Source organism: Balearica regulorum, chromosome 35 (genome assembly GCF_011004875.1).
Source record: "Balearica regulorum gibbericeps isolate bBalReg1 chromosome 35, bBalReg1.pri, whole genome shotgun sequence".
NCBI classification, from domain to species: Eukaryota; Metazoa; Chordata; class Aves; order Gruiformes; family Gruidae; genus Balearica; species Balearica regulorum.
In genome coordinates, this window is record NC_046218.1 from 1 (window position 1) to 135,573 (window position 135,573).

General features: G+C 62.3%; 10 protein-coding genes and 1 long non-coding RNA gene across 20 annotated transcripts in view; 4 read left to right on the forward strand and 7 right to left on the reverse strand.

The window, feature by feature from the left end:
- Window positions 1–467: 467 nt before the first annotated feature.
- On the reverse strand, window positions 468–5,401 carry LOC142599086 (integrin alpha-L-like). The gene is made up of 7 exons (XM_075738690.1): window positions 5,309–5,401; window positions 4,454–4,562; window positions 3,751–3,845; window positions 2,717–2,769; window positions 2,514–2,628; window positions 1,652–1,782; window positions 468–627 (listed from the first exon to the last, which is right to left on the reverse strand). Exons 1-7 carry the CDS (start codon window positions 5,370–5,372, stop codon window positions 478–480), a joined length of 717 nt encoding a protein of 238 aa, XP_075594805.1. The 5' UTR covers window positions 5,373–5,401; the 3' UTR covers window positions 468–477.
- Window positions 5,402–5,542: 141 nt separating this feature from the next.
- LOC142599087 (apoptosis-associated speck-like protein containing a CARD) lies at window positions 5,543–7,079 on the forward strand. The gene is made up of 2 exons (XM_075738691.1): window positions 5,543–5,816; window positions 6,655–7,079. The coding sequence occupies exons 1-2, from the start codon at window positions 5,543–5,545 to the stop codon at window positions 7,029–7,031; spliced, it is 651 nt and encodes a 216-aa protein (XP_075594806.1). The 3' UTR covers window positions 7,032–7,079.
- A 204-nt stretch (window positions 7,080–7,283) lies between these two features.
- LOC142599088 (uncharacterized) lies at window positions 7,284–13,689 on the reverse strand. Of its 2 annotated transcripts, XR_012832802.1 has the most exons (5): window positions 13,607–13,689; window positions 12,260–12,415; window positions 12,177–12,207; window positions 8,302–8,430; window positions 7,284–7,339 (listed from the first exon to the last, which is right to left on the reverse strand). It is a non-coding gene; the product is annotated as an uncharacterized LOC142599088 (long non-coding RNA). The 2 variants fall into 2 exon arrangements; XR_012832801.1 differs by lacking the exon at window positions 7,284–7,339 and having other exon boundaries at window positions 8,244–8,430.
- Window positions 9,668–24,575, forward strand: LOC142599085 (sodium/glucose cotransporter 2-like). 4 transcript variants are annotated; one of them, XM_075738685.1, is made up of 15 exons: window positions 9,668–9,770; window positions 12,312–12,383; window positions 13,580–13,684; window positions 15,550–15,609; window positions 16,208–16,312; window positions 16,982–17,087; window positions 18,104–18,184; window positions 18,920–19,119; window positions 19,538–19,673; window positions 20,857–20,964; window positions 22,356–22,506; window positions 23,123–23,291; window positions 23,381–23,596; window positions 23,682–23,781; window positions 24,317–24,575. In XM_075738685.1, exons 1-15 carry the CDS (start codon window positions 9,687–9,689, stop codon window positions 24,544–24,546), a joined length of 1,923 nt encoding a protein of 640 aa, XP_075594800.1. In that variant the 5' UTR covers window positions 9,668–9,686; the 3' UTR covers window positions 24,547–24,575. The 4 variants fall into 4 exon arrangements, with proteins under 4 accessions (XP_075594800.1, XP_075594802.1, XP_075594801.1 ...); XM_075738687.1 differs by lacking the exon at window positions 20,857–20,964; XM_075738686.1 differs by lacking the exon at window positions 13,580–13,684.
- A 723-nt stretch (window positions 24,576–25,298) lies between these two features.
- Window positions 25,299–35,778, reverse strand: RUSF1 (RUS family member 1). Its single transcript, XM_075738693.1, has 15 exons — window positions 35,752–35,778; window positions 35,271–35,432; window positions 34,334–34,411; window positions 33,737–33,851; window positions 32,102–32,147; window positions 31,567–31,599; window positions 31,127–31,232; window positions 30,484–30,585; window positions 29,961–30,031; window positions 28,558–28,793; window positions 27,792–27,849; window positions 27,167–27,237; window positions 26,915–27,076; window positions 25,872–25,949; window positions 25,299–25,411 (listed from the first exon to the last, which is right to left on the reverse strand). The coding sequence occupies exons 1-15, from the start codon at window positions 35,776–35,778 to the stop codon at window positions 25,299–25,301; spliced, it is 1,458 nt and encodes a 485-aa protein (XP_075594808.1).
- A 130-nt stretch (window positions 35,779–35,908) lies between these two features.
- Window positions 35,909–53,354, reverse strand: RNF40 (ring finger protein 40). The gene is made up of 20 exons (XM_075738682.1): window positions 53,343–53,354; window positions 52,463–52,602; window positions 52,159–52,326; window positions 50,915–51,065; window positions 49,919–50,194; window positions 49,029–49,141; window positions 48,304–48,450; window positions 47,342–47,416; window positions 46,858–46,977; window positions 46,213–46,392; window positions 45,126–45,261; window positions 44,336–44,457; window positions 43,169–43,644; window positions 42,627–42,744; window positions 41,691–41,840; window positions 40,785–40,997; window positions 39,874–39,999; window positions 39,246–39,386; window positions 37,512–37,613; window positions 35,909–36,884 (listed from the first exon to the last, which is right to left on the reverse strand). The coding sequence occupies exons 2-20, from the start codon at window positions 52,592–52,594 to the stop codon at window positions 36,708–36,710; spliced, it is 3,123 nt and encodes a 1,040-aa protein (XP_075594797.1). The 5' UTR covers window positions 52,595–52,602; window positions 53,343–53,354; the 3' UTR covers window positions 35,909–36,707.
- A 1,645-nt stretch (window positions 53,355–54,999) lies between these two features.
- On the reverse strand, window positions 55,000–83,616 carry SRCAP (Snf2 related CREBBP activator protein). Its single transcript, XM_075738774.1, is given in 35 exon segments — window positions 55,000–57,769; window positions 58,062–58,145; window positions 58,418–58,597; window positions 59,630–59,797; window positions 60,354–60,468; window positions 60,545–60,741; window positions 61,121–61,290; window positions 62,755–62,957; window positions 63,828–64,045; window positions 64,510–64,548; window positions 64,550–64,710; window positions 65,317–65,541; window positions 66,042–66,209; window positions 66,625–66,670; window positions 66,672–66,805; window positions 66,936–67,112; window positions 67,452–67,933; window positions 68,460–68,629; window positions 69,440–69,626; window positions 69,704–69,840; window positions 70,687–70,879; window positions 71,298–71,467; window positions 71,566–71,702; window positions 72,567–72,744; window positions 72,824–73,149; window positions 73,677–73,772; window positions 74,677–74,766; window positions 75,599–75,916; window positions 76,479–76,671; window positions 79,554–79,694; window positions 80,524–80,709; window positions 81,360–81,545; window positions 82,590–82,768; window positions 82,880–82,956; window positions 83,411–83,616. Coding segments are annotated over 32 exon segments (7,281 nt in total). The 5' UTR covers window positions 81,531–81,545; window positions 82,590–82,768; window positions 82,880–82,956; window positions 83,411–83,616; the 3' UTR covers window positions 55,000–55,948.
- A 1,440-nt stretch (window positions 83,617–85,056) lies between these two features.
- Window positions 85,057–90,349, reverse strand: PPP4C (protein phosphatase 4 catalytic subunit). Of its 2 annotated transcripts, none has more exons than XM_075738749.1 (9): window positions 90,212–90,349; window positions 89,597–89,696; window positions 89,412–89,463; window positions 89,164–89,214; window positions 88,772–88,873; window positions 88,097–88,270; window positions 87,291–87,417; window positions 86,446–86,635; window positions 85,057–85,967 (listed from the first exon to the last, which is right to left on the reverse strand). In XM_075738749.1, the coding sequence occupies exons 2-9, from the start codon at window positions 89,692–89,694 to the stop codon at window positions 85,838–85,840; spliced, it is 924 nt and encodes a 307-aa protein (XP_075594864.1). In that variant the 5' UTR covers window positions 89,695–89,696; window positions 90,212–90,349; the 3' UTR covers window positions 85,057–85,837. The 2 variants fall into 2 exon arrangements, with proteins under 2 accessions (XP_075594864.1, XP_075594865.1); XM_075738750.1 differs by having other exon boundaries at window positions 89,597–89,733; window positions 90,212–90,260.
- Window positions 90,350–90,619: 270 nt separating this feature from the next.
- ALDOA (aldolase, fructose-bisphosphate A) lies at window positions 90,620–99,792 on the reverse strand. 5 transcript variants are annotated; one of them, XM_075738733.1, is made up of 10 exons: window positions 99,315–99,330; window positions 98,719–98,804; window positions 96,526–96,645; window positions 95,003–95,214; window positions 94,301–94,355; window positions 93,711–93,871; window positions 93,182–93,265; window positions 92,926–93,100; window positions 92,033–92,232; window positions 90,620–90,867 (listed from the first exon to the last, which is right to left on the reverse strand). In XM_075738733.1, the coding sequence occupies exons 3-10, from the start codon at window positions 96,635–96,637 to the stop codon at window positions 90,772–90,774; spliced, it is 1,095 nt and encodes a 364-aa protein (XP_075594848.1). In that variant the 5' UTR covers window positions 96,638–96,645; window positions 98,719–98,804; window positions 99,315–99,330; the 3' UTR covers window positions 90,620–90,771. The 5 variants fall into 5 exon arrangements, with proteins under 5 accessions (XP_075594848.1, XP_075594847.1, XP_075594850.1 ...); XM_075738732.1 differs by lacking the exon at window positions 98,719–98,804 and having other exon boundaries at window positions 99,315–99,792; XM_075738735.1 differs by lacking the exon at window positions 99,315–99,330 and having other exon boundaries at window positions 98,596–98,719.
- Window positions 99,793–101,027: 1,235 nt separating this feature from the next.
- Window positions 101,028–105,242, forward strand: TLCD3B (TLC domain containing 3B). The gene is made up of 5 exons (XM_075738765.1): window positions 101,028–101,200; window positions 101,762–101,845; window positions 102,960–103,179; window positions 104,140–104,235; window positions 104,929–105,242. Exons 1-5 carry the CDS (start codon window positions 101,076–101,078, stop codon window positions 105,205–105,207), a joined length of 804 nt encoding a protein of 267 aa, XP_075594880.1. The 5' UTR covers window positions 101,028–101,075; the 3' UTR covers window positions 105,208–105,242.
- WDR13 (WD repeat domain 13) overlaps window positions 101,272–135,573 on the forward strand; it is a 57,013-nt gene continuing 22,711 nt past the window's right edge. The window contains exon 1 of the mRNA XM_075738730.1: window positions 101,272–101,278. The gene's annotated coding sequence lies outside the window, so the exon portion shown is untranslated. The remainder of the gene's footprint in view (window positions 101,279–135,573) is intronic.

Here is a 135,573-nt window from a genome sequence, read left to right on the forward strand (position 1 = left end):
GCCAGCAGTGGGTCAGCAGTGGATCGCAGTGGGGCAGCAGTGGGTCAGCAGTGGGGCAGGGGCCAGCAGGGGGTCAGCAGTGGGTCGCAGTGGGTCACAGTGGGGCAGGGGCCAGCAGTGGGTCAGCAGTGGGGCAGCAGCGGGGCAGCAGCGGGTGGCCGTGGGGCGCCGTGGGGCAGGGGCCAGCAGTGGGGCAGCAGCGGGTTGCAGTGGGTCAGCAGTGGGGCAGGGGCCAGCAGCGGGGCAGCAGCGGGTGGCCGTGGGGCGCCGTGGGGCAGGGGCCAGCAGCGGGTCGCAGCGGGTGGCCGTGGGGCGCTGTGGGGCAGGGGCCAGCAGCGGGTCGCAGCGGGTGGCCGTGGGGCGCTGTGGGGCAGGGGCCAGCAGCGGGGCAGCAGCGGGTGGCCGTGGGGCGCCGTGGGGCAGGGGCCAGCAGCGGGTCGCAGCGGGTGGCCGTGGGGCGCCGTGGGGCAGGGCGGCTCACGCGACGTGGGCGATGGCGCTGAAGGTGTCGGTCAGGCCCCGCAGCTGGCGCAGCCCCTCCAGCAGCCGGCGGGGGTGGGGCGAGGCCGCGTAATCCGCCAGCGAGAACTGGGGCTGGACCCCCGCCGAGAACTGCACCGCCCCGAACTGCCGCCAGGCGTCAGCACGCGCACGGGGGGCGTAGGGCCCGGGGACCCTATAGACCCTATAGACCCTATAGACCCTATAGACCCTATAGACCCTATAGACCCCATGGACCCCATAGATCCTATAGATCCCATGGACCCCATAGATCCCATAGACCCTATAGATCCCATAGACCCTATAGATCCCATAGACCCCGTAGACCCCATAGACCCCATGGACCCCATAGATCCTATAGATCCCATGGACCCTATAGACCCTATAGACCCTATAGACCCCATGGACACTATAGATCCTGTAGACCCCATGGACCCTATAGCCCCCATAGCCCCAGTAGCCCATATAGCCCCTGTAGCCCCTGTAGACCCCACAGACCCCACAGACCCCAGAGACCCCATAGACCCCATAGCCCCTACAGCCCATATAGCCCCTATAGACCCCATAGCCCCTATGGCCACCATGGGCCCCATAGCCCCCATAGCCCCCCGTAGCCCCCCATAGCCACTATAGAACCCTATAGCCCCCCATAGCCCCCCCATAGCCCCCATAGCCCCCCATAGCCCCCCATAGCCCCCATAGCCCCTATAGAATCCCATAGCCCCCCATGGCCCCCCGTAGCCCCCCATAGCCCCCCCATAGCCCCCCCATAGCCCCCATAGCCCCTATAGAATCCCATAGCCCCCCATGGCCCCCCGTAGCCCCCCATAGCCCCCCCATAGCCCCCCCATAGCCCCCATAGCCCCCATAGCCACTATAGAACCCTATAGCCCCCCATAGCCCCCCCATAGCCCCCATCCCCCATAGCCCCCCGTAGCCCCTATAGCCCCCCATAGCCCCTATAGCCCCCCCATAGCCCCCCACAGCCCCCCCCAGCCCCTATAGCCCCCCCATAGCCCCTACAGCCCCCCATAGCCCCCTATAGCCCCCCCATAGCCCCCCACAGCCCCCCCCAGCCCCTATAGCCCCCCATAGCCCCCCACAGCCCCCCACAGCCCCTATAGCCCCCCCATAGCCCCCCATGACCTACGTGGATGGAGGTGTTCTCCAGCTTCTCCATCACGTCCACCATGAAGTCCCGGATGGCCCCGAACTGCTCGGAGCTCATGCTGTTGGAGCCGTCGAAGAGGAAGACCAGGTCCACCATCCCCGGCAAGCACCCTGCCCGCGGTGGGGGGGGGGACATCTCCTCAGGGACAGGCAGCAGCGGGCAGCTGCCAGACCCCAAAGGGTTGGCCAAGCCCCAAGGTCAACGGTTGGGTGGTGAGTTGGCCATGGGGTCAATGGGTGATGTCAACGTCCCCGTGTGTCAACCACTACGGTCTCCAAGGGTCAACCACCATGGTCTCCAAGGGTGGTCTGGCAGCAGCGGGCAGCTGCCAGACTCCCCAAGGGGTTGGCCAAGCCCCAAGGTCAACGGTTGGGTGGCGAGTTGGTCATAGGGTCAACGGGGGGCATGGGTCACACGTCAACGTCCCCATGGGTCAACCACCACGGTCTTCACGGTGGTAGCCTGGCAGCAGCAGGCAGCTGCCAGACTGCCCAAGGAGTTGCCCAATCACCGAGGTCAACGGTTGGGTGGTGAGTTGGCCACAGGGTCAATGGGTGATGTCAACGTCCCCATGGGTCAACCACCATGGTTTCCAAGGGTGGTCTGGCAGCAGCAGGCAGCTGCCAGACTCCCCAAAGGGTTGGCCAAACCCCAAGGTCAACGGTTGGGTGGTGAGTTGGTCATAGGGTCAACGGGAGGCATCAGCGTCCCCATGGGTCAACCACCATGGTCTCCAAGGGTGGTCTGGCAGCAGCAGGCAGCTGCCAGACTCCCCAAGAACCGATTGGCCGAGCCATGGGTTGACCATGAGGTCACGCGGTCGAGGGGCGGAGCCTCTCACCTTGGTATCCGGGCGCCAGGATCTTCTGGGGCTTCAGCTGAGGGTCCAGGAGAAGACAGAGGCCGCTGGTGTAGACGTTCCGGTCGCACTCGCGGGTCAAACCGGGGCCACAGGCCTTGGGGGGGGGAGGGGGAGGGGCAGGTGAGCGAGGCCACGCCCCCCCGGTGTCCCCACCCCCCCCCCGAAGGTCTCCGTGAACTCACGATGGTGACGTCACCGTCCCGGGCCAAGGCCATGCCCATGTGGGTGGAGTTCCCTGCGGGCGGGGCCACCACCGGCAGAATTCGTCGGGAGAATCGAGGCGCCTCAAGGCCAATCCCACCCCTAATCCCACCCCAATCCCAATCCCTAATCCCAATCCCACCTGAACCCCCACCCCAATCCCCCCAATCCCTAATCCTAATCCCAACCCCCACCTCAATCCCACCCCAATCCCACCCCTAATCCCAATCCCACCCCTAATCCCACCCCAATCCCAATCCCTAATCCCAATCCCACCCCAATCCCACCCCAATCCCACCCCTAATCCCAATCCCACCCCTAATCCCACCCCAATCCCAATCCCTGATCCCAATCCCACCCCAATCCCACCCCTAATCCCAATCCCAACCCCCACCCCCCCCAATCCCACCTGAACCCCCACCCCAATCCCCCCAATCCCTAATCCTAATCCCAACCCCCACCTCAATCCCAATCCCACCACCCCCACCCCCCGACCCCCACCCCAATCCCAATCCCTAATCCCAATCCCAGCCCCCCCACCCCATCCCTAATCCCAATCCCAGTCCCCCAATCCCACCCCAATCCCTAATCCCAATCCCACCCCCCACCCCCACCCCATCCCTAATTCCAATCCCACCCCCAATCCCTAATCCCACCCCCCCACCCCAATCCCTAATCCCAATCCCACCCCCAATCCCTAATCCCAATCCCAGTCCCCCAATCCCAATCCCACCCCCAATCCCTAATCCCAATCCCAGTCCCCCAATCCCAATCCCACCCCCAATCCCTAATCCCAATCCCTAATCCCAACCCCAATCCCAGTCCCCCAATCCCAATCCCACCCCCAATCCCTAATCCCAATCCCTAATCCCAATCCCAATCCCAGTCCCCCAATCCCAATCCCAGTCCCCCCCAATCCCCCCCAATCCCTAATCCCAATCCCAGTCCCCCAATCCCACCCCCAATCCCAATCCCACCCCCCAATCCCTAATCCCAATCCCAATCCCACGCCCACCTTCCGTCGCCACCTCCCGGCACTCTCCGCTCTCCACCAGACACTGGAACAGCCGCCCCCCCTCCCCCGCCTCCGCCGGGGCGCCCACCACGAGCCTGGGGGGGGAGGGGAGGGACGTGTGGGGGGCCGGGACCCACAGCCAGCAGGATGTGTGGGTCTGGGACCCACAACCGGGGAGATCTGTGGGTCTGGGACCCATAACCAGGGGGATGTGTGGGTCTGGGACCCATAACCGGGGAGATCTGTGGGTCTGGGACCCATAACTGGAGGGATGTGTGGGTCTGGGACCCACAACCGGGGAGATCTGTGGGTCTGGGACCCATAACTGGAGGGATGTGTGGGTCTGGGACCCATAACTGGGGAGTTCTGTGGGTCTGGGACCCATAACTGGAGGGATGTGTGGGTCTGGGACCCATAACCGGGGAGATCTGTGGGTCTGGGACCCATAACTGGGGAGATCTGTGGGTCTGGGACCCATAACTGGAGGGATGTGTGGGTCTGGGACCCATAACCAAGGGGACATAAAGGTCTGGGACCCATAACCAGCAGGATGTGTGGGTCTGGGACCCATAACCAGGGGCATCTGTGGGTCTGGGACCCATAACCAGATGGAACCTGTGGGTCTGGACCCATAACCAGGGGCATCTGTGGGTCCAGCCCCACAACCAGGGCGATCAGTGGGTCCGTGCCCCACATCTCCTACCGGCTTCCATTGATCTGCAGCACTTGGTGCCCGAAGCTTCGGCTGTCGCCGTGGGTCAGGACCCGATGTGGGGCCGGGTGGATGTTGAAAGTTCCAACGTGGGGCAGCGCTATGGGGCAGCTCGATTATGTGGGGCCAGAGCGTACGTCGCCCCACAGGACACCCCCACCCCGCCCCCTCCTGCCCCACATTTCACCCCGATTTAACACGTGGGGCCAGCGCCCGCCCCCACCCCGGCTTGGCACCCGCCTGCCCCACGGCGAGGACGGAGGGGGGTGTGTGTGTGGGGGGTGGCCCCACTTCCTTCCCCCTAGCGCGGGACGGGGCCCTTCCCCCCCTCCTGCCTGCACCGCCCAGACACCCCGTCGCCTGCCCGTTGCAGGCAGGGACCCGGCACCCCATTTCCTGCCCCCACTGCAGGCAGGAGGCCCAGGGACCCTCGTTGCTGCCCGCAGTGCGGGCAGGAAACCCAGGGACACCCCATTCCCTGCCTGCACCACGGGCAGGACGCCCAGAGACCCCCGTTCCCTGCCCACATCGCAGGCAGGAAGCCCAGAGACCCCCATCCCTGCCTGCACTGCAGGCAGGAGACCCCATCCCCTCCTGCCCATTGCAGGCAGGGCACCCGGCATCCCATTCCCTGCCCGCACCGCAGGCAGGACACCCAGGGACCCTCGTTGCTGCCCGCACCGCAGGCAGGAGACCCAGAGACCCCAACCCCATTTCCTGCCCGCGCCGCAGGCAGGGCGCCCATCCTCCCCCTTCCCTGCCCGTTGCAGGCAGGGCCCCCCATCCCCTCCTGCCCGTTGCAGGCAGGACACCCCCCCCCTCCCCCTTTCCCACCCCACCCCGTACCGGCCACCAACGCCGCGACGATGACGACGCCGACGCCGTTGCCCGCGGGCGCCGCGGACGCCATGTTGTTTGCCGGGCCCCGGAGTCACCCCCTTATCCCCTCCCCCCCCCCCCCCAAAAAAAACCCCACCCCCACCCCATTTCCTTCCTCCCCTCCCCCACCACCAGCACATCCGGGGGGGGGGGGGGAGGGGCGGGACACGACGCCCGACGTCTCCCATCCCCCACGTCAAGATGGCGGGGTGCCGCGACCGAATCTTACGGGCGCTGGAAGAACTGTCGGAGGCGGAGCTGCGCCGGTTGAAGGCGACGTTGAACCGGTTGCCGGTAGCGGCGGGTTATGACACCATCCCCCGCGGGAGGATGGAGGGCGTCGACGCCATCGACCTCACCAATTTGGTCATCGGCCATTACCGGGAGGGGTACGGCGCGAGGGTGACGGCCGAGGCGCTGCGGAGGATCCAGCGACGGGATTTGGCGGATGGATTGGTGGGGGGTGACGGTGACGGTGAGGCGGCTGTTCGGGGCGGAGGGAGGGGGTCGGGTTGTGCCGAGGGTCGTGGTGAGGGTTGGGGGTAACCAAGGGTTGGGTTGTGCCAAGGGTTGGGGGTAACCAAGGGTTGGGTCGTGCCAAGAGTTGGGTCGTGCCGATGGTTGGGGTGTGGTGAAGGTTGGGTTGGGTTGTGCCAAGGGTTGGGGGTAACCAAGGGTTGGGTCGTGCCGATGGTTGGGTCGTGGTGAGGGTTGGGGGTACCAAGGGTTGGGTTGTGGTGAAGGTTGGGTTGTGCCAAGGGGTGGGTTGTGCCGATGGTTGGGGGTACCAAGGGTTGGGTTGTGGTGAGGGTTGTGCCGATGGTTGGGTCATGGTGAGGGTTGGGGGTACCAAGGGTTGGGTTGTGCCAAGGGTTGGTGGTACAACGGGTCATGCCGGTGGTTGGGGTGCCGAGGGTTGAGCCAAGGGTTGGTTGGGTTGTGGTGAAGGTTGGGTTGTGCCAAGGGTTGGGGTGTGCCGAGGGTTGGCGGTACCGAGGGTTGGGATGCAACGGGTCATGCCGGTGGTTGGGGTGCCGAGGGTTGTGCCGAGGGTTGGCTGGGTTGTGGTGAAGGTTGGGTCATGCCGGTGGTTGGGTCATGCCGAGGGTTGGGGTGTGCCGAGGGTTGGGTTGTGCTGAGGGTTGGGGTGTGGTGAAGGTTGGGTTGGGCTGATGGTTGGGTCGTGCCGGTGGTTGGGTCGTGCCGAGGGTTGGTGGTACCGAGGGTTGGGGTGCAACCGGTCGTGCCGACGGTTGTGTCAACGCCGCCACCGCAACCGCCCACCGCCGCCGTCTCCCTGCCCCCCCTTACAGCCCCGCGCTGCTCCCGCGCCCCCCACGCCCTCGGCGACGCCCTCGGCGACGCCCTCGGTGACGACCTCGGCGCCCCGACGCCGGCCGAACGCTTCGTGGCTCGTCACCGCCTCGCCCTGATCCAACGCGTCCGCGCCGTGCCCGCCGTGTTGGACCGGTTGGAGGCCGGCGGGGTGTTGACCGCCGAGCAGGTGGCCGCGGTGGCCGCCGGCCCCACCCCGCAGGACCAGATGAGGCGGCTCTTGGCCACCGCCCCGGCTTGGGGACGGCGAGGTCACCGGTTGTTCCTACAGGCCATGCGCTGCCTGCACCCCTGCCTGATGGAGGACCTGGAGGCAGGGGAGGGCGAGGATGAGACCTCCCCCAGAAGGGACTAAATGGGGGGGGGGGAAAGGCAAAAATTGGGGGTGTTGCTCCACCCCCGCACCCCCCCAGACCCTCAGTTGATCCCTTGACCCCCAATTTGTCCTTCCCCCTCCCCCAAATCCCTATAGGGCCACTCGACCGCTCCCCCCCAAATCGCTTTGGGGCCCGTTGACCTTTGAAGGTCCTCAAAAAGTTCATGAAGGTCCTCAAAAACCTCCTGGAGGCCCTCAAATAGCTGTGGAGGACCCCCGGAAGCTGTGAAAGCCCTCCAAAAGCTCATGAAGGCCCTCAAGAAGACACGGAGGACCTCCAGATGCTTCTGAAGGACCTCAAAAAGCTTCTGAAGGCCCTCAGGAAGCTATGGAGGACCTCCAGAAGCTGTGAAAGCCTTCAAAAAGATTCTGAAGGTCCTCAAATATCTGTGAAGGCCCTCAAGAAACTTTGGAGGCCCTCAAGAAGCTTCTGAAGGCCCCCAGGAAGCTCTGGAGGCCCTCAAGAAGCTCATGAAGGCCCTCAAAAAAAGCTTCTGAAGGCCCTCAAGAAGATCTGGAAGCCTTTCAGAAAACTGTGGAGGACCTCCAGATGCTTCTGAGGGTCCTCAAAAAGGTTCCGAAGGCCATGAAATATCTGCAAAGGCCCTCAAAAAGCTTCTGGAGGCCCTCAAGAAGCTCTGGAGACCCTCAAGAAGCTTCTGAAGGACCTCGAAAAGCTTCTGAAGGCCCTCAGGAAGCTATGGAGGACCTCCAGAAGCTGTGAAAGCCTTCAAAAAGATTCTGAAGGTTCTCAAATATCTGGGAAGGCCCTCAAGAAACTTTGGAGGCCCTCAAGAAGCTGATGAAGGCCCTCCAGAAGCTCTGGAGGCCCTCCAGAAGCTTAAAAAGGCCCTCAAAAAGCTTCTGAAGCATTTCCCCGCCCCCAGTTGGACAAACCACTCAACGTATCTCCTCCACAACCCCCTCGTTCTACTACACCTCCGCGGTCTGACCCACGAAACCATCTCCAGAGGGTCAGTGACTTCCCCACCGGACCTCCCTTCAAAGGCCAGGGACACCCCCCCACCCCGCAATTTCTTGAGCTCTCCTCAGGACACCTCAAATCGCGTCCTCCAGGCAAGAGGGTGGTGAGGAACACCAACCAACCGTTGGGGAGGAACGTCATCTTGAAGAGCTTGCGGGACCAGGTTAGAGGAAAAAAAAATATGAAGGAAAAAAAAATTAAAAAAACCATTTTCTCGTTATTTTGGAGGTTTTTGATGAATTAAAAATGATCTCAAGCTCTCACCAAGGCTTTGGTTGGCTGCTCTATGGTGGCCTTGGGTAAGAGGTGAAGGTCGTGACCAAGCCACCGTCAAACCCAAGGCGATGGAGACTCCAAGACCACCAAGAGGTGGAGAAGAGACCTCGGAAGACCCTACAAAAACAAAACTCTTGAGAAAAGAGCCGCTGGTGGCTCCTGCCACCACAAAACCTCCAGAACCACCTGGACACCAGAAAAAACCCATCTCAGATCCCACCCCCCACCCGAAATTGAGGTTCCTCAGACACCACCCCCCCCCCCCCAAAAAAAATGGGGTTCCTCAGGCCCTGAGGCTCCACCAGAGCTTCTGCTCCACCAACCTCTGAGCTCAAGGGACCTCGGGGACACCCGAAGGACACCCAGGAGACACCCAAGGGACCTCAGGGGACCTCGGGGACACCCAAGGGACCCTCAGGGACCCCTGAGAATCCCAGGGACCCCCAGGGCACCTCAGGGACACCCATGGGACCCCAGGAGACCACCCAAGGGACCTCCAGGACCCCCACGGGACCCCAGGGACCCCCAAGGGACCCCAAGGACACCCATGGGACCCCTGAGGAGATCCAAGGGAGACGTGGGGACCTCGGGGACACCCACAGGACCCCTAAGAACACCCAAAGAACCTTGAGGACACCCAAGGGACCACCCAAAGGTCCCTCAGGGACCCCCAGGAGATCTCAGGGACCCCCCAGGGCACCTCGGGGACCCCCATGGGACCCATGGAGACCTCAGGGACGCCCAAGGGACCCCTGAGGACACCCGAAGGACCTTGAGGACACCCATGGGACCCTCAGGGACCACCATGGGACCCCAGGGACACCCAAGGGACCTCGGGGACACCCAAGGGTCCCCTGAGGACACCCAAAGGACCTCAGGGACCCCAGGAGACCTCAGGGACACCCAAGGAACCCATGGGGACACCCCAAGACCACCCATGGGACCCCAAGACCACCCAAGGGACCCCGGGGACCCCCACGGGGCCACCCGAGGGACCTCAGGGACACCCGTGGGACCCCTGAGGAGATCCAAGGGAGACGTGGGGACCTCGGGGACCCCAGGAGACCTCAGGGACACCCAAGGGACCCATGGGGACCCCCCAAGACCCCCCATGGGACCCCAAGACCCCCCAAGGGCCCCCAGGGCCCCCGTTGCCGCCCCGTGGGTCTGGGGGGGGGGGGGAGGGGCCCCCGCGGTGCCGCAGGGGTGGGGGAGGGGCTGGACCTTGCCGGGTCCACGAGGACACGCGGGGTCACCCAAGCGTCCCGGGACACGTGGGGTGGGGGTGGGGGGAGGGGTTGGTATTTAGGGGGGTGCCGTGGGGCGGCGGAGATTGGGGGGGGAGGGGGGGAGGGAGAGGAGGGGGGAGGGGGATGGAGAGGCCGACGGCCGCGAACCCCTGGGACGTGGGGGTCATCGGGGGGTACTTCCTCCTCATCCTCGCCGTGGGGCTCTGGGTAGGGGCACCCCCACCGACCCCCCACCCCCCCGGACCCCCCAAACCCCCCCCCTGGACCCCCAAAACCCCCCGGGGACCCTCCAAACCCCCCCGGGACCCCCAGTTCCACCCCCGGACCCCCAAAACCCCCCCCTGGACCCCCAAAACCCCCCCTGGACCCCAATTAACGCCCCCGGACCCCAATTAACCCCCCCCCCGGACTCCCAAACCCCCCCCTGGACCCCAATTAACCCCCCCGAACCCCCAAAACCCCCCCCGGACCCCAAAACCCCTCCCGGACCCCCAAAACCCCCCCCGGACCCCAATTAACGCCCCCGGACCCCAATTAACACCCCCGGACTCCCAAACCCCCCCCTGGACCCCAAAACCCCCCCCGGACCCCAATTAACCCCCCCCGGACCCCCAAAACCCCTCCCGGACCCCAATTATCCCCCCGAACCCCAATTAACCCCCTGGACCCCCCAAAAAAACCCCGGACCCCCAATTAACCAACCTGAGACCCCAATTCACCCCCCGGACCCCAATTCACCCCCTCGGGAACACAATTACCCCCCCCGGACCCCCAAATCCCTCCCCGGACCCCAAATACCCCCCCGGGACCCCCAGTTCCACCCCCGGACCCCAAATTCACCCCCCTGAGATCCCAATTCACCCCCCGGACCCCCAAATCCCCCCCTGGAACCCTAAAACCCCCCCGGACCCCAATTACCCCCCTGAGACCCCACTTACCCCCCCCGGACCCCCAAAACACCCCCCCCGGACCCCCAATTAACCCCCGAGATCCCAATTAACCCCCCCGCACCCCCAAATCCCTCCCCGGACCCCAATTAACCCCCCGAGACCCCACTTAACCCCTCGGGACCCCAAATCCCCCCCCGAACCCCCAAATCCCCCCCCCCGAACCCCCAAATACCCCCCGGACCCCTAAACCCCCCCCAGACCCCAATTAACCCCTTTGGGAGCGCAATTACCCCCCTGAACCCCCAAATCCTCCCCCGGACCCCAAATCCCCCCCCAAAACCCCGACTGCCCCCCCGGACCCCAATTCACCCCCTCGGGAACACAATTACCCCCCCGGACCCCCCAAAAAACCCCCGGAGCCCCAGTTAACCCCCCTGAGACCCCAATTGCACCCCCCGGACCCCCAAATACCCCCCGGACCCCAATTACCCCCTGAACCCCCAAATACCCCCCTGAACCCCCAATTAACCCCCCCATGACCCCAATTAACCCCCCTGAACCCCTAAACCCCCCCCAGACCCCAATTACCCCCTGAACCCCCAAATCCCGCCCTGGACCCCAAATACCCCCCAAGACCCCAACTGACCCCCCCCGGACCCCAATTACCCCCCTGAACCCCCAAATCCCCCCCCAGACCCCCCAATTACCCCCCCGGACCCCAATTACCCCCTGAACCCCCAAATCCCCCCTGAACCCCCAAATCCCCCCGCCCCCCCCCCCCCCCGGTGTTTTTTTGACCCCTTTGACCCGGGGGGGGAGGGGCAGCTCATTACCCACAATGCCCCGGGGCTGGTAACGGGGCCCAGTTAGTTAATGGGTGACTGGGAGCACTGGGAGCATGGGGGGCCTTATACTGGGAGCACTGGGGACCCCGTGTTGGGAGCACTGGGAGCATGGGGGCCCTTATACTGGGAGCACTGGTGCCCCATACTGGGAGCACTGGGGATCCCATACTGGAAGCACTGGGAGCACTGGGGGCCCCGTACTGGGAGCACAAGTTGCCCTTATACTGGGAGCATTGGTGGCCCCATACTGGGAGCACTGGGGACCCTGTACTGGGAGCACTGGGAGCACGGGTTGCCCTTATACTGGGAGTACTGGTGGCCCCATACTGGGAGCACTGGGGACCCCAATGCTGGGAGCACTGGGAGCACTGGGAGCACGGGTTGCCCTTATACTGGGAGTACTGGGGACCCCATACTGGGAGCACTGGTGGCCTCGTACTGGGAGCACTGGGAGCACGGGTTGCCCTTATACTGGGAGTACTGGTGGCCCCATACTGGGAGCACTGGGGACCCCAATGCTGGGAGCACTGGGAGCACTGGGAGCACGGGTTGCCCTTATACTGGGAGTACTGGGGACCCCATACTGGGAGCACTGGGAGCACAGGTTGCCCTTATACTGGGAGTACTGGTGGCCCCATACTGGGAGCACTGGGAGCACTGGTGTGTCCATACTGGGACCCCGGTGTCCTTGTACTGGTGTCACTGGTGTGCTGTACTGGTCCCACTGGTGCCATACTGGTCCATACTGGTCCCACTGGTCTGTACTAGTGCCGTACTGGTCCCACTGGTGCCGTACTGGTCCATATTGGTGCTGTACTGGTCCGTACTGGTCCATACTGGTCCCATACTTGTCCAGACTGGTGCCACTGGTGCCGTACTGGTCCATATTGGTGCCGTACTGGTCCGTTACTGGTCCATACTTGTCTGTTACTGGTCTGTACTGGTCCATACTGATCTGTACTGGTCTGTACTGGTCTGTACTGGTCCGTACTGGTCCGTACTGGTGCCCGCAGTCCCTGCGCCGCGGCAGCCGCAGCACCATCAGCGGGTACTTCCTGGCCGGGAGGAGCATGGCCTGGGCACCAGTGAGTCGCTTGTACTGGGAGCACTGGGAGCACTGGGGAGGGGGGGAGTCAGTCAGTCATACTGGGAGCACTGGGAGCACTGGGGGGGGGTGCTGGGGGGCACTGGGGGGGCACCAGTTGTACTGGGGGTACTGGGGGGGCACCAGTTAGTCATCCTGGGAGCACTGGGGGGCACCAGTGAGTGATACTGGGAGCACTGGGGGGGGGTCAGTCGGTCATACTGGGAGCACTGGGAGCACTGGGGAGGGGTACTGGGGAGGCACCAGTTGTACTGGGGGGCACTGGGGGAACTGGGGGGGGTCAGTTGGTCATACTGGGAGCACTGGGGAGGGGTACTGGGGGGGCACCAGTTGTACTGGGGGGCACTGGGGGCACTGGGGGGGGTCAGTCGGTCATACTGGGAGCACTGGGGGGGCACTGGGGGGCACCAGTCGTACTGGGAGCACTGGGAGCACTGGTGCACACAGGACATGGTGACCCAGTGGTGCCCCCCCCATTGTCCCCCATTGTCCCCCCCAATCCCCCCCGGTGTCCCCCCCATTGTCCCCCATCCCCCCCCATTTCCCTGTCCCCCCATTGTCCCCCCAATCCCCCCCCCAATCCCCCCCCTCCTCCCTGTCCCCCCATTGTCCCCCCAATCCCTCCTGTCCCCCCCAATCCCGCACAATCCCCCCCCAATCCCCCCATTCCCCCCCTGTCCCCCCATTGTCCCCCCCAATGTCCCCCCAATGTCCCCCCAATCCCCCCCAATGTCCCCAATGTCCTCCCAATGCCCCCCCGTCCTCCCATTGTCCCCCCCGTCCCCCCAATCCCCCCCCATTGTCCCCCCAATGTCCCCAATGTCCCCCCCTGTCCACCCCATCCCCCAATGCCCCCCCTGTCCCCCCCTGCCCCCCCAATCCCCCCCATTGTCCCCCCCAATCCCCCTCCTGCCCCCCCAATCCCCCCCCCCGCCCCCCCAATCCCCCCAATCCCCCCCTGTCCCCCCTGTCCCCCCCAATCCCCCCCTGCCCCCCAATGTCCCCCCCATTGTCCCCCCCTGCCCCCCCATTCCCCCCCAATCCCCCCCCATTGTCCCCCCCAATCCCCCTCCTGCCCCCCCCGTCCCCCCCTGTCCCCCCAATCCCCCCCTGTCCCCCCTGTCCCCCCCCAATCCCCCCCGCCCCCCAATGTCCCCCCAATGTCCCCCCGCCCAGGTGGGCGCCTCCCTGCTGAGCAGCAACCTGGGCTCGGGGCATTTCGTGGGGCTGGCGGGGACGGGGGCGGCCGGGGGCATCGCGGTGGGGGGCTTCGAGTGGAGCGTGAGTGGGGGGGGGATATAGGGGGGGGGTGGGGGGGTGGGGGGGTGTGGGGGGTGTGGGGGGGTTGGGGGGGATGGGGGGGATGGGGGGGGTGTGGGGGGGATGGGGGGTATGGGGGGGTATGGGGGGTATAGGGGATATAGGGGATATAGGGGGGGTATGGGGGGGTATAGGGGGTATGGGGGGGATATAGGGGATATAGGGGGTATGGGGGGTATGGGGGGATATAGGGGGGGATATAGGGGGGGTATGGGTGGTATAGGGGATATAGGGGGGATATAGGGGATATAGGGGGGTATGGCGGGGTATGGGGGAGCTACAGGGGGGTATGGGGGGGCACGGGGGGGCACGGGGGGGCTGTGGGAGGCTATGGGGGCTATAGGAGGGATATAGGGGACTATGGGGGGGCACAGGAGGGCTAGGGGGGTATGGGGGGATATAGGGGGCTAGGGGGGATATAGGGGGGGTATGGGGGATATAGGGGGGATATAGGGGATATAGGGGGGCTATGGGGGGCTACAGGAGGGCCATGGGGAGTATAGGGGGGCTATGGGGGGCTATGGGGGAGCTATAGGGGATATAGGGGAGCTATGGGGGGCTATGGGGGGGCTATGGAGGATATAGGGGAGCTATGGGGGGCTATGGGGGGCAGAGCCTATAGAGCCTATAGGGGGGACAGAGCCCTCTGGGGGGGATAGAGCCCATATTGACCTGCGGGGGGGTATGGAGCCTATAGAGCCCTGGGGGGACAGAGCCTATAGGGGGGTATAGAACCTATAGAGCCCTATGGGGGGGTATAGGGCCCATACTGCCCTGTGGGGGGGCTACCTCCTATAGCTCCCCATAGCCCCTATAGCCCATATAGACCCTATAGCCCCTTCTGCACCCCCCATGACCCCCCATAACCCCTATAGCCCCCTGTAACCCCCCTACACCCCCCATAACCCCTATAGACCCCTATGGCCCCCAGAACCCCCTGTAGCCCCTCCCAGTTGCCCCCCCCACAACCCCCCCTACAGCCCCTATAGATTCCTATAGCCCCCCAAACCTCCTATAGATCCCTGTAATCGCCCATAGCCCCCATAGCCCCCCATAGCCCCCCATAGCCCCCTATATCCCCTATAGCCCCCCCCAGCCCCTATAGCCCCTATAGCCCCCATAGCCCCCCATAGCCCCCCTATAGCACCCAACAGCCTGCCATAACCCCCATAGCCCCTATATCTGCCATAGCCCCCTATAGCCCCCCCATATCCCCTATACCTCCCCATAGCCCCCCTATATCCCCTATAGCCGCCCTATAGCCCCCCATATCCCCTATATCCCTATACCTCCCATAGCCCCCCATAGCCCCTCATACCCCCCCTATACCTCCCCATAGCCCCCCTATACCCCCCCTATACCTCCCCATACCCCCCTATGTCCCCCATAGCCCCTACAGCCCCCACAACCCAAATCAACCCCCAGGGCCCCCAGTAACCCCCACCTGACCCCGCCCCTTTCCCTGACCCCGCCCCTTTCCCTGACCCCGCCCCTTTCCCCCGGCCCCGCCCCTTTCCCCCGGCCCCGCCCCTTTCCCCCGGCCCCGCCCCTTTCCCCCGGCCCCGCCCCTTTCCCCCGGCCCCGCCCCTTTCCCCCGGCCCCGCCCCTTTCCCCCGGCCCCGCCCCTTTCCCCCGGCCCCGCCCCTTTCCCCCGGCCCCGCCCCTTTCCCCCGACCCCGCCCCTTTCCCCCGACCCCGCCCCTTTCCCCCGACCCCGCCCCTTGACCCCGCCCCTTCCCCTGACCCCGCCCCTTCCCCTGACCCCGCCCCTTCCCCTGACCCCGCCCCTTCCCCTGACCCCGCCCCTTCCCCGGCCCCGCCCCCAGGGCATGTTCATCGTCCTGCTGCTGGGCTGGGTCTTTGTGCCCGTCTACCTGCGGGCGGGGGTGAGCGGGGGCGGGGCCTGGGGGGGCGGGGCCTGGGGGGCGGGGCCTGGGGGCCTGGGGGCGGGGCTTGGGGCTGGGGGCGGGGCTTGTGCAACCACGGGGCGGGGTGATGGGGAGGGGAGGGGCCGGGGTCCCCTTGGGGGGGCTATGGGGGGTGGGGGGGTCCCCCAAACCCCGGGGTCCTTTTTGGGGGGGTCTATGGGGGGTGGGGGGGGTCTCATGGCTCTCTGGGTCCCTTTGGGGGGGGTGGGGGTCCCTGTGGGGGGGTGGGTGGGGTCCCCCAAACTCTGGGGTGCTTTTGGAGGGGGGGTCGGGGGGTGGGGGGGTCCCCTGGACCTTCTGGGTCCCTTTGGGGGGCGTTGGGGGTTCATGGGGGGGGTGGGGGTCCCCCTAAAGTCCAGGGTCCCTTTGGGGGTGGGGGGGGCTCCCCCAAACTTCAAGGTCCTTTTTGGGGGTGGGGGGGTGTTGGAAGGGGTGGGGGGGGTCCCCCAAACTCCGGGGTCCTTTCTTTGAGGGGGGGGTTGGGATTCATGGGGGTGGGGTCCGTGGGGAGGGTTGGGGTCCGTGGGGGTCCCCCCAATTCCCCCCCCCCCCCAAGGTGGCGACGATGCCCGAGTACCTGGGGAAGCGGTTCGGGGGGGGCCGCATCCGGCTGTACCTGGCGCTGCTCTCGCTGGGGCTCTACATCAGCACCAAGATCTCGGTACGGGGGGGTGGGGGGGCTGGGGGGTTTGGGGGGCGGGGGGGCTATAGGGGGTTTGGGGGGGCTATAGGGGATGGGGGTATGGGGGGGGCTATAGCGGGTTTGGGGGGGCTATAGGGGGTTTGGGGGGGGCTAAAGGGGGATCTATAGGGCCTGGGGGTCCTTGGGGGGGGTCTTTTATGAGGCTTTGGGGGGGGGGGCTATGGGGTCTCAGGGGGTCCCTATGGGACAGGGGGTCCCTGTGGGTCCCTGTGGGGTCAGTGGCTCCCTGTAGGGTCTCAGGGGGTCCCTATGGGGTCCGTGGGTCCCTGTGGGGTCTCAGGGGGTCCCTGTGGGGTCTCAGGGGGTCCCTGTGGGTCCCTGTGTGTCCCTGTGTGTCCGTGGGTCCCTGTGGGGTCCCTGGGGGTCCCTGTGGGGTCCCTGTGGGGTCCCTGTGTGTCCCTGTGTGTCCGTGGGTCCCTGTGGGGTCCCTGTGGGTCCCTGTGGGTCCCTGTGTGTCCCTGTGTGTCCGTGGGTCCCTGTGTGTCCGTGGGTCCCTGTGGGTGCGTGGGTCCCTGTGGGTCCCTGTGGGTCCCTGTGTGTCCGTGGGTCCCTGTGGGGTCCCTGTGGGGTCTCAGGGGGTCCCTGTGTGTCCGTGGGTCCCTCCGTGCCCCCTATCCCCCCCCGCAGGTGGACATGTACTCGGGGGCCATCTTCATCCAGGAGGCCTTGGGCTGGGACCTCTACGCCGCCGTGGGGGCTCTGCTGGGCGTCACCGCGCTCTACACCGTCACCGGTGGGGGCGGGGCCTGAGGGGGCGGGGCCTGAGGGGGCGGGGCCTGAGGGGGCGGGGCCTGAGGGGGCGGGGCCTGAGGGGGCGGGGCCAAATGGGGTGGGGCCAAATGGGGCGGGGCCTGAGGGGGCGGGGCCTGAGGGGGCGGGGCCAAATGGGGCGGGGCCCGAGGGGGCGGGGCCCGAGGGGGCGGGGCCCGAGGGGGCGGGGCCTGAGGGGGCGGGGCCTGAGGGGGCGGGGCCCGGGGCGTCCATGTGCTGGTGGAAAAAGGGGGCGTGGCCAGAGAGGGGGCGTGGCCTAAAGAGAGGGGGCGTGGCCCGAGAGGGTGGGGCCCAAGGGGCTGGTGGGAGGGGGCGTGGCCGGAGAAGAGGGGGCGTGGTCATAGAGAAATGGGCGTGGTGGGAGGGAGGAAGGGGCGGGGCTTGAGGGGCACGAGGGGGCGGGGCTTACCCCGGCGGTGCCCACGGGAGGGGGCGGGACCAAAGGGGGCGGGGCCAAGCTGTGTGGGTGGGACCCGGGGGCGTGGTCTAAGGGGGGCGTGGTTTGAAGGGGCGTGGTCTGAGTGACGATTGGTGGAACCCAGTGTGGGGGCGGGGTTAAGGCCTGTGGGCGGGTCTTGAAGGGAAGGGGCGTGTCCTGGTGCAGGGGGCGTGTCCTGATGTGGGGGGCGTGTCCTGATGCGGGGGGCGTGTCCTGATGTGTGGGGCGTGTCCTGATGTGGGGGGCGTGTCCTGATGTGGGGGCGTGTCCTGATGCGGGGGGCGTGTCCTGATGTGGGGGGCGTGTCCTGATGTGGGGGGCGTGTCCTGATGTGGGGGCGTGTCCTGATGCGGGGGGCGTGTCCTGATGTGGGGGGCGTGTCCTGATGTGGGGGGCGTGTCCTGATGCGGGGGGCGTGTCCTGATGTGGGGGGCGTGTCCTGATGCGGGGGGCGTGTCCTGATGTGGGGGCGTGTCCTGATGCGGGGGGCGTGTCCTGATGTGGGGGGCGTGTCCTGATGCGGGGGGGGGGTCCCGCAGGGGGGCTGGCGGCGCTGATGTACGCAGACCTGGTGCAGACCCTCGTCATCATCGGGGGGGCCTCCGTGCTGGCCGGCTACGGTGGGACTGGGAGCACTGGGAGGGACTGGGAGGGGATTGAGGGGCACTGGGACGGGACTGGGAGGGACTGGGAGGGGATTGAGGGGCACTGGGAGGGGACTGGGAGGGACTGGGAAGGGATTGAGGGGCACTGGGAGGAGACTGGGATTACTGGGAGGCACTGGGAAGGGATTGAGGGGCACTGGGAGGGGACTGGGAGCACTGGGAGGGACTGGGAGGGATTTCAGAGGGGACTGGGATTACTGGGAGGGGACTGTGAGGCACTGGGAAGGGATTGAGGGCACTGGGAGGGGACTGGGAGCACTGGGAGGGACTGGGAGGGATTTCAGAGGGGACTGGGATTACTGGGAGGGGACTGTGAGGCACTGGGAAGGGATTGAGGGCACTGGGAGGGGACTAGGAGGGGATTGGGAGGGGACTGGGAGGGACTGGGAAGGGATTGAGGGGCACTGGGAGGGGACTGGGAGCACTGGGAGGGACTGGGAGGGGACTGGGAGCACTGGGAGGGACTGGGAAGCAGTGAAAGGCAGTACTGTAAGGCCATACTGGTCTATACTGGTCCATACTGGTGCTAGACCTTGTGGGGGAGCACTGGGGGAGGCACTGGGTTATACTGGGAGCACTGGGAGGAAGCAATGGGAGCCCTGGGAAGGCGTGCTGTGCCTCTCTCTACCCCATACTAGTCTACACTGGTCTGTACTGGTCCTTACTGGTCCATACTGGCCCCCCCTGCAGCGCTGGGCGCTGTGGGGGGCTACGAGGGGCTGGTGGAGCGTTACCCCCTGGCGCTGCCCCCCAACCTGACGGGTCCCTGCGGGCGCCCCCGCCCCGACGCCTTCCACCTCCTGCGGCACCCCAGTACCGGGGACCTGCCCTGGCCCGGCCTCCTCCTGGGACTGGGAATCATCTCCTCCTGGTACTGGTGTACCGACCAGGTGGGACTGGGAGGCACTGGGAGGGGACTGGGAGGGGATTGAGGGATGGTGGGAGGCACTGGGAAGTGCTGGGATGGGACTGGGAGGCACTGGGAAGGGATTGGGAGGTTTTGGAAGGGGACTGCGGGATTCTGGGAGGCACTGGGAGGGCACTGGGAGGAGATTGGGAGGTGCTGGGAGGCACTGGGAAGGGACTGGGGAGCACTGGGAGGGGACTAGAAGGTGCTGGGAGGGATTTGGGGGCACTGGGAGGGATTTGGGGGCACTGGGAGGGGACTGGAGGGCACTGGGAGGGGACTGGAGGGCACTGGGGTGTAACTGGGAGGCACCAGGGCAGCACTGGGAGAACTGGTGTGGTGCACTGGGAGCGAATGGGGTGTCTCTGCCCCCTGGTTGCCATGTCCCTGTCCCCCCCCAGGTGATCGTGCAGCGGTGCTTGGCCGGCCGCTCCCTGACCCACGTCCGCGCCGGCTGCGTCCTCTGCGGCTACCTCAAAGTGCTGCCCATGTTCATCATGGTGCTGCCCGGCATGGCCGCCCGCGTCCTCTTCCCGGGTCAGCCCCGCCCCCACCCCCCTGCCCCACCCCCAGCCTGCCCAACGTGGCTACTCAATATGGCCACTCAATATGGCCACTCAACATGGCCACCCAACGTGGCTACTCAATATGGCCGCCCAATGTGGCCACTCAATATGGCCACCCAACGTGGCCGCCCAATGTAGCTACTCAACATGACCACCCAAAGTGGCCACCCAACATGGCTACTCAACATGGCCACTCAATATGACCACTCAACATGGCCACCCAGCATTGCTGCCCAATGTGGCTACTCAACATGGCCACTCAATACGGCCGCCCAACATGGCCACCCAAGGTGGCCACCCAACGTGGCTACTCAATATGACCACCCAACGTGGCCGCCCAACGTAGCTACTCAATACGGCCGCCTAACGTGGCCACCCAACGTGGCCACTCAACATGGCCGCTGCCTCTTCCTCCCCAGTGCCGCTTTATCCCATAATTTACCCCCTTGGCCAACCCGCGGCCCAACGTGGCCGCTCAACGTGGCCACCCAACATGGCCGCCAGGGCCTCTTCCCCCAAGTGCCCCCTCAGCCACCCCATAATCCCCCCTAACGCCCCCCCTATATCCCATAATCCCCCTCTAACGCCCCCCTGTATCCCATAATCCCCCCTGACACCCCCTATATCCCATAATCCCCCCTAACGCCCCCCCATATCCCATAATCCCCCCTAACGCCCCCTATATCCCATAATTCCCACAGAATCCCACCATAATCCCCCTCACGCCCCTCTGTATCCCACAATCCCCCCAGAATTCCCTACGACACCCCCTTATATCCCACAATCCCCCTGTATCACCCCTATATCCCATAATCCCCTTCCAATGCCCCTTATATCCCACAATCCCCCTCTCACCCCCATATCCCACAACCCCCATTGCCTCCCTATATCCCACAATCCCCCTCTCTCACCCCATATCCCACAACCCCCCATTGCCTCCCTATATCCCACAATCCCCCTCTCTCACCCCCATATCCCACAACCCCCCATTGCCTCCCTATATCCCACAATCCCCCTCTCTCACCCCATATCCCACAACCCCCCAATGCCCCCTTATATCCCACAATCCCCCTCTCTCACCCCCCATATCCCACCCCCCCATTGCCTCCCTATATCCCACAATCCCCCGCGGCTGACGGCACACTGCCCCCTAGAGGTGGTGGGCTGCGCTGACCCCCAGGGCTGTCGTCGGGCCTGCGGGACGCCCTGGGGCTGCTCCAACGTGGCCTACCCCCGGCTGGTGCTGGGCCTGCTGCCGCCCGGTACGGCCTGAGGGGACTAATTGGGGGTAATTAGGGGTAATTAGGGGGTAATTAAGGGTAATTAGGGTAATTAGGGTGTTATTAGGGAGTTATTAGGGTGTTATTAGGGAGTTATTAGGGGTAATTAGGGGGATTAATGGGGTTGGGCTGCTCCAATGTGGCCTACCCCCGGCTGGTGCTGGGCCTGCTGCCGCCCGGTACGGCCTGAGGGGACTAATTGGGGGTAATTAGGGGTAATTAGGGGGTAATTAAGGGTAATTAGGGTAATTAGGGTGTTATTAGGGAGTTATTAGGGTGTTATTAGGGAGTTATTAGGGGTAATTAGGGGGATTAATGAGGTTGGGCTGCTCCAACGTGGCCTACCCCCGGCTGGTGCTGGGCCTGCTGCCGCCGGGTACGGCCTGGGGGGGAATTGGGGGGAATTAGGGGTAATTAGGGGTAATTAAGGGTAATTAGGGTAATTAGGGTGTTATTAGGGAGTTATTAGGGGTAATTAGGGGGATTAATGGGGTTGGGCTGCTCCAACGTGGCCTACCCCCGGCTGGTGCTGGGCCTGCTGCCGCCCGGTACGGCCTGGGGGGGAATTGGGGGGAATTAGGGGTAATTAGGGGTAATTAGAGTGTTATTAGGGGTAATTAGGGCATTGTTAGGGCATTATTAGGGGTATTAGGGTGTTATTAGGGCGTTATCGGGGGTATGAGGGCGTTATTAGGGGCCATTAGGAGTTATAGGGGCCGTTAGGGGGCTATCGGGGGCTATCGGGGCATTATTAGCAGCTGTTAGGGGCTGTTAGGGCTACTAGGGGCTATTAGGCCGTTATTAGTGGCCATTAGCTGGTTCTGAGGGCTATTAGCACGCCATTAGGAGCTATTAGGGCATTATTAATGGCTAATAGGTGGTTATTAGTGCTATTAGCACGCCATTAGGAGCTATTAGGGCACTATTAATGGCTATTAGGTGGCTATTAGGGCTATTAGCCCGCCATTAGGCGCTATTAGGGGGCTATTAGGGCACTATTAATGGCTAATAGGTAGCTATTAGGGCTATTAGCACGCCATTAGGCGCTATTAGGGGGCTATTAGGGCACTATTAATGGCTAATAGGTGGCTATTAGGGCTATTAGCACGCCATTAGGAGCTATTAGGGCACTATTAATGGCTAATAGGTGGCTATTAGGGCTATTAGCACGCCATTAGGAGCTATTAGGGGGCTATTAGGGCACTATTAATGGCTATTAGGTGGCTATTAGGGCTATTAGCACGCCATTAGGCGCTATTAGGGGGCTATTAGGGCACTATTCATGGCCACGAGGGAGCTGTTGGCGGGTTGCTGGGCTCTGGGGGTGCCCGAGGGGGGTCCCCCAGCCCGACCCCCCCTCCCCGTGTCCCCAGGCCTGCGCGGGCTGATGCTGGCGGCGGTGCTGGCCGCCCTCATGTCCTCCCTGGCCTCCATCTTCGCCAGCGCCGGGGCCCTCTTCACCCTCGACGTCTACCAGCGCCTGCGGCCCCGCGCCGGGCCCCGGCACCTCCTCATCGCCGGCAGGTTGGGGGGGGGGACCCCAATGTCTGGGGGGGGGGACCCCAATGTCGGGGGGGGGGGGGGGAACCTTGGGCTCTGGGGAGGGGGAACCCCGGAATTTGGGAGCTCAGGTCAACCCAGTCAGTGGGGGGGGGGGGATCTTGAGGGACACACGGGGGTCAAGGTCAGAGGGGACCTCGGGGTCTGGGGGGGCTGGAGTCAACTGGGTCAATTGGGGGGGACCCAGGGGTCAAGGTCAAAGGTCACCCAGGTGTTGGGGGGGGGGGGGCACCCTGTTATCCGGGAGCTCAGGTCAACCCAGTCAATGGGGGTCGAGGGGTCTTGGGGGACACACGGGGGTCGAGGTCAGAGGGGACCCCGGGGTCGGGGGGGGGGGGGGGGAGCAGGTATCAAGGGGTGACCCAGGGGGTCAAGGTCAGAGGTCACCCAGGTGTCGGGGGGGGGGGCACCCTGTTATCCGGGAGCTCAGGTCAACCCAGTCAATGGGGGGGGGGGGGGGGGTTGGGGGGATCCCAGAGCTCCAGGTCGGAGGGTCCCCGGTGTCATTGCGGGGGGGGGGGGCAGGGGGCGGCCCGGGGGTGCCGCAGAGGTCAGAGGTCAGAGGTCAGCGGTCCGGCAGGCTGTGGGTGGGGGCGATGGTGGGGCTGAGCCTGGCCTGGCTGCCGGTGGTGGAGGCGGCGCGGGGGGGGCAGCTCTTCGAGTACATCCAGGCCGTGGCCAGTTACCTGGCCCCCCCCGTGGCCGCCGTCTTCTTCCTCGCCATCTTCGTCCCCCGCGTCAACGAGCCCGTGAGTGACCCCGGGGGAAGGGGGGGGGGGGGGGGGCGGCACCCCGAATCCAAGGGGCTGACCCCTCCCCTCCCCCCCCCCCACCCCAGGGTGCTTTTTGGGGGCTGCTGGGGGGGTTGGGGCTGGGCCTGGCCCGGCTGATCCCCGAATTCGCCCTGGGGACGGGGACGTGCGGGGCGCCGGGGCGCTGCCCCCCCTTCGTTTGCGGCCTCCATTACCTCCACTTCGCCGTCCTGCTCTTCCTCGTCACCGGCCTCCTCGTCGTCGGCGTCTCGCTCTGCTACCCGCCCATCCCCCGCCAGCACGTGAGTTCTCGGGGGGGGGGGGGACACGACACCCCGAAAGGGGTTTTGGGGTGGGGGTTACACCCCGCCGTCCTCCTGCCCGCAGCTCCACCGGTTGGTGTTCAGTCTGCGCAACAGCCAGGAGCCGCGGGTTGACCTTGACCTTCGGCCACCCAAGGGTGGGGACGGAGGGGTCCGGCTCCAGGGTAAGGAGTGGGGGGGGGGGGGGGCACCCAGGGGTCCGGGTGGGGGGGCACTAAGGAGTCTGGGGGGCACCCAAGGGTCAGGGGGGCACCCAAGGGTCAGGGGGGCACCCAGGGGTGAGGGGAAGGGATCCAGGGGTCCGGGGGGGGCACCCAGGGGTCTGAGGGGGGGGCACTAAGGGATCTGGGGGGCACCCAGGGGGTGTGGGGGGGGCACCCAGGGGTCTGGGGGGCACCCAGGGGGTGTGTGGGGGGCACCCAGGGGTTTGGGGGGACACCCAGGGGTGAGGGGAAGGGATCCAGGGGTCCGGGGGGGCACCCAGGGGTCTGAGGGGGGGGCACTAAGGGATCTGGGGGGCACCCAGGGGGTGTGTGGGGGGCACCCAGGGGTCCAGGGGGGGCACCCAGGGGTCAGGGGGGCACCCAGGGGGGGTGGGGGGGGCACCCAGAGATATGGGGGGGCACCCAGGGGTCGGGGGGCACCCAGGGGTCAGGGGGGCACCCAGGGGTCCAGGCTGAGCTCTCTCCCCCCTCCCAGATGTGGAGGCGGAGCCAGGGGGCCAGGGGGCGGAGCCACCAGACCAGGGGGCGGAGCCACCCAACCAAGGGGCGGAGCCACCCAACCAAGGGGCGGGGTCACCGGGGCCAGGGGGCGTGGCCGAGCCCCCAGCCCCGCCCCCCCCGGAGGGGGTGTGGAGCCGCGTGGTTGACGTCAACGCCCTGATCCTGATGGCCGTCGCCGTCTTCCTCTGGGGGTACTTCGCCTGACCCCCCCCCCAAATCCCCCCAAATCCCCCCAAATCGAGCCCCCCCGCCCCCAACTGACATCACGACGCCCCAAAATAACCCCAAAGTGCCCCAAACCGGCACGAAAATGGCCCAAAATGGGCCCCGAAGCCCCCGAAAAACAGCAAACCGCACCAAAAAAAGCCAAAACTGACCCAAAAGGAGACTAAAATGGCCCCAAATGAGCCCAAAATGGGCCCCAAATGATGTCACAGCGCCTCAAAATGACCTGAAAGCAGCCCAAAGTAAGACGAACATGGCCCAAAATGAGCCCCAAGCCCCCAAATGACGTCACAACGCAGCAAAAAAAAGCCAAAATCGGCCCAAAATGAGCCAAAAAAAGGCCCAGAATGAGCCCCAAGCCCCCGAATGACGTCACAACACACCCAAAAAGCCAAAATCGGCCCAAAACGAGCCAAAAAAATGGCCCCCGCATGAGCTCAAGTGATGGCGAAATGCACCAAACCGTCATGAAATGAGCCCCAAACGCCCGAACGACGTCACAACGCCCCCAAAGCGGCCCAAACTGCCTCAAAAAAAATCCCCAAATGCCCCCAAAATGCCCTAAAATCGCCCCAAAAAGCCCCAAAATCCCCAAATCAGCCCCCCCCCCCCGCGCCGGGCCCCCGCCCCTTTTTACAAACAACCGCTGGAAATTGGGGGGTTTTTTTGGTGGGTTTTTGGTGGGTTTTGGCGCCGTTGTCACAAAATGGTGGGTTTGGCCCCTCCCCCCGTCACTGGGGGCGGGGCTTCTCCTTGGCCACGCCCCCCGGCCCCGCCCAGTCGAGCTGCCATTCGTCGGGGGCCAGGAGGTGTCGCTGCGTCTCCCAACCGGCGGCCTCCAGCCCTGCGGGGGGGGGTGGTGACGTCACATGTGATGTCACACAATGTCACGCGAGCGGTTGGGGGGGGGCGGGGCTACGGCACACGCGGTGACACGTGCGCGGCGGCGCCGAGGGGGACCTGGGAGGGCGGCCGTGTGATGTCACGGGGGCTCCCCCCCGGTGACACGTGCGCTGAGACACAAGGGACGCGTGTGACATCACAACACGGAGGCGACACGGGGTGCGGGGGGGGGGGGGGCGGTGACGCGCGTGATGTCAGAAGGGCACCCGATGACACGCGTGATGACGCGGGGCCCAGACGCGCCATGACACGGGGGAGGGGAACCTGGGAGGTGACGCGCGTGATGTCACAAGGGCACCCGATGACGCGGGGCGGACGGCGACCCGCGCTGACACGCGGCGAGGGCGACCCGGGAGGTCGCGCACCGTGACGTCACGACGACACGCGGCGCTGACACGTACCGCGCAGGAAGGCGGGGCCCAGCGTGCGCCAGAGGCGGGAGCTCTCGGCCACGACCCCCCAGGGCACCGAGCCCGGCGCTGGGGGGGGAGACGAGGGACACGGGGACACCCCGTTACTGCCGGGCACCCCAAAAATGCCCAGGGGGACCCCAAAATCCTCCAGGGACCCCAACCCCCCCCCGGGACCCCAAAAATGACCCCAGGGTCGTCCCCCCCCCGGCCCCAGGAGACCCCAAAATCACCCCAGGGACCCCCAAAATCCTCCCGGGGACCCCAAAAATGCCCAGGGGGACCCCAAAATCCTCCAGGGACCCCAAAACCCCCCCGGGGACCACAAAAATGACCTCAGGGACCCCAAATGACCCCGGGGACCCCCCAAAACCACACGAGGGACCCCAAAAATGACCCCGGCCCCCCCCCCCCGATTGCCCCAGGAGACCCCAAAATCACCCCCAGGGACACCCAAAATCCTCCAGGGACCCCAAAAAAATGACCCCGGGCACCCCAAAAATGACCCGGGGATCCCCCCCCCCCAAAATCACCCCAGGGACCCCAAACCCCTCCCGGGGACCCCAAAAAAATGACCCGGGGACCCCCAAAATTGTCCAAGGGGATCCCCAAAATCACCCCAGGGACCCCAAAAATCCTTCCGGGACCCCAAAAACCCTCCTGGGCACCCCAAAAATGCCCCCAGGGACCCCAAATGACCCCGGGGACCCCCAAAACCACACGAGGGACCCCAAAAATGACCCCAGGCCTCCCCCCCCCGATTGCCCCAGGGACCCCCAAAAATGCCCAAGGGGACCCCAAAATCCTCTAGGGACCCCCAAAACCTTCCTGGGGACCTCAAAAATGCCCCCGGGGACCCCAAATTATCCGGGGGACCCCCAAAGCCACACGAGGGACCCCAACAATGACCCCGGGCCCCCCCCCGAAATTGCCCAAGGGGACCCCAAAATCCTCCAGGGACCCCAAACCCCCCCCCAGGGACCCCAAAAATGACCCCGGGGACCCCCAAAATCCCCCCCCCCCCAGTGACTCACGGCAGCGGCGCAGGCGGTGCTGCAGCGGGCGCAGGGCAGCACCCATGGGTGCCCCCGGGGGCAGGTCGGCGCCCAGCAGCTCCTCCAGCAGCAGCGCGTGGGCGCAGGCGCGCAGGGGGGTGTCGGGGGGGGCCCCCCGCCGCAGCCCCACCCCCACCCAGCCTGCACAAAGCGGGGGGTGGGTGGGGTGGGGTAACCCCGATAGCTGGGTGCCCCCCACCCACCCCGCACCCCGCGCCCGTGGGTGCTCACCGCGGGAGGGGCGCAGCACGATGATGTAATCCTCGGTGCCGCACTCCAGCGCCTTCCGCAGCTCCGCCTCACTGGGGGGGGGGGGACAATGGAGGTGTGACCCCCCCCAGCACCCGGGTGACCCCCCCAGCACCCACTGACCCCCCCCAGCACCCACTGACCCCCCCAGCACCCATTGACCCCCCCAGCACCCACTGACCCCCCCCAGCACCCACTGACCCCCCCCCAGCACCCACTGACCCCCCCAGCACCCACTGACCCCCAGCACCCACTGATGCCCCCCAGCACCCACTGACCCCCCCCAGCACCCATTGACCCCCCCAGCACCCATTGACCCCCTCAGCACCCACTGACCCCCCCAGCACCCAGGTGACCCCCCCAGCACCCACTGACCCCCCCCAGCACCCACTGACCCCCCCCCAGCACCCACTGACCCCCCCAGCACCCACTGACCCCCCCCAGCACCCAGTGACCCCCCCAGCACCCATGTGACCCCCCCCAGCACCCACTGACCCCCCCAGCACCCACTGACCCCCCCAGCACCCAGTGACCCCCCCAGCACCCATGTGACCCCCCCCAGCACCCACTGACCCCCCAGCACCCACTGACCCCCCCCAGCACCCACCTGCTGACCAGCCGGTGCAGGGGGGCACCCAGGTGGAGGCTGAGGCGGGTGCTGAAGCCTGGGGGGGTGTGGGGTGACATCAGGGTGACGTCAGGGTGACACAAGATGGGGGGGGGGGGGCACTGGGTGACAGTGGGGGGGTGACACCAACTGACACGGGGGTGACATCAGCACTGGGTGACATGGGGGGGTGACACGGGGTGACACGGGGTGATACAGGGGGGTAACATGGGGTGTGATGCAGGGTGACACGGGGTGACACAGGGTGACACGAGGTGACACAAGGTGTGACACAGGGTGTGACATGGGGTGACACGGGTTGTGACACAGGCTGACACAGGGTGACATGAGGCGACACAAGGTGACACGGGGTGACATGGGGTGACACAGGGTGTGACACGGTGACACGGGGTGTAACATGGGGTGACGCAGGGTGACACGAGGTGACACAGGGTGTGACACGGGGTGACACGGGGTGTGACATGGGGTGACACGGGTTGTGACACAGGCTGACACGGGGTGACATGAGGCGACACAAGGTGACACGGTGACATGGGGTGACACAGGGTGATAAGGGGTGACACGGGGTGTGACACAGGGTGACATGGGGTGACACGGGTGACACAGGGTGACACGAGGTGACACGGGGTGTGACACGGGGTGACACGGGGTGTGACATGGGGTGACACGGGGTGTGACACAGGCTGACACAGGCTGACACGGGGTGACATGGGGTGACACAGGGTGCCCCGGGGTGCCCCCTCACCGGGCAGCAGGGGTTCCCGGGGGTTGACGTCCTCGGGCCCGGGGACGGTGACGGTGACGCTGCCGGTGACTCCGCCCCCTCGGGCCCCGCCCCACCAGGCCCCGCCCCTCAGGGCCCCGCCCAGCGCCAGGCGCAGCCGGGGCCTGTTCAGGGTGGGCAGGCGCAGGGTCCCCACCGCCCCCAGGTTGGCGCCCAGGTGGGTGCTCAGCAGCACCAGCACCGCCCCCCACGTCAGCCTGCGCCCCGACACGGGGGGGACCCCAAAAAAACCCACACGTGTCATGGGGGGGACCCCAAAACACGTCATGGGGGGGGGAGGGCACCCCAAAACACGTCATGGGGGGGGACCCCAAAACACGTCATGAGGGCACCCCAAAACACGTCATGGGGGAGAGCACCCCAAAACACGTCATGGGGGGACCCCAAAACACGTCACGGGGGGACCCCAAAACACGTCATGGGAGGGACCCCAAAAACACATCATGGGGGGACACCCCAAAAAACGCGTCATGGGGGGGACACCCCAAAACACATCATGGGGGGGAAGGGCACCCCAAAACACGTCATGGGGTGACCCCAAAAACACATCATGGGGGGGAAGGGCACCCCAAAAACACGTCATGGGGGGGACACCCCAAAACACGTCACAGGGGCACCCCAAAACACATCATGGGGGGGGAAGGGCACCCCAAAAAACACGTCATGGGGGGGAGGGCACCCCAAAACACATCACGGGGTGACCCCAAACACATCACAGGGGGGGACACCCCAAAAAACGCATCACAGGGGGGGACCCCAAGGCCCGGCACGGCACCCCAAACCCCTCAGCCCCTGGGGGGCCCCCCCCAAACCTCCCATCAGCCCCTGGGGGAGCCCCAAAATCTCCCCCGAGCCCCAGGCCCTGGAAGCCCCGCCCCTTCCCCAAGCCCCGCCCACCCTCCCCTAGAGGCCCCGCCTCTGCAGTGAGGCCACGCCCCCTCCCTCAGGCCACACCCCCTTTCCCCACGGGCTCCCTCCCTGAGCCCCCACCCCTTCCCTGAAGCCACGCCCCTTCCCCCACAGGCCACGCCCCTCCCTGGAGGCTCCACCCCCTTCCCAGGCTCCTCTCTCCACCCCTTCCATGGCTCCTCCCTCCCCGAGGCCCCGCCCCTCCCCAGGCCCCGCCCCCTCCCCAAGCCCCGGGCCCTCCCCAGGCCCCGCCCCTCCCCAGGCCCCGCCCCCTCCCGAAGCCCCGCCCCTCCACGGGCCCCCTCCCGAAGCCCTGCCCCCTCCCGAAGCCCCGCCCCTCCCCGAGCCCCCCCCAGGCCCCGCCCCTCCCGAAGCCCCTCCCCAGGCCCCGCCCCCTCCCCAGGCCCCGCCCCTCCCCAGGCCCCGCCCCCTCCCGAGGCCCCGCCCCTCCCCACCATGGCCGCCCCTCCAGCAGCGGCAGCAGCAGCAGCGCCAGCACCAGCCCCAGCCCGTTCACCAGCGTCTCCTGCCCAGGAACACCAGTAACGCACCAGTAACGCACCAGTAACGCCACGGGCACCACACCCCTCCCGCCCAGTGCCCCCCCCCAGTATAACCCAGTCCCTGCCCTGCTCCTCCCAGTTCCCTCCCAGTACTCCCAGTCACCCTCCCAGTGCCCCCCAGTTCCCTCCCAGTATACCCCAGTTCCTGCCCCACTCTTCCTGCTTGCCTCTAGTGCTCCCCAGTATAACCCAGTTCTCCCCCAGTGCCTCCCAGTATAACCCAGTTCCTGCCCCACTCCTCCTGCTCACTCCCCAGTCCTCCCAGTTGCCCTCCCAGTCCCCCTCAATGCCCCAGTCCCCTCCCAGTCCCTCCCAGTGCCCCCCTGTCCCCTCCCAGTGCCCCCCAGTGCCCTCCCAGTGCCCCCCTGTCCCCTCCCAGTGCCCCCCAGTCCCTCCCAGTGCTCCCAGTGCCCACCTGGCTGCCGTCCTTGGCGGCCACGTCGGCCACGTTGTCCCTCCGCGCCTGGTGCACGGCCAGCGCCGCCCGCGTGGCCCCGCCCGCCACTCCCACAATGCACTGGGGCGGCACCAGTCACCCAGTATCCCCCAGTATCACCCCAGTACCCCCCAGTACCACCCCTAGTAATTCCCACCACTCCCAGTACCCTCCCAGTGCCTCCCAGTATACCCCAGTACCCCCCAGTACCCTCCCAGTGCCTTCCAGTATACCCCAGTACCCCCCAGTACCACCCCAGTGCCTCCCAGTATAACCCAGTGCCACCCCCAGTACCCCCCAGTGCCTGTCAGTATAACCCAGTGCCACCCCCAGTACCCTCCCAGTGCCTCCCAGTATAACCCAGTACCCCCCAGTGCCTCCCAGTATAACCCAGTACCCCCCAGTACCCTCCCAGTGCCTCCCAGTATAACCCAGTACCCTCCCAGTACCCCCCCAGTACCCTCCCAGTGCCTCCCAGTATAACCCAGTACCCTCCCAGTACCCTCCCAGTGCCTCCCAGTATAACCCAGTGCCACCCCCAGTACCCTCCCAGCCCCCCCGCTGAGATCCCGGGCGGTGGGCGTGGCCGTGGGCGTGGCCGGGGCGGTGGGCGGGGCGTTACCTTGGCAGCGGCCGCCAGCGCCAGGAGGGCGGGGCCAGCGCGGGGCCAGGCGGGCGCCAGCAGCTCCAGCACCAATGAGGCGTCGTTCAGCACGTCGGCCGCCAGCCTGGGCGGGGCCTGCGCGTCACGTGGGGGGCGGGGCCTCCCACCAGGGGGGTGTGGGGCAGGTGGCTGAGGGGGCGGGGCCTCTGGTGGGGGGGCGTGGCCTCTGGCGGGGGTGGGGCCTCTGGCAGGGGGCGTGGCCTCTGGCTGGCTGAACAGGGCATGCAGCTGGGGGCGTGGCCTCTGGCGGGGGCGTGGCCTCTGGCGGGGGCGTGGCCTCTGGTGGGGGTGTGGCCTCTGGCTGGGGTTCAGAAGGGGCGTGGCTTTGGGGAGGGGCGTGGCAGCCAGGAAGGGGGTGTGGCTTAGGGGGCGTGGCCTCGGAGGGGGCGGAGCCTCACCGCCACTGCTTGGCCTCACAGTCCAGGCGGCTCCTGGGGGGTCCCAGTAATCCCAGTTAGTCCCAGTGCCCCCTCCCAGTAAGCCCCAGTAGTTCCCAGTAATCCCAGTAAGTCCCAGTGCCCCCTCCCAGTAAGCCCCAGTAGCTCCCAGTAATCCCAGTTAGTCCCAGTACCCCCTCCCAGTAAGCCCCAGTAGCTCCCAGTACCCCCTCCATGCCTCCCAATGCCCCTCCAGTCCGTCCCAGTATCCTCCCAGTACCATCCCAGTCCCTCCCAGTGCCCCTCCAGTGCATCCCAGCCCCCTCCCGGTATCATCCCAGTCCCTCCCAGTGCTCCTCAGTCCCTTCCCAGTATCATGCCAGTCCCATCCCAGTCCATCCCAGTCCCTCCCGCTGCTCCTCAGTCCCTTCCCAGTCCATCCCAGTATCATCCCAGACCATCCTGTTGCCCCCCAGTCCATCCCAGTCCCATCCCAGTCCCTCCCAGTGTCTCTCCAGTCCATCCCAGTCCCTCCCAGTATCCTCCCAGTGCTCACCCCTGGATCCAGGCGAAGGTGATGCGGGTCACTATCCCCACCCCGTCTGCAGGGGCACCGGTTTGGGGTGAAAATGGGCGATTTTGGGGTCCCCGGGGGATTTCGGGGTGAAACTGGGGGGGTTTGGGTACAGGGAACAGAGGGAAAAGGAACAATTTTTGGGTGAAAATCAGAGATCTGGGGTGGAAATGGTGAATTTCGGATACAGGGTAATTTTGGGGTGAAACTGGGGGATTTTGGGGTCCTAGAGAGATTTTGGGGTGAAACTGGGCAGTTTTGGGTACAGGGAGTGGGGTGAAAATGAACAATTTTGGGGTGAAAATGAGAAATTTTGAGGGAAAAATGGGAAATATTGGGGTAAAAATTGCAAGTTTTGATAGAGGAGAAAATTTTGGGGTGAAACTGGGGGATATTGGGCACAAGGAATGGGGTGAAAATGAGAGATTTTGGGGTGAAACTGGGGGATTTTGGGGTTAAAATGGGGGATTTTGAATACAAGGTAATTTTGGGGTGAAACGGGGATTTTGGGTAGAGAGACTGGAATAAAAATAAAGAATTTTGAGGTGGAACTGGGTAATTTTGGACATGGGATAATTTTGGGGTGAAACTTGAGAGGTTTGGGTACATGGAGCATAATGGAACTAAAAAATTTTGGGGTGAAAATAGTGCATTTTGGATATGAGATAATTTTGGGGTGAAACTGGGGAGTTTTGGGTGCGGGAGGGTTTTGGGGTGAAAGCGAGGAGTTTTGGGTACAGGGAGTGGGATGAAAATGAACAATTTTTGGGGTGAAAATGGCAAGTTCTGGGGTGAAACTGGGGAATTTTGGGGTGAAAATGGTGAATTTTGGGGAAGAATTTTTGTGGTGAAACTGGGGGGGTTTGGGTCCGAGAGGGTTTTGGGGTGAAATTGGGGGATTTTGGGGTCCCAGACTGATTTTGGGGTGAAACTGGGGGGTTTTGGATGCACAGAGTGGGGTTAAAGCGAGAGATTTTGGGGGGAACTGGAGGATTTTGGGGTGAAAATGGGAAATTTTGGGGTGAAAATGATAAATTTGGGGGTAAAAATGGTGAATTTTGGGGTGAAAGTGGGGGATTATGGGGTGAAACTGGAGATTTTTGGTGTGAAAGCAGGGGGTTTTGGGGTCCCCGGGGGATTTTGGGGTGAAACTGGGGGATTTTGGGGTGAAAATGGGGGATTTTGGGGGTGAAAATAGGGGGTCTGGGCCTAAAAATGGGGCATTTTGGGGTCCGGGAGGGCTTTTTGGGGTGAAAGCGGGGGGGTTTGGGTGCGGGAGGGTTTTGGGGTGAAAGCGGGGGGTTTGGGTGCGGGAGGGTTTTGGGGTGAAAGCGGGGGGGTTTGGGTGCGGGAGGGCTTTGGGGTGAAAGCGGGGGGTTTGGGTGCGGGAGGGTTTTGGGGTGAAAGCGGGGGGTTTGGGTGCGGGAGGGTTTTGGGGTGAAAGCGGGGGGGTTTGGGTGCGGGAGGGTTTTGGGGTGAAAGCGGGGGGGTTTGGGTGCGGGAGGGTTTTGGGGTGAAAGCGGGGGGGTTTGGGTGCAGGAGGGTTTTGGGGTGAAAGCGGGGGGTTTGGGTGCAGGAGGGTTTTGGGGTGAAAGCGGGGGGTTTGGGTGCACTCACCGCGCAGCACCCAGGTGAGGGTGGCCCCGGTGACGGTGGCGGCGCCGTCGCCCACCCCCACGGCCTGGAGCACGGCCCGGGTGGCCAGAGCCCCCGCCAGCGTGCTGCACAGCGCCTGCCCAGTCACCACCAGTCACCACCAGTCACCACCAGTCAGCTCCCAGGAACCCCCCACGCACCCCCGGTCACCTCCCAGTAAGTCCCAGTAACCCCATGTCACCTCCCAGTGACTCCCAGTAATAACCAGTAGGTCTCAATCCCCTCCCCGTACCTTCCCAGTACCCTCCCAGTCCATCCCAGTCCCCTCCCAGTCCACCCCAGTCTCATCCTAGTCCATCCCAGTTACCTCTCAGTTCCCTCCCAGTCCATCCCAGTCCCTTCCCAGTATCACTCTAGTAGTCCTCAGTTCCGTCCCAGTGCCCTCCAGACCCCTCCCAGTGCCCCCCCAGTCCATCCCAGTGCCCTCCAGTCCCCTCCCAGTGCCTTTCACTCCCTCCCAGTGCCCCCCAATCCCCTCCCACTCCCTCCCAGTGTCCCCCAATCCCCTCCCAGTGCCCCCCAGTTCCACCCAGTCCATCCCAGTGCCTCCCAGTTGACCTGCAGGGCGTCCCAGCACTGGTACTGCAGGTAGTCGGGGCTGACGCTCTCGGGGTACCCCTGGGGCAGCAGCACCCGCTGGGGGGGGACATGGGGGGGGTCAGTGACCCCTGGGAGCCCCCCCAAACCCCATCTCAGCACCCCGGTACCCCCCACCCCCCCCCAGGACCCCAATATCCCCCCTGGACCCCGATATCTGCCTCAAGACCCCCCAGGACCCCAGCAGCCCCCCCAAACCCCCCGATATCTCCCCCAGGACCCCCCCAGCTCCCCCCTCCAGAACCCCACTAAAAGCCCCCAGACCCCAATACACCCCCCAGCTCCCCCCGGACCCCAAAATCTCCCCTGGGGACCCCCCCAGGACCTCAAGAGACCCCCCCAAACCCCCTCAGGCCCCCCCTTAGACACCCCCCCCAGATCCCAATACACCCCCCCCCCCCCAGACCCCAATATCTCCCCCGGGGACCCCAACAGACCCCCCAAAACCCCCTCAGGAGCCCCAAACCCCCCCCGGACCCCAATATCTCCCCCAGGACTCCCGCACCCCCCCCAACCCCCCTCAGGAACCCCTAACCCCCCTCCAGGACCCCAATATCTCCCCCCGGGGACCCCAACAGACCCCCCTTAGCCCCCCCGGACCCCAATATCTCCCCCCGGGGACTCCAACAGACCCCCCAAACCCCCCCCCCGGACCCCAATATCTCCCCCCGGGACCCCAACAGACCCCCCCCGGTTCCCCTCACAGCGGCAGCGCGGCGCAGGCCGGAGGGCGGGCAGGCACCGGGGGGGACGAGGCGCTGGAGCCCCCCCCGGGGGTCCCCTTGGTAACAGGCGGCTTCACGGGAACCCCACAGCTCCCGGCAGAGCGGGGGGGGCGGGGGGGGCCCTGCGGGGACACGGGGGGGGGTCCCGGGGGGGGGCGGGGGGGTCCCGGTACCCTCCGGCAGCTCCATCCCGCCTCGCCGGAAGCCGCGGGGCCTGACGGGAAGGGGCGGGGCCTGCTCGCACCGGGCACTTCCGGCTGACGGGCTGGGATGGCGGTCCGCCAGGGCTCTATGGTCTCCGTTGAGGCGGGCTGAGATCGCGGTCCGCCAAGTCTCTATGGTTGCCATTGAGGCGGGCTAGGCGGGAGGCCCGCCAGGTCTCTATGGTCTCGGAATGGGACAGTCTATGGAGGAGGTCCTCCACGTCTTTATGATCGAAAGGTGGGACAGTCTAGTAGGGGTTTGCCAGCTCTATGGTCTCCGAGTGGGACAGTCTAGGAGGGAGGTCCGCCAACTCAATGGTTTCCCACGGGGCACTCTAGGAGCGCTGTCCTCCTGCACTCGATGGTTGCCAGCGTGGCGCCATATCTCTATGGTTCCATGGGACTTTCTAGGCCTCCCGCAGTCTCTATGGTCACGCCGCCACTCCGGTACCTCATCCACGCCTCTCTGTGGTACCATGGGACGCTCAAAGCCGCCTCCCCCCGGTCTCTATGGTCACAGGGCCCCTCTGGAACCTCTTCCCCCCCGTCTCTATGGTCTCACCCCTCCTTGGGTCCCGCCCCCCCAGCAGCCACACGCAGCCAATGGCCACAGCTCCAAGCGCTTTATTGGGTGGGATGGGTGGGGAGGGGCGGGGCCACCCATAGGTCACCGTGGGGCACCCCTGGGTGCTGTGGGTCGCCATGGGGCACCCATAGGTGTCATCCGGCACCCACGGGTCACCGCGGGGCTCAGCGGACACAGACACGAAGCAAAGCTGTGGTCCTCCAAGGGGGCGTTGACCCACCTTCAAGACCCGCGGTTGATCATGGGACACCCGTGGGTGCTATGGGTGACTGTGGGGCAACCTTAGGTGCTATAGGGCACCCATGGGTGGCCAAGGATCACCATGGGGTTCAGCTAACACAGACACAGAGGAAACCATGGTCATCCGAGGGGGTGTTGACCCACCACCAAGGCCCACGGTTGACCATGGGGCAGTCAGGGTGCCAGGGTTCACCTTGGGGCACCCATAGGTCTGACAGGGCACCCATGGGTGGCCGAGGATCACCATAGGGTTCAGCTAACAAAGACACAAAGGAAACCATGGTCATCCAAGGTGGCATTGACCCACCTCCAAGGCTGGGCAGCACCTGTGGTTGGCTGGGGAGCACCCGTGGTTGGCTGGGGAGCACCCATGGGTGCTGTGGGTCACTATGGGGCACCCACAGGTCTCACGGGGCACCCATGGGTGGCCGAGGATCACCATGGGGTTCAGCTAACAGAGAACAGAGGAAACCATGGTCCTCCAAGGTGGCGTTGACCCACCTCCAAGGCCCAGGGTTGGACAGGGAGCACCCGCAGTTGGTCGGGGAGCACCCACGGGTGCCGTGGGGTGGCCGCGGGGCTCAGCTGATGTAGACGCGGTGGAAGTCGTGGGCGCCGAAGGCGGCGTTGCACTTGGGGCACTTGCGCTGGCGCGTGTCGTAGCGGCTCTTGACGCACTCGAAGCAGAAGACGTGGAAGCACTTGGTGAGGACGGCGTCCTTCTTGCGGGCGTTGCAGCACGGGCAGGTCAGGCGGGCCTGGGGTGGGAGGGATGACAAGATGGCCGTCAGCTCCATGGTGGCACCCTACCAGCCACCTCCTGGCACCCAAGGTTCTCCAAGGCCACCCAAGGTCCTCCAACCCCCATCCATACACCTTCAACCCTGCCCAAGGTTCTCCAGCACCCATCAAGCTTCTCCAGCACCCACCCAAGGTCCTCCAGCACCCATCCAATGTTCTCCAACCCCACCCAAGGTCCTCCAGCCTCTTCTAAATCCTCCAGCACCCACCCAACGTCCTCCAACCCCAACCAAAGTCCTCCAGCACCCAAAGGTCCTCCAACCCCCATCCACAGACTCCAACCCCACCCAAAGTTCTCCAGCCCCCATCCATGTGTCCTCCAACTCCACCCAGAGTCATCCAATCCCACCAAAGGTTCTCCAGCACCCACCCAAGATCCTCCAGCACCCATTTAAGATCCTCCAACCCCAGCCAAAGTCCTCCAGCCCCCACCCAAGGTCCTCCAGCCCCCACCCAAGGTCCTCCAGCCCCCACCCAAGGTCCTCCAAGCACCCTTCCCAGCAGCAGGGAGCTCTGGGGGAAGGCGGGGGTGTCCCACCCACTCCCTCCCAGCACCCATGGGTGCCCTCCCCCGCCAACCGCACCCGATACTCCTTGATCTCCTCCTGGAGGATCTGGTCGGCGTCGGCGTAGACCTCCACCTTCCGCTGCTTCTCCAGCTTCCGCCGCAGCCGCGACAGCTCCTCCTGCGGGGACCGGCGGGTGCTGACCCACGTACACCCCCTATAGGTCCCTCTACACCCCCTATAGGTCCCCATAGACCCCCCCAGAGACCCACAGATGCCTTATAGGTCCCCGTAAACCTCCCATAGGGCCCATAAACCTCCTATAGGGCCCAACAGAGCATCTCTGGGTCCACCAGACCCCCTATGGAGACCCCCGAAGCACCTATAGATCCCTGTAGACCCCTTATAGGGCCCCACAGACCCCCTATAGGTCCCTGTAGATCGCCTATAGGGAGCCAAAGACCCCCACAGAGACCCATAGACCCCCTATAGATCCCTGTAAACCTCCTATAGGGCCCATAAATCCATATAGGGCCCAACAGAACACCTATGGGTCCACCAGACACCCCGTGGAGACCCCCGAAGCACCTATAGATCACTGTAGACCCCTTATAGGGCTCCACAGACCTCCTATAGCTCCCCACAGACCTCCACAGAGACCCATAGACCCCCCTATAGATCCCTATAAACCTCCTATAGGTGCCATAAACCCATACAGGGCCCAACAGAGCATCTATGGGTCCCATAGACATCCTATGGAGACCCCAAATCACCTATAGGTCCCTGCAGAGCCCTTATAGACCCTTGCAGAGCTTCTATGGGAGCCACAAACTCCCTGTATGTCCCTGCAGACCCCCTATATGGCCCCATAGACCCCTATAGGGCCCAACTGAGCCTCTATGGGTCCCACAGACCTCCTATGGAGACCCCAGAGCACCTATACATCCCCGTAGAGCCCCTATAGGGTGCCACAGAACCTTACAGAGCTCCTTTAAATCTGTATAGATCCTCTATAGGATCCCGTAACGCTCCTATAGAGCCCCACCCACCCCCTGCAGGGCTCCATAACACCCCACAGCACCTGTACCCCCCCCGAACCCTATAGAGCCCATAGGGTACCATAGATCCCCTACAGAGTCCCCCAGCCTCTATAGGGTGCCGTATGTCCCCTATAGACCCCCCAGACTCTGTAAGGTGCTATATGATCCCTATAGACCCCCCAGCCTCTATAAGACACTGTAGATCCCCTATAGACACCCCCCCCAGCCTCTATAGGGTGCTGTAGGTCCCCCCTATAGAACCCCCAGGCTCTATAGGGTGCCAAAGATCTTCTATAGACCCCCCCTAGACTCTACAGAGTGCTACAGATCTCCTATAGATCCCCAGACTCTATAGGGTGCCATAGGTCTTCTGTAGCCCCCCCCAGACTCTATAGGGTGCCGTATGTCCCCTATAGACACCCCCAGCTTCTATAGGGTGCTGTATGATCCCTATAGACCCCCCCAGACTCTATATGGCGCTGTACATCCCCTATAGAGCCCCCCAGACTTTATAGGGTGCCAAAGGTCTTCTACAGACCTCCGCCGACTCTATAGGGTGCCATATGTCCCCTATAGACCCCCCCAAACTCTATAAGGTGCCATATGTCCCCTATAGAGCCCCGCAGACTCTACAGGGTGCCAAAGGTCTTCTACAGACCCCCCCTGACTCTACAGGGCGCCATATGTCCCCTATAGACCCCCCCTAGATTCTATAGAGCGCCGTATGCCCCCTATAGAGCCCCCCCCATAGATTCCATACGTCCCCCCGTACCTGGGCCCGTTTGAGGCTGAGGGACTCCTTGTCCTTGGCCGCCCGGTTCTCGGCGGCGCAGGCCTGCAGCTCCCGCAGCCGGGCCTGGACGTGCTCCCCTTGCGCCCGCAGGTCCTCCGCCAGCTGCGCCGCTTCCACCGCCTGGGCGCCCCGAGAGGTGGGTGACGCCCCGCCCCCCCCCCCCGGCATCAATCGGGGTCTCCCCATCCCCACCTTAAAGTCCCACCACCCCATGTTGTCCCACCAAACCAAGGATGAGGTTCCTCACCCACCCAAGGATGAGGGTCCTCACCCACCCACCCAAGGATGAGGGTCCTCACCCACCTGAGGATGAGGTTCCTCATCCACCCAACCAAGGATGAGGTTCTTCACCCACCCAAGAACGAGGTTCCTCACCCACCCACCCACCCAAGGATGAGGTTCCTCACCTACCCAAGGATGAGGATTTTCACCCACCCAAGGATGGGGTTCCTCACCCACCCAAGGATGAGGTTCCTCACCCACCCAACCAAGGATGAGGTTCTTCACCCACTCAAAGATGAGGTTCCTCACCCCCCCCATGGACATCTGGGAGGTCCCCACCATAGACCCTTGGGTGTGTCCAGCCCCGCCCACTTGCCCCACCCACCTTCCTCTTGTTGAGCTCCAGGGCCTGGGAGCGCAGGGCCAGCTCCTTCTCCACTGCCGCCAGGCTGCTCTGCAACCCCCGCTCCTTCTCCTCCAGCTTCTGCACTACCAGCAGTTGGGCGTCCACCTAGGGACAACCACCCAGTGATGCCTGGGTCACCTCCATGGCCAACGGGGTCCACCCTGGTGACCTCAGTCCTCTGTGAGCTTTGATGGTGAAGACCCACTCCACCACCTCATCCTTCGCCTGGTCACTTGGGTCCCTCCAGCCCAACCATATGGGTTCTCCTGGACCCCCACGGACACCTGGGTCCCCCCCCCAGAGACCTGGGTCCTCCACAGACCTTGACAACAAGGACCTGCTCCACCACCCCATACTTCTCCTGGATTTCTGGGTTCCTCCAGCCCAACCATCTAGGTTCCCCTGGACCTCCATGGACCTCCCCGAAGACCTGGGCCCTCCAGGAACCTTGGTGGTAAGGATCTGTTCCACCACCTCATCCTTCTCCTGGTCCCTTGGGTCCCTCCAGCCCAATCTTCTGGGCTCCCCCGGACCCCCTTGGACACCTGGGTCCCCCTGGACCTCTCAAAATGCCTGGGTCCTCCATGGAGACCTGGGTCCCACCTAAACACCTAGGTCCTCCATGGATCTTGAGGACGTGCTCCATGACCTCATCCTTCTCCTGCACATCTGGATTCCCCTGGACCCCCCCGAAGACTTGAGTCCTCCATGGCGACCCGGGTCCCACCCGAGCCTTGACGGTGAGGACCTGCTTGGCCAACTCATCCTTCTCCTACACATCTGGGTTCCTCCAGCCCAACCACCTGGGGTTCTCCTGGATCCCCGTGGACACCTGAACCCCCCCCGGACCTCCCCGAAGACCTGGCTTCCCCCTGGAGCCCTGGTCCCACCTGAGCCTTGAGGGCGAGGACCTGCTCGGCCAACTCGTCCTTCTCCTCCCGCAGCAGCTTGTGGATCTGGTTGGCCTTGATCCTCTCCGACATCAGCTTGAAGTTGGCGTCGTCCTTCTCCCGCAGCTGCTGCAGCAGCCGCAGGTTCTGCTCCTGCATGTCCTCGAAGGCCTGGCCCGTCACGTCCATCTCGGACAGCAGCGCCTCCTCCTCCTGCCCCGCCCCAACGCGATTATGACGTCACCGACCCGGTTCGTGACGGCGCCAGGACGCCCCCCTGAAGTCGCGCGGCACGCCGGTGACGTCACGAGCTCCCGCCCCACCCCGCCAGCCGTGCTTCCCGCCGGCCATCTAGGCGTCGCAGAGCCACGACGCCCTCGTGACGTCGCGCGCTGCGGCCGCGATACCCTCGGACGCGCCTGTGATGTCATGGAGCCTGCCTGTGATGTCGCAGGTGCTGCCCGAAACACTGCTCCCCGCCCCCCCCCCCCCATCACGGAGTTTTTCCTTCCCGGCCTTCTAACGTGCGATCGAAAACGCGCTTACGACATCACAAACCGCGCCTATGACATCACGCTGCCGTAAACGCTGCCCGCCCTCCCCCCCCCGCAGAGGCCCCGCCCACCACCCTGAGCCCCGCCCTCATAGGCTCGTCCCGGGGAAACCACGCCCACAAGGCATCAGGCCACGCCCTCTTCCCTGAGGCCACGCCCCCGAGCCCCTCCCCAGGCCCCGCCCCATTGGCCACACCCTCGTAACCATGTTCCTGAGGCCCCGCCCCCTCACACCACCCTCCCTCCTTCCCCATAGGCCGTGCCTCTCCCCAGGCCCCGCCCCCTTTCCTCTACCCTCCCTCCCCATAGGCCCCGCCCCCCGAGGCCCCGCCCCCGGGCAGGCCCCGCCCACCTGTTTGGTGGCCGCCAGCTTGCGCTGCAGGTGCTCGATCTGCTCCTCGGCGTGGCGCAGGCGCCGCAGGGCCTCCTCGTCCGCCAGCTTCTTGCTCTCCCGCCGCTCCCGCTCCTCCAGCTCCCGCGCCCGCCCCCGCAGCTCCTCCGCCTGCCGCCGGGGATGGGGGGGGACACACGACACGACCGCGTGAGGTCACGGGGTGAGGTCACGGGTTGAGGTCACGGCATGAGGTAACGGGGTGAGGTCACTGGGGTGAGGTCATGACATGAGGTCACGGGGGTGAGATCGTGACATGAGGTAACGGGGTGAGATCGCGGGGTGAGGTCGCGGGGTGAGGTAACGGCGTGAGGTCACGGGGGTGAGGTCACGGGGGTGAGGTCACGGGGGTGAGGTCACGGGGGTGAGGTCACAGCACGAGGTAATGGGGTGAGGTAATAGGAGAGGCAACAGGGTGAGGGCATAGCGTGAGGTAACGGGACGAGGTCGTGGGGTGAAGTCATGGCGTGAAGTCGTGGCATGAGGTAACAGGGTGAGGTCATGGCGTGAGGCGATGGCATGAAGTCATGGCGTGAAGTAACAGTGTGAGCTCATGGTGTGAGATCATGGCACGACATAACGAAGCGAGGTCAAGGGGAGATGTCACGCGATGACAGAACAGCGGGAGTGAACAGCGTAACGGGGCGATGTAACAGGGTGACGCAACGGGGCGAGGGAAGAGTGGCGGAGAATGGCGGGAGGAAGCAGCACGAGGGAAGGGCGTGAGGTCACGGCCTGCGACCGCTGTGACGTCACGGTTTAAGGAAACAGCGGCGGGGAACGACCTAAAGGGCGGGAGGGGACGGCGCGAGGGAACCTGTTCGCGTGCGCTAACGCGTCGTTAGCGCGTCGTTAGCGTGTTAGCATGTCGTTAGCGCGTCGTCGGCGCGCCCTGACCTCGGCCTTGCTCTTCCTCTCGGCCGCCATCAGCTGCACCTTGTCCCGCTGCTCCTTGGGCGCCGACTTGTACATGTCCAGCAGCAGCTTCATCTCCTTCTGGCTCTCCTGCGCCTTCCTGCCCGCCACGGCCCCCTCCTTACCGTCTCGTTTGCATCTCATTTGCATCTCGTTTGCATCCAACGCCCAGAAAACACCCCCCCCCCCAGCCCCCCCCAAATTACCCCCCCGTAACCACCCTCAGGGCCCCCCTCTGCCTGCCCCGACCCCCCAAACCACCCCCAGCCCCCCGATATCCTCCATAACCCCCACAGGACCCCCAAATCCCCCCCCAGCCCCCCAAAACCAGCGTGTGTCCCCCTCCCAGCCCCCCAATACCCCCCATAACCCCCGCAGGACCCCCAAATCCCCCCCCAGCCCCCCAAAACCAGTGTGTGTCCCCCTCCCAGCCCCCCAATACCCCCCATAACCCCCGCAGGACCCCCAAATCCCCCCCCAGCCCCCCAAAACCAGGCTGCCCCCCCCCCACCAGCCCCACTCACTTGAGCTCCCCCCGCAGCTGCTTGAGGACCTCCGAGTCCTTCTTCTTGGGATCGTCGGGGGGGCCCTTGGGGCGCTCCCTCTCCCGCAGACGCTCCCGTTCGGGGCCCCCCCGGGAAGCTCCGGGCCGGGGGAGGGGCGGGGGGGGCTCCTTGACGCGGGGGGGAGGGGGTTGCGCCGGGGGGGGCGCAGCGGGGGTGGCGACGGGGGGCGCGGGGCCGGGAGGCTCCTCCTCCTCGGGCGGCCGGCGAGGGGGGGGCTGGGCCTCGGGGGGGGCGGGCGTCACGGCTGCCTCCCGTTTGGGCTCCGGGGGGGCGGGGCCAGGCGGGGCCCCGCCTTCTTCTTCCTTGATGGGGGCGGGGCCCGGGGGGGCCCCCCCGGCGGCCGCGGTTTCCTCGGGGGGAGCAGCGGTTTGGGGGGGCGGGGGGGGCGGGGCGCTGCCTTGAGGGGGAGGGGCGCCGCTGGCTTGGAGGCGGAGCTGGAGGGGGGGAGGGCAGAGTCAGGGGGCCGCGCCTATCAAACGGGTGGCGTAGCCCTTTGAAGAGAGCACCCACCCCCCCAAGCCCCGCCCTCTTGGTGGGCCCCACCAGAAGCCCCCCCCCATGTGACCCTTTTAAGGCCACTCCCTCAGGCTCACCTCCTTAAAGGGGACAACCCCCAGGCCCCACCACAGGAATAGGCCCCACCCCATAGACATTGGCATTGCCCTTTTAAGGCCCCACCCCCTCAGCATGGCCCCACCTTTAAAGGGGGAAACAACCCTGTGCTCCCCTCAGGCCCCGCCCCCTTAGTGGGTCCCACTCCAGCACCACTGTCATAGCCCTTTTAAGACCTGCTCCACCCATGTGCCCCCCACCCCTTAAAAGAACCACACCCTCGGAGGCTCCACCCACTTTCCCCCTTCTTAAAAGGGCAATGCCACAGCCTCATTGAGTGATGGGGGGCCATACCCCAGTCCCTTAAAGGGGCCACACCCTCGGAGTCTCCGCCCACTCCCCCTCCCCTCCTTAAAAGGGCAATGCCACCTCATCCTCACTGAGGGCGTGGGGCCATGTCCACCACCCCCCACCCTTCAAGGGCCACACCCTCAGAGGCCCCACCCCCCCCTTAAAGGGGCAACGCCGCCTCATCCTCCCTGATGCGGTGGGCCCACATCTGCCCCCGCCCACCTTGTTGATCTCGGCCTGCACCTCCCGCAGCTTCCGCTTGTAGCGCTGGACGTCGCCCTTGAGCTGGTGGTTGTGGTTCTGCAGGCTGCTGATCAGGTGCCGCATCTCCCGGTTGATGGGCCCTGCGGGGGCACCCCCCCACCCCCCTCGATTTCAGGCAGGGTCATAGAGACCGAGGGAAGAGGGAGCAGAGCGGCCTACGGCGCTGTGACCGTCCAGTTGGGAGCGGGGGGTACCGTAGAGGAGGGGGAGGAGCAGCACGGAGCGGCCCCAGAGTGCCGTGGGGCGAGGGGGGTGGATCATAGAGAAGCGAGAGGATCGTCCCAGACCCCCAAAACCACCACAGAGTCCCGGGAGGACCATCCCAGAGAATCCCAAGAGTCACCAACCCACCACAGAGCCCCTAAAGACGATCCCAGAGTATCCCCAGAGGGATTAAAATCGCCATAGAGATCTAGGAGAACCACTCCAGAGAGCCTGACCCACCACAGAGCCCCAGAAGGACCTTCCTAGAGTGCCCAACCCACCATCGAGATCTAGGAGGACCACCCCAGAACGCCCAACCCACCACCATAGAGCCCCAGGAGGACCATCCTAGAGTGCTCAACACACCATAGAGATCTAGGAGGACCACCCCAGAGCGTCCAACCCACCACAGAGCCCCAGGAAGACCCTCCCAGAGCATCCCCAGCCCCACCACGGCCCCTCTCTCCCCCACTCTACGGCCCCACGCCCCGGCGGGTCCTCCAGGGCGCCGCGGGTGACGTCACGGTGATGTCGCGAGTCTCACCCGCCTGCTCGTTGGCCGCCAGGTTCTGCTCGAACTCGATGCGCAGCATCTCGTACTCCTTGCGCACCTGGGCCAGCGTGTCCTCCAGCTGGATCACCTCCGTCCGCAGGCGCTTCTGCACCCCCAGCTCGTCGCTCTGCCGTGGGGAGGGGACACGGGGGAGGGACGCACAGACACGTCGGTGTCGCCGAGGCCGCCATCTTGGTTGGCCAACACTTGGACACAGTGATACCCCCTGACCCAACAGGACGCCCCAGGGAGCCCTCGGGGACACCTCGGGGACACCTCGGGGACATCAAGACCCACCTCCACACCCTCAGCATGATGGAAGAGGCCATCTTGGATGGCCAACTATTGGACGCCATGACATCCCATGACCAACAGGATGACCAGGGAACTCCAAGGCCCCTCGGGGACACCTTGGTGACATCTCGGTGACATCAAGACCCACCTCCACACCCTCAACGGAAGAGGCCATCTTGGATGGCCAACTACTGAGACCACCAGGACCAACAGGATGACCCAGAGAACGCCCAGAAGCCTTGGGGACACCTCGGTGACATCAAGACCCATCTCCGCAGGCTCAGCGTGATGGAGGCGGCCATTTTAGATGGCCAACAGTTGGAAACCATGACATCCCATCACCCCCATGACCAACAGGACCAACACGATGAGGCAGAGAACCCCCAAGAGCCTTGGGGACACTTGGGGACACCTCAGCGACATCAAGACCCTGCTCCATATTCCCAACATGATGGAGGCAGCCATCTTGCATGGCCAACAGTTGGACGCCATGACATCAACATGGACGCAAGCCATCTTGGATGGCCAACAGTTGGATGGTGTGATGTCCCCATGATCCCCAGGCCCAACAGGACACCCTGGGAAGGGCCAAGAACCCTTGGGGACACCTCGGTGACACCAAGACTCACCTCCTCACCTTCAATGTGATGGAGGCGGCCATCCTGGATGGCCAACAGTTAAGACACCACGACATCCCATGACCCCCAGGACCAACGTGGTGCCCCGGGAAGCCCCCAGGAGCCTTGGGGACAGCCAAGGCCACCTCGGGGATGTGTCCCCTCACCTCCATGTGCTCGATGTGGCGCAGGTGGCTGTTCTTGGTGGCCAGCAGGAGGGCGCGGGCCTCGTCCAGCTGTGTCTTCACCTGGAGACTCTCGTGGTAGAGGAGGGAGAACTGGGACTGCAGCACCTTGTACTCCAGCGTCTCCTTCACCGCCTCCTCCGGCAACGAGCGCAGGGCCACCTGCGGGGACCACGTCCAGCCATGTCCCCCCATGTCCCCAGTGTCCCCCCAACCCCACCCATTCTCCTTCTCCTCCCCTGGAGCTCCCAGACGTCCTCGCTGTCCTCCCAGCTCCCTAAACGTCCCTTTTTTTTGCATCCCTCTATGCTTGCGCTGCGGGATCGGTGTCACCCTCCTGTCATCAAACGCTCCCGATGTCCCCACGGTGTCCCCTCCGTGTCCCCCACGTCCTCGACATCCTCCAAGTCCCTCGTCTCACCCACGTCCCCAACATCCCTGATGCCCCTGACGTCCCCAATGTCCCCGATGCCCCCGACGTCCCCGATGCCCCCAATGTCCCCGATGCCCCCAACGTCCCCGATGCCCCCGACGTCCCCGATGCCCCCAACGTTCCCGATGCCCCCAACGTCCCCGATGCCCCCGATATCCCCGACATCCCTGATGTCCCCGACGTCCCCGTGTCACCTTGAGGCGCTCGTGGCCGCGCACGGCCTGCTGGAGCTCCTGCTGCAGCTTCTCCAGCTCCGCCATCCGGCTGTTGGCCAGCTCCTGGTTCCCCTCCAGCTCTGCGTTCAGCATCTCAAACTGGGGGTTCCCCCCCCCCAAAAAATACGAGGGTCACCCCCAAAAAACACCGACATCCCCCCAGGGGCACCCAGCACCTCCCCAAGGGGCCCCAAAGCCCCTCAGAACCCCCCCAAACTCCTCCTGGGCCCCCCAAATCCTCTCGGGATCCTCCAATCTCCCCTGCCGGGTCCCCCAAACTCTCCTTGTGCCCCCCCAAATATCCCCCACCCCTCTCAGGGATCCCCTTGAACCCCCCAAATCCCTTCCAGGATTCCTCAAACCCCCTCGGGTCCCCCCAAAACATCGCCCAGCCCCCCCCAGGGACCCCCAAACCCCCTCAGCCCCCCCCAGGGACCCCCAAACCCCCCTGGCCCCCCAATACCTTCTGCATGCTGAGGGTGATTTGTCCCCCCTGGAATCCCCCGGAGCTGCCGGAGCCGTAGGAGCCTGAGGTCAGCTGGGGACACGGGGACATTGGGGACACCGAGGACACTCTGGGGACATCGGGGGCACCCCGGGGACACCCTGGGGACTTTGGGGGCACTCTGGGGACATTGGGAGCACCTTGGGAGCACCTTAGGGACACCCCAGGGATGCCTTGGGGACATTGGGGACACCCTGGGGACACCCCAGGGACATTGGGAACACGCTGGGGACACCCCAGGGGACGCTGGGGACATCGGGAGGACATTGGGAGCACCCTGGGGACACTGGGGACACCCTGGGGACATCATCGGGAGCACCTTGGGGACACCCTGAAGACATTGGGGACACCCTGGGGACATCGGGACCACCTTGGGGACAGCCCAGGGACACCCTGGGGACACCCTGGAGGTTTTGGGGACACCAGGGACACCCCAGGGCACACTGGGGACACCTGAGGGACATTGGGGACACCCTGGGGGTATCGGGGACAACCAGCGCCGTGAGGTGACCCCAGGTGACATGGGGGGGGAACCCCAAGTGACACAGATGGACCCCAAGTGACATAGAGGGACCCCAAATGACACCTGGGGGACACAGAGCGGGGACGTCCCAAGAGACGGCAATGGGTTGGGGGGGACATCAGGGACACAGTGGCCGCCCTGGGGACGTGGTGGCCGCCCTGGGGAGGCGGTGGCCACCCTGGGGACGTGGTGGCCACCCTGGGGAGGCAGTGGCCGCCCTGGGGAGGCGGTGGCCGCCCTGGGGACGTGGTGGCCACCCTGGGGAGGCGGTGGCCGCCCTGGGGAGGCGGTGGCCGCCCTGGGGACGTGGTGGCCACCCTGGGGAGGCGGTGGCCGCCCTGGGGACGTGGTGGCCGCCCTGGGGAGGCGGTGGCCGCCCTGGGGACGCGGGTGTCACCTGCTCGAGGGCCTCGGCGAGGTGGCGGTCGAGGCGTCCCTCGCGCTTGCGCAGCTTGGCGCTGTCCCACTGCAGCCCCTCCACCGTCGTCCCCATCTCCAGCACCTTGGTCTCGGCGGAGGTGGCCTTGTCCTGCAGCTCGGCCAGCTGCGGGGACACGGGGGGACACGGGGGTGTGAGGGGACACGGGGGGGCGAGAGGGGACACGGGGGGACACGGGGGGGCGAGAGGGGACACAGGGGGACACAGGGGTGTGAGGGGACACGGGGGGACACGGGGGTGTGAGGGGACACGGGGGGGCGAGAGGGGACACGGGGGGACACGGGGGGGCGAGAGGGGACACGGGGGGGCACATGGGGACACCCCCCCCAGTGCCCCCCAGTCCCCTCCCAGTCCCTCCCCAGTGCCCTCCAGCACCCCCCAATCCCTCTCAGTCCCCTCCCAACGCCCCCCAGTCCCTTCCCAGTTCCTCCCAGTGCTCCCCTGTCCCCTCCCCATGCCCCCCAGTCCCTTCCCAGTTCCTCCCAGTGCCCTCCCAGTCCCTTCCCACTGCTTCCAGTGCCCCCCAGTCCCCTCCCAGTGCCCCCCAGTCCCTTCACAGTTCCTCCCAGTGCCCCCCAGTCTCTTCCCACTGCTTCCAGTGCCCCCCAGTCCCCACCCAGTCCCCCCCAGTCCCTTCCCACTGCTTCCCACGTCCCCCAGTCCCTCCCAGTCCCTCCCAGTACCTCCAGGGAGACGCGGTGGTGCTTCTCCTGCAGCTGCAGGGTGAGGTCCTGCAGGCGCCGGTGGTCCCGCAGCAGCTCCCGCAGCAGCACCCGCCCCGGCTCTGCCAGCTCCGCTGCGCGACCAGGCGTCCGGGAGCCGCCCGACTCGGGGGGCCGGCACCCCAAAACCGCTCCCCACCCTCCCTCCACCCCCCCCCAACCACAGGGACCCGGCGTCGGGGTACCCTGACCACCCCCACCCCCCCCCCAAAACCCATCAGGGATCACCCGCTCCCCGCAGCACCCGCTGCTGCCAGGGGCACGGCGACACCCAGAAGGGAGCCAGGAATTGGGGGGACACCCCCCCCCCCCAAAAAAAGGAACCCAGACAGTGGGGTGACCCCCAAAAAAGGGACCCAGGAGTCCAGGAGACCCCCAAAGAAAGGGACTCAGGCATTGAAATGATCCCCAAAGGGGACTCAGGAACCAGGGGGACCCCCAAAAAGGGACTCAGGCACCCATGAGACCCCCAAAAAAAGGGTCTGGGTGTCAGGGTACCCCCAAAAAGGTGTTCAGGCACCCATGAGACCCCCAAAAAAGGGTCCAGGTGTTGGAGTGACCCCCAAAACCAGACCCAGGCACCCGAGAGAACCCCAAAAAAGGGTCTGGGTGTCGGGGTACCCCCCAAAACCAGACCCAGGCACCCGAGAGACCCCCACGAAAGGGCCCAGGTGTTGGGGTACCCCCCAAAAAGGGACTCAGACACCCATGAGACCCCAAAAAGAGACCTGAGCACCCCTGAGACCCCCCCCCCAAAAAAAGGGCTCAGATATCAGGATACCCCCCCCAAAACCAGACCCCAGCACCCCCCAGCCCCCCCGTTTCCCCCCCCGCGGGGCGCAGGGACTCACGGCGGGCGGCCAGGCGGGTGCCCAGGTCGTGGGCGCGGCGGTGGGCACCCGCCAGCCCCTCCACCAGGCGGGCGACGGCGGCGGGGGCGAAGGCGAGGCGGGGGCGCAGGCGGAGCTCCCCCTCTTCGGGGCCGCTGCGGCTCAGCGCCGCGACGAATGCGGCCGCCGGCCCCCCGAGGCGACCCCCGATTCCGGGAGGGGTGGAGGGAGGAGGAGGAGGGGGGGGGACAGTGGGAGGAGGGGGAGGGGGGTGGGTAGAGGGGACCCCCCAGGGCTCTGGTTTGGGGGGGGGGAGGGGAAGAGTGAGATGCTGTTGGGGCACCCCCCCCACCCCAGCACCCATGGGTGCCCCCCAGCGTCCCCAGTTCCACACCCCACCCCCCCCCCCGGCTGATTTTAAAGGGTCCCTCCGCCAGCACCCCAAAAACTTCATTGACTCCCCAGCACCCCAAAATAATCCTCAGGATCCCCCTGCCCCCCCCAAACTACCTCCCAGCACCCCAAAATGCTCAAGACCCCCTGCCCTCCAAAACTGCCGCCCCCAGCGCCCCAAAATGCTCCTCAGGACGCCCCTGCCCCCCCAAACTGCCCCAGCACCCCAAAATTGCCCCATAGGGATCTTGATTGACCCCAAGACCCCCCAAGAACCCCCCCGACCCCCCCACAACCCCCAAAAGCCCCCCAGGACACCCCCAAATCATCCCCTATCACCCCCAAATCGCTCTCTAGGAACCCTCGTTGCCCCTCGTGACCCCCAAGAGCCCCTAACGACCCCCCCAAACTGCCCCCAGCCCCCCTAAATTGCCCCCTAGGACCCTTAGTTACCCACCACGGTCTCCAACTGACCCTGGGGACCCCCCCAGCCCCCCAAATTTACCCCCATTAACCCCCAAAGCCCCTCCCCGACTGCCAACCCCCTCTATATTGCTCCCCAAAAAACCTTACCTGCCCCCCATGACCCCCCAAATCACCCCCAGTTCCCCCCCCCCCACTCACCCCTCCGATCGGGACCCTCCGCCTCGCCGGGGGGGGCCGGGGGGGGCTCAGGCCCCTCAGATCGGGGTTCGGGGGGATCCCCGGGGGGGGCAGGGGGGGCACCCCCCTCCCCCTCATAGCGCCGCAGCAGCGCCTGCACCTCCGTGTCCAGCTGGGGGGGGGGGGGGAACACAACAATGGGGGTGTCAGGGCACCCCCAAAACCCGGGGGGGGTGTCATGGGGGTCTCTTGAGGGGATCTGGGGGGGTCCAAGAGGTTTGGGGGGGGGCCCAGGGGGTTTGGGGGAAGCAGAGGGTCAGGAAACCCCCAAATCACTGGTGGGGATCCTGGTTTGGGGGGGCCCTGGGGGTGTTTGGGGGGACCCCGAGAGGCTTGGGGAGGGGCAGGGTGGTTTTGGGGACACTCCCCCCCCGGGCCATTTCTGGGGCACTTTTGCCCTTTTTGAACGTTCCACCCACGTCTACCCAACCCAGACCCCCCCCAAAAAGATCCCACATAATTTTGGGGGCTTTAGGGCTAATTTTGGGGTCCCCTCACAGCTTTCTGGCATCCCAAGGGCCATTTTTGGGGTCCACAGGCCCATTTCCGGGGTCCCCAAGTAGATTTTTGGGGCACTTTCAGCCCTTTTGAACACATTATCTATATCCACCAAATTGGAATCCCCCCAAGATTCCCAAAAGAGTTTCGGGGTGCTGGGGCCAATCCTAGAGTCCCCTGACAGCTTTGGACGGGTCCCTAAGGCCATTTTTGGGGTCTGCAGAGTAGTTTTTGGGGTACCTCGGGCCATTTTTGCGGTCCCTAAGGTCATTTTTGGAGTCTCTGCAGCTATTTTTTGGGTCCCTGGGATGATTTTTGGGTGCCTAAGGCCATGTTTGGGGTCCCCAGCGCCATTTTTGGGGTCCCCAGGGCCGCTTCTGGACTCCGGAGGGCCATTTTTAGAGTCCCCAAAGTAATAGAGTCCCCAGGGCAATTTTTGGAGTGTCTAGGACCATTCTGGGCATCCCTAGAATAATTTTGGGAGTCTCCAGGACCATTTTTGGGGTCCCCGGGCCATTTTGGGGTTATTTTCACCCCCTTTTAACCCTCGCGGCCCTCGGCCTCAGCCCTGACGCGGGTCAGCGGATCGGCGCGGGGTTTGTTTTTTCCTCGGCAACTTTCGGGGTGCCAAGTAAGGGCTCTGGTTTTTGGGTTTGGGTTTTTTTTTTGGGGGGTGGGTACGGGGTTACGCGCACGCGTGTCCCCACCTGTCCCCAGAACCGATTGACCAGCAGCAGGGTGGCGTCGTCGGTGGCCTGACGCTTCTCCAGCTTCTCGATGCGTTCGCGCAGCTCGTCCTCGCACGCCTGACGTTGCTCCAGCCGCTCGGCCAGCTTCTTGTTCTTGAACTGCAGCACCTTCAGGTCCATCTCCTCCTGAATGGGGGGGGGGGGGGGGGGGGCACGGGAATTAGGGGGGGGGACGGACCCCAGGAGTTTGGGGGGACCCCAGGAATTGAGGGGGGGGACCCCAGGAATTGAGGGGAGACACACACACACACACGACACCCACCGTGGAGGAGATGCCGCCGAGGCGCAGGGGTTCAATCAGGGTGGTGGGGGGCTGCTCTTCGCGGGGGGGTTTCTTTTCGGGGGGGCCGCCCCCCATATCGCCGGCCCCCCGCTTCGCCCCTACCCCCGACATGGCTCTGCCTGAGGGAAGGGATGGGGGGGTGGTTATGGGGGGGCTGTAGGGAGATGGGGGGGCTATGGAGGGGGTTGTGGGGTACTGGGGGGGGTTATGGGGGGGCTATGGGGGAGTTACGGGGGGCTGTAGAGGGCTGGGGGGGCTATGGGGGGTTTTGTGGGGTACTGGGGGGTTATGGGGGGCTATGGGGGGGTTGGGGGGGCTATCGAGGGGTTATGGGGGGCTATGGGGGGTGTTTTGGGCACTGGGGGGGGCTATAGGGGGGCAGGGAAGGCTCATGGGGGGTAACAAGGGGCTATGGGGGGGTGGGGAGGTTATTGGGGTGACGGGGGGTTGGGGGGGCGGCAACGGGAGCCTGAGGGGGGTGGTAACGCGGGGGGGAAGGGCGGTTAACGGGGCTCAGCGGGTGGGTAAGGGGGTGGGAGGGTCCGCAGGGGCCTACAGCGATCTACAGGGATCTACAGGGGTGCGTAGAGGCCTATGCGGATCTATAGGGGTCTACAGGAGTCTATAGGGCTCCGTAGCGACCTACACGGATCTATAGGAGTCCGTAAGGGCCTACAGGGATCTACAGGGGTCTACAGGGGCCTACAGAGGTCTCTAGAGATCTACAGAGATCTATAGGGGTCTATAGGGGTCTATAAGGGCCTACAGAGGTCTCTAGAGATCTATAGGGGTCTACAGGGGTCCCCAGGGGCCTGTGGGGGTGTGAGGGGCCCGGCCTCCCCCGCCCCTCCTCACCCACCGCTGCCGCCGCCGCCGCCGCCCCCGGCCCGGCGCCACTGCGCAGGCGCAAACCCCGCCCCGCGCTTGCGCAAAGCGCCCCCGCGCCTCCGCGCAGGCGCAGCCAGCGCCCCCCGCCGCCGTCGCCGTGGTAACCGCGAGACAGGAGAGGAAGGGGAAGGGAAGGTGCCGTCTCGAGTCTCCTCCCACCCCGCGGCGGCCAATCAGGAGCGGGGACAGGGTGGGGGCGGGGCTAGGCGCTCTTAAAGGGGCGACGCCACGGACGGGGACCTCCGCTCTCCCCAGCGCCCCCGGGACCCCGCGGGGACCCCCCCAGGCCCAAAGCGTCCTGCGGAACCCCCGAGGTCCCCGTTAGAGCCACAGAGACCCCCCCCCAGCCCCGAGGGACCCCCTTCACGCCATGGGGACCCCCCCCGAGGACCCTCTCGGTGCCACCAGGACCCCCCATGGGGACCCCCAAACCCCAGAGACCCCCCCCAAGGACCCCCCCCCCCCGTAAGACCCCTAAGGGACCCCCTTCACCCCATGGAAACCCCCCCCAGGGATCCCCCACACCCTTGAAATCCCCCCAACCCCTTGGGGACCCCCCCCCCGAGGATCCCCTCAGTGCCCCCAGCCCCACAGGGCCCCTCAAACCCCCTGGGACCACCTGCCCCCCCCCCCCCCGAGACACCCTGAACCCCACGGGCACCCCGGATGCCTCTGTGTGTCCCCCCACTACTTCCTCGGAGGGGGGGTTGGTTGTTATTGGGGGGGGGGTCCCCAAAACTCTCCGTTTTCAACCCTTTATTCATCGCATTCTCCCGCAGGAAAGCTTACAGCCGCCGTCTGTACACGGTGCCCCACGCTGGGGGGGGTGGGGGGGCCCCCCAAGACACCCCCCCCCCTTCCCGGCACCCCAAAATCTATCCCCCCACCGGCCCCTCACCCCCCCTCCCCCCCAGCCCAGCACAAAGCACCTTTGCATAGATCGTGTTCAAAAGGAACCTATTTTACATGGGGCTGTACAGGGGGTCGGGCCCCCGCCAATGTACACGGGTAAAAAACGCCCCCCCGGAACCACCCGGGGTCCCCCCCCGGACCCCCTCCCACCCCCACCCCCACCCCCCGACTCAGCTGGGCTCCCCCAGCTGCCAGCTCCTGCCGCAAGATGGCCGCCGGGGGCGAGGGGGCTGCTGCAGGGTGGTGTAGCTGCCGGGGGAAAGATGGCCGCCAGCTGTGACGGCCACTGGAATCAATTGGCTGCCGTGTTTCCTCTCTGCCAGGGTCAAGATGGCCGCCAAGTCAGATGTCTACTGGAGTCAAGATGGCTGCCAGGTCCTATGTCTGCTGGGGTCAAGATGGCTGCCGGCTGCCCTGTCTGCCAGAGTCAAGATGGCCACCGGCTCCGATATCCGCTGAGGTCGAGATGGCCGCCGAGTCTCACATCTGCTGGGGTCAAGATGGCCGCTGGCTGCGACACTCGCTGCGTTTCAAGATGGCTGCCGGCTACGACATCCATTGGAGTCGAGATGGCTGCTAGTTCCCACATCTGCCCTGGTCAAGATGGCCGCCCGCTCTGATGTGCACAGAGATCAAGATGGCCGCCAGCTCTGACGTCCGTCGGGATCGAGATGGTTGCTGACTCTGACGTCACTTGGTTCAAGATGGCTGCTAATTCTGACATCACAAAGATCATGCTTCTGACATCACCATGTTAAAGATGGCCGATGATTCTGACATCATCGTGCCTCAGGATAACCACCGCCTCTGACATCACTGGGATCAAAATGGCCACTGCCTCTGACATCACTGCATTTAAGATGGCTGTGGTTCTGACATCATCTAGATCAAGATGGCTGCCACCTGTGACATCACTGCATTCAAGATAGCTGCCGGTTCCGACATCACCAACTGACATCACCAAGTTCAATATGAGTGCCCATTCTGACATCACCAGGTTCAAGATGGCCACTGCCTCTGCCAGGTCGGCCATCTTGGGGTCCTCTGGGCGGCCATTTTGGGACGTTCCAGCCGGCCATCTTGGGGTCCCATCGGCCATTTTGTGCATGCGCCAGGTCGGCCATCTTGGGATCGCCCCAGCAGCCATTCTGAGCAGGCCTGTCGGCCATCTTGGGGTCACCAGCTTGGCTGTTCTGAGGGGGTCGTCTGGTCGGCCATCTTGAGGGTGCAGTCGGCCATTCCCTGCTGAGGCGGTTCCTGTCGGCCATTTTGAGGGGGCTCGTTCAAAAGTGCCAGATCGGCCATTTTGAGGTGGTGGCGGTAGGGGCTGGTCGGCCATTTTAGGATCGCCCGTTCAACCATTCGGAAGCTGCACCCAGTCGGCCATTTTGAGGGGGCTCAGGTCGGCCGTTTTGCGGGTGCCTGGTCGGCCATTTGGTAGCTGGTTGGTCAGCTATTTTGCGGGCACCGAATCGGCCATTTTCTACGCGCTCAGTCGGCCATTTTGTGCGCACCTGATGGGCCCATGCACCCAGACCCTCTGGGAGCGCCCCGCCGGCCATCTTGTTTCCCCCCCCCAACCGCGCCGCCCCACTCAGCCCTTTGTAGGGCCCCGGTCGGCCATCTTGCCGGCCCCCTTGGGCCGCAGGGGGGCGGCCGGGGGGGTCACGTCTTGGCCTTGCGGCCGCGGACGGCCGCCGCCACCGCCGAGGGGGTGTCGGGGGGCGCTGGGGGACCCCCGGACGGGGTGGGGGCAGCAGCGGCTGAGCGGGTGTTGGCGGCGGGAGGGGCTGCACAGCGCCGGGGGGGTTGCTGCCGCCGCCGCTGCCGCCCACGCCGCGTTGGTGGTGGAGGCCGCCGCCGGCAGTGCCGGGGGGCCCCCCCGCCCCCCCTCCGGCGCCGTTTGGCTGGGGGGGGCCGCCGCCGCCCCCCCTCATCCCCGCTCCCCCCCTCCTCTGAGGAAGGCGGGGGAGAACGCCGCCGGCGCCGGCCCGGCTCCCGCTCCAGGGGAGCCATGAGGGGGGCCCCAGGGTGCCGGCGGGTGCTGCGGGGTGCCGGGGGGGGCGAGGCGCTGCTGTCGGGTGACGCGCGCTTTGGGGGCCGGCCCCGCCGCCGTTTGCCGGGGCTTTGGGGGGCCCCTGTGGCCACCGACCCCCCCCGAGCCGGCCGCCCCCGCCGCCGTTTGCTGGGAGGCTCGTGGTGGTGGCGGCGACGCGGCCCCCCCCGGCGCTTGGGGGGACGTCCCCGGCGACGTTTCGGGGGGCCGGGGCTGGTGCCGGGGCTGGGGCTGGCGCCGGGGGGGTCATGGCGGCGACGCCGGGGTCGCCCCGGGACGGGGGTCTCCAGCACCGTGACCAACCGCCCCGGCAGCTGCCGCAGCACCTTGGCCGCTGGCCCCGGTCCCCGGCTCTGCCGGATCTCCACGTCGGCGCTGCGGCGGCGGCGGGGACCCCGCCCGGCCCCGCCCAGTCCCGCCCCACTTGCCGGCGTTTCCACCGGCCCCTCCGGTGTCACCGGCGACGCTTCCGAGGGCGCCGGGGCCGGCGGTGACGGCGCGGGCGGCGTGGCCGATGTTGGCGGCGATGCGTCCGGTTGCGCCGGCGCCACCTGGGATGGCGGGAGAGTCACCTGGGATGGCGCCGGTGCTGGCTGTGATGTCAGCAGCACCACGTGTGACGTCACCGGTGCCGGGTGCGACGTCGGCGGTGGGGTGCTGGGCGTCACTGGCACCTGGGATGGGGCTGGGGGCGGTTGCGGCGTCACAGCGGCTGCTTTGGCGGCTGCCGGGGCTGGTTGCGACGTCAACGGGGGTGGTTGTGATGTCACTGGCGCCAGCTGCAATGTCACCGGGGCTGTTTGTGACATCACCGGGGCTGTTTGTGATGTCACCGTGGCCGGCTGCGATGACACCGGGATCGCTTGCGACGTCACAGGGGCAGCAGGCAGGAGCAGGTCCGCATGTGACGTCACTGGGGCGGTGTGTGATGTCACCGTGTTCGCTTGCGACATCACTGGGGCTGCTTGTGTCGTCACAGCGTTGGCTTGCGACGTCACCGGGGTGGCCGTGGCTGGAGGTGCCGGGGACGGTCGGGGGGACGTCCCTGCCCCACGGGGGGACGTCGGCGGCGTCCGCGGCGATGTGGGGGCGGCCCGCGGTGACGTCGGTGTCGACCGGGGCAATGTCGGCGTCGCCCGCGGGGAGGTCGGGGGGGCCCGCGGGGACGGGGGTGTCACCCGCGGGGACGCTGGCGGGGCCCGGTTGGCCGTCCCGGCGGCGCGCAGGCGCTGGCTGGCGCGGGTGCCGGGGCGCTCGGGGAGGGGCCGGGTGGGACCCCGCACCCGTCGGGGCCGTCGGGGTCCCCCGGGGCCTTCGTCACCCCCTGGGGCGGCGGCCGCCTCCTCTTCCTCCTCCTCCTGGGGGGGCAGGCGGAAGCGCCCTCCCCCCTTGGCCTGGTCGATGTCCTTCCGCGCCGCTTCCACCTGCTCCTGCGGGAGCAGCACCCATGGGTGCCCCCGACCCACAGCCAGACCCCCCTGGGTGCACAGCAGGACACCCAGCTGCCCCCCAACCCAGACTGGGGCACCCAGGGGTGCCCCCCCTCCGCTAACAGGGAACCACGGGTGCCTCCACCCCATAGTTGGGACCCTCTGGGACCCCACCCAGCCCCCCATCCAGGCACCCCTTACCCCATAGCAAGACCCTGAGGGGTTGCCCCCCACCCATGGGTGCCCCCCACCCCACCCATGGGTGCTCCCCCCCCCCCCCCCAAACACCCACCTCCGCCTGCTTCAGCTCCTCCCGGCTGACGTCCTCCAGCGACGCCTCCAGGAAATTCATGGCGTAGCGCTCGATGGGCGTCAGCTGCCGTACGGCACGTCTAGGTCCCTCGAACACCGGGGTGTCCCCCCACCGCCGATGCCGGGGTGCCCCCTGGACCCCCCCAAACCCCCCCCTTGGACCCCCCAAATTCCACCCTGGACACCTGGGTGCCCCATAACCCACCCTGGACACCTGGGTCCTTCCAGCTCACCAACCACCGAGGTTCTCCTGAACCTCCTGGACATCGGGGTCCCACCAAAGCCCCCCCCAGATCCGCGGGTGCCCCCCAAAACCCCCCAGGTGTGGGTGCCCACCTGCTCGACCAGGGCAGCGATCTCCTGCTCGGCCTTGGAGAGCTCTTCCTCAGGCTCGGGGCCACCTCGCTCTTCCTCGGGGCTGAGGCTCTCGCTGAACTCGGCCAATGCCGCCACCCGCTCCGCCTGCGCCTGCGAGGCCGCCCGGATGTCCTCGGGGTCCTCTGCCCCACACAGTGCCTGGGGACATCATGGGGACATCAGGGACGTGGGGGACACCGGTGATTTGGGGGATACCAGGGATGTGAGGGACATCTGGGACGTGGGGGACACCAGGGACGTAGGGAACACTGGGGACATGGGGGACATCTGGGATGTGGGGGACACCAGGGACATGAGGGACACCAACGACATGAGGGACACCAGTGATGTGAGGGACACTGGGGACATGCGGGACATCATGGACATGAGGGATGTTGGGGACACCAGGGGACACGGGGAACATCTGGGACATGAGGGACACCAATGACATGGGGGACACCGGGGACATGCAGGACATCTGGAATGTTGGGGACACTAGGAACGTGGGGGACATCTGGGATGTGAGGGACATCTGGGATGTTGGGGACATCTGGGACATGGGGGACACCAGGAACATGGGGGACATCTGGGACATGGGGACCATCAGGGGTGTTGGGGACACCGTGGACATGGGGAACACCAGGCACATGGAGGACATCTGGGACGTGAGAGACATCAGGGATGTAGGGGACACCAGGGACACGGGGACCATCAGGAGTGTTGGGGACACTGGGGACAGGAGGGACATCGGGGGACACAGGGATGTGGGGGACATCAGGGATGTGGGGGACATCGGGGTGTTGGGGACACTGGGGATGTGAGGGACATTGGGGGACATGAGGGACACCTGGGACGTTGGGGACATCAGGGACATGGCGGACATCTGGGACATGGGGACCATCAGGGGTGTTGGGGACACCGTGGACATGAGGGACATGGGGGACATCAGGGGCCACGAGGAGCCACAGGAGTGTGGGTGATACCAGGGATGTGGTGGACAGCGGGGGTGTTGGGGACATCAGGGGACACGGGGATGTGGGGAGACACTGGGGCCACCGGGGATGCTGGGGACATCGGGGCCACCAGGAGACAAAGGACAGCAGGGGACGTGAGGATACGCGGCAGCATCAGGGTGACATCGCGGGGCCGTGGGGTGACATCGGGGGGACGCGGGGTGACCTGCGGCCCCACCTGCTCGAGGATGTGGGTGCGTCGGGTGGCTGCCGGGTCCTCGTCCTCATCGGGGGGGATGTCCCCATCCTTGTCCTTGTCCCGTTCCTTGTCCCTCTCCTTGTCCCTGTCCGGCTCCCGGCGCCCCGGTTCCTCCGGCGCCATGTCGAAGAGCTCCCGGATCGTTTGCTGGGGGCGGGGGGGGGGTCAGTGCCAGGCCCGGACCCCAGGGACCCCCCCAGAGACATGGGACCCCCCCGGCCACCTGGGTCCCCCCTGGCCACCTCGGTCCCCTCTACTACCACCAAGCCCTTGAGATGTGGCTCCAAGGTGGGACCATGGGGAGGTTCCTGGAGACCTGGGTCTCCACGGGAGGGTCCAAGGGTGTCAATGGCTGGACACCTGGGTCCTCTCTGGACGCCTGGGTCCCCCCTGCCACCATCAAGCCCTTGAGATGTGGCTCCAAGGACCATGGGGAGGTTCAGAAAGACCTGGGTCCCCATGGAGGGTGTCCAAGGGTGTTGGTGACCCAACACCTGGGTGCCCTATGGACACCTGGGTCCCCCCTCAGACACCAGGACCCTCCATGCCACCACCAAGCCCTTGAGATGTGCCTCCAAGGTGGGGTGAGGGGGAGGTTCCTGGACATCTGGGTCCCCATGGGAGGGTCCAAGGGTGTCAGCGCCTCAACACCCGGGTCCCCCCGGCCACCTGGGTCCCCCTGGACACCAAGGTCCTCAGTTACCTGCTTGAAGTAGGCGGTGGTGAAATTCCCTCCCTCGATGGCCATATCTCCCAGCATCCTCTTCTGGTTGGCCTTCTTGAGGATGTTCTCCTCCACCGTCCTCTCGCTGATGAGCCTGAACAGGGGACAAAGTGATGGAGTGAGGTGACCATGGAGGACCCAGGCACCAGGGCGAGGACCCAGGAACGTACCGGTAGATGTGGACGTCACGGGTCTGGCCGATGCGGTGGCACCGGTCCTGGGCCTGGGCGTCCATGGTGGGATTCCAGTCGCTGTCGTAGAAGACGACGGTGTCGGCACCCGCCAGGTTGACGCCGACACCGCCGCTGCGGGTCGAGAGGATGAAGCAGAAGATGCGCTTGTCGGCGTTGAAACGCTCCATCAGGGCCTGCAGGAGACACCGGGGTCCCACGTTAGGGGGTCCTGGACATCTGGGTGTCACCTCCAGACACCTGGTTCCCCTCTGCCACCACCAAGCCCTTGAGATATGGCTCCAAGGTGGGACCAGGGGGAGGTTCCTGGACACCCCACCCATAGCGGGGGGCAAGGGTGTCAACGTCTGGACGCCTGGGTCCTCTCAGACACCTGGGTCCCCCCCGGACAACTGGGTCCCCTCTGCCACCACCAAGCCCTTGAGATGTAGCTCCAAGGTGGGACCAGAAGGAGCTTCCTGGAGACCCGAGTACCCATAGGGGGGTCTCAATGGACAAATGGGTCCCCCCAGACACCGGGGTCCCCCCCCCAAACTCCACCAGGTTCCCCCGCACCTGGCGCTGCTCGACGCGGGTGCTGCCGTCCAGGCGCAGGTAGATGTGGCCGTGGTAGGTGAGGAAGCGCTCGAGGACGTCGAGCATCCGGGTCATCTGGGTGAAGATGAGGACGCGGTGGGCCCCCGCCTTCAGGCGCCGCAGCAGCACGTCCAGCGTCTGCAGCTTCCCTGGGGGGGGACGCCGGTGTCACCGGGGGCCACCGCCAAGGGGGAGGGGCAGGGTGACCCCCCGCGCTTTGGGATGGAGGTGGGTGGGGCGGGGTTGTGGGGACATCAACGGGGACATCAACGGGGACATTGCCCAGGGACATGGGGACATCAACGTGGCCACGGGGACATCACAAGGACAATACTAGCGCCATGAGAACATCAGGATGGCCGTGGGGACATCATTATGGCCATGAGGACATCATGGGGTCATCGTTAGGAACACGGGGACACAGCTGGGGACATGGGGACATCAACGTGGCCACGGGGACAATGCTAGAGACATGGGGACATCACTGTGGCCATGAGGACATCATGGGGACATCGTTAGGAACACGGGGACACAGCTGGGGACACGGGGTCATCAATGGGGACATGGGGACATCATTGTGGCCATGGGGACATCATGGGGACAGCGGGACATCACTCAGGACATTGTTGAGGACACAGCTGGGGACATCATTAGGAACATGGGGACATTGGTGGGGACACGGGACCAGACCAGGGCCATCGGGGGGGACATGGGGTTGGCACTAGCGACATGGACTGATGTCCCCAAGGCCCCTTGATGTCCCCAAGGCCCCTGACACCCCTTGATGTTCCCGATGTCCCTAAGGCCCCCGACATCCCCAACGCCCTTGATGTCCCCAAGGCCCCTGATGTCCCCAAGACCCCCAAGGCCCCTGATGTCCCTGCCACCCCCGATGTCCCCAAGACCCCTGATGTCCCCAAGGCCCCTGGTGTTCCCAATGTCCCTGGTACCCCCGATGTCCCCACCACTCCTGATGTCCCTGATGCCCCCGGTGCCCCTGATGTCCCCAAGGCCCCTGGTGTTCCCAATGTCCCCGATGTCCCCAATCTCCCCAAGGTCCCCACCACTCTTGATGTCCCTGATGTTCCCAATGTCCCCAAGACCCCCAAGGTCCCCGGTGTCCCTGATGTCCCCAAGGTCCCCACCACTCCTGATGTCCCCTATGTCCCCCGGCATCCCCAGCGCCCATGATGTCCCCAAGACCCCCAATGTCCCCAAGGTCCCCAATGTCCCCACCACCCTTGATGTCCCTGATGTCCCTGGTACCCCCGATGTCCCCAAGGTCCCCAATGTCCCCAACCACTCCTGATGTCCCCGGTGCCCCCGGTGCCCCTGATGTCCCCGGCATCCCCAGCGCCCATGATGTCCCCAAGACCCCCAATGTCCCCAAGGTCCCTGATGTCCCCACGGTCCCCAATGTCCCCACCACCCCTGATGCCCCTGGTGCCCCCGATGTCCCTGGTACCCCCGATGTCCCCACGGTCCCCAATGTCCCCACCACCCCTGATGTCCCTGGTACCCCCGATGTCCCCACGGTCCCCAATGTCCCCACCACTCCTGATGTCCCCGACGTCCCCAGTTGTCCCCCAAACCCCCCCGATGTCCCCACGTACCGCAGTCGTACTGGATGAGGCGCAGGTCGGGGAAGTGGGTGCGCATGCTGCGCAGCACCCGGTGCAGCGCTCGCCCGCGGGGCGCCAGCTCCTCCCGCAGCCGCTGCTCCAGCTGCGCCCGTTGGCGCAGGCGCCAGGGTGGGGGGCGGCAGCTGTGCAGGGCCACCCCCCGCGCCTCCACCGGCGGCAGCACGAAGATGAACCTACGGCGGGGGGGGTGGTGCGGATAATTGGGGGGGACGCCCCAGCCCGGGCACCCAGACCCCTCCCCGGACACCCGCGTTTCACCCCCCCAAAAAATCCTGGACCACCCCCCCCGCCCCCACCAAGCCCCGTGGGTGTCTCCCCCCCCCAGACACCTGGGTGCCCCCGCTCGACACCCGGGTGCCCCCCCAGACACCCGGGTGCCCCCCAAACCCCCTGGACCCCCAGACCCCTCCCCGGACACCCACGTTTTCCCCCCCCCAAAAGCGCCTGATGCCCCCAAAAAATCCTGCTTCCCCCAAAAAACCCCCTTGGACCCCTCCAAACCCCGGGGTCCCCCCAAACCCCTGGACCCCCTCCTTGGACTCCCCCCCCCAAATCCCTGGAAGCCTCCAAACCCCTGAGTTGCCCCCCCAAACCCCTTGGACTCCCCTAATGCCTGGACCCCCCCAAACCCCCCAACACCTGGGTCCCCTCAAATCCCCTGGATCCCCCCAAACTTCTTCTTGGATTCCCGCCCCCCCCAAAACCCCATGCCCCCCAAACACCTGGGTCCCCCAAACTCCATGACCCCTCCTTGGACCCCCCCCAACCCCCCAGCCCCCTGGGTCCCCCCAAACCCCTGCGCCCCTCCCCAAACTCTTTCCCCCCCTCCTTGGACTCCCCCCCAAACCCCTCAGGACCCCCCCAAACCCCCTTGGACCCCCCCAAACCCCTCAGACCCCCCCCAAACCCCCTTGGACCCCCCCAAACCCCTCAGACCCCCCCCAAAACCCCTTGGACCCCCCCAAACCCCCTGAACCGCCCCTCCACCAGCCACCTAGACCCCCCCCCCCCAAACTCTTGGGCACCCCCCCCCTCCCCGTTACCTGTCCAGGAGGGGCTGGAGCTGCCGCAGGCGTTGCGGGGGGGCGAGGACGGCTCGAGCCAGGGCTCCCCCCGGGGGGGGCGCGGGGGGGGGCAGGGTGCAGAGCCCCAAAACCTCGCTGCCGTAGACGGGGGCCAGCCCGCAGCGCAGCTCGTTCAGCCGCAGCAGCCGCTCCAGCCGCTCCGCGCGGCCCCTCCCCCGCTTCGCCTCCAGGGACTCCTGGGGGGGGAGGGGGGTGGGTGGGTGGGGGTCGACTCCCCCGGTACCCCCAGACCCCCCCCCCCCGGTACCCCCATCCCAGGGTGGCCCCTCCCCCGCTGCACCTCGGGGGGAGGGGAAGGGCCCCCCCAGACCCCCCCCAGCACCCCAATTTCCCCTCCCCCCCCCATCCCCTCCAGCACCCTAAGTGGGGGAGGGGCACGACCCTCTCCTCAGGTGTCACCCAGGACCCCCCCTCCCCCCATCACCCAACACCCCCCCCACCCATGGGTGCCCCCCAAATCCCCCTTTACCCCCCCGAGACCCCTTGGTTGCCCCCCCACCCATGGGTGCCCCCCAAATCCCCCCTTACCCCCCCCCCCGAGACCCCTTGGTTCCCCCCCACCCATGGGTGCCCCCCCATCCCCCTTCCCCCCCTCGAGACCTCCCAGTGCTGCCCCCCCCCCCCACCCATGGGTGCTTACCAGGTAGAAGGGGGAGCGCGGAGGGGGTGGGGGCTGGCGGCGGGGGGGCGGCCGGGGTGGGGTGGGTGCTGGGGGGGGGGCTGGGCCCCCCCGGCCCCTCGGGTTCCTCTCGAGGGGGGGCAGCGGCGGGGGGGGCTGGGGGTGCCCCCGGGGGGGCGGCGGCGGCAGCGGCGGGAGGGGGGGCGGTGGGTGCTGTGGGTGCTGCGGGGGAGAGGAGAAAGAAGAGGGTCAGTGGGGGGGGGGCGGCACCCAGGAGGGCACCCCATAGCGGGGGACACACACCCAGGGGTGGGGGGGGGGGCACCCATGGGTTTAAAGGGGGCACCCTGGGCCATGCAGGGCACCCATGGGTGCAGGGGGGCACCCAGGGTCCTGGGGACAGAGCCCCATCATGGGAAGGGGGGGGGGGGCAGGAGGCCCCCGTAGGTGCAGGGGGGCACCCAGGGATGTAGGGGAGCACCCATGGGTGCAGGGGAGGCACCAAAAGTACATGGGGCATCCAGAGTTGTGCTGAGGCAGCCCCAGCATGGCAGGGGGAGCCCAGGGGACACCCATGGGTGCAGGGGGGCCACAGGAAGATCCTCCAAGGTGGAGGGGGGCACCCATGGGTGCACGGTGGCACCCAAGGGCATGTGGGGCACCCAGGGCCGTGGGGAGGGAGCCCCAGCTTGGGAGGGGGGGACAGTATCCAGGGGGCACCCATGGGTGCAGGGGGGCACCCAGGCCCATGTAGGTGGTACAGTACACCCCCCCCATAGGTGGGGGGGGCACCCATGGGTGCTGGGGCTGGGGGGGGCAGACACTCACCCATCAGTTCGGGTCCAGCGGCGGTCACGGTGCTGGCGGTCGGGGGCCCGGCGGGGGCGGGCGCGGGCAGCACCCGCAGCAGGGGCCGCCCCGGGGGGGGCGCGGGGGGTCGGGGTGCGGGTGGGGGTGCGGGTGGAGGTGCCGGGGGTGCCGCCAGCCCGTCGCGGGGTGCCTGACGCACCACGATCTTCACCACCCCCCCGCTGTTCACCAGCGGCGTCGGCACTGGGGGGGGGAACGTCTGTCAGACACCCCCCCCCCCCCCGAAACCCGAGGGGGGGCACCCAAGGGGGTTCTGGGGGGTCCCAGGAGCACCCAGGGGAGAACCGAGAGGGTTAAGGGCACCCAAAGGGGTCCTGAGGGGGGTCAGGAGCACCCATGGATGTCCTGGGGGGTTCTAGGGGCACCCAAAGGGGTCCTGGGGGGGGTTAGGGGCACCCATGGGTGTCCTGGGGGCACCCAGGGAGGTTCTAGGGGCACCCAACAGGGTGCTGGGGGCCTGGGGGGGGTGTGGTCAAGGGGTGCTGGTGGCACCCAGGGAGGTTCTAGGGGCACCCATGGGTGTCCTGGGGGCATCCAGGGAGGTTCTAGGGGCACCCAAAGGGCTCTGAGGGGCTCAGGGGCACCCAGAGGTGTCCTGGGTGGGGGGGGGAGGGCAGGGGCACCCAGGGAGGTCCCAGTGGTTTGAGGGGGGGGGCACCCAGAAACCCTCCCCCCTGCCTTACCTTGGGCGGTGGCGATGGGGAGGCTGATGGTGGGGGGCTGGGGGGGGGTCCCGGCGGGTGGCCCCCCCGGGGGGGCCGGGGGGGCGACGGGTGCCAGCAGGGTGACCTGGGCGGGGGGGCCCAGGAGCGGGTGCTGCCCCCCAGCTGCCACCAGGTGCACCACGTTCCCTGGGGAGGGGGGGAAACAGGGGGACGTCAGGGGGCACCCCAAAACCCCCCTACCCTCCAAAACCCCCCTGGCTCCCCCAAAAACTGTGGGGGAGGGGCTCTTTGTCAGGGCCCCCCCATCCAGATACGGGTGTCCCTCCCCCAACTTTAGGGATCCCCCCCACCTTTAGGGGTGTGTCCCTCCCAACCTTCAGGGGTGTCCCCCCCATTTTGGAGATCCTCATCCACCTTTAAGGGTGTCAACCCCCCCCAACTTGAGGATCCCCCCTACCTTTAGGGGTGTGTCCCCCCCAACCTTCAGGGGTGTCCCCCCCATTTTGGAGCTCCTCATCCACCTTTAGGGGTGTCAACCCCCCCCAACTTGAGGATCCCCCCCCAGTTAGAGAGGTGTGTGGGGGGGTGACCCCCGACTTACGTGGGAGGCCGCGGGGGGGAGCGAGGGCCAGGTGCCGCAGGGGGGGGGGCGGCCAGGGTGAGTTTGCTCCCCTGGAGCTGCAGGGTGAGGGGTTTGGCCCCCCCCGGCGTCGCCCCCCCCGGGGTCCCCCCAGGTCGCTGGGCCAGCGCCGCCAGCTGCCCGATGCTCACCACCTCGCCGGCTGCGGGGGGGGGACGGACACGGACACACGATGATGGAAAACATCCGTAGATTTTAGGGGACCCCCCCGCCTTAGGATTTAAGGGGGGGTCCCCCCCAAAAAAATGGGGGGGGGGAAGGGGGGTACTCACAGGGCAGGCGGGCCTGCATGTCGGGGGCGAGCAGGAGGCGCTGGGGGCCGGGGCCGGGCAGGGCGTAGGCAGCCAGGGGGGGCCCCCCCTTGCCCCCCAGGGTTGGGGTAGGGGGCGGCTGGGGGGGCCGGGGGGCGCCGGCGGCGGGGGGAGCGGCCAGAGGAGCAGGAGGCAGGGCTGGGGGGTGGGAGGGGTTAATGGGGAGGCCCCGCCCACAGGGCACAAACCCCGCCCACATAGTGCCCCCATTGGCTCAGTAGCCAGGACAAGGTGCTGGCCCCACCCCCTTGTTAAGCCCCGCCCACCCTGTGTTAAGCCCCACCCACTAAGCTGCTAAACCACGCCCCCATTCCCAGCCCCCACCCCATCAACTGAATGACCCAAGCTCCGCCCACTTCCCCATAAGCCCCGCCCCCTCAAGCTCCTCCCACACAACCCCCGCCCAATCCCCCACCCTCTTTAGGCCCCACCCACCTCCTAGCCCCACCCCCTCCCCACCAAGCCCCGCCCTCTCACCGTGGGTGGAGCCGGTGGTGGGCGGAGCCAGTGCAGGCAGCAGGGTGGGAGGGGGGCGGGGCGGGGCTGCCAGGGCCAATCCCAGCCCCAGCCCCAGCCCCGCCCCCCCGGGGGGCAGCAAAGGGGCAGCAGCAGCAGCAGGAGGGGGCGGAGCCCCGCTGGCAGGGGCGGGGCCTACAGTGGGAGGGGCCGGGGCAGGAGGGGCGGGGGCTAAGAGGGCGGGGGCCAGCGTCACCCCGCTGGGGGCGGGGGCCACCAACAAGGGGGCGTGGCCAGCTGGCTGGGGGGCGTGGCCAGTGGGTTGAGGGGCGTGTCCGGCGGGTGGGGGGGCGTGTCCGGCGGGTGGGGGGGCGTGTCCGGCGGGTGGGGGGGCGGGGCCGAGCGGCAGCACCCCCAGGGGCGCGGGGTGCCCCCCCCCGGGGCGGGGGCTGTTGAGCAGCAGCACCGCCCGGTTCTCCGCCTTCGGCACCGGCTGCAGCATCCTGGGGGGAGGGGGGACACACACGATACGGGGGGGTCAAGGCCCCTGGCACACCCCCCCCCCCCCCCCCGCCAGGGGCACCCTGACCCCCACCCGGGAACCCCCAGCGCACCCCAACACCCACCAGGGTCCTGGCACCCCCCCAAGGGTCTCACCTCCCCCCCACCCCCCAGGAACCCCAAGGCCACCCATGGTGTCCCCCAGGGTCCCACCACCACCACAGTGTCCCCAAGGGGGTCCCTGGTGTCCCCAAGGTCCATCCGTCACCCAGGTGTCCCCAAGGGCCCCACCACCACCCCAGTGACCCCAAAACACCCACCGTGTCCCCAAGGCCACCCAAAACCCCCCGGTGTCTTCAAGGCCCCTTGGTGTCCCCCAGGGCTCCCCTGGTGTCCCCAGACTCCATCCATCACCCAAGTGTCCCCAAGGGTCTCTTGGTGTCCCCAAAGTCTCCACCACCACCTCAATGCCCCCAAGTCACCCTGGTGTCCCCAAGGCCACTCAGGTGTCCCCGCTGTCCCCCTCACCGGTTGACTTTCATGCGGACGGGTTTGGGGCGCGGTGGGGGGTCGGGGGCGGCAGCGACATCCTCGACCAGGCGACGTGTCACCCGCCAGCGGGGCAAGAAGGTGTCGGCGGCGTAGCGGGACACCCGGCCCTCCAGGGCCACCAGATCAAACAGCCCCATGTCCACGTGCTGCGGGGACACCGTGGGGACGTCACCCGCTGTCACCCATCCCCACCGCACCCCAAGAGCTGCCGCCTCAGGGACACGGCGGTGGTGACAACGACGGGGTGGCACGTGTCACCTGGGGCCAGCTCTACGTCACCCGCGTCCCCATAAACCTGGTCACGGGGATCTTGCGCCACGGGGCTGGTCTGTCCCCGTGTCCTCCATGTCCCCAGAAGTGCCACCACACAGGTCACGCTGGTGGCCCTGGCCAGTGACATCACCGGGGCACCCTGTGTCACCTTGGGCCACCTCTACATCTCATCTTTGTCCCCATAACCCTGCTCGAGAAGACCTGGAACCCTGCACCTGGTGCCTGAGGTCCTCTATGTCCCCAAAGGTGCCGCCACAAAGGTGCAAGACCATGCTAGTGACCCCAGGTGCTGGTGACAATGACAGGGTGGCCTGTGTCACATCAGGCCACCTCTACATCTCATCATCTCATCACAAGTGCCACCACGGGGCCACCCTTGTGCCTCTGCCTCCCCGCAAGTGCCACCAAAAGTCACGGTGGTGGCCCTGGTCCTGGTGACAACGACGTGGTGGCCAGTGCCACCCCTACATCTCACTTGCATCTCCATAACCTCGGCCAAGAAGACCTTGAACGCTTCACCCGAGGGGTCCCACGTCCTCCACCTTCCCCACAAGTGCCACCACCGGGCCACCCTAGTGACCCTGGGTTCCGGTGACGCCACCAAGTCCCCCAACACCACCTGGAACCATCTCCTGGTGCCCCTCAAAACCCTTCCATGGCCCAAGCCCACCCGTTATTGTCACCTTGAAGGGGTCGGGGTCGAGGGCGCGGAGGACGAGGGAAGCGGTGACGAAGCAGATGCCCTCGGTGATGAAGGGCGAGTGGACGGGTCGGGGTTCGAAGAGATCGGGGTGGTTGCACACCTTGCGGAGCTGCATCAGCACGTTGATGACGCTCATGAAGTGTCCGCTGGCCAGGGTGGCCTTGGTGCTGCCGGGAGGGGACACGGGGAGGGTGAGGGGAGGCTCCGGGCGACGCGCGGGGACGCGTGAGGACGTGCCACCCACCTGGCCTGGCCCATGAAGTCATCGTAGAGGTAGCGCTGGCGCTTGGAGAGGCGGCACTTGAGGACGTGCTCGTACTTCTTGGGCATCTGCTTCTCCACGTCCACCTTCAGCCGGCGCAGCAGGAAGGGGCGGAGCACCTGGGGGAGCAGCCAATCAGCTGCTGGAATGTTTGGGGGTTCCATCCCATGATATGGGGGTGTCCCCCCTACCCCCGACAATAAGCTGGAGTGAGGGTGGAACCGCAGGGTGGGGGATGACCCCACCGTGGAGTTGGGGGGTGCTGGGAAAAGGAGTGACCCCCAAAACAGGGGTCACCCCCAACCAGCTACACCCCAAAACAGTGCTGACCTCACCCAGCTACACCCCAAACCAGGAGTCACTCCCACCCACCTATGCTCCCAAACAGGGGTCACCCCCAACCAGCTACACCCCAAAACGGTGTCAACCCAACTACAACCCAAAATAGGCATCATCCCAAAAACAGGGGTTACCCCCACGCAGCTCCACAAAAACCAGCGTCACCCCCACACCACTGCACTCAAAAACGGGGGTCACCCCAAAACAGGAGTCACTCCCACGCAGCTACACCCCAAAATAGGGGTCACCCTCATGCAGCTCCACAAAACAATGGGGTTACCCCCAACCAGCTACACCCCAAAACAGGGACACCCCCGCAGTAACCCTACCACCACTCACCTACAACCCAACTCAAAGACACCCCCAACTCAGCTACACCCCAAATGGGGGTCATCCCTCAAAACAGGGGTCACCCCCCCAGCTACACCCCAAAAGAGGGACACCCCCCCCCAACAACACTACCACCGCTCACCTACAACCCAACCCCAACACCCCTCCAACCCAGCTACACCCCAAAACCGGGCTCAAACCTTTCCCTTCCCCATCCCGTCAACTCCGACCGCGTGGTTTCCCCACCCCAGCGCTCCCCACAACCGGGGTGCAGCCTGTACCCCCCCCCCCCCCACCTTGTGGAGGCGCTTGACGAGGCTCTCGTTGTACTCCTGGCTACCCTCGATCATCCCGGTCAGGGGGTTGGAGAACCATTCCTTGAATTCCCGGTGGGATTGGAAGACGCGGGGCATCAGGAAATGCATCAGGGACCACAGCTCCATCAGGCTGTTCTGCAGCGGCGTCCCCGTCAGCAACAGCCGGCGTTGACTGTGAGGCGGGGGAACACCCGTCAGCTTGCTAGCACCCGTGGGTGCCTCAGGGTAGGTACAGAGCACCCAGGAGTTCCCCCAGGGAGCTACCCGCAGGCAGAGAGGATGTGTGGGGTACCCTCAGGCGCCCCGGGGGGCGATGGTGCACCCATAGGTGCCCTCAGGCAGCTACAGGGCGCCCCCGGGCAGGTACAGAGCACCCATGGGTGCCCCCAGGCAAATACAGAACACCCACGGGTGCCCCGGGCACCCCAGGCAGTTACAGAGCACCCACGGGCAGCTACAGCCGTGTGTCAGGGCACCCCTAAGCAGCAGCACCCTAAACCGGGGGTCACCCTCCACCAGCTGCACCCAATCCCCTCCCAGGGTTAGCACCCATAGGTGCCCTCCCACCCGTTTTCCCCCAAACCCCGGACCTGTTGAAGTTGAGCAGCGACTGCCAACGCTGAGACTTGAAGTTCTTGATGTTCTGGGCTTCATCCAAGATGAGGTACTTCCAGTTCTTCCGCCGAAAAGCTTGGTGGTCCTGCAGGACCAGCTTGTAGGAGGTGATGCAGACATGGAAGGCGTTGGGTTTGGTCCAACCCTGGGTGGGGGGGGACAACCAGGGAGGGTCAGGGGACTCCCCCCCAAAAATCCTCCCCCTCGCTCCCCCCCCCCCCCCCAAACAGGGTTGGGGTTCACCTGTCGCTTCAGCCTCCGTTCCTTCTGCGCCCCGTAGTAGGTGAGGATCTTGAAGCTGGGGCACCAGCGTTTCAGCTCCATCTCCCAGTTGAGCATCACGCTGGTGGGCACGATGATGAGGTGGGGGCCCCAGCTGCCTGCGGGGAGGGGGGGCGGCGTCAGGAGGGGAAGAGGGGGCACCCGTGGGTACCCGTGGAACCCATGGGGACCTACAGAACCTATCAGGAGCCTACGGGAACCACAGGTGTTTCTTTGGGGAGCCCATGGAGACCCACAGAGCCTACAAGGAGCCTACAGGATGTGGGGGTGCTCAGGGAATCCATGAGGGTCTACAGCCCCTATAAGGACCCTTCAGCACCCCTGGGTGCTTGAGGAGAAGCTCCTATAAGGAACCTACAGCACCCACGGGTGCTCAGGGAAGTTCATGAGAACCTACAGCCCCTACAGCACCCATGGGTGCTCAAGGAGCCCATGAGAACCTACAGCCCCTATAAGGAACCTTCAGCACCCCTGGGTGCTTGAGGAGCCCATGAGAACCTACAGCCCCTATAAGGAACCTACAGCACCCCTGGGTGCTCAGGGAAGTTCATGAGAACCTACAGCTCCTATAAGGAACCTACAGCACCCACGGGTGCTCAGGGAAGTTCATGAGAACCTACAGATCCTATAAGGAACCTATAGCATGCGTACGTGCCTAGAGAAGTTCATGAGAACTTACAGATCCTACAAGGAATCTACAGGACGTGGGGGGGCACAAGGAATCCGTGAGGATCTACAGATCCTATATGGAATCTTCAGCACCCATGGGTGCTTGGGGAGCACTTAGATGGGCCCTAAAGTCCGTACAAAGACACTTTGTTACCCAAAGATAACCAAAACCACCCTGGATGACCCTAACGACCCTACAAAGAAAGACATCACAGCACCCAACGGTGCCCAAGACACCGAGCACCTCCCAAACTCCCGGCAAAGACCGGGGTGGGTGGGGGGGCACCCCTCACCCTTCTCGCAGGCGAGGTGGGCCAGGAGGGAGATGGTCTGGATGGTCTTGCCCAACCCCATCTCGTCGGCCAAGATCCCGTTGAGCTTCTTCTCGTACATGGTGACCAACCAGTCCAACCCGATGTGCTGGTACTCCCGCAGGGTGCCCCGCAGCAGGTGAGGGATGGGTGTCTTCACCTGGACGGAGAGGGTGCAGAGGTGGTTGACCCCCTCCCTGCAGCACCCATGGGTGCCGGGGAGGCGGGGGAAGGGTTACCTGGGTGGTGGCCAAGGTGTAACCCTTGGGTTGGAGGCTCTCGGCGGCGGCGGCGATGTCGGTGATCTCCTTCTTGGGGGTGGGGGCGGCGGTGGGGGGCGGTGCGGTGGCGGGCAGGGGTCCCCCTGGGTGCTCTTGGGTGCCGGGGGGTGGGGAAGGGTCCTCGGGGGCGGGGGCACCCGCCTCGGTCTCCTCCTGCTCTTCTTCCTCCTCTTCTTCCTCCTCTTCTTCCTCCTCTTCTTCTTCCTCCTCCTCGTCTTCCTCCTCCTCTTCCTCATCTTCTTCCTCATCCTCCTCTTCATCATCGCTCTCGGCCGCCGGCGAGTCTGGAGGGGTGGATCACGCAGATGCTGGGGGCGGGGCCGGTGGCAGCACCCATGGGTGACCCGATGGTACCCAGGAGGTGATCTCTAGGACCCAGGGGTGGCCCTATAGCACCTATGGGTGACCCCATAGCACCCAAGGGTGGCCCCAGAGCACCCAGAAATGCTCTACAGCACCCACGGATGGCCCTATAGCCCTGGGGAGGGCGCACAGCACCCAGGGGGAGACCCTATGGCACCCACGGGTGGCCCCGAAACAACCAAGGACAGCTCTATAGCACCCAGCCCTATGGGACCCATAGGTGGTCCTAGAGCACCCATGGGTGGCCCTACGGCACCAAGGGGGGTGGGCTATCGCACCCACACCCTATGGCACCCGGGGCAAGGGGGGCCCTGCAGCACCCAGGGGTGCCCGTCTCCCCCCCCAGCACCCACAGGGATGGTCCCGCCCCCCCCAGCACCCAGGGGTGCCCCTATCCTGTGTCCGTCCCCCCCCCCCCCCCGCCCCTAGCACCCATGGGTGCCCCTACCTGAGCGGGTGCTGCTGGCGCCGGGAGGGGAGTCGCAGTCGGAGTCGGCGAAGGCGCCGGCGTACTGCTGCAGCAGCTCCTCCATCGGCAGCGCCCCTGCGGAACACGCACACGCCTGGCACACGCGGGGCTGGGGGGGGAGCCGCCCTGCCCACACCTGCGGGTGGCCCCGTCTCCCCGCACACGCGTGTGTCCCTCAGGTCCTCGCACATGCACGCGTTCCCCAGGTCCTCACATGTGTGTCCCCATGGCCTGGCACACACGTGTTCAGGTCCCTGCACACGTGTCCCCATGTTGCTGCACACGTGTGTCGCTGTGTCCCTGCATGTGTCTTCATGTCACTGCACACGTGTGTCCCTTAGGCCCTGCACACGTGTTCCCATGTCCCTGCACACGTGTGTCCCTGTATTCTCACACGTGATCCTATATCCTTGCACACGTGTCCCCATGTCCTCATACGTGTTCTTGTGTCCCTGCACACGCATGTCCTCGTGTCCTCACACGTTCCCACTTCCTCGCAGACGTGTCCCCACGTCTTTGCACACGCATGTCCCCACATCCTTGCACGTGTGTCCCCGTGTCCCTGCACACGTGTGTTCCTGTGTCCACATGTGTCCCTGCACATGCGTGTCCCCGCACACACGTATCATCACGTCCCTGCACACACGTGTCCCTGTAAGTGTCCCTGCACACATCACCCTGTCCCCACACGTGTCCCTGCGCACACACATCACCACGTCCTCGCACACGCGTGTGCCCACACGTGTCGCCGCACACACACATAACCATGTCCCTGCCCACACGTGTCCCATCATGCGTGCTTCCACGTCCACACGTGTCCCTGCGCACACGTGTCCTTGTGTCCCCTCCCAAGGTACGTCCCCGCACACGCGTGTGCCTGCACCCCGTGTCCCCAAGCCCAGGGGCCCGGTGGGTGCCCTGTGTGTGGGGGGGCACCCATGGGTGCTGTGTGCGTGGCACCCATGGGTGCTGTGCCTACCCTCGCGGGCCAGGTCGTCCAGCTCCTGCTTGTGGTCGACGTCGCCCTCCAGCCGCTCCTGCGCCGCGATCGTCTCCTCCTCGTCCTCGCCTGCGGGGACCCAGCGGGTGACACCGGTTCCCGGCGGGGGTCACGTCGTCCCCAGGTGGGTGACGTCATCCCCACAGGGGTGACATCATCCCCAGGAAGGGTGAGGCTGTGCCCAGAGCGGGGACACGCGCCGTCCCCAGGGGACGCGGGAGATGCTGAGGGGGGTGACACAGCCCCCAACGGGTGACAGAGCCCCATGAGGGGTGACAAGTCGCAGGGACGGGTGACAACAGCCCCGTTGCGGGTGACAGACCCCAGGGATGGGTGACAGACCCCAGGGATGGGTGACAGAGCCCTGGAGATGGGTGACAGACCCCAGGGATGGGTGACAGACCCCAGGGATGGGTGACAGAGCCCTGGAGATGGGTGACAGACCCCAGGGATGGGTGACAGACCCCAGGGATGGGTGACAGAGCCCTGGAGATGGGTGACAGACCCCAGGGATGGGTGACAGACCCCAGGGATGGGTGACAGAGACTCAGAAACGGGTGCCAGACCCTGGGGACGGGTGATAGATGTCAAGGATGGGTGATAAGAGCCCCCAAAACGGGTGCCAGACCCCAAGAATGGGTGACAGACCCCCAGAAAAGGGTGCCAGACCCCAGAGATGAGTGCCAGATCCCCAGGGATGGGTGACAGACCCCAAGGATGGGTGACAGAGACTCAGAAACAGGTGACAGACCCTGGGGACGGGTGATAAGAGCCCAAGAAATGGGTGCCAGACCCCTTCAGCTGGGTGCCAGACCCCCAGGGATGGGTGCCAGACCCCCAGGGGTGGGTGCCAGCCCTCCGCGTGTGTCGTGTCCCCGTCCCCCCCCCGCCCCGTCCTCACCCTCCTCCTCCTCGGCCGCGAACTCCTCGTCCTCCTCGCGGGGCTCCCAGGGCCGCTTGTTCCTTCGCAGCAGCGCCTGGGGGGGGACACGCGTGAGCCGCGGGGGTGACGGGGGGAGGGGACACGCGTGAGCCGCGGGGGTGACGGGGGGGACACGCGCGGGGGTCCCCGAGGTGGGGGGTACCTGGGGGGGCAGGGAGCCCAGCAGCTCCTCCAGGGGCAGCTCCCCCTCCCGCTTCAGCAGCTCCAGCTCGCGCCGCCGCGTCTCGGGGGGGGGCCCCTCGGTGACGTCGTCATCCGGCGGCTCCGTGTCCCCGTCTGGGGGTTGGGGGAGAGGGAGGGGGGGTCAGCACCCATGGGTGGCACCCGGACGCCTGCCCTGGACCTCACCCCATCATCTCTAGCCTTGGGGGAGTGGTGGGGTCCTTGTCACCTCCCTGGCACCCGTGGGTGGGCCCCTGTTCCCCTTTGCCCCCATCCCCTCTGGGTGTCACCATCCCCTCACCAGCACCCATGGGTGCCCCTCTCCCCCTTGTCCCCTCCCAGCACCCATGGGTGCCCCTGTCCTCCCTGTTCCCACCCCCTCTAGGTGTCATCATCCCTTCTCAAGCGCCCCTGGATGCCCCTGTCCCCTTGCCCCCACCCCTTTTGGGTGCCCCTGTCCCCTCCCCAGCACCCATGGGTGGCCCTATCCCTTCCCAGCAGCCCTGGGTGCCCCTGTCCCCCTTGTCCCTTCCCCAGCACCCCTGGGTGCCCTGTCACCCCCTGCCCCCCCTTTCCAGCATCCCCACGTCCCCCTAAGTGCTCCTGTCCCCCTCCCCAATGTCCCCAGCACCCATGGGTGCCCCCGCAGCCCTGTCCCCACAGCGGCGGCACCCACCTTGGTGGCCAAGGTGGGAGTGGGGGACGGGGGGTCCCCGTCGAGGGGCCCCAGGGGGGGCGCGGGGGGCGTTGAGGCTGCGGCTCAGCAGGTCCGAGTACTTCTCGGTCTGGCCCACGATGAAGTCCAGCTGCAGGTCCAGGGCCTTTTTCCGCTTCTCCTCCAACCGCGACTGCTGCTTGAACTGCACCACCTGCGCAACCACCGCGCCTCAGCACCCACCGTCACCCAACGGCCGCCACAGGTGACCAACGGCCACCCAACAACTACCATAGGCAACCAAAAGCCAGCCAACAGTCAACACAGATGACCAACGGCCAATGTGGATGGCCAACGGCCACCCAACAGCCACCACGGGTGACTAATGGCCACCCAACGCCCACCACGGGTGACCAACGGCCCCCCAACGGCTACCATAGGCAACTAAAAGCCAACCAACAGCCAACGTGGATGACCAACGGCCAACTGATGGCCAACGTGGATGACCAACGGCCACCCAATGCCCAACATGGGTGACCAGTGGCCACCCAATGACTACCATAGGCAACCAAAAACCAAACAACGGTCAACACAGGTGACCAAGAGTCAACCAACAGCCAAGACAGATGACCAACAGTCACCCAATGGCCCAATGGCAACCAACAGCCACCTAACAGCCACCATGGGTCACCAATGGCCACCCAACAGCCACCATGAGTGACCACGGCCACCCAATACCACCCAATGCCACCCAACAGACACCATGGGTGACCAATGGCCACCCAATGGTCACCATGGGCAACCAACCACCACCCAATGGCCACCATGAGTGACCAATGGCCACCATGAGCAACCAACAGCCACCCAACTGCCACCATGAGTGACCATGGCCACTCAATACCACCCAACGGCGACCCAATAGCCACCGTGGCCAACCAACAGCCACTGTGAGCAACCAAGTACCACCCAACAGCTATCATGGGCAAGCAACAGCCAACACAGAAGACCAACAACCAACCAATGGCCAACACGGATGACCAACAGCCATGGCAGGTCACCAATGCCACCCAATGGCTACCGATGGCAACGAATGGCAACGCAATGGCCACCATGGGCAACCAACTGCCACCACGAGCAAACAAACAGCCACCACAGTCAACCAACTACCACCCAACAGCTACCATGGGCGACCAACAGCCAACCAAAGGCCAACATGGATGACCAACTGCCACCCCACAGCCATCAAGGGTGACAAAGGCCATCCAATGCCACCCAACAGTCACCGTGGGCAACCACCAGCCACCACAGGTGACCAACGGCCATGGAACAGCCGCTGCAGTGAACCAAAGGCCACCCAACAGTCACCATGACTGACCAAGTACCACCAATGCCACTCAACGGCCACCACAGGTGACCAAGAGCCACTGCAGGCAACCACCGGCCACCCAGTCGTCACCTGTAGGCACCGGACAGCCACCCAATAGCCACCGTAGGCAACCAATAGCCACCACGAGCAACCAAAAGCCACCACGAGCATCCAACAGCCACCCAACAACAACCACAGGCAACAAATGGGCACCCAGTGGCCACCACAAGCACCCAACAGATGACCGCAGGGCACCCAACAAGCACCTAATGGCCACCACAGGCAACCAGTGGCTGTTCACTGGCCACCACGGGTGATCACTGGCCACCCAAGAGACGCCATGACCACCCAACAGCCATCGTGGGCAACCGATGGGCTACTGCCAGCCACTGGGGGTGACCACCAGCCACCAGAAGCACCCACAGGCCACCACAAGGGACCAACAGCCAGCCAATGGCCACTGAGGCCACCAACTGACCACTCTGGGCACCCACTGGCCACCCACTGACCACCAAGGGCACAGCAAGACAAAACGGCTGCCAAGGGTGATGGTGGCCACCCAAAGGAGCTTGGTAGCCCAGTGAGCTTTGGAGATGTGGTGTCAGACACCCTTGGGTGTCCCAGGAATTAGTGGCCACCCGGTGAGGGCTGGTAGCCCAATGAATAACCAGGCTGGAAGAAGACTGGGTGTGGGGACACCCAATGGGTGGTGGCCAGCCAGGGGAATTTGGTAGCCCAGAAGTGACGAGGCTCAGCAGCAACAGAAGGCTGGACACCCTTGGCTGCTCCCAGTGGAGGTGGCCACCCAGGGGGTTTGGTGGCCCAGCAGTAGCAGGGACGGGGTATGGGGACACCCAAGGGCTGGTGGCCACCCAAAGGTTTTAGTAGCCTAAGGACACTAGGTATCCTTGTGCGGTGGTCACCTACAAGAAATTGGTAGCCAACACTGGCGAAGGACGTGATGCCATGCACGTGTGGGGGCCACAGGTGGATGGCAGCCACCTCAGGTAATTTGGTAGCCCAGTGGTGACCATTCTAGAAAAAAACGGGGTGCTGAGCCCCTTTGGGTGTTCTAGAGCATGGTGGTCATGCAGAATGCTTTAGTAGCCAATGGGTGGTAAAGGATGTAGCGCTGGGCACCCATGGGTGCCCTACAGCTGGTGGCCATCTGAGGAAGTTGGTAGCCCAGGGGTGGCTGATGCTAAGAACAGGGTGCTAAGAACCCTTGGGTGTTCTGCAGTTTGGCGGCCACCCAGAAGAATTGGTGGTCACTCAAACAGGTTGCCAGACACATGCAATCCAACACCCATGGGTGCTCTGCAGCTGCTGGCCACCCAGCAGCTGTTAGTAGCCCAGAGGTGGCAGCACGGCTGAGAAGTGTCAGGGCACTAACCAACGTTGTGTGCCCCAGGAGTTGGTGGCCACCAAGAACTGTTGGCTGCTCAGAAATGTGGGTGGCCCAAGAATAGGTAGATACATACTGCCCAGCACCCATGGGTGCCCAGGGCGTGCTGGCCACCCGATGGGAGTTAGTAGCCTGAGAGGAGCGTCAGACACATGCTGCCCAGCACCCATGGGTGTCCTGGGGGTGGTGGCCCCCCAGTTCCTCCCCACCCAAACGAGAAGATCCCTGGTGAGACCCAGCGCGATGATCCCTGGGAGCCACTCAGGGTGGGGGGCACCTATGGATGGAGGGGGTGGCACCCATGGGTGGCGGGGGTTGTCATCACCTTCTCCACGTTGCTCCAGAACTGCTTGACCTCCTTGGCGATGGCGGCGGCCACTCGGCGCAGCTTGGCCTGTTCCTCCCGCTTGGCCCGCTCTTCCTTCTGCCGCTGCTCCTCGTGGTGCCGCATCACCATCCGCACCACCTGGGGAGGGGGCACCCATGGGTGGGGTGGGCACCCAACCCCCTCCGGGGGCTCCCAAAACCCTCTGGACACCTCCCCAAACCTCTCAGAAACCCACGACACCCCCCCAAACCCACGGTCTTTCTTCTGCTGCTGCTTCTCAGGGTGCCTCCATCCCCATCCCCACCCACTCAGAGAGCACCCATGGGTGGGGGCACCCACTGGGAGGGCACCCCGAAACCCCTCTGGGCTCCCCAACCCCTCTGAACCCCACTGGAAACCCCCAACCACGCCAAATCTCTCCTCCTTCTTCTGGTCCTGCTCCTCATGGTGCCACCACCACCGCCCTCACCACCACCTAAGGGGGCACCCATGGGTGAGGGGCACCCGTCCTCCCCAGCATCCCACCATCCCCCTCTGAGATGCCACCAGAGGTTCTCTAGTGGCTACTACGGGGCTGAGCCGCCTCCAAAGCTCCTCCAAACTCCTCTCAGATACCACCAGACATTCTTCGGCAGTCGGTATGGAACTGATGCTCCCCCAAACCCCTTGAGATGCCACCAGAGATTCTCCAGTGGCTGCTATGGGGCTGAGTCTCCCCCAAAGCTCTTCCAAACCCCTCTGAGATGCCACCAGATGTCCTCCAGGGGGTTGAAGCTCCTCCAAAGCTTCTCCAATCCCCCCTGAGACGCCACCAGAGCTTCTGCAGTGACTACTATAGGGCTGGAGCTCCCCCAAAGCTCCTCCAAACCCCCCCCGAGATGCCACCAGAGCTTCTCCGGTGGCTACTATGTGGTTGAGCCTCCCCCATTGACCAAGCCCACCCCTTTCCCACGGGCGGGGACCCCACCTTGCGGGCGACACCCCTCTTCCAGCGCCGTTCCTGGGCGAAGTCAGCGGCCAACCACTGCATCTCCTCGCAGAGATAATCCCAGTGGACCTTGGGCCGGGCCGGTTCCGGGACCTTGGGCAGGCGCCGCAGCGACCAAAACCCTTCACGCTTCATCTCCGCCACCCGGTGCTCCACCTCCGCCTCCTGCATGGCACCGCGGGGGTTAACGGCACCCCAAAACCTCTACCCACCCCACCCCGGCCCCCCCAAAAACCCCTACGTGGAACCAGAGATTCTCCAGGGGCTGATATAGGGTTGGGTCAGGAGAAATCACCCCCAAAAAGACCCTAAACCCCCCCAAAAACTCACTCTGTAAAGGGACAGAGATTCTCTGCTGGCTGATATAGGGTTGGGCAAGACCCAATTGCCCCCAAAACTTCTCTAACCCCCCCCTAAAACGAATCCTATATGACAACAAAGATTCTCTTGGAGCTACTATAGGGTTGAGTCAACTCCTATTGCCCCCCAAAAACCCCAAAGCCTCCCCAAAATCCTGTTCTATACCCCACTAAATTCTCCAACAGCTGATAAAGGGTTTGGCCAGCCCAAATCACCCCCCAAAATCCCCTAAATTCCCCCAAAATGCGTCCTATATGAGCACAGAGATTCTCTACTGGTTGCTATAGGACTGAGTCAACCCCAGGAGCCCCCCAAAACCCCCCTAAATACCCCCAAAATCTTGCTTTAGAAAAGAAAGATTCTCCGGCAGCTGCTGTGGGGCTGAGCCCCCCCCAAAACCCACCCCGGGGAGGGGTCCAGACCCAAAATGGGGGGGGGGCGGGGGGTGTCCTTACGTGCTTGGCCTGCTCGGCGATCTCGGCGTGGGTCTTGTCCCAGAGGCTGGGGGGTTCCGGGGGTCCGGGGGGGCCATCGGGACGTGGGGGGCCGGCGGGTGAAGAAGCGGGGGGCGAGACGCTGCCGGGGGAGCCCGAGGAGGCGGGGGACACCGGGTTGCTGCCCGTCATTCTGGCCGGGGGGAGCTGGGGAACGTGGGGGGGACAAGGGGGGGGAAATCAGGTTTTGGGGGGGCTCGGGGGGGGGGGCACAGGGGCCAACTTTGGGGGGGTAAGAGGGGGCGTGGATGAGGTTTGGGGGAGCTATGGGGGGTTTGGAGGGGTCTATGGGACACTTGGGGAGGGTATAAGGGGGGGAGGGTGGGTTGGGGGGGCACAGGTGTGGTTTGGGGGGGCTACGGGGGGGTCTCAGTATGCTTGGGGGGCTGGGGGGAGAGTTTTGGGGGGCTTATGGAAAACAGAGACGAGTCTTGGGGGGTCTACGGGGAGTTTGGGAGGGCTATGGGTGGGGAGGATGAGTTTAGGGAGATACAAGTGAGTCTTGGGGGGCTGGGTGAGGTGGAGTTTCAGGGGGGTTGGGGGGTCTACTGGGGGTTAGTTTGGGGGGGCCGGGGGGTAGGTAGACCCCCCTTGGGAGGGTCTACGGGGGATGAAGGTAAGTTTGGGGAGACACGGATGAGTTTTGGGGCGTCTGTGCAGGTTGGGGGACACTTTGGGAGGGGTGAATTGAGGGGGGTCTCTGGGACTGGGGGTGAGGTTGAGGGGACTCTAAGGGGGTGGGGGTGAATCTTGGGGGGGCTGCTGCTGCTGCTGGAGGCTGAATTTAGGGGGGCACCATGGTGATTTTGGGAGGGCCTGGAAGCAGGTGCTGGATTTGGGGGGGAAGGACAGCGGACACTGAGTTTGCGGGAAGGGTCACGAAGATCTTGTCTCAGTTTGGGGGGGGTGTGATGGTCCTGGCTCAGCTTGGGGGGGTCAGGGGGGTCACTTTGGGGGTGCAGAGACCAGGGGGTCACTCTGAGGGGGCCATGAAGGATGGGGGTCACTTCGGGGGGCCAGGGAAGTTGGGGGGGGTCACTGTGAGGGTGCAGATACTGGAGGGATCACTCTGGGGGGGTCATGGAGGTTGGGGGGGGTCACTTCAGGGGTGCAGAGCCGCCCCCCCCAGCCAATGCCCAGGCCCACGGGGGGGCGGTTTGGGGTCCCCCCTCCCCTTCCCATCCCCCTCACCTGGGGGTGCAACGGCGGGTGGGGGCGGGGCAGGGGGCGGGGGGGGGCCCCGGGGCCCCCCGCCTGCCCCAGGGCATGCTGGGAAGGGGGGGCCTCATCCTGCGCCGGCGGCCGCCGGGCCGAGCCCTCGTCCAGCTCCTGGGCGCCCGGGCGGCCCAGCCTGCGCTCCGCCGAGCCGCCTTGGGGTTGGGGGGGGGGGAGAAAGGAGGACATGGATCAGGGTGGGGGGCACCCATGGGTGCTGCCCACCCCTCCCCTTCCATCAGCACCCATGGGTGCTGTCGCCCCACCTGTGTGCGCAGGGCCCTCCTCCTCCTCCTCACACTCCACTTCCACGGTGTCGGTGGCGCGGGGGGGGGGGGCGCTCCTGGGAGTGGGGGGGGGGGGGAGAGAGGGAGGTGGGTGATCCCCACCCGTGGGTGCTGCCCCCCCCCCACCCGTGGGTGCTGCCCTTCCCCAAACGGCCCCTGACCCCGGGCGCCCTTTGAACTTTGACCTATGCCGGGGTGGTGGTGGGGGTGCGACTCACTTGGGGGTCCCCACACCCCGCAGCAGCACCCATGGGTGCCCGGTGAGGGGGGAAGCCCTCACCCTCCCCCCCCCCCGGGGAGGGGGGTCCCCTGCCCCACACTGGGGTCCCCAAACCCCACAGCAGGACCCTCAGGGTGCCCCACACTGGGGTGTCCCCCCCCACCCCCCACCGGGGCCCCCTCCTCCCACCCCGGCCCCCTCCCCCTCTCCTCCTTCCCGCCCTTTTTCCTCAGGGGGGGGAAATGAAGCGGGGGGGGGGGGGAGGGTTGGTAGCGCCGCGCTCCCGTTACCGATCGCTCCCGGCCGTTCCCGCCGCAGCCCCGGCACCTCACCGTGCGGGATGGGGGGGCGGGAGGGGAGGGGGGGGGAAGAGGAGGGAGGCGGGCGGAGGGACCCGGGGAGGCGCCTCCCGCTCCGCCTCCACCGGCCTCAGCCCCGCCGCGGAGCCGCCGCCATCCGCCGCCGCAAAATGGCCGCCGCCCCCCCCCCCCGATCCCTCCCCCCCCCCCCCTCCCCCGGCCCCGCCGCCGCCGTCTCTCCCGCCTCCCTCCCTCCGCCGCCCCCCCTCCCCTCCCGCTCTCCCCCCCCCTCCCGCCGCCGACCCGCGGGGCTCACGGGAAATGGAGTCCGCCGCGCCGGAGCCAGCGGCAAAATGGCGGCGGCCGCCGCCGCGCGCGCTGCCGGCTGAGGGGGCGGGGCCGAAGAGAGAAATCTCGCGAGAGCTCCGCTGGCGGCGAGGCGAACTCTCGCGAGATTTCACGCACACCGGCGCTCTCTCCTCGGCTTCCCCCCCCCACCCCCCACTCCCCCCGCCCCTTCGTTGAGGCGCGCCCCGAAATCTCGCGAGAACGCGGCGGGCGGGCGAGAGGCGGGAGGAGGGGGAAGATGGCGGCGGGCGGCGCGTGGCGGGCGGACACGCCTCCCGTCCTCCCCCGGAGGGGGCGGGGTCTGGTGAAGGGGCGGGGCACGGCGGGAAGGTGGAGGGTGCAGGCCCCGCCCCCCGCGGATCCGGCGGGTGACGTCGCGCCCCCTCACCACTCCCTCCCCCCACCCCCGAGTGACGTCAGGGCTCGGGCACGTGGCGGCGAGGCGGCCCGTGGGATGATGGCGGCCATGTTGGATCAGCCCCGGGGGATGATGGGAGGGCGGCCATGTTGGATCCAGCCCCAGCAGCTCACGTGATGGCGGCCATGTTGGGTCAGCCCCGGGGATGATGGGAGGGCGGCCATGTTGGGTCAGCCCCAGGGATGATGGGAGGGCGGCCATGTTGGGTCAGCCCCAGAGGCTCATGTGATGGCGGCCATGTTGGGTCAGCCCCGGGGATGATGGGAGGGTGGCCATGTTGGGTCAGCCCCAGAGGCTCATGTGATGGCGGCCATGTTGGGTCAGCCCCAGGGATGATGGGGGCAGCCATGTTGGATCCAGCCCCAGCAGCTCATGTGATGGTGGCCATGTTGGGTCAGCCCCAGGGATGATGGGGGCAGCCATGTTGGGTCAGCCCCAGAGGCTCATGGGGCTCCTCCAGGGAGGCGGGGCAGGTGGTGGGGCCGGGGCCCTCCAAGCAGTCCCTGCTCCGTCACCAACGGGGATGGAGACGTCTCGTGCCCCTCACGGCCCTATACGTGTTCCCTATAGCCCCCCCGCAGGGTCCCCTATACCCCCTGGGAGCTCTGTAGCCCTTCATATCCCGCGTCTCTTTTAGGGTTCCCCTCCTATAGGGTTGCCCAGAGCCCCTCACCCCCCACGTGTCTCCTAGAGGTTCCCCCTATGTCCCCTATAGGTTCCCCATATGTCTCCTACAGCTCCCCCATGACCCAGGTGTCCTCTATACTCCTTGTCCCCTCCCATAAATTCCCACCCCCCACCCCCCCGTGTCACCTATAGCCCCTCACCCCCGACCCCCCAGGCCCCGCCCACTTTTAACGACACTTCGGGGCGCTTTTGACTTTTTTTTATCTAAAAGGAGCAGAAACGGCGTCGAAAAAAAAAATCTCCGTTTTCACCCCAAAACGCGCGCGGGGGAGGGGTGTCCCAAGGGTTGCAGGTGTCCCCCAGAGGTCACGTTATCCCCAAAGGTCAAGGGTGACCTCAAGGGTCACGCGGTGACCCCGAGGGACGTGGAGGGGACCAGGATGTCCCCAAGGAGGGGGTGACCCGGGGGTGGGGGGGGGGAAGGGGGACAGGAGAGGACAAGGCCACTTTGGGGGACGGGGCTGGCTCTAGGTGACCCCAGGGGACACGGTGGTGACCCAGGAGAGGACAAGGAACGGGACGTTGTCCCCAAGCCTCCCTAGATGCCACCACCAGTGGCCGTGTCAGCGGGGACGCCCCACACCTGGGGATGCAGTGGCCCTGGGGTGGCTCCAGGTGCCCCCAGGGAACACCGTAGTAGCCCAGGAGAAGACGAGGAACAGGACGTTGTCCTGAAGCCTCCCTAGATGCCACCATCAGCGGCCATCGTGGAGGGAACACCCAACATCTGGCGACACGGTAGCCCCAGGGTGGCCCTAGGTGACCCCAGGGGACGCGGGTGACACCACGGTGACCCAGGAAGGGACACGGCGACACCCCCAACCCTCCCTAGATGCCACCAGCGGTGACCACCATAGAGGGGACGCCCCATGTCTCCTTGGGGACATGGTGACCCCGGGGTGGCTCTAGGTGGCCCCGGGGGACGCAGGTGACCCGTTGGGGACATGGGTGGGGCCGGGGGGGTGTCACAGGAAGTAGTCGGCCACCGGCTTCTTGGAAGGGATCCCCCGTGTCTCCTGCGGCGCCGCCTCGAAGATGATGAATTCTTTCTGCAGGTGCTCGTCCAGCTCCAAGATGGCCGCCACGTTCCCGCACCTGCGGGATGAAGCGTGTGCTTAGCGTGTGCGATTTGGCGTGGTGACACGCTCAGAGTGGCAGTTGGTAACCAACGCCACAATGAGGAAGGTCCCCTTCAAGAGTCAGCACCCCCCAATATCCCCCCACCCCACGTCTCCTTGTTGCGTGTCCTAGCGTGTCCTTAGCATGTCATTAGCACGTGTTTAGCATGTCAGCCCACGTATATCAGCACCTGGTGGCCAATCCCACGATGGGGACAGCCTCATTCAAGTGTCACTCGCTGCCTACTGGTGCGTGTCTCCTGCCCCCACCTTACTATGTTCTTAGCATGTGCTTAGCGTGTCAAGACCGCCACCAACCACCCCAGACCAACCAGACGAGGACAAACATTCCCGCTCTGGTGCCACCGGCAGCCTTTCACCATGTCCCCCTGCCCCACCCCTTCACCCCACAACGCCTTAGCGTGTGCTTAGCGTGTCCTTAGCGTGTGGCTGACCTGTAGCAGTAGTTGGGGGCGGACCACACGGTGAGGACGGTCTCGTTGAAGTGCCACTTGTAGCCTTCCATGACGAGCTGGTGGGCCCGGCAGATCATGTCGATGTCGTTGGAGGCGTTGAACTGGGCCACCACGTCGCTGCCGAACAGGTACCCGGCCCCTCGCGGGGACACGCCCCAGCCCGTTGTGTCTGCCGACATGTCACACGCATGTCACGGGGGAAGCGGGACACGGACCGGGGCAGCGTGGCGTGGGTTCCCGTGGGGTTCCCGGTATGTGGGGGCACAGATGTGTCACATTGAGCTAGGGGTTGCACGTGGGAAAATGTGACCCACATGTGTTACACGTGTCTACATGTGTCACGTGGAACAGCCCCAGTGTGGCTATGGAGTCACATGTGTTGTCACACACACCAGCCTGGCGTGGCCGCGGGATCACACGTGCATCACCTGGAGCCACATCGGCCAGGCTGGAGCGTGTCTGAAGGCACGTGACCCACACGCGTGCCACACGGGCCCACATCTGTCATGTAGAACAGCCCAATGTGGCTGTGGGGTCACCCGAGTGTCACACAGACCAGCCCAGTGTGACTGAGGAAGCCACACGTGTGTCACCTGGAGCCACGCCCCCCAGCCCGGCACCACCACCTGACAACACACGACACACATCCATGTCACACGTTGTCACCCCAGGTGACTGACAAGGCCACCCTGATGGTGGTTGGGAGGCCACGGGGCGCGACATGGGATGTGACACGGGACGACTGGCCTCACCCTGCCCTGCAGGGCGGGGCTGCAAGGCGGGACATGCACCAACACGCGCCGACACACGTGTGCGGGACCTACCCTCGGGGTCGGACCACAGGAGATCGCACATGGGGCCGTCGTGGGGCACCTCCTGCTTGCGGTCGATGGTGCGGATCTGGTCCAGTGTCTGGATGGAGGGCGAGAGGCCCCCGTGCACACAGAAAATCTGTGGGAACACGCGTGTGCTTAGCGTGCGAGGCGGGGGGTGTGCAACAGCGTGTTCCCTTTGCGAGGCTGGTGGGAGCCCGGCGGGGGGACAAGGCCCCCACGCAACCCCTAAACACAACCCCAGAGGCCTCCCTACACGCCCACATGTACTTACTGTGTCCTTAGCGTGATCTTAACATGTACTTAGCGTGCCCTAAAGCATCCCACCATGCTCACCGCGCCCCCCACAATGGCAACGGGACCGCAGGGAGGGAAGTTGCCCACGCAGCCCCATCACGTGCAGCCTCTGACGCATCCCTGTGGGCACCCAGCATGTCCTTAGCGTGTCCTAGGCGTGCACTTAGCATGTCCCAGCATGTCCTTAGCACATCCCAGCGTGCTCACAGAGCATTCCATGACATCAACGCAGCTGCAACGAGCGAAGCTGCCGCCACAACGCCCTCCATGCACCCCGCGATGCCTCTCTAAGCTCCTTAGCGTGACCTAACACATCATCAACACGCGTTTAACGTGTCCTAACGAACCCCAGCACGCTCGCAGAGCGCTCCGCAACAACGACGAGCCTACAGAGAGGAAAGCCGCTGCGGCGGTCCCACTGCACGCAACCCCCGCTGCCTCCTCGCGCCCTTTGCGTGCCCTTAGCGTGTGTGCGGTAACGTGCACACGTGCGCGCCGACCTTGCCGTCGATGATGGCGGAGAGGCTGAGGTAGTCGAAAATCTCGGTGCAGTAGCGCCAGACGGTGACGGAGCCGTACTTGCGCAGACACTCGTCGTAGAAGCCGTAGACCTGGGTGATCTGTCGGCTCTCGTGGTTCCCCCGGATCAGCGTGATGCGATCGGGGTAACGGACCTGCCGTGCCCGGAGTGGGGGGGGGGGCTGGGTCACACAGGGGTGCTCCCCCCTGCCCCCCAAAAGGGTGCCCCCATGGGTCCCCCCCGCAGATGTTCGAGACACCCAGTTTCACCCATGGGGTCAACCGGATGACCTGGGTGCCACCCTCAGCCGCTGGGGTGTCCCCCCCCGACACCTGGGTGCCCCCCATGGGTCAGCCTGGAGGCCTGGGTCCCCCCCAGAAACCTGGGTGCCCCCCATGGGGCACCCCAAACACATGGGTGTCCCCCCAACTGCTTGGGTCCCCCCACGGCTCCCCCAGAGACATCTGGGTTCTCCCCACGGATCCCCCCGGACACCTGGGTGCCACCTGCACCCTTGGGTGCCCCCTCCCCAGCACCCCTAGGTGCCCCCCGGATCCTCTCCTGCACACCTAGGTGCCCACCCGTACCCCCCCTGCACCCCTGGATCCCCCCCGCACCCTTGGGTGGCCCCCCCCCCAACACCCCTGGGTGCCACCTTGAGGGCCAGCAGCAGCAGGAAGGTCTCGACGCTGTAGAAGCCCCGATCCACGAAGTCCCCCATGAACAGGTAGTTGGTTTCGGGGACGTCCCCCCCAACCTGGGGGGGGGGGCACAGGGGGTGCTTAGGGGGCAGGGGGGTGTCAGGGGGTGCAATAAGGCGGAACACGGGCAGTTGGGGGGCAATAAGGGGGGATGAAAAAATAGTTGGGGGCATTTAGGGGGTGGGAGCACATTTGAGGGTGCTTAAGGGATGGGGGGTGCAGTTAGGGGGCACAGGGGGGTTGGGGGGCACTTAGGGGTTGGGGGGGTGTCAGGAAGCACTTGGGGGCGGCTGGAGGGCTGAGGGGGCACTTGGGGATCGGGGGGCAGTTGGGGGGGGCAGCTCACCCTGAAGAGCTCCTTGAGGTCATAGAACTGTCCGTGGATGTCACCGCAAACCTTGGGGGGGGGGGGGGGGAATTGGGGGTCAGAGCCCCCCAAGTACCTCCTGGGATCCCCCTGCCCCCCCAGCCCCCACACCTGCCCCATATCCCTCCCCAGCCCCCCACATCCACCCCGCAGCCCCCCCCCCCCCCAAACCCCCAGCCCTAGACACCCCCTGGCCCCCCCATCTGCCCCCCGAACCCCCAACTCACGGTGACGGGGGAATCCACCCGCTGGACGTTACTCTCCTCCACCAAAATCTCCCTGAGGACGGGAGGGGGCAATTATTTACCACCAGGAAGGAGTTAATTACCCCCCGTGGGGGGTGCACCCGTGTCTAATTACACCCCCCCCCCCCAAGGGGGCATTAATTAACCCAGGGCGGGGCGTTAATTACCGGGCTTTGGCGCAAAGGGCCTTGACCTCGCTCTCCTTGATGAGCTCGCAGCGTCGCAACTGCTCGATCTGCCGGTCCAGGTCGCTCAGCTCCCCCATGGCTGGGGCAAACACCCCCCCCCCCCCCCCCAATTAGCGCTTCCCGGGGGTAATTAACTCCCCCCAGGGGTTAATTAACACCCCCCGGGAGGCAGGAGCTCGGCAGGGTCCTCCCTGCCCTCCCCAGCGGTCGCCATGGGGCTGGGGCGGTTGGGGGGGGGAGGGGGGGGTGTTGTTAAGGGGGTCCCCCCCCCCCCCGGCTGCCCCACAAGTGCCCCGTGGGGGTCCCCAACTGCCCCCGGGCCCCCAAAACTGCCCCGCGGAGGGGTGCGGGGGGGGTGTGTGTGGGGGTGTCTGTGAGCCCCATAACCGCCCCTAGAGCTCCGCCCAGCCCCCCGAGTGCCCCCCACATCCCCCGCCCCCGGGGCCCCCCCCGATCGCTTCCCGCAGCCCCCGAACCGCCCCCAGCCCCCCCCGAACCGCCCCCCTCCGCCCCACCCCCCCCAGCCGCCCCATAACCGCCCCCCGGCCCCTCCCGGCCCCCCCGAACCCCCCCAGGGGCCCCCCCCGGACCCACCGGCCGCGACCCTCCGCCGCCGCCGTCGCCACCGCTGCGCGTCACTTCCGGACCGGCCCCTTTACCGGAAGCGGAAGTACCGCCGACCGGCCCGGAAGTGACGCCAAAGGAAGAGCGCAGGGCCGGGGGCAGGCCGCGCGCTTCCACCGAGCTCCTGGGTGCCCCCCCCCCCCCCCAGCACCCCTGGGTGCCCCCCCTTCCCCCCCTTCAGCACCCCTGGGTGCCCCCCCCCGCACCCCTGGGGCTCCTCAGCACCTCTGGGTGCCCCCCCGAACGCTCGGGACCCCCCTTCCCCGGTACCCCTGGGTGCCCCCCCACCCCCACCCCAGCACCCATGGGTGCTCCCCTCCCCCCCCCAGCACCCATGGGTGCCCCCTCCTCCCCCGCCCCGAACACCCGGGTCCCTTCTTGCTCAGGCCGTCGCCATTTTATTGTCCCGCCTGGACGGGTAAAAGGGGGCGGGGACAGAAAGGGCAGCGGGGGGGGGGAAGGGGAAAGGGGGCGTGTCCCGGCGCGGTGACGTAGAGCGACGCGGTGACGTAGAGCGGAGCGAAGCGACGTCAGTAGGCGTGGTTGGAGATGAAGAGGGACTCGCTGGCGGCCGCCCCCGCCGGGCCGCTCGGGGTGTATTTGCCCTGGCAGGCCAGGGAGTTGGCCTGGGGGAGGGACACGGGGCGTTGGGGACACGGGGACACACCGGGGGGGGACAACCCCCGCCCCGCCCCGCAGGTGACACCAGCCAGCTGTGGCCGTGATGGTGGTGACATCACCTAGACGTGGGCGTGATGGTGGCGGCAGCGTCCAGACACGTGTGTGACAGCGGTGACACCATACGGACACACACATGGTGATGGTGACACCATAGGGACACACGTGATGACGGTGCCACCATCCACACACGTACGATGACACCGGTGACACCATCCACACACGTACGATGACACCGGTGCCACCATCCACACACGTACGATGACACCGGTGACACCATCCACACACGTACGATGACACCGGTGCCACCATCCACACACACACACGACAGGTGCCACCACTGGGACAGGTGTGTGACGATGATGTCACCACCCCAGGCATGGCGGCTGTGGTGTCACCCGCAGAGCCGGGCCCCCACCTTTGTCCCCACGTGTCCCCCACCCCCCGCCGTCCCCACGGGGGTGACGGTGACGGACCACGGCCTCCTCGACGTCCTCCCCCTGGGTGGCCTTGGTGCCTCTTGCTGTCCCCAGTGTCCCCACGGGTGATGTCCTCCACCTGGGCCACCTCGGCCTTGTCCCTCCCCCTGTCCCCATGTCCCCTCCACGCCCAAGACGCCCTCCAACCCTCCGACATCCCCACGGATGACCCACCAGAACCTGCTTTGACGTTCTCCTCTTGGGTCACCCTGGCCTTGACCCCATGTCCCCCGTGTCCCCATGGGTGACAGACCTGAACCTGCCTGACCTCCTCCTCCTCCTGGGCCCTTGTCACTCACCCTGCCCCCATGGGTGACCCCCCTGAACCTGCGTGATGTCCTCCTCCTCCTCCTGGGCCACCTTGGCCTTGTCCCTCACTCTGTCCCCATGTCCCCAACGTCCCCATGGGTGACAGACCTGAACCTGCTTGACTTTCTCCGCTCGGGCCACCTCGGCCCCGTGTCCCCTCCACGCCCAAGACGCCCTCCAACCCTCCGACATCCCCACGGATGACCCACCAGGACCTGCTTTGACGTTCTCCTCTCGAGTCGCCTTGGCCCCGCGTCCCCTCCCCACCCAAGCTGTCCCCACGTCCCCCACCCCGCCGTGTCCCCAGGGGGTGACGGTGACCTACCAGAGCCCTCTTGACGTACTCCTCCTGGGCCGCCTTGGTGTTGTCCTTCTTGCCGGCCCAGGCCCGCAGCGCCGAGGCCTGCAGCGCCCGCCCGTAGGAGAAGGTCAGGGCCCACGGTCGCGCCAGGGGACAACGGTTGATGGCGTTGAGGTTGAGGGACGCCTCCTCCTCGCTCTGACCTCCAGACAGGAACGTGATGCCTGGGGACGTGGGGACAGCGTACGGGAGGTCACCCGTGGGGACGGGGACGTGGCCGTGGGGATGGGGACACCGTGGGGAGGTGGCCACGGGGATGGGGACACCGTGGGACGTGGTTGTGGGGATGGGGACACCGTGGGGAGGTGGTTGTGGGGATGGGGACATGGTTATGGGGATGGGGACATGATTGTGGGGACACCACTGGGACACAGCCATGGAGGTGGGGACACAACCATGGGGATGAGACACTACGAGGACATAGCCATGGGGATGGGGACACCACGGGGACACCGCCATGGAGGTGGGGACACCACGGGGACATGGCTGTGGGGATGGGGACACCATGAGGACACCGCCATGGAGGTGGGGACACCACGGGGACATGGCTGTGGGGATGGGGACACCATGAGGACACCGCCATGGAGGTGGGGACACCACGGGGACATGGCTGTGGGGATGGGGACACCATGAGGACACCGCCATGGAGGTGGGGACACCACGGGGACATGGCTGTGGGGATGGGGACAACATGAGGACACCGCCATGGAGGTGGGGACACCACGGGGACATGGCTGTGGGGATGGGGACACCATGAGGACACCGCCATGGAGGTGGGGACACCACGGGGACATGGCTGTGGGGATGGGGACACCATGAGGACACCGCCATGGGGACAGGGTCCAGGTGGCACTGACCGGGGACAGCGGGGGGCACAGTGCGGCGCAGGGCGGTGACGGTGGCCATGGCGATCTCCTCGGGGGTGTACTTCTTGGTGCAGGCGTGGCCAGGTGTCACCATGTTGGGCTTCAGCAGCGTCCCCTCCAGGTAGACGTGGTGGTCGCTCAGCGCCTTGTAGACAGCTGCCAGCACCTGGGGACAACGGGACATTGGTGGGGACACGGCAGGGATGCGGTGGGGACACGTTGGGGACACGTTGGGGAAGTCACCCACCTTCTCGGTCACGTACTGGCAGTGCTTCAGGTCGTGGTCACCATCCGGGAGGATCTCGGGCTCCACGATGGGGACGATGCCGTTCTGTGGGGACACGAGGAACGTTGGGGACAGGGCCACCCCATGGTGACCAGGAGGGGACGCGGGGACGGGGACATGGTGGTGGCCAGGGCACGGCATGGTGGGAGGTGGCCCAGGTGCCCTGGGGTGGCAGGAGGGGACGTGGAGGTGACATTGCATCACCTCGCATCACCGTGCCACGTCTGGTGACGCCCACTGAAGCTGGGAGGCCACCAAGCACCACGGGACACCCAGGGGGGACACAGGCATGGGGCTGGGGACAGCGAGGTGACACGGGATCGGTAAGGACACGCTGACCCAAGGACACGGAGGTGCCACCACGCTACGTCTAGCTACCACCACACCGCGTCACCCTGCAGCTTGGAGGCCACCAACCACCACAAGGTACCCAGAGGTGACACGGGGACGGGGCTGGGGACAAGGAGGACAGCAGGGAGGGGACAGGGACCTGCTGGCAGATGCTGGCGTAGCGGGCGAGGACGTTGGCGTTCTCCATCACGGCCAGGCGCGTGGGCGTGTGCTCGGAGATCTTGAGGACACAGCGCCACTTGGCGAAGTCAGCCCCGTCCTTCTTGTACTGGGCGCAGCGCTCCATCAGCCCGTCCAGCCCTGGGGACACCGAGGGGGCATCAGGGGTGGGGACACCGAGGAGGCGTGGGGACGGCATCAGGGATGAGGTCACTGCGGTGGCATCAAGGGTGGGGACGCATGTAGGGTGGGGGGGCAACAGGAAGGATGGGGCCGCCCTGGTGGCATCAGGGATGGGGACACAACGAGGCACGGGGACAGCATGGTGGCACCAGGGACGGAAACCCTGTGGCGGCATCAGAGGTGGGGACAGCAATGGGGCACGGGGACAGCACGAGGGATGGGGACACCATGGTGGCATCAGGGGTGGGGACACCAGTGGGGCTTGGGGGCAGCATCAGGGATGGGGACACGAGAAGGGTGTGGGGGCAACATGAGGGATGCTGTGATGACATCAGGGATGGGGACCCCGTGGTGGGGACACCGTGGTGGCATCAGGCTGTCACTCACCCTGGGTCGTGGTCTCGCCGTTGGTGCCAGCCAGGGGCACCACCCCCTTGTCCACCTGGGGGACAGGGACAGGTTGATGTGGTTGACCTGGTTCCAGGACCACCCATGCCCCCGTGTCCCCCCCCAACAGCCCCAGTGTCCCCACAATGTCCCCAAGGCACGTCCACCTCACACACCAACAGGGACTTCTGATGAAGCCACCTCTGATGTGGTTGATGGAGCACCCAAGCCCTCAACACTCCCGTCACCTCGACATCCACACTGTCCCCAAGGCGCCCGACATCCCCGCGATGTCCCCAGGTTGTCCCCACCTCAACACCAACAACGATGTCTGATGAAGCCACCTTTCATCTGGTTGATCTGGCTCGAGAAGCACCCAAACCCCCAACACCTCCCATGGCTCCCCAACACCCCCAACGTCCCCATGATGTCCCTGAGGCGTCCCCACCTCAACGCCAACAAGGACGCTTGATGAAGCCACCTTTGATGTGGTTCCCGGAGCACCCAAGCCCTCCCCAACGCCCCCAACGTCTCCGTGTCCCCGAGGCGTCCCCACCTCAACGCCAACAAGGACGCTTGACGAAGCCACCTTTGATGTGGTTGACCCGGCTGAAGGAGCACCCAAGCCCTCAATGCCCCCGTGTCCCTCCCAACGTCCCCATGTCCCCAAGGTGTCCCCCGACGTCCCCGAGGTGTCCCCACCTTGATGCCGACGAGGGCGCCCTTGCTGCGGATGACCTGGGGGAAGGGACGCCCATCGTCCGCCTTCTGGTAGAGGGTCTCGTGGAAGAGGATGACCCCGCCGATGCACGGGTCCACCCGGCTGTCGGCGGTGAAGAGCAGCTGCCGGTACCAGCGCCGGTTTTCTTCCGTGTTCTCCGCTCCCACTGAGCTCAGGCGCTTGGCGATGCTGCCTGCAGTCGTTCCAGTATAAACCAGTCACTCCCAGTTCAGACCAGTATAGACCAATAGCCCCAACTGCCCTCCTGGTGCTGCCCCAGATCTCCCAGTAACTCCCAGTGCAGCTCCAGGAGCTCCCAGGAGCCCCTGGTGCCACCGCAGACTCTTCACGACGCTGCCTGCAGCCATCCCAGTATAAACCAGTCACTCCCAGTATAGACCAATAACCCCAAGTGGTCTCCTGGCGCTGCCCCAGCATGTCCCAGTAGCTCCCAGTGCAGCCCCAGAAGCTCTCAGGACCCTCCTCCCGGTGCCACCTTAAAGTTCTCAGATGCTTTGCAATGCTCCCAGTCACCATCCCAGTACAAACCAGTCACTCCCAGTTCAGCCCAGTAAGCCCCACTGCCCTCCTGGCGATGTCCCCATAGCTCCCAGTGCAGCTCCAGGAGCTCCCAGGAGCCCCTGGTGCCACCTCAGGGTGCTCAGACTCTTCACAATCCTACCTGCAGCCATCCCAGTATAAACCAGTCACTCCCAGTTCAGCCCAGTAGCTCAGTATCCCAAACCGGTCTCCTGGCGCTGCCCCTAGTGCCTCCCAGTAGCTCCCAGTTCAGCCCCAGTAGCTCCCAGGGATCTCCCGCTGCCACCTTGAAGTTCTCGGATACTTCCGCATGCTTCTAGCTACCATCCCAGTACAAGCCAGTTACCCCCAGTATAGCCCAGTATGGCCCGCTGCCCTCAGGATGCTGCCCCAGTGCCTCCCAGTAGCTCCCAGTTTAGCCCTAATAGCTCTCAGGACCCTCCTGGTGCCACCTCGGTGTGCTCAGCTGCTTCCCATGCTCTCTGCAGCCATCCCAGTATAAACCAGTTCAGCCCAGTATAGCCCAGTAACCCCCACTGGTCTCCTGGTGCTGCCCTAGTGCCTCCCAGTAGCTCCCAGTGCCTCCCAGTGCCACCCCCCACCCCCCTGTGCCATACCACCTCAGGGCACTGGGGTGCTCGGCCAGGCTCCCTGCAAGCTCCCAGTGCTTCCCAGTTAGGCTCAGTAGCTCCCAGTACACCCCAGGTGCCGCCCCAGTACTTTCCAGTCCAGCCCTGGTGTCTCCCAGTAGCTCCCAAGGTCCTCTCAGTGCTGCCCCAGTAGGTCCCAGTAGATCCCAGTAGCTCCCAGGGCTCTCCAGGCATAACCCCAGTAGCTCCCAGTGCTTCCCCAGTAGCTCCCAGTGCTTCCCCAGTAGCTCCCTAATCCCTTCCTAGTAGTTCCTAGTCCCTCCCAGTGCCCCCCGATCCCCTCCCAGTCCCTCCCAGTGCCCCCAGTCACCCACCAGTGGACTCATCGGCGGCCAGGATGCCCTTCCCGGGAGCTACGATACGCTGGGCGATGGACGCCAGCTCCTGCTTCTGCTCCGGGCTCAGCGCTGCCACCGGTGGGGACATCGCGACGGCTGTGGGGACGTCACCAGTAACATCAATGACATCAGCAGCAACGACATCCTGCGACGTGAGGGCCCTGCCTGCCCCCATGGCTGCCCCGGGGCGAGAGGGGGCGGGACCCACGAGTTTGGGGGGACCGGGGGGGGGGACACGACACACAGGACACCCAGGGGTCTGGGGAGCACCCAGGGGTCTGGGAAACCTGCAGTGACCCAGGGAGCACCCAGGAGTTTGGGGGGGACACCCGGAAGTTTGGGTGGGGGGAGATGGGACCCCCCCCACACCCAGGGGACACCCAAGAATTTGGGGGGGACACCCAGGAGAGTGGGTGGGGGGAGATGGGACCCCCACACACCCAGGGGACACCCAAGAGTTTGGGTGGGGGGAGATGGGACCCCCCCACACACCCAGGGGACACCCAAGAGTTTGGGTGGGGGGCGATGGGACCCCCCCCACAGACCCAGGGGACACCCAAGAGTTTGGGGGGACACCCAGGAGAGTGGGTGGGGAGAGATGGGACCCCCCCACACACACACACCCCCACACCACCCCCCAGGGGACACCCAGAAGTTTGGGTGGGGGGAGATGGGACCCCCCCACCCAGGGAACACCCAGGCGTCCGGGAAACCTGGAAGGACCCAGACGTCCGGAGGGAACTCGGAGGGGGAGACCCAGGGTGGGGGGGGGGGATAGGGGGACCCCAGGGAAAAGGGGGGGGGGGGCGAGGAGGAGGAGGAAGGAAGGGGGTGAGACGGACCCAGGCGTCCGGGCGCTGCGGGAGGCGAGCTGGAAATGGAGGGGACCCAGAAATGCGGGGAGGGCACCCCGAGGTGCGGGGAGGGCACCCAGGGTGTGGCCGGGGGCAGGGAGCAAGGGAGGGACCCGGGCGTCATCGTGTCCCTTCCCCCCCCGCCCCCCCCCCACCCAAGGGAACCCCAAGGGCGTTTCAAGGGTAGGGAGAGGAACCCAGATCCGGGAAGGGTCCCCTCCCCCCCACCCCAACGTGGGACCCACGTCTCCCCCCACATCTCCACCCTTCACCCCCCAATCTCCACCCTTTCACTCCAAAAATCTCCCTCCAGGCAGCAAAATCTGCCTTTTTAGCCCCAAATCTGCTACCCCCAGGGCCCAAAATTCTTCCTCCGAACCTCAAACCTGCTCTTTTCACTCCAAATCTGCCCTTTTCACCCCAAAATCTCCCTCCAGGTAACAAAATCTGCCCCCTTTTAACCCTAAATCTGCCTCTCTTCACCCCAAAACTTCTCCCCACCCCCAAAATCTGCCCCTTTTGCCCCCCAATCTGCCTCCAGAACCCCAAATCTGCCTTTCCCCCCCAAATTATGCTCCTCCACACCCCAGAATCGACCTTTTTCATCCCAAAACCTCCCCCTCCGCCCCCAAATTCTACCTTTTTCACCTCAAATCTACCCCGATGCCAAAATCAGCCCCTTATACCCCCAAAAATCCCCCCCACACCCCAAACCTGCCTTTTTTACCTCAAAATGTGCCTTTGTACCCCCAAGTCTCCTCCCAGATTCCCAAATCTGCCTCTCTTAGCCCTAAATCTGGCCCCACACCCCAGAATCTGCAATTTTCACCTCAAATCTGCCCCTTTCACCCCAAAACCTGCCCCTTCACATAAAAATGTGCCTTTTTCGCACCAATTTTTTACCTCAGAATTCCCCTCACACCCCAAAATCTGCCTTTTTCACCCCAAAATCTCCCCAAGCCCCCCAAATCTGCCTTGTTTTACCTCAAAATCTGGCCCTTTCACCTCAGGATTTCCTTCCACCCCCCCAAAAACTGCCTTTTTCACCGCAAAATCAGCTCCAGCACCCCAAAATACACACTTTTAACCCCAAAATCTGCATTTTTCACCTCAGAATTTCCCCCCGCACCCCAAAATCTGCATTTTTCACCCCCAAATCTCCCCCAAGACCCCCAAATCTGCCTTTTTTTACCTCAAAAACTGTCTCTTTTACGTCAAAATCTTCCTCTTTCCCCTCACAAGCCGCCCCCCCCACCCCCAAAAGCGCCTCTTTTCACCCCAAAACCCACCGCCACCCCCCTCCCCCTCCCCCCACCTGGTCGCGGGGTGCGGCGGGGCGCGTGGGGCGGGGGGCGTGGCCGCGCCGTGACGACGTCACTCCCCCCCACAGCGGGGCGGGGCCTTAAAGGGGCGATGCCGCGCTGAGTCACGGTGGGGCTCACCATGGGTTTTGGGGTGCCCCGGGGCGGTTTTAGGGATCCCAGGAGGATTTAGGGGTGCCGAGGGGGGTGTGAGGTTTGCATAGGGATTTTGGAGTGCCGCGGGGGGTCCCGGGGGTGTGTCTTGGGGTCCACGAGGGATATTGGGGTGCGGGGGGGTTTTGGGGTGCCCGGGGGTATTGGGGTGCAGAGGGGTCCGGAGGGTGCTGGGAGGATTTTGGGGTGCGGGGGGGGTAGAAGTGGATTTTGGGGTGCTGCGGGGGGGTATTGGGGTACCTGCGAGGGTCCCCGTGTGATTTTGGGGTGCGGGGGGGGTAGTCCAGGGGGGTTTTGGGGTGCGGGGGGGGGAAGGGTGTTGCAGGCCTTGAGGGGGCAGTTTTGGGGTGCGGGGGGGGTCCCACCACCGGGGTTGGAAGGTTTTGGGGGTGCAGTGGGGGGGGAAGGAAAGGTGGGGGGGGCCCCAAAAACTCACCGTGGGGTGTCCAGGGGCGGCACCGGGGGTGCTGGGGGCTCCCCCTTATATAGGGGCTCCCGAAGGGAGGGGGGGGAGCGGGGGGGGCCCCCCCTTTCCTGACCTTCTCGGGTGACCTCTGCCCTTTCGGCCGCCAAAAATAGCCCCCCCGCCCCTCCCCCACCTCCCTCCGCGGGGGGGGGAGGGGAAAGGCCCCCTCCCCCCCCTTTTTAGGGGGGGCCCTCCTTGATCGCCCCCCTTAGGCCCCCCCATCCTTTCGGGGATCCCCCCGCTATTTTGGGGACACCCCCCTCTTATTTTGCCCCCCCCCCCATTTAGGGGATCCCCAACCCTGCGGCTGTACCCCCCTCCCTTTATGGGGTCCCCCCATTTTTGCCCCCCCGCCGGTTTTAGGGTGCCCCCCCCCCCCCCCCGGTTTTGGCCGCCATGGCAACGCGGGGGGGGGGGAAGCTGGTGGTTTCCATGGCAACAGCCCCCCCTTTGGGAGGCCCCCCAAGCCGCGGAGGGGGCGGGGCTTAGCGAGGGGCGGGGCTTGGGGCCGGTGGGTGTGGCCCCGCGCAGGAGAAGGGCGGAGCTTAATGAGGGGCGGGGCTTGGGGACGGGGCACGGGGAGTTACGTCGCAGGGGCGGGGCTTGGGGGGTTCACGGGCCAATAGGCCGCGCCCACCTGCGGGAAGGGGCGGGGTTGCGGCAATGGGCGGGGCTTGGTGAGGGACGGGGGCGGGGGGTTACCCAGGGGAGCGTTCAGTGTACCCTCACCGAGAGTCATAAATTGCTCATTAATATTCATGAGCTCTGTGGTGCATATTTATGAGCCACGTGCTAATTAACATAAAAAGGACGCAGAGCCGAGCCCCGCCCACCTTATTAATATTAAAGACACCCGCCCAGACGCCCCGCCCCCCGCACGCGCGGTTGTCGCGGCAACGCCCCTTCGCAGGTGCGGTCGCCATGGCAAACCCCACCGCGGGTTTCTATTGGCCGGCAGCGGAGATGTCCCGCCCTGTGGGAACTCGCCCACCTCGGCCAATCGGCGCGGCCCGCGCCTGCCCCGCTCTGCCCGGCAACGCGCCCGCTCCACCCTTCTCTATTGGCCGCCTCGGCGGCCAGTCAGAAAGCTCGGAGAGGCGCATGCGCGGTGCTCCTTCGCGCGCCGCTCGCCGTTACCGTAGAGACGCGGCGGCTTGGGGGGGTGGGGTGGGTGGGCGCGCGGTGGCGCGTAGGCAAATGTATGCAAATGAGCGGTGGGCGGAGCCGGCCGGCGCCTGCTGAATATGCATGAGCTCTGGGGTAAGGCGAGAGGCCCGCCCTTTTCCCGGTGAGACGCCAAGATATGCAAATGAGGGGGCGGTCGGTCCTGAAGGGGGGGTGAGGCCTGAGGGGGGCGGGGCCAGCGGGCACTGCGGGGTCACCCTGAACTCCTCCCCTCCAAGCCCCTCCCCCAAACCCCACAGCCCCAAGCCCCGCCCCCTGGAGCCCTTCCCCTGCAGACCCCGCCCCCCGCCATTGGACCCCCGCCCCCCCGAGGTCCCGCCCCCCGAGGCCCCGCCCCCCGCCATTGGACCCCGCCCCCCCGAGGCCCCGCCCCACCATTGGACCCCTGCCCCCGAGGCCCTGCCCCCCGAGGCCCCGCCCCCGAGGCCCCGCCCCCGAGGCCCCGCCCCACCATTGGACCCCGCCCCCCCGAGGCCCCGCCCCACCATTGGACCCCGCCCCCCGAGGCCCCGCCCCCCGGCCCCGCCCCCGGCCCCGGCGGTCCCCATGGCCCCCCCCGGGTCGGCGCTGGCCGCCGGGCTCCTGTTCTTCCCCGGGCTCTTCCTGCTGGGCAGGGCCGCGCTGCGCCGCCTGCGCTGCCCCGAGCCCCACGCAGCCATCCTGGCCGCCAGGTACGGGGGGGCACGGGGAGGGGACGGGGAGGGGACGGGGATGGGGCCGGGGACGGGGCCAAGGAGGGACGGGCAGGGGGATGGAGGGGGACAATGGGTGGAGGGGGACAGGGAGGGGACGGGGCTGGGGACAGGGACAGGGGCGGGATGGGACCAGGGAGAGGCCGGGGGTGGATGCGGCACAGGGTCAGGGATGGAGGGAGAGGGACGGGGACGGGGATGGGGACGGGGGGATGGACGTGGCGCAGGGAGGGGACAGGGATGGAGGGCAGAGAGGGGCAGGGGCGGCTCAGGGCCAGGGAGGGGACGGCGATGGACGTGGCACAAGGAGAGGGATGGCGCGGGGACAAGGGCACCCTGGGGACGGGGATTAGCGGCACATGGACGGTGACGGTGGCAGCGCTGGGGGGGACAAGGGCGGCTTAGGGACAGCCGCGGAGGTGGCACGGGGTGGGGACGGCACGGCGGGGGCTGCTGCTGGCCCCTCGTGTCCCCCCCTGTGTCCCCCCCCCGGATGTCCCCGTGTCCTCACATCCCCCCCGTGTCCCCCCGTGTCCCCAGGCTGGTGTCCTCGGTGCAGGCGGTGATGGCCTCCACGGCTGGGTACATCATCTCCTCCTCCTGCCATCACGTCATCGATGACCAGTGAGTCCCCTGGCACCCATGGGTGACACCCCCCAGCACCCGTGGGTGACATCGGCCCACAGCACCCCTACAGCACCCATGGGTGCCTCCCAGCTCCCTGGCACTCTGCAGCACCCATAGGTGATGACAATGACCCATGACAGCCCCCAAGCACCCATGGGTGTCCTGTCAGGCCAACACCACCCATGGGTGCCCCCCACAACCCTCCCAAGCACGAATGTGTACCCCACAGCACCCATGGGTGTCCTCTCAGCCCCATAGCACCCATGGGTGACTCACAGCCCCACAGATCACCTCCATCACCCGTGGGTGACCCCTTACCCCCCCACCCCCCAAGGGTGTCCCTCTCGAACCCTCCCAAGCACCCATGTGTACCCCACAGCACCCATGGGTTCCCCCCAGCTCCCTGGCACCCTGCAGCACCCATGGGTGATGACCATGACCCATGACAGCCCTCAAGCACCCATGTGTAACCCCAGCCCCACAGCACCCATGTGTACCCCACAGCACCCGTGGGTGCCCCTGATCCCCAGCCCCCATGGGTGCTCCTGCAGCACCCCCCCCCCCCACAGGTGACCCCTCAGCCTCCCCACCAGCACCCATGGGTGCTCCCCCCCCTCCCCTCCCCGGTCCCTCCCCCAGTTCAGCACTGGCCGGTGCCTGGATGCCCCGGTCCCTTGGGTGGGGGTAGAGGTGGGGGTGGGGGAGGGGCGGTGTGACCTCCTGGGTCCCTGGGGGGGTGGGGGAGGGGATGAAGCCGAGCAGCTGCGCGGGGGCTCAACCGGGATTAACCCCGATGCCTGGTGGGGGGAGGGGCGGCTGGGACAGCTGGGTCCCCTGGGGGTGGGGGAGGGGAGTGACGAAGACCTCCCCCGACACCTGGGTGTCGTGTCCATCCCATCCCGTGTGTCGTTCCCCCCCCCCCCCAAACTGGGGTCCCCAAGGTCCCCCCTGGACATCTGGGTGCCCCAAGGAGGTGCCATGGGGTTCCCCGAGCTCCTGGGCCCCCCACATTGGGGTCTCCTGTGGGTCCCCAAACTCCTGGGCCCCCCACATTGGGGTCTCCTGTGGGTCCCCCCGGACACCTGGATCCCCTGATGTCACCCCCCTCCAGGCACTGGCTGGCGGGGGCGTACCCCCAATTCGCCGTCCCCTACTTCATCTACGACGTCTACGCCATGTTCCTCTGTCACTGGCACCGGGGACGGGTGAAGGGACACGAGGTGGCACCTCCTCCATCCTTGAGGGCGGCCGCCGGCGCCTACCTGCGCAAGGACATGCTGATGGTGCTCCACCACGCCGCTATGGTGCTCGTCTGCTTCCCTGTGGCCGCCGTGAGTGGGGACGGGGACGCGGGAGGGTTGGGGACACCTCAGGGACACGGGGATATGCCGGGGACATGGGGTTGGCTCGGGGATGTGGGACGGAGGGACATCACCTTGGGATGGACGTGCTCATGAAGGTCCACCATAACCCTGTGGTGCTTGTTGACTTCCCTGTGGCTGTAGGGGTGGAAATGGAGACATGGAGACGCTTGGGGACAACGGGTTGGGGTGATTTGGGGATCTGGGATGGAAGGACATCATCTCAGGATGGACATGCTCGTAGAGGTCCACTACACCTTCATGGTGTTTACTGGTTTCCCCATGGCCATGGGGAGTGAAGATGGGGACATGGGATGGTTGGGGATGCCATTGGGATGGGTTGGGGACAGGGGGTTGGCTCAGGGACATGGGATAGAGGGACATTACCTTGGGATGGATGTTGTCATGGAGGTCCACCAGGCCACCATGGTGCTCATCTGCTTCTCCATGGTCACTGTGAGCAGGGATGGGGACGCGGAGGCCTTGGGGACACCTCAGTGACATGGGAAAGGGTTGGGGACATGGAGTTTGCTTGGGAATGTAGGATGGAGGGATGTCACCTTAGGATGGACGTGGTTATGGAGGTCCACCATGCCACTATGGTCCTTGCTGACTTCTGCATGACTCTGGGGATGGGGACCCGGAGACATTTGGGGACATGGGGTGGGGGGACATCAACTTGACACACACGTGCTCCTGGAAGTCTAGCACGCCACCTTGGTGCTTGATGGCTTCCCCGTGGCCATGGGGAGCGGGAATGGGGACAAGGTCCCCTTGGGGACACCTGGGGGACAGGGAGATGGGGACAGCCCAAGTTGGGCACGCCTGTTCCCTTGTCCTCCAACCACCCGTGCCCTTGTGTGACCTGTGTGTCCTCATGTCGCCCCGTCTCCTTGTGCCCCCCCGCAATGTCCCCATGTGTCCCCCCAGCTGTGGCGCCAGGGGAAGGGCGACTTCTTCTTGGGGTGTCTCCTGATGGCCGAGCTAAGCACCCCCTTTGTTTGTCTCGGCAAGGTCCTCATCCTGGTGAGTCTGGACGCGTGGGTCCTCCCAAGGGCGGGGGGTGACTGGGGGGTCCCAACCTCCTGGGCCACCAACCCCTGGGTCTCCAGGAGGACATCTTGGGTGGCTATGGGTCCTCCAAATCCCTGGTGTCTCCATACAGACATTGGGTGGCCACGGGTCCCTCAACCCCTGGGTAGATGTGGGGTGGCCATGGGTGTCTGAAGCCCTGGGATCCCCATACAGACACAGGGAGGCCATCAGTCCTCAGCGCCCTGCTCCCCAGGAGGACATCTTGGTTGACCATGGGTCCCTCAACCCCGGGTAGATATGGGGTGGCCATGGGTCCCCAGCCCCTGGGTAGACGTGGGGTGGCCATGGGTCCCCCAGTCTGTGGGTCCCTCAACCCCTGGGTAGATGTAGGGTGGCCATGGGTCCTCCAACCCCTGGGTCCCTCAAGCCCTGCATAGATATGGGATGGCTACATGGACACCAACCCCTGGTGTCTCCAGGAGAACATCTGAGGTGTCCATGGGTCCCTCAACCCCTGGGGTCCCCATACAGACATCGGGTGCCCGTGGGTTCCCAACCACCTGCTCCCTGGGAGAACATCTAGGTTGACCATGGATCCCTCAACCCCATCTCCCCCCAGTCCCCCCCAACCTCCCACATACCTGGGTCCCCCTTCACCCTCTCTTCTCCCCTCCTCCCTTGCAGTACAAGCGCCAGCACACGGTTCTCCACAAGCTCAACGGAGTGGCCTTGCTGGTGACCTTCCTCCTCTGCCGTGTCCTCCTCTTCCCCTACCTCTACTGGGCCTACGGGCGTCAGCGGGGCATGTCGCTGCTGCAGGTGCCGGGCGCCCTGCCCCCCGTCTACAACGCCGCCGCCGCCGCCCTCCTGGCCCCCCAACTCTACTGGTTCGCCCTCATCTGCCGGGGGGCTTGGCGCCTCTTCCGCGCCCCTCCTCCTCCCCCCCCCCGTCAGCCCCCCTGAGCCCCGGACGGACCCCGACACCCCCACCCACCACCAGCACCCTGGAGATCCGCAGGGGTGGGAGGGCGGGTGGGGGAGGGGGCTGGGGGATCTATGGGGCACCCCGAGGTCCCTATGGGGCATTCCAACGTCCCTGTGGGTCACCCTGAGGTCCCTGTGGGGCACCCTGTGGGGTCCTGTGGGGCACCCTGAGGTCCCTATGGGGCACCCTGAGGTCCCTATGGGGCACCCTGGCAGGTCCTGGGGTCCTATAGGGCACCCCGAGGTCCCTGTGGGGCACCCTGTGGGGTCCTGTGGGTCACCCTGAGGTCCCTATGGGGCACCCTGAGGTCCCTATGGGGCACCCTGGCAGGTCCTGGGGTCCTATAGGGCACCCCGAGGTCCCTATGGGGCACCCTGGGGGGGGGGGTCCTGAGGTCCCTATCGGTCACCCCGAAGTCCCTGTGGGGCACCCTGGGGGGTCCTGGGGTCCTATGGGGCATTCTGGCATCTCTGTGGGGCACCCCAAGGTCCCTATGGGTCACTCCCAGGTCCCTGTGGAGCACCCTGGTGGGTCCTGGGGTCCCTATGGGTCACCCTGAGCTCCCTGTGGGGCACCCTGGGGGGTCCTGCGGCCCTATGGGGCACCCCAAGGTCCCTGTGGGGACCCTGAGGTCCCTGTGGGGCACCCTGGGGAGTCCTGGGGTCCCTGTGGGGTGTCCTGGGGTCCCTATGGGTCACCCTGGGGCTTTCTGGAGTCCCTGTGGGACACCCCGAAGTCCCTATGGGTCACCCTGAGGTCCCTGTGGGGCGCCCCGATGGGTCCTGGGGTCCCTGTGGGGCACCCCGAGGTCCCTCTGTGTCTCCCTGGCCGTGGTGTCCCCAAGCTGCACCCATGGGTGCCCCCAAGGAGTCACAGCCCCCGGCCCTGGGGCCACCCATGGCTGGAGCCAGGGTCTGTCACCGTCCCCAGGGTGGGGTGTGACTGTCCCCAAGGGGATGTGACTGTCCCCAGTGGGTGTCACCATCCCCAGGGGTGTCACCATCTCTACGGCTGCCACCGGTCTCGGGGGTGTCACCATCCATATGGGGTCCCCACGGGTGTCACCGTCACCATCCATCGGGGTGTCCCCAGCAGGTGTCACCATCCCCAGGGGTGTCACCATCCCCGGGGGTGTCACCATCCATCGGGGTGTCACCCCCCGTGGGTGTCCCCAGGCCGGGGGGGTCCCCGCAGTGTCCCCGTTTCCCCCCCCCCACGGGCGCAGCGGCTGGACGCACATTAAAGGACTTCGGGGACGTCCCAGCCTCCTGCTTGGGGGGGGGGGGGGGGGGGGGAGGGACGACAGCGCTGGGGACGCCGTGACATCACCAACCATTATGGATTGGGACCCCTCCCAGTACAAACTGGAACCCCTGAGCCCTCCTAGTACAGACTGGAGCCCATCCCATTAGAAAATGGATCCTCTGGCTGCCTCCCAGTATGGATTGGGAACCCTCCCATTATAAACTGGGTTCCTTTAACTCCTCCCAGTACAAACCGGATCCCCCAGACCCGTCCCAGTACTGACTGGGCATGATCCCAGTACGAACCGAGTCCCCTTATCCTCTCCCAGTATAGTCTGGCCCCCCTCCCAGTACAAACTGGAACACCTTATCCCTCCTAGTACAGACTAAAGCTTCTCCCAGCATGAGTTGGATCCCTTTCATCCCCTCCCAGTACAGACTGGTCACCATAACCATTACAAACTGGATCCCTTTAACCCTTCCCAGGTCAGAATGGACCCTGTCCCAGTACAAACTGGATCCCTTTAACACCTCCCAGTACAGATTGGGCACTGTCCCAGTAAAAGCTCTGTCCCCTCCCAGTATGGAATGGGTTACATCCCAGTACAAACTGGATCCCCCAGGCCCATCCCAGTACGGACTTGGTTACATCCCAGTACAAACTGGATCCCCCAGGCCCATCCCAGTATGGACCGGGTTACATCCCAGTACAAACTGGATCCCCCAGACCTGTCCCAGTACAGACCGCATCATCCACAAGCCTACCTGAGTGTGGAGACCACCCCTGGAGCCCCCCCCCCGAAATGTTCCTGGAGTGGCTGAAGCACCCCAAGCACGTCTTCTCCTCATGAATGTCTTCTCTCCTGGCCGGCCGGGCTGGTGGCAATGGTTGGGCTTGTGGTGGCCACCCAGAACCACCCCGGAGTCATTCTCGGTCAGGTTGGACGGGGCTCTGAGCAGCCTGGGCTGGTTGAAGATTGAGTGGACCTTCAGCAAGTTTGCTGATGATGCCGAGCCGTGTGGTGGGTCGACATGCTGGAGGGCAGGGATGCCGTCCAGAAGGACCCGGACAGGCTGGAGAGGTGGGACCGTGTGAACCACATGAAGTTCAACAAGGTCCTGCACGTGGGTCGGGTCAGTCCCAAGCAAAGCTCCAGGCTGGGCAGGGAATGGATGGAGAGCAGCCCTGAGGAGAAGGGCTTGGGGGTGTTGGTGGATGAGAAGCTCAGCATGAGCCAGCTGTGTGCACTCATGGCCCAGAAAGCCAACCGTGCCCTGGGCTGCATCAACAGCAGCGTGACCAGCAGGTCGAGGGAGGAGACTCCCCCCCCCCACTCTGCTTCCATGAGACCCCCCTGCAGTACCACGTCCAGCTCTGGGGTCCCCAGGACAAGAAGGACATGGAGCTGTTGAAGCAAGTCCAGAGGAGGCCACAAAGATGATCAAAGGGCTGGAGCACCTCTGCTATGCAGCCAGACTGAGAGACTTGGGGTTGTTCAGCCTGGAGAAGGCTCGGGGAGACCTTAGAGCCCCTTCCAGTCCCTGCAGGGGCTCCAGGAAAGCTGGAGAGGGACTTTTCATCAGGGAGTGTAGTGATAGGACAGGGGATCATGGGTTTAAGCTAAAAGAGGGAGATGAAATCTGACAAAGAAGTTCTTCCCTGTGAGGGTGCTGAGGCCCTGGCACAGGGTGCCCAGAGAAGCTGTGGCTGCCCCTGGCTCCCTGGCAGTGTTCAAGGCCAGGTTGGATGGGGCTTTGGGCAACCTGGGCTAGTGGGGGGTGTCCCTGCCCATGGCAGGGAGTTGGAACTAGATGATCTTTGAGGCCCCTTCCAACCCAAACCAGTCTGGGATTCGCTAAGATTGCAGGGGGATGGTTGGATGAGATGGCCTTTAAAGGTTCCTTTCCAACCCAAACCATTCTATGATTCTAAGTTGAATTTTTGACTGTATGTTTTCAAGTGAAACATTTATTTTACCCAATTTCGGATGGGTTTTAATCCAGTTTACGTCAAACTGTCTGTAGGGAATTGATAGAACTGGGCTGTGAAGATGCAAGTTTGGCCTTTACATTGAAAAGCTGCCTTGTGGAAGCAAACTCCTTTGTGACGGCATTTTTTATTCTTCAGAAATGTAAGTTTAAAAAAAAAAGCTGCAGACTTAGACTTATTTTAGACTATGTTGCAGCTTAACGAACCCTCTGGCTCAGGTGAGGTTATCGAATCACCCTCGTTCTTAATGCATCCTTTTTTTCTTTTTTGATTGTGGCATAAAGCATCCCGTCTTCTAGAGAAAACAGACGCATTTCCACAAGTGCCATGGGCCACCCCATCATGCTCAGGTTTTCCTCATCGGCATCTTAGTCCCCCTTTTAAACGTGAACTGTTATCATCAATGATTAACAGCCATGCATCAAAGTCTCCTGCAATTTTATAAATTACCTGTTTTTAACCTGTCCATAGACATTTGTCTGTGACTCCTAGGAAATGACAGGATGGGCTTGAAGCAAAGAGAAGGTTGCCCGAACAAGTTTAAACTAAGATCACTGGTGTTTCTCAAGGCGCCCTGATTTGACCCATGGAGAAGACGCTAAAGCCCAAGGCAGAGAGAACATTTCGATGATGAAGCTGGAAAAAAGCGCAGAACAGCCGATTATCTGGAGGCATGGCAGGGTGAGAAATCAAGAACCTGAAGAAAACATGTCCAGAGGAGAGGAGAGAAGAGAAGAAGAAGAGAAAGAAGAAGAGAAAGAAGAAGAGAAAGAAGAAGAGAAGAGAAGAGAAGAGAAGAGAAGAGAAGAGAAGAGAAGAGAAGAGAAGAGAAGAGAAGAGAAGAGAAGAGAGAGAAAGAAGAGAAAGAAGAGAAAGAAGAGAAAGAAGAGAAAGAAGAGAAGAGAAGAGAAAGAAGAGAAGACCCAACTCTCCAAGAACTTTCCATGGGTGCTGCAGCAGGAAGAGAGCACGCTCTGACACTGAGGAGCAGGAGAAGCTGAACGGAAGCCAACCAGCCCGTCAGTCTCGCAAGCAGAGGTGCACTCACAGCGGGGAAGGACAGAAGCACAGTGGCCATCAGCTGGCGAAGGGCAGCAGAAGACTTTACCACCCTTCCCACAGGGAAAGAATGAACCGTGGTGATGGTCCAAGCTCAGGAGAAGAGCTGCCTTGCAGAAGAGAGAAAAGCCAGAGCAGAGGAAGAGCCTTTCTGGCAGAGCCTCCTTCACTGGTTCCTAGTGCTCATATGCGACAGGAGACGGTGGAGAGAAAGAGTTCTGGCACTGAGCTAAGGACCTGGAGAAATTTGAGGCCAACAGCCACAGCTCTTCTGAAGGATTTTCACAGAAGCCAAAGGTTTCGCCATCCCCTGTCTGGAGTGCAAGGTGGCTGGAACAACCACAAAGCGTCTGGTCCGTGGATCAGCAGGTCAGGGACAACCTGGAAATTGTCCCTTGACCAACATGCACCAGCTGATTCCGAGTTTGTGGGTTCTTGACAGGCAAACGAAAACTGAAGCCCCAGGAAGACAACGTCCCTGTGCAGAGGGTGGTGACAGCACAACCAAAAAGAAAGAATGGAAGACAGAAGCAAAAGGTTTCTGGTGATCAAAAGATAAAAAAATACAGGAAGGTGAAGAAGGAGGAAGAAAAGTAAGCAAGGCTTGCAGCCTCATCAAGAGAAATGAGCACGTACAGATGTGAGGGGAAAAAAATTGCCCTGGAGCAGAACATCTCCGTTGCTGCTCACATACAGGCTCATGTTATTCACGTTATCTCCTTGCCAGTGTGACCTTTGGTGCAAGAGAGGAGACCAGGGAATGGCGGACATTGCCACTGATGGCCATCAACAGGGTCACGGTTTTGTGAAGAAAAGGAGTTTCCACTCTCTGCTTCCTTGTTGCAGTGAAGAAGTTGGTTTCTCCTAGCAAACTTGGGCAGCAGGGTTGGAGGAAAAATACAGCAGCGATGACGCTTGAACGTGATTTTTGCCGTGTCCTACAGGGGCTGCAGTTGAAGCACCTTTTCTGAGCTGACTGAAAGGCATCTCCTATTTGCAAATTTTCTGAGGCAAAAACCAAGCAGAAAGGTGCAGGAATAGCTTCTCGCAGGCGGCATAGACCAACCAGCTCCCAACTCTGCTGTGAGCAAAGGCGCTTCTCCTTTGGAATGTGGAGAAGAGTCATAAGGGCCAGGCCACGGTCTGGGAGCTCGGACAGGCTCTCAGCATGACTGCTTTTTTTCTAATTCTTGTTTGGTTATCCGAAGAATCGGTCATCGTTCTGACCCAAGGATTCTGCCACCGATTTATTCCGCCCCGCGATGTTACAGAGGCAGACAGCTTCTTCTGGGGATTCTGGGCAGAATGATGATGGCATGAAGTCATAGTTACAATTAAAGCTTTATTTTTTTCACCAGAATATTATAAGCAGCATAGCATTTCACAATCAGAGCAGCAGAGGATTTCTACAAGCAGCATCAGCATAGCACGGTATTATAAGTAGAGGGGGAGAAGAGGTCCGCCTGTCACACAGGACCTTGAGGGCCTGATGAGGAGGAGAAAGGCATCCAATACACAACCAGGTGAGTCACAGAACGTGGCCTTTTGCCTCGTGAAATGATGTTCGTTATGCTAACTACCAGTCACAAGTGCAATTGCTCATTACCTCCATGAAAGCGTTCTTGAAGTGCTGGGAGGGCAGCAATGCAGGTCCCAAATACCGGCTTAGACTTGGGACACTAGTGGCCTGGATTGGGTGGAGCGGAACATCAAGGGGACAGGTTCGGTGGGCAAGATCCTCTCCTGGGCTGCAGGGTCACTCCTGTGTTTGGCAAAGTCATCATGTTCCAGCGGTGCCAATCAACAGTCTGTGGCACCTGGGCAGGACCATCACAGACTAGTTGGTCTCCTGCGCTCTGAACTTGCAGAGATGTACAGAGGTGGCAAAACTTTTTGGCGAAGAAGAGCCTCCAAAAATTCTGATTGCCACTTAATGTCTACGCTGCTCTGTCAACCAAGTCCAGCTCATGTACCAAGCCCAATATACCCAATACTCCCTTATCAGCAAAGCTATTTATAGACTTTTACATTTAATAACTTAGATTCCTAATCTTAGTGTGTTGCCAAATGCCTAATCTGTTCACTTTTGCTCCGAACTTGGGCTGCTCTAAAACTTTAGTTTAGCAACGGCAAGCTTTTTACATACTAGTAGCCGCTACTTTAGGTAGGAAATGACTTGCTCTCAGCTTGCTATCATTTAAGATTTACTCTAGTAGCTGAAAAGGATATAAAAGCATTGATGTAAATAAGAGAGACACTGCAAGGGAACATGTGCAAAAATTCTTCTACAGCATCATACTTGAGGATAATTTCTTTGCAAAGTTGCACGTTTGGCTTGCAGTTCGATCAGACCAAGGAGCAGGGCCTTTTCTGCTTGTGCTCGGATTTCTTATGCCCAGTGAAGCCTGTTTGAGCATACACACACAAAAAAAATTAAACATATGTCTTGCTTTCAGAGGATATGCTCTAATGTTAAGTCTGTTCAAGTCTCTAAAAAAATATCACCCCCAAACAAACAACAAAACAACCCCAAAACAGCAATATCAAAAATGAGGCTACATGCTTACCTGATTTTTTTTTTTTTATTCCATGAAATGCTGGGTTATTGTTTCTTGTTTCATTTATGGAAGGCCAAATCCTAGATAAGCTCATTTCTTACATGCAGATTTGACTCTGTCACCCAATATGTGTGTGAAATCCACCCAGAGTATATTTATTCCTGTAGAAGACACTCCTAAAGCATCAAGCTTTGGATTGTGGCAGCAGCTTTTGGAGTAGAAGATGATAGCAAAGTTAGACCACTTCTTTTTTTTTTGTTTGTCTCAGTTAAAGCACTGTTAGGTACTACAGTGATGGGCAACACATCCAGTCTGAAGACACTTTTGTGACTTGGCGTTTCCAATGTCAGTAATGTCCAACGAGGGCAGATATATCCTAGAACCTGGAAGCCCTGCCAGCTGGTTCTGGTCAGCTTTCTTGTTGCCTTTACAAATGACAGCACTGAAATATATTAATTTTAAAATCTTCCTTTGTTTTTCTTTTTTTTTCCCAGGCATCTGCAGAGGAAGAATACTAAAAAAGTCAAAGTCTCGCTGCTCCGAGTGCAGTGGGCACAGGGGCAAAATGAGATGAAAGATAAAGGATAAAGGGATTTATCCTGAGCAGGCACGCTGTGGGGGGAAGGGGCAAAACAAACCTCCCCAAGACAGAGGGGGGTGGAAAAAACCAGACATTCCAAAAGGGACATGAAGAATAAAAGCCACCGAAGCAAGGCTGTGGGCAAATTGGATGCACCAAGCGGAGGCTAAAAAGAAGAAAGCCTTGCCGAGCAGAGCAGGAGCCAAACTGACAATCCTGAGGTGGACAGGAGTAAAACCAACTGCCCCAGGCAGGACTGGGGATAACGAGATGTTCTGAGTGGTTGGGCAGGGGTCAAACTGGCCATCTCAAGTAGGGCAGCAAGAATGATGAGGAGCAATACTCCCTGTCCGCCAAGCAGGAACAAGGGGTTAGACCAGATGCCCCCAGTGGGGACAATCCAAAACTGCATCAGCCAAGCACGACAGGAGCGAAACTGTCACTGTGTCACACAAGGTTAAGATTAGATATTAGGAAAAATTTCTTCACTGAAAGAGTGGTCAGGCATTGGAACAGGCTGCCCAGAGAGGTGGTGGAGTCACCATCCCTGGAGGTGTTCAAACGACATGTAGCCGTAGCACTTTGGGACATGGTTTAGTAGACACGGTGGTGTTGGGTCGATGGTTGGACTTGATTATCTTAGAGGTCTTTTCCAACCTTAAGATTCTATGATTTCCCTGAGGGGGAATCTGGCAAAGCTGTGGCTGACAGAAAGCTAAGAAACCCTGGAGGGAGGGGAAAATGTAAAGATGTGAAAAAGGCCCCTGCAAAGGTTGTTCAGAGCTCCAGGGGACGAGAGCAGCTGGGTGGGGACGTGGTAGCCAGACAAGGTCAACCCAGTGCTGTTGCTGAAGGTGTTTCTTTGGTAACGCTAGTTCAGAATCTGCATGGGGCTGTATGTCAGGGGCAGATCAAATTCATTGGAAAAGAACCTCTAAGAGACCGAGTGTTTTGCTCCACGAGTCTCACGGACAGGGTCCTGTACCTGGGAAGAGTGGCACAGAACCCTCAGCATGTGGAGTGTTCCAGTCAAAGCAGTGAACAGTGAACAGAGTTACAGCTCTGGGCAGGTTTTTATTCATCCGGCTGGTGCGGCTCGGGGAAGAGGTGGTAGATGTGCTGGTGGCCAAACAGCCCTTCGCCAGCAGCAGTGGGGAAGCCCAGCATCCAAGCTGGCCTTCGGGGTAACTCGTCTCCTTCCATTGCCATGTGCACGCCTATGGAAATGGTTTTCAACCATTTCTCGTTTCCTGCCCGCTGCTCCTCAGCTTCCATCCTCTTGCACAGGTAATTCGGACCGAACTTTCATGACAGATAATTTAGCAAGTTGAAAAAGTCTCTTGTCCTAGATGCAGCTCCATGGCCATCTCTGGATAGAAAGTGTGATATTTCGAACAAATTCCTGACATGCCAGAAGGAAGTGGAAGCGGCTGGTGCCACAGACCAGAAGTCTGTGCTGCATCTTACAACCGTTTGGTTAAGCAGGTTAAAAAGTCTGTCGTGTGAAAGCATTGTCAGGCACATGGTGTTTTGCTTTCATGTCTGCTCGGTGAAAAGATAAGCTGGGAGTGCTTTGCAGCGAGGCTGTTTTGGGGATCTGGATAACTGTGGAGCTTTGTGTTCCAGCTGTAGGTTTTCCTTAAGGAAAAGGAAAGGCATGTCAGCTGTGCCTCGAATAACCCAGGTGAGGCTTGTAAACGGAGGAGCATGGCCGGGACACGAGTCTCAGCAGTGTCCAGGGGGGAAGGGTTCACACTCTTTCTTTCTCAAGTAAGAGACAGCTTTCAGCACTACAAAGTCAGAGGAGAAGCAGCAGTTAACGTAGCAGTCACTGCAGATGTAGAACAAACTTTGGAGCTGGGTTCCGGAGTAATAGTGTCTGTATCCAGGCTGCTTTTAAAGCTGGACAAATATTACTCTTCTAAGGGTGTTAGAGCACATTTCCCATCTTCACTGCTGCGAAACCTTGTTGCGGGACTTGTGGTTCTTCTGGAGAACCTTGCGGTGCTGGATGCTGTCCTGTGTGTAGTACTGACCTGCAATGGTGGGGCAGGAGCAAGAAGGTGAAATGGTTTGAAGTGTCAAGGTGAGGTAAGGTGAAATCGATGAATCTAATGGTGAGAAATGTCCCGACATCCCTAGTCTGAGGTGAGGATCTTCTCCTGTGCTCTGCTGGTAAAGCAGAGATGTGAAAGTACAGAGCGGCTGGAAAACAAGCCTGTTCATGGGAATAGAAATACCTCAAGACATTGATGAAACTTCAGCCTTGCTGTTACCTTCCCTGTGACGATTTTCACATGGTTTCTGTTTCTCCTTCTAGAGAGAATTGCTGAGGCTCTGGAGAATGGCTTCGCACTTCCGCAAAGTCATCCCATATGCCATACCTGGAGCGCTGGCACTTCTTGGCTGCTGGTGGCTCTATTCCCAGAGAAAAAAGCTTGCAAGCTATTCTGACCACAAGAAATAGCCGATGAAGAAGAGCACCAGGAAGAAATGCCAGAGAACGACTCAACACCCACCACAGAAGCAAGTGCTCCAGCGAGAGAGGCAGTCATCGAGGAAGAGGAATGCCCTGAGAAGGAAACCTCGACCTCCCTGCCGTCAGCAGGGTCGACGATGCCCTCTCTCCTGTGCCAAACTCCTGAGAGGCTAGATCTCTCACAGGAACTTCCAGAGCTGTCAGTAACACCACCTCCGCCCAGCACCCTTGAAGCTGACAGTGAGAAACCAGAAACACTGGGATCTCAAGATGAAAGCAGTGGCCCTGCTTGTGTCTCTCCCGTTCCGATCTCAGAGTGTCACTGCAGTGCTGCAGTGAGCCTTCCACAGGATTCAGGCTCCAGTGCCGACCAAGATCAGTGTGCAGCAGGTGGGTATGCCTTTGCTCTCAGACTTGCCACCACTGTAGGACCCAGAGACTTCAGGGTCTCTTACAAAGGGGTGAACAGGCTGGTCCCCTTTCAGCACAAATTAAATTCTTGCCTAAAGCTAGGCATGGGCTTGAGTAGCCCCGTGAAATGGGCCGTGCCTGGATGTAGGCCAGGCCGTTGAAGACCTTGCTGGTTTGAGACCTGCTCATACAAAGGGTTTCTGCTTCAGTTCAGGCAGCCTCTGGTCAGCACTGGCTGCTGCTCTGTGTTGATGGGCTGCTGCTGAATGGGAGCTGGAAGGCAGCAGGTTTGTGAGGTGCTGCTGGATGAAGCAGGGAAGTGCTCTGAGGAACTGTGATCAAACCAGTTGGTTGCAGACCAATTCTCCTGAAGACTTTTTGCTTCGAAGGGTAGATGCCCGCCAAGAAATGCCAACAGGGAGCAATGTTCCAGGAGTTCCTCCATCTGTCTCTGTGTTGCTGTGGCCTTCTAGATCCTGGATGGTGTGTGCCTGACAGAATGCAACGCTGTCTGAGCAAATGTTAGTTGACCTGTGTCACCTTGGAGATGGATGTTAAAATCCTTGAGAAGACCCTGTGATGCCAACAGCCCTTAATGACAGGATGTCTTTTGTAATTGCTCCAAAGCAGTTGGAACAAAGCTGCTTGTTGCAAGACATGGGAACTGAGTTTGCCAACAATGAAGGCGTAAGGCTACCAAACATTCTCACTCATGAAAGTAACCACGGCAAGAAAATGGTTTCGCCTTGTTGTGAAGGCTGGTGTGACAAGAAGGTACAAGAGCGTGTTGTGGAGCTTCAAGACTCTGGAGGGAAAGGAAGGTAGCCCGAGGCACAGAAATCAGTGTGGGTTTGCTGGGCTTTTGGCAAAGTAACAGAGTGTTTTCCAAAGCTGCGTCTTGAGCGGTAAATTTCCATGGCAGTGTTAGGCTTCCCCGATGCTTGTGTCTTGGAGGTTAGAGCTGGTTGTCTCCTGGGTGCTCCTGTACAGAACTTGAGGTTTAAAATATGTTTTTGTGCAAGAAAATCGTGTCATCTCTTTTCAAATGTCATTTCCCTGCAGTCATTGCCGAGGGAATGGCTCCACCACAACAGATACTCTTTCGCCCAGAGAAGATTTGCATGGAGTGGCAGCAATGACAGGGAGCTCGAGCGGGACTCACCAGCCTGGGCAATACATGTGTGTTGGTTTTGCGTGGCAAGGTTTTGGTAGCGGGGGCTACGGGGTGGCTTCTGTGAGAAGCTGCTAGAAGCTTCCCCTGTGTCTGATAGAGCCAATGCCAGCCGGCTCCAAGACGGACCTGCCGCTGGCCAAGGCCAAGCCAATCAGCGCCTCTGGGATAACATATTTAAGAAAGAGGAAAAAAAACAGTTAGAGAGCGCTTTTGCAGCCAGAGAGAGGAGTGAGAAGATGTAAGAACATCTGCAGACACCAAGGTCAGTGAAGAAGGAGGGGCAGGAGGTGCTCCAGGCGCCGGAGCAAGATTCCCCTGCAGCCCGTGGTGAAGACCATGGTGAAGCAGGCTGTCCCCCTGCAGCCCATGGAGGGAGGATGAGGGGGTGTAGAGACTCCACCTGCAGCCCATGGAGGACCCCACGCCGGAGCAGGTGGAGGAACCTGAAGGAGGCTGTGGCCCATGGGAAGCTCGTGCTGGAGCAAGCTCCTGGCAGGACCTGTGGATCCATGGAGAGAGGAGCCCACGCCAGAGCAGGTTTGCTGGCAGGACTTGTGACCCCGTGGGGGACCCACGCTGGAGCAGTTTGCTCCTGAAGGTCTGCACCCCGTGGAGGAGACTCACATTGGAGAAGGCTGTGAAGGACTGTCTTCCGTGAGAGGGACCCCATGCTGGAGCAGGGGAACGATGAGAGGAGTCCTCCCCCTGAGGATGAAGAAGCGGCAGAAACACTGCGTGGTGAACTGACCGTAACCCCCACTCCCCGTCCCCCTGTGCCGCTGAGGGAGGAGGAGGTTGAAGCTGGGAGTGAAGTTGAGCCCGGGAAGATGGGAGGGGTGGGGGGAGGTGTTTTTAAGATTTGGTTTTATTTCTCATTCCTCTACTCTCTTTTGCTTAGTAATAAATTAGATGAATTCCCTCTCTAAGTTCGGTCTGTTTTGCTCGGGATGATAATTAGAGAATGATCTCTCCCTGTCCTTATCTCGTCCCGTAAGGTTTGGTTTTTGTTTTTTTTATTATACCTTTTCTCCCCCGTCTAATGAAAGAGGGGAGTGATAGAACAGCTCTGGTGGGCATCTGGCCCTCAGCCAGGGTCAACCCACCACAAATAGCTAAAGCACCGGCGTGTTACCAAAACAGTTTTGGTCATAAATCCAAAGCACAGCACCATAGATATGAAGAAAATCAACTCCATCCCAGCCAGAGCCAGTACAAAGGGGTAGGCTGTTGCTTTTGGAGGCTATGAGGATGATAGTACTGCCACTCCTAACAGGGCAAGTGCTGTGACCATCTCTCTGGCCGTCCGCTGAACTGCCTCCAGTTTGCCAACGTCTCTCTGGCGTTACGGTGCACCAAAATATAAATATATATACAAATATAAAATATTTTTGGTACCAGCAATGGCTACACACCTGGGCTGGAAGACGGCCAGGACATCGCTGCTGTTCCTCTGCTGCTGCACTGGACAGGCTGGAGCTCCGGTGTGAACTCGAGTCCCAGGGGCTCTTACCTCTGGACAAGTCAAGGCTGGAAAAGGCACAATCCAAACCATCTGGGGGTGTGGAGAAGGCCAAGCCAGAGCAGATACACCCCTGCAGGGACTGTGGCCAGAGAGAAGCCCATGCTGGAGCAGGTACGCCTCAAAGGGTCTGTGGGCTGTGCATAAGCCCATGCCCTCAGTGTTCTCACACGGCTGGCCTCCTGGGAGAGACATTGTCCTTGTTTCAGCTGGGATAAAGTTACATTTTCTTACTTGCAGCTGGTACAGTGCTGTGCTTTGGATTTAGGATGAGAATAATGTGGACAACACACTGATGTTTTGATTGTTGCCAGGCAGTCAAGGATTTCTCTGCTTCTCATACCGGCCTGCCAACAAGAAGGTGGGGGCCACCCAAGAGGCTGGGAGGGGACACAGCCAAGAAAGCTGAACCAAACTGGCCAAAGGGATATTCCATACCATATGATGTCATGCTTAGTATATAGCCGGGGGGCGGCTGGCAGGTGCTCTGGCTCAAAACTAGCTGAGCATTCCCAACGTGGGGCTCGAGGGGTTGTGATAACGACAAGTCTGACCCAAGTGTGTTAAAACAAAGTTGTTATAAGCATTTATAATATTATTGAAACAGTCACTGGTCATAACGATGTTCTGTTTGGTTACGTGGCTCTGGTTTGTAAACCCGTGTTTACTCTATGCAATCCCTGTGGTGCTGTTTATCACCTCTGGGAGAGGGGGTCGTGGTCTCATGTTGTTGTATTGTGTGATAATGACTTATGATAAGATATCATTGACAGTCATGAGTCTGAGCTGGTATGTGTATGTAGCATTTCGGTCAGGCCCCTACCTCGGTCAATATCTTTCAGAATTGATTAATAATTGGACCCAATCTATGGGGAAGATGGGGGGGGATACCTTCTCCCACTCTTTCACCTCCTCTTTTCCCTTTTGGTTGGTTACAACAATTTTTGAGTATTTTGAATACCCTTGGAATGTTCATGCCAGTATATTCCTATTGCTAGGTCTCCTGAATGCTTTCCCACTCCTGTTCAGGGTTAGCAAAAATCTTTTCAAGAGTACCACCCAGGGATCTTCCCCAAGGCTGAGTGGTCAGGGCTGGCATGGCATGTGGGAGAGTATGGGCGGGTATCTAGAGACCTTTTCACCCCCAATGGTTTGGAGCTTCACTCCTGAACAATTGCAAGACCCTGATAAAATGGTAGAATATTTGAAAGGAAAATGCTGTGGGGATTCTAAGGAGACACAACTTACTGCGCTGTGCTGGGCCCTGGCCACAATCTATCAAACACTGCTTGATAGTAGACAGCACCATCCAGAGGGAGAGAGCGGACCCACAGGCACTGCAGCTGCCCAGGCCCCCGCAACAGGCACTGCAGCTGCCCAAACCCCTGCAACAGGCACTGCAGCTACCCAAACCCCCGCAACAGGCACTGTAGTTGAGCCAAAAGATCAACCCATACCAGTATCAGTTGCCCCTATACACAAAAAGAAATACAAAAGGAAATCGGTTCGCTTAGTGAAAGATGATGATGAACCAGGGCCATCTCGAGAACAAGAAGAAGAGCCAGAACCAGAAGTGATTACTTGATCCCTGTCCCTGAGTGAGCTGCGAGATATGTGGAAAGACTTCAGCCGCCTTCCAGGGGAGCACATTATTACCTGGCTGCTCCGCTGCTGGGATAACGGGGCCAGTAGCCTGGAATTGGAGGGCAGGGAGGCCAAGCAGCTAGGATCCTTGTCTAGGGAAGGGGGCATTGACAAGGCAATTGGGAAGAAGGCACAGGCCCTTAGCCTCTGGAGGCACCTCCTGTCAAGTGTGAGGGAAAGGTATCCTTTCAGCGAAGATGTCGTATGTCGGCCAGGCAAGTGGACCACTATGGAGAGAGGTATTCAATATCTGAGGGAATTAGCTGTGCGGGAGATGGTTTATTATGATCCGGACAACGCACAGTTGCCCACAGACCCCGATGAAGTCCACTGTACCCGACCCATGTGGCGAAAACTTGTGCGAGGTGCACCATCATCGTACGCCAACTCACTGGCAGTAATCGACTGGAAAAGTGAAGAGGCACCCACGGTGGACGAAGTGGCTGGCCGACTCCGGCAGTATGAAGAGAGCCTTTCTTCCTCCCTAGTCTCGGCTGTGGAGAAACTGTCTCAGGACGTCCGGCAACTCAAAGAGGATATATCTTACTCCCCACCTGTACAGACCCGCATTTCAGCTGTTAGGAGTAAGCGTTTTTCTGCTCCAGAGAGGGGATATAGAGCATACACACCACGAGGTATCCTGTGGTTTTTCCTGCATGACCACGGAGAAGACATGAGGAAATGGGATGGGAAGCCCACCTCAACCCGGGCACGCGTACCTGAGCTACAAGGCAAGACAGCTGTACAAAGGGACTCTTCCAGAAAGAATGCTGCTCCAGTTTCCACCGGGCAGCCCCCCAGACCAAGTGAAAGGCTAGATCGCACTTCTGATCCTCTTGAAGGGACTTCTAAGTCCTTTTTGCAAGAGGTGAGTAGTGACTATGACGAGCAGGATTAGAGGGGCCCTGCCTCCAGCCAGGTGGAGGAAAGGGACAATAGGGTTTATTGGACTGTGTGGATCCGATGGCCTGGCACATCGAACCCACAAGAGTACAAGGCCCTAGTGGACACAGGTGCACAGTGTACCCTAATGCCGTCGAACTATGAAGGGATGGAACCGATATCTATTTCTGGTGTGACGGGGGGATCCCAACAGTTGACTCTGTTGGAGGCTGAAGTAAGTCTAACTGGGAATGAGTGGCAAAAGCACCCCATTGTGACTGGGCCGGAGGCTCCATGCATCCTAGGCATAGACTACCTCCGGAAAGGGTATTTCAAAGACCCAAAAGGTTACAGGTGGGCTTTTGGAATAGCTGCCTTAGAAGCGGAGGAAATTGAACCATTGTCTAGTTTGCCTGGTCTCTCGGAGGACCCTTCTGTCGTAGGGTTGCTGAGGGTTGAAGAGCAACAGGTGCCGATTGCGACTACAACTGTGCACCGGCGGAAATACCGCACCAACAGAGACTCCCTGGTTCCCATCCACAAACTAATTCATCAACTGGAGGGTCAGGGAGTGATCAGCAGAACCCACTCACCCTTTAACAGTCCCATATGGCCAGTGCGGAAGTCCAATGGCGAGTGGAGGCTGACGGTAGGCTATCGTGGCCTGAATGAAGTCACACCGCCCATGAGTGCTGCCGTGCCGGATATGCTGGAACTTCAATATGAACTGGAGTCAAAGGCAGCCAAATGGTATGCCACAATTAATATCGCTAATGCATTTTTCTCGATCCCTTTGGCAGCAGAGTGCAGGCCACAGTTTGCCTTCACTTGGAGGGGTGTCCAGTACACCAGGAATCGACTGCCCCAGGGGTGGAAACACAGCCCCACCATCTGCCATGGACTGATCCAGACTGCACTGGAAAAGGGTGAAGCCCCAGAGCACCTGCAGTACATTGATGACATCATTGTATGGGGCAACTCAGCAGAGGAAGTTTCTGAGAAAGGGAAGAAAATAATCCAAATCCTGCTGCAGGCTGGCTTTGCCATAAAACGAAGGAAGGTGAAGGGGCCTGCGCAGGAAATCCAATTTTTAGGAATAAGGTGGCATGATGGGCGGCGTCAAATCCCTACGGATATTATCAACAAAATAGCAGCCATGTCCCCACCAACCAACAAAAAGGAGACACAGGCCTTCTTAGGCGTTGTGGGTTTCTGGCGAATGCACATTCCAAATTACAGTTTGATAGTAAGCCCTCTCTACCATGTAACCCGGAAGAAGAATGATTTCAAATGGGGCCCTGAGCAACGACAAGCTTTCGAACAAATTAAACAAGAAATAGTTCATGCCGTAGCTCTTGGGCCAGTCCGGGCAGGACCAGATGTAAAAAATGTGCTGTACACCGCAGCTGGGGAGAACGGCCCTACCTGGAGTCTCTGGCAGAAAGCACCAGGGGAGACTCGAGGTCGACCCTTGGGGTTTTGGAGCCGGGGATATAGAGGATCCGAGGCCCGCTACACTCCAACGGAAAAGGAGCTATTGGCAGCCTACGAATGGGTTCGAGCTGCTTCAGAGGTGATTGGCACTGAAGCACAGCTCCTCTTGGCACCCCGACTCCCAGTGCTGGGTTGGATGTTCAAAGAGAGGGCTCCTTCTACACATCATGCAACCGATGCTACGTGGAGTAAGTGGGTTGCGCTGATCACACAACAGGCTAGAATAGGAAGCCCCAGTCGTCCAGGGATTCTGGAAGTGATCACAGACTGGCCAGAAGGGAAAGATTTTGGAATGTCGCCAGAGGAGGAGGTGACACGTGCTGAAGAAGCCCCACCGTATAATAAACTAACAGAAGATGAGAAACCATATGCCCTCTTCCCTGATGGGTCCTGTCGCATCGTGGGAAAGCATCGAAGGTGGAAGGCTGCTGTATGGAGCCCTACATGGTGAGATGCAGAAGCTGCTGAAGGAGAAGGTGAATCGAGCCAGTTTGCAGAGGTGAAAGCCATCCAGCTGGCTTTAGATGTTGCTGAAAGAGAAAAGTGGCCAACGCTGTACCTCTACACTGACTCATGGATGGTGGCCAATGCCCTGTGGGGGTGGTTACAGCAGTGGAAGCGGAGCAACTGGCAGCGTAGAGGCAAACCCATCTGGGCTGCCCCACTGTGGCAAGATATTGCTGCCCGGCTAGAGAAGCTGGTTGTAAAGGTATGTCATGTAGATGCCCACGTACCCAAGAGTCGGGCCACTGAGGAACATCAGAACAACCAGCAGGTGGATCAGGCTGCCAAGATTGAAGTGGCTCAGGTGGATTTGGACTGGCAGCGTAAGGGTGAATTATTTCTAGCTCGGTGGGCCCATGACACCTCAGGTCATCAAGGAAGAGATGCGACATATAGATGGGCCCGTGATCAAGGGGTGGACTTGAGCATGGACGCCATCTCACAGGTCATCCATCAATGTGAAACGTGCGCTGCAATCAAGCAAGCCAAGCGGGTAAAGCCTCTGTGGTATGGAGGCCGATGGTTGAAATATAAATATGGGGAAGCATGGCAAATCGACTACATCACGCTCCCACAAACCCGCCAAGGCAAGCGTTACGTTCTTACCATGGTGGAAGCAACCACTGGGTGGCTGGAAACATATCCTGTGCCCCATGCCACTGCCTGGAACACTATTCTGGGTCTTGAAAAGCAAGTCCTGTGGTGACATGGCACCCCAGAGAGAATTGAGTCAGACAACGGGACTCATTTTCGGAACAACCTCATAGACACCTGGGCCAAAGAGCATGGTATTGAGTGGGTGTATCACATCCCCTATCATGCGCCAGCCTCTGGGAAAGTTGAAAGGTGCAATGGGCTGCTAAAAACCACCCTGAGGGCAATGGGTGGTGGGACCCTCAAACACTGGGCTACGCATTTAGCAAAGGCCACCTGGTTAGTTAACACTCGGGGATCTGCCAATCCAACTGGCCCTGCCCAGTCAAAATTCCCACGCCCAGTAGAAGGGGATAAAGTTCCTGTAGTGTGCATGAAAAATATGTTGGGTAAACAGTTTGGGTTACTCCTGCTTCAGGCAAAGGCAAGCCCATCTGCGGGATAGCTTTTGCTCAGGGACCAGGGTGCACTTGGTGGGTGATGAGAAAAGATGGGGAAGTCCGGTGTGTACCCCAAGGGGATTTGATTTTGCGTGAAAATAGCCAATAAATTAAATTGCATGATATTAATAGTGATATACTGTATCAATGGTATGACCATAAGAATCACCCAAAACTAATGAAAGATGGACTTTGAAACTGAACAAAGTGCCACGATGATGGAACTAGAACTGACTTCAACTGGTGCCCAGAAACTTTATCGAAAAATCACATCTTTGACATCCAGACTGTGAGCATGGACCATACCAGATACACCGGCTGTGAAGACTCCAGATGCAGTGTGCAATAATCCAGCAGCACGCACCATTGCTCCTGCTCTGAGAGACTGTAATGGCAGATGGAACCCAAAACCATGGACTAAATGAACTCGACAGATATTTTAGAGCGATAGCCCATAGAGTAAGGCAATGAGATCTGTAAAATAATCTGGGCATGACGTAGATGGTATGGAATAAGGGGTGGATAATGTCCTGGTTCTGGCAAGGATAGAGTTAATTTCACCAGAAGCCAGGACAGGTGAGCCAAGCTGGCCGGGGGCTATTCCATACCAGGTGACATCATGCTCACCATAAAAAGGGGCTAGTCGGGCAGGGGCGGGTTCGGCGTGTCGGCGTGGCTCCGGGACGGGTCGAGCGTCCAGCTGGTCGGTCGTCGGGTGGGTAAAATCATTCTCTGTTATCACCATTGTTACTATCTGTTATCAGCACTGTTGTTGATTGTTTCCCTCTCCCTTGCTGTCCCAGTAAACTGCCCTTATCCCAACCCTCGAGGCTTTGCCGCTGTCTTTTTCCATTCTCCTCCACATCCCACCAGGGGAGGGGTGAGCGAGCGGCGCGTGGCACTTAGCTACCGGCTGGGGCTAAACCACGTCAGAGTGGTAAGCAAATGTGCTGTGCATCACTTGGTTTTTTTATATGCTATTATCATTATTATATCCTTTTCTGTCCCATTAAACTGTCTTTATCTCAACCCACAACTTTTACCTTTTTTTTTTGTTTCGTTCTTTTGGATTCTCTCCCCATCCCACTGGGCAGGGATGTGAGCGAACGGCTGTGTGGTCGTTTTATCTGTCTGCCGGGTTAAACCACACGTTTAGGGAAGTACTCCCTTCATGATCTCTTGAGTGGGACGAAATAACACATTCAGAAACTTGGAGACATGCTGCTGGCCAACTTCTCTAGAGGGCTGTTTAATCTTCTTTCAGTTTCTGCCGTTCAGGAACTTGGCACAGAGGGCTCATTAACATGCAAAATGCTCTGAGAAGCCATAACTTAACTTCTCCATTCTTATGTGGTTGAGAGGTTTCAGGACTTGTCCCATCCCACTCGGTGGGGGAGGGTGAGGTTAACTTAATTCTCTGTGTGTTAGTGAGGAGTAACGACAATTACTTGAGAGGGTCAAACAAATCACAAATTTACTTAAAACTCAGCAGAACCACAAAAGGTAACAGCTTAGCAAAACTTATAACGATATTACCCTAATGTCCCAAAAACAAAGTTAGAGACAAAGAGAGTGGTGGAGAAAGAAAGAGAGAAGGAGAGAAAGAGAGAAAGAGAGAGAGGAAGAAGGAAAGAAGGAAAGAAAGAAAAAGAAAGAATGAAAGAACAAATGAACAAACAAAAGAAAGAAAGAAAGAAGAAAAGAAAAAGCTTTCAGCACCCCTGGATCTAGCGACGTTCTCTGCTTGTAGTTGTAATCCTTGAGGTGATGGGCGTGTGTCGAAAACTTGTGTTTCCCCTTTTTATAATCCAACGTGCTGCCCCTCCATAGGGCAGGGTTTTGTCACACGGGAGCAGGCGCAGTAGGGGTTCAGGTATGTTCAGGAATGTTCTAGACATGAGTCGGTGGGTGCTGGGGGGTCTCAGGGGTCTCACTGTCCCCTCCCTTCAGGGCCGACCGAGCGATGACCCCTCGTGGGCAAGCACGCGCAGAAGACAGATGGTCTTTGTCCGCATGTTTCAGGAATAGGGGGATGGGCTCACCAGACGGTATCCTGCCTCCGCAGTTCTGTCCTTGGTCGACATTCCCTTGTTAAGGAGTGTGGCCAAAGGGAAAAATTTTCCATACTAGCAGTAAGAAACAATTTCTTCTTTTTCCACTTCCTATTTTTCTGCTTACACATTAGGTGATACCAGCAAACTCTAATTGACATTGTTCCTCAGCATCTCCTAATGGAGTCTGAATATGCGGGCAAGTCAAGACCCTGTGTGTCAGACACTCTTGTCTCTACCTCCAAACCCACTGTTTCTCTCATCAGCCACCCGGGACTCACAGAACCTTTGTTCAAATCTGAGCTTTCTCCACTACACTCTGTAGCTGCGTGTTTCAGCCCACTGACACCAGTTTCCACCTGCTTCACTTGGAGAACAAGTTGCCCTCAGACACAGAAGGGTGGTTCTTAATTGTCAAAAACCAAAACCAAATGCAGACAGGGTTCACTAAAACACAAGGCACATCTCTCTGCTGTATATTAAGTCCACCTTACCTCCTGTGAAGTCCACTTTCCACAGTGGAGAGTCTTAGACCAATAGAAAACACCTTTTTGGGTCAAACACAGATCCCAGGAACCCCCAAAACGCTCCCTGCCCCAGACTCTGTTTGTCCATATTTGCTCACAGCGAGTCACACGCTGAAGTCATGAGCTCCCTTGATTCACAGAGTGAAGCAAAGAGACAAAGTGAATGACATGCTCTCTTTTGCATAGCCAAATCTACACCACTAATCCCAACGTATCTGGGTTACGGGCACGTCTTCAAGAGGACTCTGCAGCATCTAGACCCACTCATTCTCATTCTCCTCCAACACTGGACGGCTTGGGTGCAATTGTCCAGGCTTCCCTTTTTACTCCAGAGAGAGAAATCTGTTCTCTCAACTGAGATGCTTTGGCCTACCCTGCCTGTCCACCAGCTCGTGCTCCTTCTGAAAGGCTCCCTTCAGTTCAGGCTAACATCTGGGGGCTTCAGCTACCCTCGGGAATCTTGGAGGCAGTGGCCACCTCTGTGTGGGCGACTGCTTCAACCGCTCAGTAAAGATGTTAGGCAGAAGTTGAAACACATGCTGAAAAGCCCTGGGTGAAACAAATGCCTAAGAAGTCTTTGCTTCCAGAACTTTGACACTGGTCTGGAAATTCTCTTGGTTTTTCTTCATAGCCCATGGGCATAGACCAGCAAGCTGACGATGCTTCCTCTCCCTCTATGTAAACACAGATTTACACATCTGGTCCCTTTGGACTGGTGACATTTGAGTTTGTTCTACTAGAGTCCTGCCTTGAGGCACAAAGGCCTGGGAGACCTTGTGGGGGTAACTGAGCCAAAGAGCACACGGAAGATCTCAGCTCTCCATGCTCTGCTGCACATGGCCAATACATTTTCCCTACCCCTCTGCCACGGCAATGCTGTGGATCAGTTCTTCTGTGAAATCCCCCAGATCCTCAAGCTCTCCTGCTCAGATGCCTACCTCAGGGAATTTCAACATCTTGTGTTTAGTGCTTTTGTCCTTCTGGGGTGTTTTGTTTTCATTGTGGTGTCCTATGTGCAGATCTTCAGGGCCATGCTGAGGATCCCCTCTGAGCAGGGACGGCACAAAGCCTTTTCCACGTGCCTCCCTCACCTGGCCGTGGTCTCCCTGTTCTTGAGTACTGCCATATTTGCCCACCTGAAGCCCCCATCCATCTCCTCCCCATCCCTGAATCTCTTCATGGCAGTGCTGTACTCAGTGGTGCCTCCAGCCATGAACCCCCTCATCTACAGCATGAGGAACAAGGAGCTCAAGGAAGCTGTGTGGAAACTGATGACTGAATTTTTTCCAGAAGCTGTAAAGTGTGCACCTTCTTCAGCATGTGACTCATAATGTAACTCATTACAGGCCCAGTCTTTCTTGATTAGTTTTTGTTGTTGTCATTGTTGTTGCGTCAGTTGTTTTCTTTTCTTGCTGTTTTTACTGTGATCATGTTGTCCACAAAGACACGTGGACACCCCACTTCTACTTGTCTACCTCACTAGTGGGACCCAGCGACTGTCTGAACAAGGAGCTATACTCCTTCTTTAATTATACAAAATAAATGTACTTGCAGGGATTTGTCTGTTTGAGACCCAAGCAACGAATACCAAACCAAATGATCTTCCTTTTAAGTTTCCTACAAAGTTAGAGAGCAAAAGAAGGACCAAAAACCCTCCAAAGAGAAAGGGCAACTGGGCAGTGTCCTGGTTCTGGCAAGGATAGAGTTAAATTCACAAGGAGCCAGGACAGGTGACCCAAGCTGGCCGGGGGCTATTCCATACTATGTGACATCATGCTCACCATAAAAGGGGGGCTAGTCGGGTAGGGGAGGGGCGGCACAGTTTTGGCCCGGTTCCGGGACGGGCTGAGTGTCCGGTTGGTCGGTCGTTGGTTCAGTAAATTGTTCTCTATTATCACCCATTGTTAATATTTGTTATCAGCACTGTTGTTGATTGTTTTTCCCTCTCCCTTGTTGTCCCAGTAAACTGCCCTTATCCCAATCCTCGAGGCTTTTGCCATTGTTTTTTTCCCGTTCTCCTCCCCGTCCCACTGGGGAAGGAGTGAGTGAGCGGCTGCGTGGCGCTCGGCTGCCGGATGGGCCTAAACCACGTCAGTCCTTTTTGCAGCCCAACGTGGGGCCCGAGGGGTTGTGATAACGACACGTCTGACCCAGGTGTGTTAAAGAAAAATTGTCATAAGAATTTATGATGTTATTGAAACAGTCACTGGTCATAATGACGTTCTGTTTGGTCATATGGCTCTGTTTTGTAAACTCGTGTTTACTCTATGCAATCCCTGCGGTGCTGTTTATCACCTCTGGGAGAGGGGTTCCTGTTTTCATATTGACAGTCATGAGTCTGAGCTGGTACTTGTACGTAGCATTTCAGTCAGGCCCGTACCTCAGTCAATATCTTTCAGAATTGATTAATAATTGCACCCGATCTATTGGGAAGACAGGGGGGACTCTTTCACCTCCTCTTTTCCTTTTTGGTTGGTCACGACAATTTTTGAGAATTTTGAATACCCTTGTGTAGTGGGTCGACCCTGGCTGGGAGCCAGGTGCCCACCAGAGCCGCTCCATCACTCCCCTCCTTCTCTAGACAGACCCTGCAATGCTTCCCTCTCCCCTGCAAGCCCTCGCAGAAGCAGAGCAATGCTCTTGCTGCCTGGGGAACTGAGCCTTCCCTTTGCATTTCCCACCTTCCCAGAGCATCAAGACTTCTTGCTGGGCACACTTGCAGGATGGGAGCTCCAAGCAAGCAGCACTGCAGTAGCAGGTGTCTTCCTATGAGGAAGAGACTCAGCTGAAAGATGTTTAAGAAGCTCAGTTTGACATGGGGAAGGAATATGCTCTTCCAGGCAGAGGACTGAGGATGCTGGCGGTGTCTCTACAGCTGTCACTAACTCCCTTTGAAAAGTCATCTTAAACTCTGATGCATTACTGATGAGAACAGCAGGTCATAAAACATGTAATGAAAGCATTCAGATTAGCCGAATGAAAAACACAGAGGGGTTTTCTCAAGAGAAAAATCTGGATTCACAAAAACATGTGGTCCTAGTAGTTTGATTCTTTTCCCAAGGTATTCCTACCTTTTCCCCGTGAGTTTTGTGTATCTCATAGAGTTTTTTTCCTTTGTTATCTTTGCTTCCAAGATAACATTGGGGTAGGTGTGAGGGAAAAGTCACCATGATTGTTTTCTAATCTACCTACTGATTCATGTGAGTGTACAGAAGAAAAGAAATACCTTTGTTTTCTGAAAAAACTGTGAGATACCCACGTGTACGTTAAATTAAGGCTTTAACTCAAAGCAACCATTTGTATGCAGGTTATCCACATGCCAGCATTTCCTGATCATTTCAAAATGCCCTCAGCCATACAGCCTATTCTTTGTAACTCTCCGCTGTCTCAGCGCTTCACAAGATCACAGGTAGAGCAGAGTTCCGGCCAGCTTTGCTGATGGGAAACTGCAAGAGAACTTCTTGTACGGTGACTGTCTCACAGGCGGCATTTCTCAGAGCTGAAGGAAGCCCATTCCAGTGACCCCGGCCAAGCTGGACAGATGCCTGCAGCTGCTGCTGGCAGTGTCTGTGCTACCACGCTATCTCCGCATTTCAGGGCATGCCAAAAGGGACTTACCGTTGTCAGGAGCCAAGAGGCAGGGACACACTCCTCAGTCCCTGATGCTGCAGGAGGCAGTGGTGACCTCTTTTTCTCTCCGTCATTCCCAGGAACCCACCTGGGATTTCAGGAGGTCTCTGCTCTGGCGTCCTGCTCACCACAGACTCAGGTATGGGGGCAGACAGCGTTGCTCAAGACTTTATCCAGTTGGGGCTGGAAGACACCCAAGGACAGAGATGGCACAACGTCTCGGGGAAGCCTGCTCTGATGCTCAGATGCCCTCACGGGAAAAAAGATTTTCCTTATCTCTGTGCTGAACCTGCCTTATTCCATCATCTAACTATTGTCTGTTTTCCCCCTGCCAAGCACCATGGTGACAAGACTGGGTCCATCTTCCCGAAAAAGTCTCCATAGGGACTGGCAGGCTGCTACGAGGTTCCTGAGGCCGCCACTTCTGCAGGCTGAACAAGTTTCTTCCCCTCAGTTTCTCCTCCCAGGAAAGTGCTCCAGCCCCTGAGCATCTCGGAGGCCTCCCACTGCGCTCGCTCCCAGTTATCAACATCTTCCTCCATGGGGTGGCTTGACTGGCCAACAGCCCAGCAGGCACACAGCTGCTCACTCCCTCCTCCCCGTCTCCAGTGGGGGGGCCCCCAACTTGACACAGCAGCATACAGATGGTCTACAGAGCGATAAGCAGGGGGAGACAGTCGCTTCCCTCACTCTCCTGCTGACACTCCAGTTCATACACTCCAGGACACAAAGGCTGGTGGCCTTTGCTAGCAGGTCGCACGGTGGGATCAATCGTTGTCATTTGTCCCCCAGCACCACTAGGGCCTTTGACGCAGGGCTGATCCCCAGCCTGGCATTCCTCAGCCCTGGCCACTGCTGGTGCAGGACCTGGCCTTTGTCTGTCTTCTCTGTCATGAAGTTCCTGACAGGAGAGTCCTTCTGCCTGCCACGTTTCCCGTGAACGACTTCGCTAAGGCACAGGAACAAACCCTCCCATCTAGTGTCATTGACACAGGTGGTGAGAGTTGCCTCCTCCAGGTCATGGGTACAGGTGATAAACTGCACAGGGCCCAGGAGCGTCCCTTGTGCTGCCCCACGATGCCCCAGGATGTCTCACTGGCCTCCACGTAGGGTATGACCCCTTTACCACTGCGATCTCAGCCTGATCATCCAGCTGGTGTTTTACCCATCTGTTTGTCTACCCCTCCAGACTGTAATGGCCTAACGTGGGTGCGAGAAGAGTGAGGGAGACCATGCCATGTGTCTTGCTGAAGCTGACGTAAATGATGGCCCCTCTTCTCGCCTCATGCATAACTGCAGTTAGTTCGTCATGAAGACAACCAGGTTGGTGAGGCAAGATATACCCTTGGGAAGTCCATGCCAACAGCTCGTGGACACGTTCTTCTCATCTGGGTGCCCAGATATGTCACCTGAGAAGACTCTGCCTGATGGCACACTCCTCACCAAAGTGAGCTTGTGCAGCCTGGGGTTCCCTGGGTTGCAATGTTGGCCACTTTCAAAGATGGGTGCAGCTTTTGCACGTCCTCACTCACAAGAGACCTCTACCAAGCCTGTGAACTTTGAAAAGGGATATTCAAAAGAAATATTGATCTTCCCCTGTACCTTTATCATCACTATTCTGCCCATTATATGGAGTTCTTAATTTCTCTAATCTTACCTATATTTTCACCTCTCCTGATAACAGCAACCATTTCTAAAGTCATCTTTCCAGCTGACTGTCTAGACAAAGGCCTTTTCCATTACACGCTACTTTTCTCCTCCCCCTGGCAGGGATGGAGTTAATTTTCTTCCTAGACGTTGGGATAGTGCTGTGTTTTGGATTTAGGATGAGAATAATATTGAAAACACACTGATGGTTTTAGTTGTTGCCAAGCAGTCAAGGACTTTCCATCTTCTCATATGGCCTGCCAACAAGAAGGTGGGGGACACCAAGAAGCTGGGAGGGGACACAGCCAGGGCAGCTGACCCAAACTGACCAAAGGGATATTCCATACGCTATGACGTCATGCTCCGTATATAACTGGGGGGTTTTTCCAGGAGATGAGGTGGCTCAGGAACTTGCTGACCATTGACTTCAGGTGGTGAGAAATTGTGCTGTTCATCATTTGTTTTGTATATCTATTATTGTTGTTACTACTAACATCATCATCCTTTTTTGTCCTATTAAACTGTCTTTATCTCAATCCACAAGATTTCCTTTTATTCCTTTTTTCAATTCTCTCCCCCATCCCAGGAAGGGGAGTTAGAGAACAGCTGTGGGGTTGGCTTAGCTGCTGACCAGGTTAAATCACGACAGTAGTCTAATTTGCTCTTTAGCCAGTTCTTTAGCTGTGTTTATATCTAGCTTTTGGCACCTACCTGTCTAAAACATTTCTCATAAAATTATCCCTTGTAGACATGCAATGTCATTAGAGGCACCTTGTAGTAAGCATATGGTGCAGAGTGTGTTTTATTGTCAGTGAAACTTTATCATACTTGACTTTTCTTTGCTTACAAATAGGAAAAAACCACCAAAGCTGTGCCTATGTGCAGCCAGTTCTCTACGGCAAGCAGGTGGGAGTTGATACAAAGCAACTGTAACATCCAGCTGCAGAATTCAGTGGAGAAGTCTGATGTAAGGGAAAGTCCCTGGTGGCCAATGAGAGAAATGGTGGGGCTGGGGAGCTGAGGTGAAGGATGTCCATACTGTGTCAGACCTCAAGGGACTGCTTTTCCTCCTGTCCAGGCATCCTTAGGAGAGACCCTGGAGCAATATCTACTGGGGAATGCTGCCATCACCTCTTCTCTAAACTGAAAAGTTGTAAAATACACCCTTGGAAATAAAACCTCCTCTTTATTAGAAGTTCTTTGAAATCTTTCTCCATAACTACACTAGGAAACAGCTCCAATGATCTGTACAACTCTTGAAGAAGACTTGAAGAAAATGACAGGGAGAGAGATGGCTCGTTAGGGCTTACTTTAATGACTCCCAGGGTGTATTTGGTGCTGAGTAACGAACCTCAGGTACTGAGAGGAGATTGCACAAACCTCTCAAAGACTCAATGTAAAAAGAAAAAAAACCCCAAAGTAGCTTGAAGCATGGAGTCCCACTGAGCACTATTACCAGCAAAGGCTCCCCGAGGACTCATTAGAAGGGATAATTGGAGGCCATGATTGCAGGTAGGCAAAGGGAATGTGCAGGCAGCTGAGATGCAGAGAAAGCCCTGCTTTTGTTTGATGAAGCAGAAGGGCCAAGGCCTGACCCCCCAGCCCCTGGGAAGGCAGATCCTGTCCTTCACGCCTTGCTCAGGGCTCTTCCTGGGGCAGTGGGATGTGGGGGGTGTCACGCTGAGTGAAGGACAATGGGATGGCAGTTCCCAGCCTTATCGGGCGGTGTGCAAGGAGGCAACGAGGCCCTCTAGTGCCTTAGGACAACATGTCTCCTCACAGGCCTTGGTGGTAGGGACGATTGCCAAGGGGACACAGACTTGGCTTCTCTTGGCGACTTCCAGCCTTGCCAGCACCCTTTGCCATCTCCACCACACATTGTCCTACGCTGTCCCACAGCTGCTGCTTTTCCCTGCATACCGTAGACGCCCATCTCACTTCCTCACCTTGCCCTCACCCTGGCATTTGCATACATTCACGAATGTCTGTCCACCCTCACGCTCTGTTCCTTGAAACACAAAGAGATGGACTGATCTCATACTCCTTCTGGATGACTTCTTGTACCACAGCACTACGCTTGGAGTGACAGTTCTTCCTCCTCGTGTCCAGTCTCCACCTTCCACGCTGCACTGTGTGGCAGCGTTTCTCTCTCCTGTTGTTTCCTACCTCCAAGGAAAGCTCCACCATCTGAGAAACAACCCTTCAGGCAGGCATCCCAACCCACCAGTCTTCTCGAGGCCTTTCACCTGACCAGAGAGAAGTAACCTCACCATGATCTCCCAAGGCTGCTAGCCTTTCAGCTTCTCGGATAGACACGACCAAGCTGTGTGCCTGCTGCTGTCCCATCATGTTCTCAGGCAGAACAGACATGACCACCAAGATACAAGCCCCTTTCCTGGACTGAGCCTAGGTCCTTCGGCAGATGGGATCTCACAGACAATGTGCCAACCAGGTGCCTTCTGCTGGCCTGTCAGAGACACTGGCAGATGTGGGCTTTAAAGCACATATGCCAGCCATGAGCCAAGGTCAAGCCTATCAGCTATTTCAGAATGAAGTGACCTCAGAGTCCCTTTCTCAGCCACCTTCCTGCTGCTGGCCTATCACCTCCAGAGGCAGAAGTGACCTCACCTCCCCATTTGCTTCCTACTGGATTATGAGGTACTTGTACACAATTGACCACATCATATCCTACCCAACTATCACCCTCTTTGTGGCCCAGTACCTGAGCAGGTAAAAGTAAGCTTCTTGCATCAAATTTATCCAGTAGATTTCCTACCAACAATTTGAGTGGAGAAATGTTCCTCAGAGGAACTGCTGTATTTCTACTGCTGCATTTTATATCTCTACTTCTGCCTCTTTGTTTTGTCTTCTTCCTCTGTCGATTCTGTCTCCAAAAGCTCTCCAAGGGAGAGACTCATGGAATCATAAAATAACTCAGGTTGGAAGAGAGCCCTGAAGTTCATCTTGTCCGGCTAGCCTGCTCAAGGCAGGGTTAATCTGATGAGGTCGCTCAGAGGCGCTGCCCATTTTGGCATCATCCACAAAGGAGCTGAAAATGCACTCTGTCACATTATACAGGGAGTTAATAAGGACATTCAACAGTGTTGACCCAATCCGACTCTATGGAGATTATGGAGACCATGTCAAAGCCCTCGCTAAGGTCCAGGTATGAAACATCCCCTTCTTGCCCCTACCCATATGGGTTCGGCAGTCCCTTCCTTCTCCTTCAAGTGCCTGTAAATCCCTGCAGGTGTATTTGGCCCATCACCTTCTCAGGGACTAAGGTGAGGTTGACCAGCCTGTAATTCTCCCAATCCTCCTTCTTGCCCTTCTTGAAGAATGTTTGATGTCTGCCTTTTCTGAGGATCCCAAAAACCTCTCTGATTGCTCTGACACGTTTGAGGGCACAATCCAGAAAGGGTGACGTGAGCAGACAGGAGTATTTGCAATGAGCCTGTCCAAGGCGGGTGAGAGGAATCTCAAGGGGAAGTTGGGGGTTGTTCCTGCAGTCACAAATAGAAACGTCAAGGCCCTGTGAGATGTCCGCACCTGACTTGGCCTCATTGACTCCTCACATACACAGGGGTGTTCAGAGACACGAGTCCTTCCCTTGCAGACACAGAGGCAGCAGTCACAGTGTCTCTCTGGCCTCTTGTTGCCACTCTGGGAGGCTGGGAGGCACCTCAGCCCTGCAGTGTGTCTCCCTGCCCTGCCCTCATCTGAGATGCCCCACGGCATGAGGAATGGACACCGGGACTTAGGTTCAAGGAAGCCCATGCCAGTGCTGCATTCAGGTGGTTTCCCAGGGGAAGTTACTCTCACAGTGAAGTGACCTCAAGATACTGTCTGTCCCACAA

Coding starts and splice junctions, on each gene's coding strand:
- LOC142599086 (XM_075738690.1), bottom strand. CDS start 5,372: ATGGCGTCCGCGGCGCCCGCGGGCAACGGCGTCGGCGTCGTCATCGTC. Junction 2,770..3,750: donor CCGGGAGGTGGCGACGGAAG/GTGGGCGTGGGA, acceptor CCCCGCCCGCAG/GGAACTCCACCCACATGGGC. Junction 628..1,651: donor TGGAGAACACCTCCATCCAC/GTAGGTCATGGG, acceptor GCCTGGCGGCAG/TTCGGGGCGGTGCAGTTCTC.
- LOC142599087 (XM_075738691.1), top strand. CDS start 5,543: ATGGCGGGGTGCCGCGACCGAATCTTACGGGCGCTGGAAGAACTGTCG. Junction 5,817..6,654: donor GGTGGGGGGTGACGGTGACG/GTGAGGCGGCTG, acceptor CCCCCCTTACAG/CCCCGCGCTGCTCCCGCGCC.
- LOC142599085 (XM_075738685.1), top strand. CDS start 9,687: ATGGAGAGGCCGACGGCCGCGAACCCCTGGGACGTGGGGGTCATCGGG. Junction 13,685..15,549: donor TGGGGGGCTTCGAGTGGAGC/GTGAGTGGGGGG, acceptor CCCCGCCCCCAG/GGCATGTTCATCGTCCTGCT. Junction 23,782..24,316: donor CGGAGGGGTCCGGCTCCAGG/GTAAGGAGTGGG, acceptor CCCCCCTCCCAG/ATGTGGAGGCGGAGCCAGGG.
- RUSF1 (XM_075738693.1), bottom strand. CDS start 35,778: ATGGTACCACAGAGAGGCGTGGATGAG. Junction 34,412..35,270: donor CGGGATGGAGCTGCCGGAGG/GTACCGGGACCC, acceptor GTCCCCCCCCAG/CGGGTGCTGCTGCCCCAGGG. Junction 30,032..30,483: donor CCGCCAAGGACGGCAGCCAG/GTGGGCACTGGG, acceptor GTTCCTGGGCAG/GAGACGCTGGTGAACGGGCT.
- RNF40 (XM_075738682.1), bottom strand. CDS start 52,594: ATGTCGGGGGTAGGGGCGAAGCGGGGGGCCGGCGATATGGGGGGCGGC. Junction 49,142..49,918: donor CACCCGCCTGGCCGCCCGCC/GTGAGTCCCTGC, acceptor CTGGTCGCGCAG/CGGAGCTGGCAGAGCCGGGG. Junction 44,458..45,125: donor GGCGGCCAACGAGCAGGCGG/GTGAGACTCGCG, acceptor GTGCCCCCGCAG/GGCCCATCAACCGGGAGATG.
- PPP4C (XM_075738749.1), bottom strand. CDS start 89,694: ATGGGGGAGCTGAGCGACCTGGACCGGCAGATCGAGCAGTTGCGACGC. Junction 89,464..89,596: donor GCCCTTTGCGCCAAAGCCCG/GTAATTAACGCC, acceptor TCCCGTCCTCAG/GGAGATTTTGGTGGAGGAGA. Junction 85,968..86,445: donor GCCCCCAACTACTGCTACAG/GTCAGCCACACG, acceptor TTCATCCCGCAG/GTGCGGGAACGTGGCGGCCA.
- ALDOA (XM_075738731.1), bottom strand. CDS start 97,527: ATGACGCCCGGGTCCCTCCCTTGCTCCCTGCCCCCGGCCACACCCTGG. Junction 95,215..96,525: donor GGCCGCCGATGAGTCCACTG/GTGGGTGACTGG, acceptor GAACGACTGCAG/GCAGCATCGCCAAGCGCCTG. Junction 93,266..93,710: donor ACGCCAGCATCTGCCAGCAG/GTCCCTGTCCCC, acceptor GTGTCCCCACAG/AACGGCATCGTCCCCATCGT.
- TLCD3B (XM_075738765.1), top strand. CDS start 101,076: ATGGCCCCCCCCGGGTCGGCGCTGGCCGCCGGGCTCCTGTTCTTCCCC. Junction 101,201..101,761: donor GCAGCCATCCTGGCCGCCAG/GTACGGGGGGGC, acceptor CCGTGTCCCCAG/GCTGGTGTCCTCGGTGCAGG. Junction 104,236..104,928: donor TCGGCAAGGTCCTCATCCTG/GTGAGTCTGGAC, acceptor CCTCCCTTGCAG/TACAAGCGCCAGCACACGGT.